The following is a 108321-nucleotide window of genomic DNA, read 5'->3' as shown; positions in this document are numbered from 1 at the left end:
AGCAATAATATTAGAAGGAAGTTACTGGAGTCAACGCTGAGATTAAGCATTGTGGCACGGGCCTACTGTTCATTTTAGCCTGTCATTACGTGTTTTATTATATTAGATGCGCGTGCGTGTCATGGTAAAATTGACGTCATTTATAAGATGGCCCATGGGAATATATATATATATATATATATATATATATATATATATATATATATATATATATATATATATATATATATATATATATATATATATATATATATATATATACTGTCGAGAATACTTCTGTAGAGGTTAATGAGGAAAAAAATATTTAAATTTCAGAGTGGCGTAGCCCAGGCAGCGTGCGATTTATCGCCTGGGACTCCCATGTGAGCGCTAAAGCATCTATGTTCGTTTAAAGAGTGCGATACATTATCGACCCGGGCCACCCAGTGAGCACTACGGCACTTTTTTTTCGTTTTCACAAGTGCGATACACTAAGGATACAATGCTCTTCTATAATCGTTAACTTAACGATTCATCCTCCGGCGTTCCCAGTGGGCGATTCTATTTTGCGGCCCCTATCCCATTACTGCACTAAGGCACTTATGGGCGATATATTATGGATACCTTGGGTTACTATAAGCGTGGAATAAATCAAGCTATGCACCTGCTCTGGCGCCCCGGCGGTGGGGTGACCTGCACCACCTTGGGGTCTCGCCGAGAGCCTATGGCGCCTACATTCGTTTTAAAGCGCAACCTACTCTACGGACGAGGACGGAGTGGTCTAGCGGGTAGAGAGCTGGACTGCTAACCCGTAAGTTTCGAGTTCAAATCCGGGTTCAAGTCAGTAGACCATCCCTGAGTCCACCCAACTCTGATGGGTACCTAACTCACGTTAGGGTAAGTAAAGGTGGCTGGGCATAGTGCTGACCACACTATCTCTTAATATGCCGAGGTCACAGAAACAAGTGAACTCTACTTCACTTGCCCTATAGACCGTCAGGTTTGAAAAGGGAACTTTACTTTTTTACACTACGGACACGGTGGCACACGACATTTGATGAAAACAAAACCAGGGGTCGTACTCTGAAAAGTTTAATGAAATTTTGTCAACATAACTAAAACGGTGATCAAGTTATCGTATTTACACACACGCACACACATTCACACAAACGCTGACACACACATACACTCGCTGACAAACACACATACGCGCCCACGCACACACACAAACACACACATACACATCTTACCACGCTTATATCCACAGGCAAAAATCCAGCGGTTATTTAAACTTTGGTCATGGTTGAGTGACACTCTAAAAGTCGTAATGCATCATCGCTGGTTAGAACACCGTTAAGGCCCTAACACAACAGTTGAAGGACGAACATAAGGTTAGAAATGTAGCTGTACAGGAATACTGCTGCACACACAGTTTGGATGTACAACAACGCTAGCAGTGATAAATAATATATAATACGAGCCGACCCGCGGCGTATCGTACGCCGCTATTTAGTTGTTTTATTCTCTACTTTTCAGTAATTCATAATTTGTGAATTTCGACAGTACCACTGCTGTCACTGAAAATATTTGCTTTAAAAAACTATCAGTAGCTCGTTAAGGATGATAAACCCCCCCCCCCCCCACCCTCCTTTCCCCCCAACCCCCCCCCCCCCCCCCCCCCCCCCCGCCGCCCCTGTGAAAGCAGCATCCTCTTAGTTACCTCTTTAAGTTTAAAATCGTTTCAAACTAAATTATCTGCCCCTAATAGCTTTCACTAAACCCGGCTCTACGATTGTAAACATTTAGCGGGAACCACAGCTCACCAGACCATGTGGTGGTGGGTGTGGTAGGGATATGCCTTGAGAGGAAGAGAGGGGACTGCAAGGTGCGCTTACAGCTTGGTGTTTTCTATTTATATACATAGATGTGGAATTATTTTAGAATTTTAATTTTTAGAATTCATGTCAATTTTTTTGTAAAGTTATAATTGATATGATGGTAAAGATAATTGTAAAATACTAATCGTTAATTTATTATAATCAAATAAAAAACAATGAGGCTTGAAATATTATCACTTCTTTTTCAACTTATTAATACAGCTAGTAATTGCTAGAAACAATACTATTAAGTTTTCCTTTGAACGCATTCAATTCACTAGATGGGCTTCTCACAAATCTCGTGAACTAAACGTCTTTTCTTTTTACACAGGAAGAAGCATGCAATATTTCTAAATGCTCTGTATAACAAACTACACACCTGTGTCAACATGACATAATTCTGACACTGATGTCCAATATAATCTCTATCGACAAAATTATTCCTTCCTTTTGCTTGTGTATTATTGATTCCCGAAATCAAAGCCATTTTATTATTGTACTTTTTTTTAAAACATTTTTTTTCTCTTTTTTTTTCTCATTTTTTCCACATTGTCAATTTACAAGCACTAATTGTGCTGACATAAACTACTGCGGCTTGACTCATGCTCAATGGTACTTCCAGACTTTTTTCTCCGAGGGGGCTCTTAAAATTGTCTAGGGGGGGGGGGCAGACTAAAATATCCGGGTGGGCGGACACTGTTAAAAGTATATATTTTCTATATGAATTCTATTACTTTTCTGGGTGGGGGGGTGGGGGTGGCGGTAGAATTTCTTCTGCAGAGCCCCCCCCCCCCCCCCCCCCCCCCCCCAAAGAGATGCCTGGAAGAAACTCTGCTCATGCTTGTAAAAAAAACAAAACAACAAGCACGTCTTGTTTAGACATTTCTGTGCTTAAGGTACCGGAAACTCATCGACGTTTTGTGACAGACTGAAGCATCGAGATAAATGATTATGTCTGAATACAGGTCGGTACACATTTGTTTTGTTTTTGTTGCCTAGAGCTAAGGTTTTTTTTATTGCCTGGTTGTTTGCGTACGATCCGTGTCGTTAATGCTAGAAAATATAGTGAGCCAATAATCGATTCTTGTAAATTCGTTTTGTTTTAAAAGAGCAACCGCACCTATTCTATTCTGTGATTGGTAGCAGTAACTAGTGTATATTAATTAACACAATAAGTTGGATATCAGTAGGATAACAATAAAATAGAAACTAAATACTTAAGAGATTCATAACGGAGGAAGTAGAGTTCACGTGTTTCTGTGACCTGAAGATATAGTGTGGTCAGCACTATGCCCAACTGTCTTTACTTTCCCTAACGTAAGACGTGGTACGGCTCTAGCTTTCCGGATACAAGTCGACCACCGGAACCACATAATCCACAGTCTTTTAGTTTAAATTAGTTGATGCTGATTAATAAACAATCATAAAATACATAAACAAGACAATTCTACGCTGAGAAACATTTCAAAATAATAAACTTACTCTTTCCATGTTTGAACGCACATGAATTTCAGTGTATTTGAATTAATAAGTTAAAGACTAAAACTAAAAATTACATTTCATCGATCCCCTTTTTAGCGCAATTTCCATTCTGGAGAATTGCGATTATTAACTCGTCATTTCTGGGAATGTATGGATGCATTGTGTCCGCAGCTTTAAGTCGTCTTTAAGTCGTATCTCCTCCTCAACGAAGCAATATAGATGACTAGTTCTAAAGCAAATATGTTAAGCAAGTTCCGAGGATGATTGTGGGCCAAAAAAAATTCCCGGAATTCCTTCCTGGATTTCCCGGAAAAGCCAAAAAACCTCGAAAAAATGCAGTTTTTGGCCCATATGTCGGCAACCAGACCACTTAGCGACTTGAAACATTTACCAATCGATTTCTGCCATAATTTAGAACAATATTGCCGAAAAAAGTTTTCAAAAATATCCTTTCGTTCGGCCACAAAAAAATAATTAAGAATTTTTAAACTGAGCGTCCTGTAGGCCTAGGATGATTTAGCGCAAAGCGCTGAGGTTCGAAAGGATTTTACCATAGCGAATAAGCGGAAGTTCGAAAGGATTTTTTCTATTTTGTTTTGAATTATTGAAACTACTTGTGTTGCATTATTTATTTGCTGAATATATGATTTATCTCGATTTAAAATTGTTATGGATAACATAAGGAAATTGTCACTAGACTTTTTATTAACTTGTTTTAGTATTTTCGCCTTTTTCTGCCAAATTATTTCAGCTTATATATTTTTGAAAATATGTAAGCATAAATCTATTCAGGAACCAAATTGTCGAATGATTTACTGTTCTAATATGCTCCTTTCCATCAGCTTTTAAAGATTTAAAAAAATGTAATGCACATTGAACTTAAGAGTTGTTATTTGTGCAATCTAAACGTGAATCAATATAAAGGAAAACTAAAAACCTGCATAAACTTCACTTAAGTAAATAACTCTAGATATCAAACATAATATCTTGAAAATAATATAAAAGTCTCTAATGATAACACTAAAAGTTTATTTTTACTTTAATATTCATCTTGCATTAGCATTTACTTTCTAGAATTAAATATCATATAATATTTGCATGTTAATGTGATACAGAGATAATTAATATTATTTTATTTGAAAACGTACTTTGTTTTTTTAAAAGGAACATTCTTTGTGAGTTTCTTTCATTAGTACTTATTATTTTAGCAAGGTTGTACTATTTGCATAGGCCTATTTAGAGAAAGATGACCTAAGATGACGCAGACTAATCTAACTATACCATCCTGATCAAATTTGCGTGAGGCTTTTTTTGTCTTCAGGGTGATAACGATTTGATGCTACATAGGAAACGCTCGTTTGTTCTTCTTCAAGGGCTTTTAAAACATCTTTTACCGATGAACAATTATACCATTCAAAATATCTTTTTAATTTGTTACAACTTTAATCAAATCTAAACACAGAACTCATATTAATTTAGTATTATTATAATTTTTTTTTTTACCTTTCAGTAATGATTTTTATTATTCTGTTTTTTTTTTGGTAACTATTTTAGCTAGTTTTGCGAAAATGTATATTTTTATAGAACCTATGTACAAGTTGCTTTGATGAAAGCCAGTGAGCAGTGCTAAACGTTAAATAAAACCTTCTTTTGCTATTATGACCCAAAGTTGATAGAGAAAAATCAAAGGATTAACATCAACAGTAATATAACTTTTAAATTAATTATTTTATTCAAATTGCCGGATTGGATTGTAAATTGTCTTGTATGTATTTAAATATTTCTTGACGATAACCAAGAAGAAAGCATGACATTTAATGCATTTTTAAAGTACGAATAGTTTATATTATACATCCAATACATTTGATTGGGAAAAAAACTTACCTTTAAAAAATATCACTATTCTGTGGGATTTATATGCGGCGAGGGGGGGGGGGGGGAGGGAGGGGGTTATGTCCAAGGGGTTTTGTTTGCTCGGAAACCCTTTACGTTTTTTTTTGTATTTGAATTAGGATATCGTAAAATACAATTGTTTTATCGTTCTTCCAATGACATAAAAGAGACTAAAATGTTTTTGCGGAAACAAATGGCTAAGTCCTATAAAACTAGGTCTTTACAATAATTGATCCAAGAGTTCGCAATGTATTGTCACATGAATGGACACGGCGCTTTTAACAAAAAGCGGTTCACGCCAAGAGCACAATACTAATGTTTTTTTGTCAAACAACCTGCGGCCTGAGGATATTGATGGAATTATATCTTGCACGTTGTAGAAGTTTACTGACTCGTCTTCTTTTGTTATCGTGAACTTTATTTTTCTCCTCGTTAAGAGTAGACTCAAGTTAAACAGAAATAGAGAATACATTGATTCGTTGTTTCAGTTTTTTTAGTTAAGGAATTTTTTAATAGTAAATTTTCCTAATAATTGGTAATATATTGTCATATATTTTTATATCAAAACCGTCGATTTCTGCTTAAATATTAAGCTTTAATATTGTATAAATCCATATCACAAATTTTCAGAGTGATAAATAACTCATTTAATTTGGAAAAAAAAATATTTTTAAAGTTAATATTGTTTCAATGTATTGTAAATAAATGGTGAATTAGCAGCAGACTAAACAATCGCAAGATGTATTGTTATGTGTAAAATTAGGATTAGAGCTGATCAGGAAATTAGCATAAACATGATAGTATTTTTGTGAATATTTCTTTACGATCGACCACGCATGAGCGTTGTTTTCATAGACAGACTTTGCACTGTGTAAATAACTGCTTTTCTTCAGGCGATAAAGATAAACATTGAGTTTTTTTTAACATTTACTGAAATGAGATATGATATGCTCAAGCAGTATATCATTAAAATTAAGTAACTCAGAAATGAATAAAGCATTACATGCAAAGTAAATTCAATACGATATTATTTTTATAACAACGAACAAATAATGGATTTCGCTTGTTCTTGTAATATCAAATACAGCTTCTATCTGCTGCCTGTCGACCATTCACTTTTTTAGCCATTTGATTACGCTTGAATATTCGGCTACCGACACAAAAAGTATAATTTACTGGCAGAATTCTTGTAATAATACGTGATATGTGATCTGACTCAGATGCGACAAATCCAATATGAGAAAGTTAAATCATTTACTTAGTTTGTTACAATGCGTGTATTGGACATAAATAAATTCGGGACATGGACCTTAACAAAAAGAGTTATATTTCTTCTCAGGCTAAAATATTCTAGAATACTACAATGAGGGTTAATTTGTAAGAAAGCATGAACATGTAATAAACCTGATTCATTTCAATTATATACTTTCTTAGATTTTTTGCTCCTAAATCGCCTCCCTCCCCCTTACCATTCTCTCAAACAAAGTGTTTGAGCAAATAATTTCTGCTTTGAGTTACGAATAAAGTTTGAGATAAAATGAACCTTATACGCGGCTTTCACAGTTTATTTGGGAAGAAAAAACAAACTAAAATACTAGCGGCAGATCTTATATCGCAACTCTTTAATTACACTTGTCTCACTCATTTCCGTAATATTCTGAAAGAGAGAAAGAGAGAGAGAGAGAGAAACAAACCTGCTTTAAGGGGTTTTGTTTTAAACGGTTTGTGCGCGAAAGTGAGTAAAGCGTTGTGAAAAAGGGAAAGATCAGTAAAGAAAAAAAATCAATCACGAAATTAAGCCAGAAAATAAATAAATTATCCGCCAGCATCTTCAGTTAGCTTAAGTCGGCTGATTTCCAGATAAATACACTTTATAAAACAACTTTATTTCTTTACACTCTCCTTTAATATTTTTTTAAACAATTTTCTTTTTATCTATAAACAAATTTGTCTTATTGAAAATAAATAACAACAACAAAAAAAAAACAATAAAAAAAATAAAAACTGGTGCGGTTTAATGGTATTACATATCGTTTCGATGAAAAAAAATATTCCTCTGTTTATGTGTAGGCATGTAGGGTAAAAAAATAAAGTTTTCTGTTTCATTGTTAAAAGTGTTATGAGAAACAGTTGAGACATGCTGAATGCTCTGACTGTGCCGTCCTATCCAGTTTTAGCGTAGTACAACAATCCCAGAGGTAGTCTGTTAGCCAGGGTTGTGTTGTACAGGATACAAAGCTGGCTGAGGGAGTAGGTGAGGAAGGCTGTACAAGTTGTGTACTGTGTACAGTAGAGGGCACATAGAGAGTTGGAGTCTACGTTGTAGAGCAGGGCCAGGGCAAAGAACTTGTAGTCATTTTTGAAACCTGTTTTACTAGTGAGTGTGTAGATGTTGGATTGGATAGGTACATCTTCATACACAATACCACCAGGACCTGAACTGGAACATGCGGGATCTAGAATAACAATTCATTAAACAATGATAGTCAATGAGATTCATAGTTTTAAAAAAAATTGAAACTTGAAAATTATTGACATATTCAGCGAAGTAAATTTATCAAACACGTTGTTAGAATTGTGCATACAAATATGATACTTTCATATTAAAAACAATTTTTCAGCTAACATAAAGTATTTATGAATTAATTTATGAGACTTTTACAACTCTTTGATATGTCTGAATGTACTTCGTTTGTCTGAAATTTAATATAGCACAAATCTCCAAATAATGTTTGACTGATAGATCTAAAGTTCATTGAAATTTAAAAATGAAATGCCGAAAATGCTTGCCAATAAAAAAAAAGAATATGCCGAGGCTTTTAATCAAGGTAGGAGAATATGTTGTAGTTACCGTTACAATTGGAGGTTTGTCCGTTAGTCCAGCATCCACTGGTCAGCATTAGAAACAGCACCATCAATATAACCATGTTAGGTGTTTAATAAAATGACACAACTGGTGACAAATCTTATGAAACTGCTGTGGTGTTTTCCAGAGAACAGAATGAGACTTGTAAACCGGCGAATGTTAAAAGCAGGAATTCACAGAGAAAAAAGGTCGTATTTAAATACAATCATAGCTCAACACTTCCGTCACACTTAGAATCCTTAAGCCAAGCGTATGGCTGTTCCTTTCGTCAATATTGACGTACTGTGACTAAGTCTTTATGTCAAGCGTCATTAAAGGTCTTTTATTCCAGTCTACTATTAGCTGCTATTGTTCACCGTTATTGTTTCCTTGTTATAGCTCGTTCCTCACTTCTATTCACCACTGATGGTGTAATGAGTACGTGCAAACATTAACACTGATTGTGTTAACATTAGTTCTTGTAGCAAGTTACTCCGGTACTACAGAGGAAACACGAGGAGCCAAACACAGAACCACTGAAGGAATACATATATAAGTAAACGGTGTCACAAAAGTGCTTTCTTGTTTCCGGAAGTAGAAGGTGTTTTTTTTATCTTCGAACACTGTAAACTTTTAAAAAATGTAGATGGGGGCAATACTTTTCAAAAGCTTTTAAAGTACATTCTTTGTCTGGGAGCCTATACGAAAATCCGACAATGTCATTAGGTTTACTTCCCTACACTACAATGAGACTACAATAAGAGAATGGCTGACTACAGCAATATTTAGCTAGGTTTGTACTCTCACTTAGCTATCCCTGTAAGCTCATGATAGACGTTAGAGTCTGGCTCTAGCATCCACACGATCTCTGCCTTCACTGCTGAACAACGTGCCTCAACAATCAATATCTGGAGGTTCACTCTGTTTGAACAGAACCGTTTCTGTTATGCTATGAATTTTAATATGAAATGAATGAGCATTGTGAGCAACATTGTAGAAAGAATGACAATGTTTTTTATCTAAAACATTTTATACAGATGGGTAAATATTGTTCTTTAAATATGGTGTTATTTTAAAGTATTTCTTCTTGATTATACTAAAGTTAGTGTGTGGCGCTGCATTTTTACATCTGTGCATTTTTTCCTTGATTGATTTTCACACAAAAAATAATACGTTCTTTAATGAAAGTTGAAACAAAGGCAGGTCTGTTTCATTAAAAGTCCAGGGTACTTTTAATGACCGTATCTAGCACAGGTTAGAGTAAAAAAAAAAGTCGAACGCCAATAGGGTTATGACTTTAAAAGATCCCATCAACCCACGTGGTAGGCTACTTTGTTCTGTCATCGATGTTACCTGTCCAGTTATTGGGTGTAGTGTTATCGTCTGCGTCACTAAAAGATATTTAGTCCGATACTTTAGTCAGTGCTTAATTGTTTAGATACCGAAATACAACATTTCATTTTAGCTTTATTACACATTTTAAATTTACTAGGCTAAAAAAAGAAATTTACTTTTAAAGTATCATTTGAAGCTTTGATTTTAAACGTTTTAAATGTAATGTTAATAAGTTTATCCGTTTAATAAAAATTCAAACACGTAAATCAGTATAGCATCAAATTTGTTTTCAGCCTTGTCGTATTCGAATTTCTCAGCACTTTAACACTATAGACTGACTAAAAAAATGTTAATATGTTACTGACGTAACTTTGTATTAAAAGCCAACTAAATAAAACAGAACTGACAACATTTCTCCCATTACATAAAATAAACAACAAAAACTGTATTAAGCTTTAAAAAATTATATTTTATTTTTCTAAACATAAATGGGCTTAGAGAAATCAGGGGGATATATATTTTGGTTCAATAGTAAAATTAAAAGAAAAAGAATCTGATTGAATGTATAATATTTTAATAAATAGTAAACATATGAGCAATTTCGAAATAATTATTAGCTATAACATTAGATCCTTATCCAGTTTTTAAGAAGTAATTAAGTCCAACCGGTAGTCTGGTAGTCAGGGTTGTGTTGTACAGGATACAGAGCTGGTTGGCTGAGTAGGTGAGGAAGGCTGTACAAGTTGTGTACTGTGTACAGTAGAGGGCACATAAAGAGGTGGAGTCTACGTTGTTCAGCAGGGCTAGGGCAAATAGCCTATAGTCATTTTTGAATCCTAGTGTAATGGTGGTTGTGTATATGTTGGATTGGACAGTTAGCTCTGCATACTGAATACCACCGACGCCTTCGTTAAAAAAAAACAAAAAACAAATTAATTAATAATTGATTAATAACCCTAACGCCTACATCTAAAATAGGATAGTTTAACAACAAATGATAGATCCTACGCATAAGCTATAACAGTGGCAACAGTATAAGCCACTTGCTTAAAACTCTTTATTAAAGATTTTGCGCCACAATACTAGCAAAGTATTGATCATTGTACAGAAAATCCACAATTTTTCTCGTGTAAATGGCAAATGCTTATAACTGTATAATAACATATATGAATATGTATTAATGGTCGATTATGTAAAAAATGCATAATAATAACGAACATTTAGATGTTTTTCCTTATATTTGTATATTGTATAAATACCTTGTTGTCCATTAACTATCTTTAAAGATGCAGCCAACACCACTATTAAGCGCAGGTACTGCATACATCTATAGCCCAACATTGCTGTTTCTGAAGAGTAAGAAAATAGAAAATGTGATGACAACATGCAATTCTCCCGTTGAATACACTTCAACAGAATATAAATAGGTTATAGCCTAGTTTAGTTTGTGACTTTAGTATATTCAAATACAATTAATTTATACCATAAAATAAATAAAAAATAATTAATATAACAATATTCTACCAATTGCAGCTATTTCAACAACCGCTCCAGTGAAGTCCAGAAAATTGAGCAACAAAAAAGATTAAAATAAGTCCATACAGATTAGAACTTCAATGTGGAATGGCGAATTGTTCATCTGTTCTATACCCACCCAGCAATCTCACTGCAATGTATCATTTTCTAAAGTTGTGTGTGTGAATAACACTAGACACTATTTGATAAAACACTTAACAGCTTTTGTTTGAAGAAAACCGAATCAATATGTGGGAAAACTAAAAGAACACATTTTCAATTACAGACGAGTAAACACACTAGATCTTAAACACCAAATAAAATCTTTAAATAGATTTATCTGTGTATCGAATCGCTAGGTCTAAATTATTCTTGGTACGCTAGGGTCAGTAAGATATAACCATTTACTATGCATCTTTATTTTCAACATTTAAAGAAAGTATATTTTTGTACAGCCGATAATTTATTTTATCGGCAGTTATAGTTTTAAAAATCGGGTTGGGTTTTACTGTGATGCACAATCATTTTATGAAAAAGAAATGTTTATTTTATTATTTTTATGTTGTCTACAGTTAAGATAATAAACTTGTAACAAACGTATTTCTAAACATCCTAGCAAGCCAATTTCAAAATCTGAAGGAGTTTTAGTAGCATGGGCAGGGGATGTTGGGGTGGCGGTTTAAACTATTCACTAAATAAAGTCGTGTGGTATTTTTTTCCCCTTTTTATTGTAAATATCACCGTTTTTCTTCACTAAAATATGGATTTTATGATTTTAGCAAAGAAATCAAATTTCACAAAAACACCCTAACAATCATTCGTAAGTCCAGGTTTAGAAGAACGTAGTTCGTTGAAAAGTTATTGTTTACTCATGTTTTTATGTTTATCAGAATAAAACGAAACTATTTTACATACTCAGTCCATACACACGTTCTAATGACGTCCTCAAAAGTGTATGGTTTCTAGGTAAACACTAAACATTAATGGCGCCCATGTAAACAAATTTGTTGAGTAGTTTGCACTGAAGGTAAAACATTCAAGCGTTTTCGATTTGGGTATTACCTTTAAGGAACTGTAGTCAATGGTTTACTTAACAATAGTTTTCAGCAGCCTACAGTTAGAATTATAGATAGCATTGGACTTAGCGAGGTATTTTAGTTTATGCGATTATCAGGACAGGTCTAGTGTAAAAAAAAATTAAATATCTAGATCTAGATCTAGATTCTTATCTAGATTATAGACTCCAGATCTGTTAGATTCTTGCGCTAAAACGTGGTAAGCGCAGTTGTGACCAGCGCTTAGGTAGACCTACTGGTATACGTTACCGTCTTTTATACAACCAGAGTTTCTTCCAGACATCTCTTGGCGGGGGGGGGGGGGGCGGTAGGTTTCTTTGCCCACCACCCCCGAACAAAATTCAATTTATACAGAAAATATATACTTTTAACAGTGTCCGCCTCGCCGGAAATTTTACTCCGCCTCCCTAAAAACTATAAAGTGCTCCCTCCCAGGAGAAAAAAGTCTTGAAGAAACACGGTATAACATACAACCATTAACTGATCTGATCGTCAAGCTAACGTGCTGATCTTGTGAGTTCATAAAAGAACCTAAGATGTCTCTATTATAGTGGTTCTTAACCTTTCTTGAGGTACAGAACCTTACCAGTCTCATATGCGCATCGTGAAAGTCGGGTGTGTGCCTTGACCTCCCCGAACCCCCTGAGACTCACTCAATGAACCTCGGTGGTTCGAATGAACCCAGGTTAGGAACCACTGCTCTAGTTTCAAGAGAGTGTAAGATGGGATATATATATATATATATATATATATATATATATATATATATATATATATATATATATATATATATATATATATATAAACTTCACCCTCACACCCTACTGAATAGTAAGTTACAGCTGCAAAAGATTTAACACAGATCCAAGCCAAAGTAAGATTGAACAAACTATCTATATGCGCGTACATTTGATTTGGTGAGGGTAGTGTTTAACTCATAAATTAGTGTAAAGTTTTGTTTGTTCCTCATGTATAGGCGTGTCGCCATGCAGTGCTTCACACGGGGCGAGAAACGCCCTCGAACTACCTACGGCGCCCACTACCAGGAGCCGCTGTCCCACTACTACTTTCAGCGCCCGCGTTGGACCCCCGAACCTGCTAGAAACGCCAGGCCATGGGTTCCAGAGGGGATCCCGTACCCGAGTCACATCTACCCGATAGTAAGTTACAAAGTCATGTACTCAAGTCACATTTTTCCTATAGTAAGTTACAAAGTCATGTCCTCAAGTCACATCTGTCTTATAGTAAGTTACAAAGTAATTTACAAGTCACATCTACCCGATAGTAAGTTACAAAGTCATGTACTCAAGTCACATTTTTCCTATAGTAAGTTACAAAGTTTTGTCCTCAAAAACACATCTTTCCTACAGTAAGTTACAAACGCATTTACAAGTCATATATACCAGATAGTAAGTTACAAAGTCATGTGCTCAAGTCACATCTTTCCTATAATAAGTTACCAAGACATTTATATGTTTATCTATTCGATGGTAAGTTACGCAGCCATGCCCTAACCCGAGTCATATCTACCCTATAGTAAGTTGCAGTCATTTTCAAGTCATATTTACTCGATGGTAGATTACAGCAAAGTCCAAGTCACATCTACTCGATAGTAAGTTACAAAGTCATTTATCAGCTCTATCTACTCGATAGTAGGTTATAATAAAGCCATTACCCAAGTCATGTTACAAAGTTACGTGCGTACGCAAGTCATATCTAGTTGAAAGTAATATAATCATTTGTCCAACACTTTCAAAAACCATCACAGAAAGAAAAAAAACTATCCCAAAATTAAAAAGTTTAAACGAAAAATGTTTCCAGACAAAACAGTTTTCAGTCTGTAGTTAAGTTATAAAAGTATACGACTTCTACATCAGCAACAAGAATCAGTGGCGTAGGCGGGGGGGGGGGGGGGGTTAGGGGGGTCATAACCCCCTCCCCCCCATAGACCCCTCGGTATATATATAAAAAGTATGAGGGGGGTGGGGTGCAAATCGAAAGTTTGAGGGGGGGGGGGGTGCAAATCGAAAGCTTGTCCCCGGGTAAAAATTGGAACCCCCCCCCCTGAGACGATCCTGGCTACGACACTGACAAGAATATAAACGCTAACCACAATTTATTTAAAAGATATCTGGAGATGAATGAAAAAGTTTCAGGCAAGTTTTCTGATTTGTTCCAGAAACGTCTGCTGGTGGTGCCAGAGGAGCCGCCCGTCCACAGGGAGAGGAGGATGGGGGAGATGCTGGAGGCAATCAGTAGGTTTATGGTCACGTGATGGTCACGTGGTGGTCACGTGATGGTCACGTGATGGTCACGTGATGGTCACGTGATAGTCAGAATGTGTGCAGGTCACAGTAGGTTTGTGGCCACGTAATTTACAGTTATAATAGGGTTTACACTGGGAGGTCTTAGTAGGTTTATAGTGGCAGGTCTTAGTAGGTTTATAGTTGCAGGTCTCAGTAGGTTTATAGTTGCAGGTCTCAGTAGGTTTATAGTGGCAGGTCTTAGTAGGTTTATAGTGGCAGGTCTCATTAGGTTTGTAGTGGCAGGTCTCAGTAGGTTTATAGTTGCAGGTCTCGGTAGGTTTATAGTGGCAGGTATTAGTAGGTTTATAGTGGCAGGTCTCAGTAGGTTTATAGTGGCAGGTCTCAGTAGGTTTATAGTTGCAGGTCTCAGTAGGTTTACAGTGGAGGGTGCATGTCACAGTAGGTTTATAGCCACATGGTTTACAGATCTCACATGGTTTACCGTGAAATGTCAATGTGGGTTTATAGTCATGTGATTGTAAGGGTTACAGTATGTTTATGATTAGGTGGTTTGCGGTCTCTGGTAGATTTTTTTAGTGATATGGTTGACTGCGTGGTTTATGATACGGTGATGCCCTGTATTATTCCGTGGGGTGGGTAGTGAATATTTTAAGTTCCCGATGCTGACATAAAGCGATAACTAGAATAGAATTCCTCCGCTCACAGATGAAACGAACTGGACCACCAGCCAAAAGGAGAAGCACTACGGTTCCAGGAAGTCCAAGATTGTGGACTCGTTAAAATATTCCAAAGAGTCGACTCAGCGAGATCATTTCCCTGGCTACTGGATGGGTAAAGAGCTCAGGCGTCATCCAAATAGGTTCGCGTCTGCAGGTGCAGGTGAGTGTCTTAGACAGGTGTTATGATAGGGTGAGGACAGGTGTTTTAGACAGATGTCATGATAGGGTGAGTAGAGGACAGGTGTCTTATACAGGTGTTATGATAGGGTGAGTAGAGGACAGGTGAGTGTCTTAGACAGGTGTTATGATAGGGTAGGTAGAGGACAGGTGTATAAACAAGTGTTATGATAGGGTAGGTAGAGGACAGGTGTATAAACAGTCTACCATCTCGTACATTAAACCCCACATCTTACCTTAACATTCATTAAACCCCACATCTTACCTTACATTCACAGCCCCTGAAGTCTACCATCTCGTACATTAAACCCCACATCTTACATTCACAGTTCCTGAAGTCTAACATCTAGTGCATTAAACCCCACATCTTACCTTACATTCACAGCCCCTGAAGTCTACCATCTCGTACATTAAACCCCACATCTTACATTCACAGTTCCTGAAGTCTAACATCTAGTGCATTAAACCCCACATCTTACCTTACATTCACAGCCCCTGAAGTCTACCATCTCGTACATTAAACCCCACATCTTACATTCACAGTTCCTGAAGTCTAACATCTAGTGCATTAAACCCCACATCTTACCTTACATTCACAGCCCCTGAAGTCTACCATCTCGTACATTAAACCCCACATCTTACATTCACAGTTCCTGAAGTCTAACATCTAGTGCATTAAACCCCACATCTTACCTTACATTCACAGCCCCTGAAGTCTACCATCTCGTACATTAAACCCCACATCTTACATTCACAGTTCCTGAAGTCTAACATCTAGTGCATTAAACCCCACATCTTACCTTACATTCACAGCACCTGAAGTCTACCATCTCGTACATTAATCCCCACATCTTACCTTACATTCATTAAACCCCACATCTTACCTTACATTCACAGCACCTGAAGTCTACCACCTCGTGCCCTACCTGAAGCCCAAGGACCACCCCCTGACCCTGCAAAACTACGATGATAACTGCGACCCCTACGACCCCAACAAGCGCTGCTGTATGACCACCGTGCCTCACTACCTGTGCGACCCCTACCCGGGCACGCCCCTGCCTGACCACTTCGTCAAGCCACCAGAAAAGCCGTCCATCTCTAAGCCTGGATGGGTTGTTTAAATCAATGTTAATCACAAGTTGGGTTGATTAAATCAATGTTGAACCCCATAATGAATTGATTAAAACAATGTTGAACCACAGAATGAATTGATTCAATCAATGTTTAACTAATCACAGGATGGGTTGATTAAATCGATGTTTAACCACAGAATGAATTGATTAAATCAATGTTTAACTAATCATATGATGGGTTGATTAAATCAATGTTTAACCACATGATAATTTGATTAAATTATTGTTTAACAAACCACACAACGGGTTAATTAAATCAATGTTTAACCACGGGATGGGTGGGTTAACTCAATGTTTAACCACGGGATGGGTTGATTAAATCAATGTTTAACCACGGGATGGGTGGGTTAACTCAATGTTTAACCACGGGATGGGTTGATTAAATCAATGTTTACCAAAACACGACTTATGTCATGCGTTTTGTTTTAATGAAAACATTTTGTTTGGAACAGGGCATCACTCCGTGTCAATTAACTATCAACCCCGCCTCCCCTGCCGTTGATCGGGGAAGGGGGAGGGGAGAGCAGTGTTTCTTCCAGACTTATTTCTCGGGGGGGGGGGGGGGGGAATTGAAATTTTCCGGGGTGGGGGAGGGGGGCATGGGTGGACACTGGTAAAAGTATGTATATATAAATTCAATTTCGTTCAGAAGGGGGGTGGGGTGGAGGGGGTAGATGGTAAATGTTATTCGGGGAAGAAATTCGGGGGGGGGGGGGGGGGGTTAATCGTTGGAGGTCCTGTGTCTAGTGTCGAATTCAAAAAGCTAAGAATGGAAAAATTATGCTTTCGCATAGGCCACTGAATGAAAAAAAAACAAGGAAAACATAAATTTATTATTTTTACAATTTCTATGATTAAAAAAAATAAAATAAAAACGAGTAGAATCTAGCTAACAAAAATAAAAATAAATAAAAAATCCAATTAATTAATAAACATTATAGGTCTATTTAGTTTTGTTTTGTGCACTTCCAAATTTTAGTTTTTGCTTGTCTAATGTTTTCCAACTGCTGCGCACTTACTTACACCTAATTTAGAATCAAGTCGCTAGGACCCGTGGCTAAAAATAATAAATTCAACATGAAGTAAACAACGCCAAAGTCACTCTGTGCATAAATAATTTTTAAGTCTCACATTAAAAATGATTCGACAAGCAAGAATAGCACTGCTTAGTTTCGCAACAGGAGCGAGTCTCGTTTTCTTCCCTGTCTTATTTACTTTTATTCCGTTTTTAAGTTTTTTGTGGCAAGATTTTTGGCATGGAATCCTGATGATACATTTCCTAGTGTGCAATGGAGCATTCTCTGCAGTATACGTCCATCAAAGGGATTCTTATAGGGTAATATTTGCTTTCTGTAGCAGATAAAATTACTCAAAACTTTATTGTGAAACTATTCAGTAACAATTGTTTTAGTGAGTTTGTTCCAAAATGATGAGAATTTTTGGGAGAATTTTTATTCCGGTGTCCGATAAATCCGATAAGGGGGTGTAAGGTTACTGGTAGTTAACTAAATACACACATGGCTGGCTAATGTCAAGGATGATATTTTGAGTCATCCCTTTGAATCCCTGGTCCTACCATACGCCTAACCCTAATTTCTAACCAAACTACTAGTCGAGATTACAATACTACTAACTTTTAGTACTAACAAATCAACACACCTATTTTATGGAAGAGTCTATTATCGGACACCGGTATCTATAATCATCCGAATTTTCATTTGTTGCCAGAGTTTATGTAAACTAATGTACAGTTATGCCTATGCATCTCTTCCAACAAAATAGAGTTTATATACGACGAGATATTAGGCTATACTTTTACACCCCTCCCCTCAATATCATTATTAGGCCTAAGCTTAATTTGTTTAAATATTTGCTAATAAAAACATTAAAGTGGTAAATGTGCAATTCAATTGCAGAGAAACTGACCAATTCTTATTTGTAAACTTATTTGGAATTCATGACCCCTCCCCCATCTAGGATGACCCCTCCCCCATCTATGTTGTCTCTTTAATAGATGACCTCAACAAATAAAGAATGATGTTCACTGCCCTGGTAAAATGCAATTCAAAATAGATATACCAAACACAAACTGGTAAACTCTTCCGTTTTACTAGGTGTAAACAACTAACCATCTAATAAAATGCCAGAAAAAATATGTGAATTTCCTACACACCCAACATTATTGCCTACATTTAGCTATTTTGCAATCAATCCCCTAATTTTTAAAATTTAGTTTTATCAAAAAGCAACAACTGAATTTTAATTCCATTCCTGAAGCAATTTTTTTTCTATTCCAAAAAAATATATATAATTCCAGTATTCATTGTTTCTTTTCTAATATTTTGACTATCATCAAGTTTAAATTTTGTATTATTTTTTCAATAATTGTTTTTTTTACTCAACAGATATCAGTGAGGGCTGGGAACCTTGGTTTTGTATTTGGCCTCAGCTTTCTTATCAGTTTATATAGCTGGCACTGGTGCCACTTTGGCTGGTACCTAATGGCCTTAACCTTCTTCCACTGGTCTGAATATGAAACCACAGCCTTGACCAACCCATCATCCTTAACACTGGATTCATTTTTACTTGACCACAGTCTGGAATACAAACTGGCAGCAGTGGCCTCATGCTGTGAATACATTTTGGAATCCTACCTGTTTCCAGGTTAGTTTAGAATATTTTTTAATACTAATATATTATATCAAAGTATATAATGAGTAAACTAGAAAGAACTCGGGTGGTTGATAGTACTCAGCTGTAAATGTTGATAGGTTGGCAAGAAATTCACATTTTGACTTTATAATTTTATACTTAACAGTATTTTGGTGAATTTTTAGTTTAATTGTTTTGTAAACTAAATATTAGGTTGGGTAAAGATTATCACTAATGAGAGGCTTTAAATTAACTGGTCCATGAGTTATAATTCTAATTTCCTTTTTATCTCTACCCACATATTCATATATGACTTATAAAGTTATATTACTACTCTATGGATATGTTCTAGTACATGTAATATCATTATATATCATAAATCCTAGATATACAAGTCTGGTTGATCAATGAGTAACTTGTTACTTATATTGTAGCTCTTGGGCATGCTGTGAAACTGTGATGTAAAGATAATACGATTTAGATTTTATTTCCACCATTTGCTTTTCTTTGTTACAGAACTGAAAGAGCTTTGGTGGGTGAGTGTGCTCGGTGCTACCCTGACTATAGGGGGTGAGATGTTGCGCAAGTCAAGCATGTTCACTGCCCGCACCAACTTCAACCATCACATACAGCACACAAAGCAGGACGGTCACACCCTGGTGACTAGAGGGGTCTACCGTTTGTTCCGTCACCCGAGTTATGTTGGTTGGTTTGCCTGGAGCATTGGGACTCAGGTATGATGAGACACTGTGTTTAATCCAAAATTCATTTATTTAAAATATTCTGTTGATGTCGTCTAAGCTTACATAGTACAAAATCCTCTTTCTAAAGAAATTTCCCTTGATTTTATTACTTTTTCTGTTGAGTTATTTAAAGAAAGCAGATAAAGTTTTCCAAAGTGTTTTTACATCTTAACTTTGTTGGAGAATAAAAAATCAAGGCTGTAAATGTTTCCAGTGCTGATTAACTAATTCATCATTTCAGCATAACCAAAGTTATAAACAAGACTCATTGTTAGATATGCATTCCTTAAACTCAGAGGTCTCTCTTTGTCTCTAGCAAGTTATATTTCAGCCTTTTTTTTCATCTATGTAAAATACCCACAGCCACATTTTTCATTTTTATTCAATTTTATTAACATTTTCAGGATGTTGTAATTATAATCATTTAAAAAAAAAACTAAGAGAAATTATTTTTAAAATTTTCTTTGTTCGTAATCTCGACATAATAAAGTATTATAATCTAGCTTGTTTTGCGCCATAGATTGACTTGACTTAGTCCTCTTTGCTCCTTATGGAACATAGGGCCTCCACCATTTCCTTCCATTTCTTCCGATCCCTGGCTTTTAATTTTGCCATCTCCCAAGACATCCCAGTTGGTTTCAGTTCTTCAAGAAGACTCCGCCTCCAGTGCCATAGGTCGACATCAAACTAATAAATTGTATACATTTTTTCCACCAACTACCAGATTATGCTGTGCAATCCAATCTGTCTTATCGGCTACACCATTGTGTCTTGGAAGTTTTTCAATGAAAGAATTCACGAAGAGGAGATTTACCTGCTCAACTTTTTTGGAGAAGATTACCTGGACTACCAGAAGCGTGTGCCCACAGGAATACCTTTCATCTATGGCTACAACCCCTCATGATGAGTACTGCTTTAGTCCCTGTAGTATTTTTTTAATAATTGTGACAACAGGAGAGACCTTGTCCTGTGTTTGAATATATTTAAACTTTTTATTTTCGCTGATGTTTTCATGTGTTGGAAGGAAGTGATTTTATTCAGAGACGTGCCTTGCTTGATCTGTAATGTGTGTTGGTCCTTGATAGGAATAAATATAAGGCGTACTAGCTTGCAGAGGTTTTGTTTTAACTGTTGGCCTAAGAATGAAAGATATAGCACAACTTTTTAAAGATTTTTATGAATTGTATTCATACAATTTTAAAATTCTTAGTGTTGAAGTACTTTCAATCCTTTAATGTTGATAGAGGGGGGGGGGGGTCATTCTTGTGTTGAAATATTTTTAAATACATATTTTAAAACATTGTGTATCTTATGTGTGGTGAAAATTTCTTTGATAAATTCTATACAAACATACCCGTGTTGAGCAACTACTTGGCTATGAAGATTATTGAAATATGTTTGAAATTTTAGATTATGTTAACCATCTCTTGTAAAGAATGACATAGTATAACCATTTTAACTGTTTATTTAAGTTATATTTAGTCATATGTTTACTAAAGATAATGAACTTTCATTTTTCATTCTATCAAAATTTTGATGAATTTTTTTTTGTTTACTTACTTGTAAGTCATTGAAGAATAATTTATTTTATTTAATACTCGTATTAAAATACCCCATTTATTTACTACATTGTTTTAGATCTTCATTTTAATCTTATAGTTATTATTCCAACTCATGTTTGTTATAATTTTTTTTAAATTAGGTTTTCGAGTTTCTTTCTATGATAACTTCTTACAATTGTTTCCGTTTGATATTCCCTAATCCTGTCTATAAATAGTTTGGTACAATATATTTAAATTAAATCATTTACTTTTGTAGAAATTTGATAAATGGGACCAATTTGAGAGTGTTGTACAAAACTTGTCAAGCATTAAATATCTATACTTACTTTCATCAGGAGAAGCAAATACTTTCTATTAGATGATTCTATATTTCTTATGTTTAGAGCTTGTTTTAGCAGAAAGTTGAAATTAATGACATTAGGAGAATGTGACACATTTTAAAAGGGCTAAAACTTTGTTTTTGAAAAGTTATAAATTTAATGCAAAAACTGTACTATACTTTGAAAGTAAGTGAAGATGAGGTGTATTTGCAAATAAAATTTATCCAGAAGTTGAAATTTGTTTTAAAAAAAAAACCCATAATATTTCAGAATTAGAAAAGTCAGTATTTAGATAATGTCTCTTAAGTTACATTTTTTTAGAGATTATTTAATCAAATATAGCTAACAATGTCCAAAACAAAATTTAAATGCAATTTTATACCACTGTGTTCTGTTTTAATCCTAGTGTATTTCCTCAACTAGTGCAAACCTATTTGCTTTATGTTTACTACAATAACACATGTTATATCTTGAACAGACACCAGAATATCATGTTATTATGTAATAATATATTGTATGTGGTTCTTTAGTGTATGAGTCTGCCTACTTCTCTGGTCATAGACTTTTAATTACTGGTCAGTTGTACATTAGATTACTAGTATTGTTTGTGGTAGAAATTGAACTACTGGAGTGGATCTTACTTGGGTTTCAATTGAAGCACAAGGGCTCAGTAAATCATTCTCAAGCGTTCAGCAGAGGTCAAGACACACCCGACTCATATGATTCATGATAGAAGTTTGTCTGTGCTGGCGATAGAACTATTAACATGGGTTTGATGAATGTGCAGATAAAACTGGGGAGGTTCAGTACCTCCAAAAAAAAGTTAAGAACCACTGTACTACTGTGTTAAGTGTAACTTATCCTTAGCATTCTTGAATATCTGGCTAGCAGTCTGCAGCTGTTAAATTAATAAATGCAACTCTTTTCATGTGTGTAAGATTTTGTCAATAAGAAAAGCTACAGGTATGCAAGTATCATACTTTTTGGTGTATGGTTGTAATTACCTAATATCTTATGGTGCTGAACTTCATAGCTTTAGAAGAAAGAAATTACACCTTGGTTGTTTACTGAATTTTGGTTGCATCCCTTGTTTGAAGTAAACTTTCACCTGTATTGTAGGCAGTATAAGTCCAGGTCACTGACAGTATTTACCCTAACCTATGTACCATTGTTTGTTGTAACATTGCATTCCATCATAATCTTGTGTAAACCATTGTTTTTTTTTTTTTTTTAAATTAAGTTTGACTAGTGTATCTGGATTGTTTTTGCCAAACAAGCTTGGCATAGTGACACACTCCAGAATTGAAATTGAAAACATCTGCAGATGTTTATGCCAAGCTTTGTGAAAATAAAATTATACCAAACTCTTGAAATAGCTCTTTGTCTTAACTTACGTCCTACATTATGTGAGAAAGGGTCCGCAGAGCTTTAAATGTTTACCATCCAGGGGACGGAACTATGGTAATAAAGTTTAAATGTGATAATAATTTGGTTATCTCCCTTGAATTTTACATTGCTATTGATTTCTTTATTATAATCAATTAAATTGTGGCATAGACACTTCGGTCTGATTGAGTTGGTTGTAATTAAGAAAAAAAGACCGTTTTATTGATTAGTGGATTTTTATTGAATGAGAGAAATCTATTTAACTAAGAAACGCGTGGATCATCCCACTGCTACAAACAAAGGGTTTCATAAATCTAAACAATGTCGTAAAGTAGTTTCCCTTTCAAACCTGACGGTGTATGGGGCAAATGAAGTAGAGTTCACTTGTTTCTGTGACCTCGGCATATGAAGAGATAGTGTGGTCAGCACTATGCCCAGCCGCCTTTACTTTCCCTAACGTGAGTTAGGTACCCATCAGAGTTGGGTGGACTCAATGTCGTTATTTGTGTGTAAATTCCTGGTATATTTTTTTTTCTTAGTTTGCTTTTAAAAATTGGAATTTATTAAGTTATGCTCACAAGTATTTTAATTATACGGTCTTGTGCAATCTTTATAAACTATATGCACCTGAAAACGAGTCGCACCTATAATATGTTCTCAATTTTAATTTTAGACGTGATTCCAAAAGAATTAAATACTACTGCCTGTGTTCGCCCTACAACAAACTACAAGACAGCTGTTTATATTGTGAGTTTTCTCTCCTATATATATATATATATATATATATATATATATATATATATATATATATATATATATATATATATATATATATATATATATATATATATATATATATATACATATATATAAACATATATATAAATATATACATATATATAAATATATGTTATATATACATATACATATATGTAAATATATACATATATATATATATATATATATATATATATATATACATATATATAAACATATATATACATATATATAAATATATGTTATATATACATATACATATATGTAAATATATACATATATGTAAATATATACATATATATATATATATATATATATATATATATATATATATATATATATATATATATATATATATATGTAAATATATGTTATATATACATATATATATATATATATATATATATATATATGTGTGTATAATATATATATATATATATATATATGTATAATATATATATATATATATATAATACACGTCATTAAAACTCGCCTTTTCGAAACTCTCTAAAAGCCCGACCATTATCCATTCACTGAATCATCTATTCAAGTCTGTTGTCTTATGTTTATCAAGATGTAAAGACAACGGACGACAAACGAGCTGGAATTAAAGATCTGAATAATTGACGACATCACAAAACATTACATCAACATGACCACTTTGATCCCTTTGTGCACAAAACTTTTCAGTGCTTAGAAAAAAAAATTGTGCGAGACGGATCTACATTAAGTCTGTTTAATTAAATTACGCAGAGAGTCTAATTAACGGATCAATCTGAAAGATATTGAATGAAAAGAAAAAACATTTTCGTATGTTTTGTTTCGTAATGTACGCAAACATTTACAAGCTGAATTTTTAAATGCAACCCTTTTTGCTTTAATTTCATTAAGGAAAACGTATCCGATTTTTTTTTTACACGTATATAAATCTTTTGTTTTTTTCATGTTAAATAAAAGAAAAAATTGCCCTTGATGTGAATCTGTTTTGTTTTATACTGAACAGGTAAATAGATCATAATTTTGTTCTTTTTATCAGATGTAAGGGACATAACTCACTGAGTACATGGTTGCGCAGTTGGCTGTTAGCTATTTTCATCTTTACGATATTAACTGGAGTGTAGGCCTATGCATGGGTTTAAGGAGGAACCAGCGGAAACCCAATTACGTCACAAAGATTGATTTCGTTGCGTAGGTTTCTTTTATTAATTAATTACCGAGTTAGTTGTCCTTTGTTAATTTTACTAACCATGCAAATCTTCAATTAATTTTCGTTTTGGTGGTGGTGGGGGGGGGGGGGGGGGAGTAAGAAAAGACCCCTCCCCCTGTTACACTCGCATCTCCTTACCCTATCACGTCACTATCAGTGCTAAAAATATACCAACATGCCATCAATAAGACATGAAACATTGGAATATTTTCTTTTAATTTGTATTTTGCAACATGTATTTAAAAAAAACGAGCTGGCCAGCGGCATAACATACGCCGCTATTTAGTTGTTGTTTTTTCTACTTTTCAGTAATTCATGATTTGTGAATTCGACAGTACCAATGCTGACACTGAAAATATTTCTTTAAAACACTATAAGTAGCTCGTTAAGGACTATACCCCCCCCCCCCCTTCCTCCCCCCCCCCCCCCCCCCCCCCAACGTTTAAAATAGTTTCAAACTAAATTATCTGCCCCTAATAGCCGTCACTAAACCCGACTCCACGAAGGTAAATATAGCGTGAACCACAGCTCACTAAGACCATGTAGGGGTGGGGATGGGAGGGAGCGCGTTTACAGCTTGTTTTCTAGCGTCTCCCAGAAGAGAATTATATATATAGAAGATTAAATTTGAATTAAACCCAAAACGGTCTGAAATTTTCGGGAACCTCATATATTTTGGAGACGATATTGATCTAACTATTATAATTCTATTTTTTCCCTACTCTCTCTATTTCTCTCGGCAGAGTGAGTGTGTGTGTGTGTGTGTGTGTGAGAGAGAGAGAGAGAGAGAGAGAGAGAGAGAAAGATCCTTTCATTTTCCTAAAAACGAATTATGAACACACTTTACATTTTGTTACTATTGCATTCTTAGCTCAATGGATAATTCCAAATTTCCTAACAATATATTCCTGAATCATCATTGCTAAATGATAAATGAACTACTTATTTTGTAGATAAAGCCTACGTAATTGCTGATGTACTTAAGATTTAGTTTTCATTGAAATGATTTTGAACTTTAACTGTTCATATTTTTAAAAACATATTTCTAATAGCGTAAAACCATGAAACATTAATTCAAAAAGTAAATACATTACTGAAAGCTATGATTGTATATAGACTTAAGTTTCTCCCTAAATAAGAATTATTACTTTCTTTATCGATTCTCGGTGTTTACTTTTGCTTGCCTATAAAGTGTTTACAAGCTGTAGAATATAGAGTACAACGTTAAAGTACTTAACTGTTATTCACATTTTTGAGAGAGTAGGTTTTTATGTACACGTTTTAAGTAAATCTGTTATATGAAATATCAACTTAAGAAAAGATATTTGGCCTACATCCCTTTATGAAGGTTAAATACAAATTTTAGAAAACTCAATTAATTGAGCTCAGATGCTAACCAGTGTTTTTCCAGACTTTTATTTTTCGGGGGAGGGGGGGGGGGGGGCACTTGATATTTTCAGGGTGGGGGGCGGACACTGGTAAAAATGGTAAAAGTATATTTTCTCTATAAATTCCATTTCGAAGAAACTCTGATGCTATCAAGCATTACCAGGGATGAGTCACGCCTGACAGACGACAATTAATTTGGTTGACCACACAATCACCCACACAAAGTTAGCCGCGAGCGAAATCAGAAAAACTCTCCTTCACCTATATTCAAGTAGCCACAATCATCCACAAAGTCTAAACAAAGCAAAGAAAGACACGTAAAAACCAGATCAACTCTACTTCACCTGTCAGATGCGACGATGAGGTATCGAAGTATTACATCAGAGAAATGTTTTATAACATCCAATTAACTTCTACTCAACACATATGAGACAGTGGCGTAGGCAGGGGGGGGTTAGGGGGGTCATAACCCCCCCCCCCCCCATAGACCCCTCGGTATATATATAAAGTATGAGAGGGGGGGTGCAAATCGAAAGTTAGGGGGGGGGGGTGCAAATCGAAAGTTTGAGGGGGGTGCAAATCGAAAGTTTGAGGGGGGGGGGGGGGTGCAAATCGGAAGTTTGTTCCCGGGTAAAAATTGGAAATTTGTCCGACCTAGAACAAACTACAATTGTTTGATTTTGGAAGAGCCTAGAAGAGCCTCATCTGCCCGAGGGTTCAAACTCGAGACTTTTCGGTTCAGCAACCATGAGCTTTACCAACTCGACCACGCCGACCCCTTAACGGTGTTTGAGATATAACATTACAAAAATGTTTCGTATAGTTAAGCATGATCGGTAGTCCTAATTCCTGTAAAAGTTTTTTCATATTTGATGTATGAAAACGTATTTTTATTATTCTTTTTGTGGAAAACGAATTTCAAACATTTATTAGAAATTTTCTATTCTTCATTAAAACAATTTTCGCTATTGCTTGCTGAAATAAAAATGTTTTGACTTATATTCCGTTTCACGTTGCTAAATGTCATCTAGTATCTACTTTTACAAATGTCAAATAATATCTAGTTCACCTATGTCATATAATATCTACTTATCAAATGCAATGTAATATGTAGCCTACTTATTAAATGTTGTTTAACATATACTTATCTAATGTCAAGTAACATCTACTTATCAAATGTCAAGTAGCATCTACTTATCAAATGTCACGTATCACCTACTTATCAAATGTCATGTAACATCTACTTATCAAATGTCATGCAACATCTACTGATCAAATGTCATCTAATACCTGACATTTGGCAAAAACCCTGAACTCAGTTAGAAAGAGAAACGCTGTATAACGGACGGCACATAACGGATGTTGAATGACAGCCACCTCGCTGACAGACCAACCATTCTCTAAAACAACAAATCGTCCGCATCGGTAGTTTCCGGGGAGGACGCATGTCTGTGGTCCTCCGAATGTTCTCGAAGGTCGGACGCCGGGGTCAGGTCGCTGAAAGTCTGGTTATGACGTAATGGGCTGGTTCTAACATGGACGCCGCTGAACAGGCCGGTGCCAGACGCGAGCGGCTGTGTGACAGGCGGGCTGGTCGCTTTGTACACGTCAGCTTTAAATTGTTGCCCTCCTGAGTCAGCTATTGAGTGCAACGAGGGCGTTGAGTTGATGTCGTTAATTAATGAAACGTGCTGGACGTTATTTAATGAGTCGTTAGCGTTGGGATGTTGAACGACGAATTCATTAACCCCTGCGCGTGAGCTGCTTGTCGTGGCGGTGTTCTCACGAGCAAAAGTGACGTCATGGTAAACACTGACGTCATGGGAGGTTATGACGTCATGACCAGAATTCCGCAAGCCATTGACGTTTTCCGTAGAACTGAGCCGCACGCTGTGAGAAGTTGGACCATTTTCATTGTCTGTGATGGTATACAGCGCGTCCTCGTTGCCATGGTGATTCGCCTCGAAGCTGATGCCTCGTTTTTTCACCCCTCGTGCGGTCTTGAAGTCTGGAACCGAGGGGGTTGAGAGTTTTGTGCGCTCGTTTTCTGCGTCGATGAACATTTCCTGGTCACCCACCTGAAATAATAACTTGAGTTTAAATAAAGGAAATGATAAAGATGTCTCTTTTTATTTTAAACTGGCACCATTTAATTTAGCACTTTACAAATCAGCCCAACATTGACACTATATTTAACACTGTCACTATTTATTTGACAAAGTGGACATTGATTTAAAACTGTAAAAAAAGGTATCTTTAACCTTTTATTTAACTGTCATCATTAGTTTAGAACTACTGCCATTTACTCAAAACTGTCACCATTTAACATTTTCACCATTTATCAGTCGTGGTTTAACAGTGACCCCATTGATTTAACACTGGCCCCATTAATTTAACACTGCCCCATTAATTTAACAGTATCACCGACCTTATTTCGCTGGGTCAAGGCTGACCAGACGTCCCACACCTCGTTGACCAGGGGCAGGACAATCATGACGACCATAGCAAGACACGCCCACACCTCAGACAGTCGCACCTGGCACCGGATATAGACACATGGACATATAGAGACACATGAACACGTATAGACACAAATACAGATATAATCCACTGACATCTAACAATTTAACCCCATACGTCTGCCATCTACCTGCCATCTCAGAGACCAACAACCACCACCACCACCACCCTACCACCACCACCACTACCACCACCACTACCACCACCACCCTACCACCACCACAACCACCACCACCACCACTCACCCACGAGGTGAACTGTTCTAAGGTCATCACCCCCACGATGACCATCAGTGCCGGCCACAAGATGAGGATGACGACAGAGAAGACGGTGGACAAGGAGTAGGCCATGACGTAAGACTGACGATGGACCTGCTGGACTTCCTCTAAAGATGGTCGGTTGTCTAACTGTCGGTTCTGGGATAGGTTCAATTCTCTGAGAAAACAATACACCTTTCTCATGCTTATGACTTTTTAATGACTGCTTATTTTACTGATATAGGTCCAATTACTAGTTCTTTAGCTATTAGTTTTAAGTATTAGAGCTGGTAAGTAGGTCACCAACCAGTTCTACGGCTCAATAAAACCTGTATGAGCCATAGAACTGGCTGGTGACCTACTTACCAGCCCTATTATCTTTAAGATAATACAATGTTTTTTTGGTATTTTCTTTCAGCTAGCTTCATGAAACTGGACCTACTAACAATACATCTGATAGATATACAAATACCAACAACATGTTGACCTACTAAAGACACGTTCGACCTACTTTTGGTGCTTCTCCATCCACGGGGTCAAGGGGTTGTCGATGTCTCGCGTGTTTTCCCAAATCTCGTAGCCCATGCTGACGTCATAGTACCTGTTGGTGAAGTAGCTGACCACGACGGTGATGACGCCACCGGATACGATGGCCGCCACGTTTCCACTCAGCATCGCCACCTCACTGCCTGCAAGACGAGGCAAGACTTTCAACAGGGCTACAGGTGCACAGTGGCGTCACAATGTCGTGGGGCGGGGTGTGTGGACCGGTTACACATAGTTTAATACCTTATTCAGGTTATTATAGTGACATACATAATAAGGCACAAGTGACTCTCCTGGATAGGGGTGACAACAAAATCCCTATAGTTTAAGTGCCTTATATACATATATATATATATATATATATATATATATATATATATATATATATATATATATATATATATATATATATATATATATATATCCATTATCGGAAGGGGTATGGGTGACATCTGGACTACAACACCGGTCAATAGGACAGATGGCAGTTATAAGATTTGGTGGACTTTGAGTCGCACTACGCTCTCGCGCACGGGATCCGAACTGAAGACATTAGGTTAGTAGTCTAGTACCAGACCACGCCATTTCAGCATACTCATATAATGATCACAAAAAGCTTTATAACGTTGTGATATACGTACTGTCAGTCATTTTGTCTTTACCCTGGACACATCTAACACAGCTAAACACCTGGTGCCGGATACCAACACAAGTCAGTGAGTTTAAACCGATTAGCCGTACCCAAATATTTAAAAAGCTTGTTGTATCCTTCAAAATTGAACTTTTTCTTCTAAGATGAACATTTGTGCTAACGGATGAGTTATTAGGTTTATGCAGGTGCATTGTTAGCCTCTCTCTCTCTCTCTGGGGTCATCCATAAATGACGTCACGCTTTTTTGGACGATTTTTACCTCCTCCCCTCCGTCACAAGTCGTCACAAAAAGCCCCCCCCCCCCCCCTAAAATGACGTCACACATCAGCCTACAACACCCCTCAAAATTGCAGTTGAATTTTTTTTAGACATCGATATTTTTCCAAACTCTTGTCTGAACTCTGTCAAAATAGATTATTTTAAACAATTCCTATTACAATTTATTAAAACAGTTTTCTAAAACGTAAAACACGTCCAATATCTGTTTTCTAACATTTCTTTTTTATAATGAAAAAAGTGTGACGTGGCACCATCTGAAACCTTCACAACATAACTCACCTGTACTCTTCCACCAGTTCTTGAGACCACCCTCGTACTTGGATGCCACGCCCAGCCAGACCGAGATGGCGATGACGGCGCCACCTACACACCCTGACGTCATCCCGATAGAGGTCAGCCTCTGCCAGAACATGGACAGCGTGATGGGGATGACAGCTGAGCCCACCAGGATCCCCATCACCAGGTACACCCAGCCCAGGCTGGCCTGGATGGGAAACACAAGGGGGGGGGGGGGGGTAATACTGGTTGAGTTTGGTTGGGGTTAGCTGAAGTTTTGATTTATGTTAGGGTTAGCTGAAGTTTGAGTTTTTGTTAGGTTTAGTTCAAGTTTGTGTTTATGTTAGGGTTAACTGAAGTTTTGATTTATGTTAGGGTTAGCTGAAGTTTTGATTTATGTTATGTTTAGCTGTAGTTTGCGTTTTTGTTAGGTTTAGTTCAAGTTTGTGTTTATGTTAGGGTTAACTGAAGTCTTGATTTATGTTAGGGTTAGCTGAAGTTTGTGTTTATGTTAGAGTTAGCTGAAGTTTTGATTTATGTTAGGTTTGGCTGAAGTTTTGGCGCCCCCCTAAAGTCGGCGCCCGGGGACATGTCCCCCCCCCCTTGCTACGCCTCTGGTTGTATAGTATGGGTAGTGTCTTGTTAGATGAAGTTTTATGTTTTCTTAGAATGATCATAAGAACTGTAGTGATGTTTGTGTCTGATTAGTGTTAGCTAAATTGTTGGGTATGTTATAGTGTTAGTTTAGATATACTGCAATGTTTGCAATATTGAGTATTAAAATTAGAGTCAATTCGCATCTATATATAAAAGGCAGCCAACGGTTCAACGGTTGAAAAACAAAACAAACATGTATGATAAATATTTTATTATAATATAATTTATTTTTATAATAGCCTGTTTACGTTATATGTCTTAAGTACTAAAATTACCATTTGACTATAATTTAAAAATAAAAACCTTTACAATTAAAAATATTTGTTTTTATAATAATTGAAAGTTCTTTTAAAAATCAATATCAGCTCATTTAACCTTCATGTTAGGTTTTTTTTGTATTAAATACGACTGACAAACAAGAAATGGGGTATTAATTTCGCTACGGCTGGGGTCGGCAACCTTTTGAATTGGAAGAGCTAAAAGTTACAATTTACAAAAGTTCCCAGTTTCTAAAGAGCCGCTATCATTTTTATTTCAATATTTTGGCATTTGATTGGGATTAGATATACACATTTGATTTTTGATTTGAAAAAATAGCTTTAAATATGAAAAAAAAATATACTTAAAAACATACTGATATTTCGCACAAAACATATTAAAGTATTTTAGCCAGCTCTGCTCTGATTAAATTAGTAATCAAATAATTTAACTATACGACTATCCCAATCCACTTTAGAAGCCAATCACTTTTTATTTTACGGACACCACCAGCTCAGGGCAGACCTCAGAACGACCAACTCACACTTACTGGCTTGGGTATCGGTCGCTTCTGTCTTCGGTTCTCACCAGGCGTAATCTCCACCCCACTGAACGCAAGGTAAACTCGTAGCCCACCGTCCAGTACCCGGCTCAACTGTAGGAAGCTAATAACTAAAAAACCACGTCCCTCAAATTTAATGCATACTGACCGATAGAGAAATTCATTCTGTATAAAATAACATTGCCTATTTAATGATATTCGAAAAAGTCTGCACTTGTGTAGTGGCAAGCATGGAACCGTTGCCACGGGGCTGTCCATAGCACGGCTGTGGGGCTGGGTCGGGTGCCCAAGCTGCTGTCAGCTGTCCATTTATTTTCTACCTCACCTACTCTCATTGTTGTCTAATGAGTGTTTTTATCATGTTTAAAGTTGTTTTTCTTTGTAATTTTTTTATGAGTTTTAAACATGAAATAAAACAAATTATTAATATTTGTGCATGGAACTGGAGACCCGCATTTTGACATCAAAAGAGCCGCAGGTCGCAGACCCCTGCGCTACGGCGAAGCAGCATTAATACTAACGAGCCGGCCCGCGGAATATAATACGCCGCTATTTAGTTGTTGTTTTTTCTACTTTTCAGTAATTCATAATTTGTGAATTCGACAGTAGCAACGCTGCCACTGAAAATATTTATTTAAAACACTATAAGTAGCTCGTTAAGGACGATAACCCCCTCCTTCCACCCCCCTCCGTTAAAGTAAACTCCACTTAGTTACCCCCCCCCCCCCCCATCCCTACGTTTAAAATCTTTTCAAACTAAATTATCTGCCCCTAATAGTTGTCACTAAACCCGGCTCTGCTTGTAAACATTTAGCGTGAACCATAGCTCACCAGACCGTGTAGGGTTGGGGGTGGTAAGGAGCGCGCTTACAGCTTGTTTTCTAGCGTCTCCCAGAAAAGAATTATATATATATATAGATAGATAGTACGGCCTCTTCTCCAACTACTTACAACTTAAGAACTGTATCATGAAATCAACACAGCTTTCTGTTCGAATTCATAAAATATTATTGTACTTCCCAAATTCATTAAATCAGTCCTGTTGCTATCTAAACTGTACATGTTCTCGCTTGGTTTGAATTAAATTGTTACTCGCCCTAGTACAGGTAAAGTTTTACATTCATATCAAACTTTCAAAGAACTGGATCTACCCTTAAACATACGTTTTCTCAAAGTTTTCCCCCAGAAAGCATTACCATCCATAGTACTGTAACAATGTTTACCAAATTTAGTTATTAATAAAACATCATTCATTAAAAATATGTAACAGTTTCTAATTGTTTTATGTCTCCTTCGGGAGACGATAGAAGCGTCATGCATTTTTGTTCATGCATTTTGGCCTTAGATCGCTATAGTCTGCGGTAACTCTATCCAAGTCATTGCAGGTCAGTATTGTCGATGTGTATGTATATGTTTCTGTGTATATGATTCTTCGTGCATGTCTGTATATGTCTATGTGTATGTATGTGTTTCTGTGTATATGTTTCTTCGTGCATGTCTGTATATGTCTATGTGTATGTATGCATATGTGTGTATGTATGTTTATGTGTCTGTGTGTCTGTTAGTCTGTATCTCAGTGCCTGTGAATATGTCATGGGCATGATGACTCAAATGAGTAGAGTAGGTGTATAGCTATACACATGCTTACACAACAGCGTATGAGTTGGTATTTCTTCTGTTTCTGAGTCTATTATTCTCTGTGTTCGCGTCATAAAAATATTATCTTAGCTAAAAGTTTATCAAAATGAAATTTATTGGAACAGTTGTGTTATGGAAGGTAATAGTAATGTACTTAAATTTTATGTATAGAAATTGCAATAGGTAACAGAATATACATCTACCTGGATCATGTAATGTTACAGGTGACACAAAACACATACCTAGATCATGTAATGTTACAGGTGAGAGTAAACAAATACCTGGATCATGTAATGTTACAGGTTAGAGTAAACAAACACTTGTATCATGTAATGTTACAGGTAACAGAAATCACATACCTGGATCATGTAATGTTACAGTAGAGAGTAAACAAACACCTGTATCATGTAATGTTACAGTAGAGAGTAAACAAATACCTGTGTCATGTAATGTTACAAGTGACAGTTAACACATACCTGTGTCATGTAATGTTACAGGTGAAACAAAACACATACCTGGATCATGTAATGTTACAGGTTAGAGTAAACAAACACTTGTATCATGTAATGTTACAGGTGACAGAAATCACATACCTGTATCATGTAGAGCACCACTGTGACTGGTATGATAGCAATGGTCGTCCAGACAAGCGTCCAGTTACTGAGCCGTGACAGGTAGTCGTTGTAGGTTCGAAACGCACCGTGGACGTTACATTTGTAGTCCGGTTTGATGGCTCGGCGGGACTCGGATCTGTTCCTGCAAGTTTTAAAATTTTTGGTTAGATTTCGCCATTATGTTGAGAGCGAATTGGTTCCTTTACGTGTTTACACTTCATTGTAAGATTTTATTTTGCAAATAATAATGAGATCAACTGACTCGATTCTGTCCCAATACGTTTTGAAACTCCATTGTTAGATTTTGCCACAGTACTAAGATCCAATGTGACCATCCACTACCGAATGAGTCCGCTAGCTAATCGAGCTGGTTTGAGTTCAAGACCATGGTATGAATATGTGGTTTATAAGGTGTATCTATTTACGTTAAAGACTTGCGAACTCAACAGGTTAAACAGCAGCAAGACCTGTCTCGAGATGTGCAAAATACAATTGTGCTAAACAAACTGATGAAGTGGAATTACGTGAACAAATCCTCTTAACACGTGACGAAAACTGATCAAATGAACTGCATTATGAACAAATCCATCAACTGAACAGCATTGTGAACAAATCCATTTACTGAATTTACAAAGTGAACAAATCCATCAACTGAACAGGAATGTGAACAAATCCATCAACTGAACAGCAATGTGAACAAATCCATCAAATGAACAACTATGTGAACAAATCCATCAACTGAACAGCTTTATAAACAAAAACTACTATTTATACCGAAGTACGAATGTTCTGTCTTCATGTCGTAAACATGTTTTTTCAGATACATTTTGTCCTTGGATGAGGGGGGGGGGCAATTGAAAAAAAACTTTCGGTTTTGTTCGTTTTGTCTGTAGTACATTTTAAGGCAATGTGTAGGCCCTATAAGTTTTTTTTTTAAAAGCAGCAAAAACAAAAAGAACGGTATTTCTTTTGATTATATACAGTTCTACGCCGTTTTTCTGTGAGCGGACTTAAAGTAAAGTTTCCCTTTCAAACCTGACGGTCTATAGGGCAAGTGAAGTAGAGTTCACTTGTTTCTGTGACCTCGGCATATGAAGAGATAGTGTGGTCAGCACTATGCCCAGCCGACTTTACTTTCCCTAACGTGAGTTAGGTACCCATCAGAGTTGGGTGGACTCAGGGACGGTCTACTGACTTGAACCCGGATTCGAGCTCGAGACTTACGGGTTAGCAGTCCAGCTCTCTACCGCTAGACCACTCCGCCCCGTAGTGAGCGGACTTGAACATTTTTAATTTGTGGTTAGCATATGCCTAGACGCAGTGGATTTCTTAATTGGTAATATTCCACATTCAGATTTGACGTGTTGAAAATCATCCGCTTGGCAACTCCGTTTATATTTTTTTTTCTTCTTCTTAAAATTGCCCTAGCTATAACACAACAAAACATTGTTTATGTTTCTTCATCTTATCCAAACAAAACCCATAGATAGACTTATAAAAAGCCAAATCCTACCTGCTTATACAACTACTATCCTTGCATGAAAACACATGTTCTAATTTTGTTAATCTTACATTTTACTATAGAAGTTTAGACACTGTATTCAGTTAGTTATTTTATTTTAAAAATTAAAATTCGTGTATTTAAAAAAATGACTTACCATTTCACCCCTAAATTATGGTAAGGGAGACAACTTAAAAATAGTTAAATAGACAAAAACAATTTAAAAAGAAAAGGTAAACAATAGTTTTAAATTACTATTTCAGTTTTTAAAAAAGTGAAATTATTTTAGATCGCTAGAAATAGTTTGAATAGCATATTTTAAATTTTGTTAAAGATTAAAGATTGATTTTAAAAATTATGTAAACAGTAAAGTTATATCAGAATATTTTAAAGATATACGAAAAAAGAACATTTTCATTGATTCAAGTTGCTTTGCAAATTATGTCGTAAATAATTAATTTAAAATGATAAAAATTAATCTCAATCGAATTTATAGGCTACAATATATTATAAATAATATTATCAATAATTAAAGACAATACAGTTTCAGCTACCTTTTCCACACGTTCTTATTTGATTTTAGCCATGGATAGTCACAATCTCAACCTTTGGCTTCACAGCTAAAATATGAGTAGACTAAAATAAGCTGTGCACATTTGTTTCTTTAGATTGATTAGTTTTCTGTCGCCCCCTCTTTAGGCTAAAGTAAACAGAAAACTAAGCAGTCAAAAGAAACAAAGTAGCATTTTAGTCTACTCTTATGCCGCTTTACTTTCTTCATTTAATTATTAAGTAGGCCTATTCAATTTATGATTATGTCTTTGGAATCGTATAATATAAAAAAATAATCGAATGTAATGAAAACTGCCGACAAAGTGATCTGTACTTAAGAGAAAAACCTCATTAGCCGAGGACAGAATCCATCAGTACTTCTCTGGCACATGAAGCGTAACAAGTTAAAACACCAACTCCTGAGGAGTCAGATGACAGACGCGACGTACAGTGTTAGGAGTGTAAAAGGTTAAATCAAAGAAGCAAGCAATTTGACTAAATCGTTTTGGGGCGGGAAATTAACAATTATTTTATTGCAGACGTCGTTGACACAGACAATTAACGTTTCGTCTTGCTATATGGAACATGAACATGTGTGCAGTGAGCGACGTAAATAGATTCATGACATTCTTTACTTAACACACACAAATGTTATCATAGCGACACCAGAATTGACAAAGTTTGAATGAGCACAGCGTAGTGCAAAAACTTAAATTTAATCGCACACAATCTATTTTTTTAAAATTGGCATTAAATTAACACTTGAACAAGGTCATTCATACGTTATCCTGGTGACATATGTCAACGTAGGGACACAGACACTGGACTAAGACCTGGTCTATGTTGTCTTGGTGACATAAAATGTCAAAATAGGTCACACAGTAGGTCACACAGGCACTGGACTAACATCTGAACTAGGTCACGTAATTGTTGTCCTGGTGACACTTGGCGCAGTAGGTCACACACTGACACTGGACTAAGACCTAGTCTGTTGTCCTGATGACATTTTTCATATTAGGTCACACACAGACACTGGACTAACATCCGAACTGGGTCACTCACTTGTTGTCCTGGTGACACTTGGCGCAGTAGGTCATGCTGACACAGATACACTTGTCCCTGGGGTTCGCCATCCGTCCCCTCCCCTTCCCACACAGGATGCAGCTGTTGGTGTCGGTGGTGTGGCGGTAAGGCTGAGGACACAAAATATTGGGTTCCCAGAAAAATGCGCAAACGGGAAAATGCGCAATGTAAAACTGCGCAAAAAAAAAAATGCGAAATTACAAACATTCGAGCGTATTTTTTTTTGCTTATGTCTATAAATGCTCGATTTAAGAAAATAAAAGTGCCATTGCGCATTTTGTACGAAATTTTTCGTTGCACAGTTTTCCGTTGCGTAGTTTTTAGTTGCTCATTTTCCCGGTCACCAAAAAAATCAGACATTTTGTGATTTCTCTCCCCCCCCCCCCCCCCCCCCCCCCAAAAAGATGCCTGGAAGAAATTCTGATCCACATAGATGTTGAATGCATTTGTGTTCCATACAGACGTAAAAATATATAATCTACCTTCAAATAAAATTTCGTAAAATTAAGAACTGTTAAAGAAATTTTAAAAATATGAAATGTTGGGACAGTAGTTCCAAAAAATAATATTAAAAGAATTTTTATACACTCATCGAAAACTTCAAAACTTAGAATATGAAGTCCTAGCAAAATAAATAAATGTAAAAACCTTATGCGCATGAGCTTAAAAATGCTCTGAAAAAGTTAAAATAAAATAAACTTCCCGTTCTTTATTTTAATCATTAAGATAGATTTCCTGAGCAACCCATCATTTTACTACAAAAACCCATTTGGGTATTATCGTATTTTCTGTGTATTTAAAAGCTTATTTTTCTAAATGTTTTCTGTTTGTTTTTATTTTATTTTTCTGTGAAGTAATTCTGAACATTTTTTAAAATAGTAAATTGGTATTATTTTTTAAAAATCTATTGGCCCTTTACGACGAAAAGTATTTGCTTGAAATTAAATCAGGAGCTGACAATCATAGCTTCCATGATATGCACCGATTAACGCCATTGGCCGACTGTCGTGCGTGAAAACCACTGGGATGTCAGCTCACCAGGCTGGTCAAACGATCTCTACTACTTAATCCTTTATCTCCACTTTTTAAAAATTGAAGATAGAAATCATCACATCAATTTTTTAACTACTTTAACATCTAATTAGATTAAAAGGTAGATATACTTTCGTTGTCTTTGTAGACAAATGTATCAGTAAAGTTTAAACATAATCTCTTTATTAGTAAAAAAAATTGTTACAAGATTTGCCACAAACTCATAGATAGGCAGACAAACTAACAAGCCGTATGAACTAAATAAAAGCTTATACAAAATAACACTTATAGAGAACGACCAAATACCCAAACGTATAAAGCTATTGAATACTGGCACACTAATGGAGCCAAACTAAACTAGGCAACATTGACTTTTGCTCGATGGAATCCAAAACTAGGTTAGTAGATCAGACTAATTATGTAATTAATTTCTGAGCTATAAGGGGTTTAAACCATTTAACATTTTCAAGCGTTCGCTCGCTTTCAGTGCTCGCTTCAGATATTTTTTTTTTCGTTTTTTCTAACGTTTATTGAACATTTATATAATTTAAAAAAACGAAAAAATATATCTGAAGCGAGCACTAGATCAACTATCAGTTAAGGAGCTTACACTAACCCAGGTAGATGAAATTCACACGACAACAAGGTGATTCAATAGGACAACATCACGCAAACAATCCCTGGCTTAGTGTGGAAACCCGCGAAATAAAAAATAAACGTGCATCAGGTAATCGCCTTACCTGTTCATGGCCTGCTCACATTCTACAAATGTTTAACACGCCAATTAATAAACTAATACCATGTTGCAGATCTGCAACATAAGTACTTCAAGTAATTAATGTGTCCGTTTGCTTAAAGAACCAGCCCTTTTGGAAGTGCTTTTAGAAAAGTCCATCTTTAACAGCAGCGATTGGGAACTTAAACTTGGTATGAGTGTTTATTTGGATTAGGAAGTAATTTAAAAAAAAAAAGAAAAAAAAAATGACTCGCACATTACACCAAATACAAATGACATTGAAACATATTTCACAAAAACTATCTATATATATAATTTTCTTCTTCGAGCCGTTAGAAAACAAGCTGCAAGCGCGCTCCCTAACATCCCCACCCCTACATGATCTTAGTGAGCTGTGGTTCACGCTATGTTTACCTTCGTGGAGTTGGGTTTAGTGACGGCTATTAGGGGCAGATAATTTTGTTTGAAACGATTTTAAACGTGGGGGGGGGGGGGGGGGGGGGGGGGGGGAGGAAGGGGGGGGGGTTATGGTCCTCGAGCTACTTATAGTGTTTTAAAGAAATATTTTCAGTGTCAGCGTTGGTACTGTCGAATTCACAAATTATGAATTACTGAAAAGTAGCAAAAAACAACAACCAAATAGCGGCGTATGTTATGCCGCGGGCCGGCTCGTATCAATTATTTCTTAAAAAAAAAACAACCTTGGCTTATATTTGTTATAAATGGTTGCTATTCATGTAAAAAATGTATACCCAAGTTTTCATGCCATGAATTACATCCACTAAGACTACTAAATTTCTTGAATACGGTCAATTCTACTTGTAGATTAAATGTAGCAGAAAAACGCTTCTAAATATCTCAATGCCACTGCTAAGACCTCCATGAATAGTTTATGCCTGCGCTAACTATCATAACTCTCTAGCTTCCAATCAACTGAAATATTAATTACATCTAATGTACCAGCGACCAGACGATATTTACCTTCAGATAGACTGCGTAGATGTCGTAGACAACGATTGACGTCACGGCCATGATTTCAGAAGCACCGGTCGAGGTCACAGCCATTAGGACGATCACAACGATGAAAATAGCTCCGGGTTTTCCCAGAAGACGATATGCCACTGCTGGCGGTACCAGGCCTAGAGACAAAAGGATATGCGTACATTTTTGATGAGAAGTTAAATAAAAGTCTGGTATTGTTTCTGAAGATGTAGTTTTATGCCATATTTGTTACCAAATTTCGTATCATAAGTGAAAGGAAATGTAGCTTGGTTATTTTATCCGTCGTGAGATATTTCGTCCTTGGATATTTCGTACTGGCAGGGGCGTAGCGAGAGGGGGGTGCGGACCGCACCGGGTGACACCATTTAGGGGGGTGACACCAAGGAAAAAAATAGCAAAATATATAGAGAAAAACTTGAGGTGGGAGGGTGCAAATCGAAAGTTTGAGGGGGGTGCAAATCGAAAACTTGAGGGGGGGGGGGTGCAAATCGAAAAGTTTGTCCCCGGGTAGGGTCGCTACGCCTCTGGGGGGGTGACACCATTAAGTGCCGCACCGGGTGACACCCAACCTCGCTACGCCACTGCGTACTGGTATAACTTGTCCAGATATATATTGTCCTGAGATATTTTACCTGATATATTTTGCCTGAGATATTTTGTCCTGAGATATTTTGTCCTGATATATAATATATTTTGTCCAGAGATATTTTGTCCTGATATATAATATATTTTGTCCTGAGATATTTTGTCCTGATATATAATATATTTTGTCCTGAGATATTTTGTCCTGAGATATTTTGTCCTGATATATTTTGTCCTGAGATATTTTCTCCTGAGTTATTTTGTCTATATTTATACCGTAAGTGGTGATGGCGCTTAAATCAACGTGAAAACATTTTAAATGGAGAAACTGCTTGGCAAATAACAAACTATGTTCTTATTTTTTTAAATAATCTATAATTAGGTTGAAACGGCTAAGTGTTTGGTCTAGTCTAATACATTAATAAGTTTTATGGAGCGAGTTTTTTTTTGGATGAGAATGTTTTTTAAGTTTTTTTCTATTTTTGAAAAAAAAAACAAAAAAAAAACAACATATAATTGGGTAGACATATTTCGATCAAGTTGGCCTATATACCATACTCGGTTAAAAGGTCTAGTATATGGGTCGAGGCTAGCTAGGGTAAATTTTTTTAAAGTTTCATTTTTGTTTGATTAAGAACCTGCTATAAAAGCTATAAAGTCATTACGCTTTTATAAGCGCTATTCAAAGGAAAAATAAATTGTATACGTAGGGCTACATTTTCAGATATTTTTTTTGCTTATACAATTTTTTTTATATAATACAACGAGTTGCATGTATTCATTAAATCTGCGTTTATTAATTAAATACGGAATTATTCATTAGATTACCACAAGAAGAACGACCTCTCATCTAATCTAACCGTGCATTTTGAGATACGTATGTATGTGTGTCTGTTTGTGTGTGTGTGTGTGTCTGTGTGTCTGTGTGAATAAACATTTAACCACAACACCCTTATCAATATGCCGCCTACGCAACCGACCAGATATACAGCCTTATTTTGTTTACACGTGCACCGGAACTCACAAAACTCACATAACTTCTGTGTAACCAAGACCTACCAGCATTCACTTCAGCATCCGTCAGTAGCGCGCCGCCCTGCTCAGCAGACAAGGCGATGTAGGCCAGTCCCATTGCGGTGGAGAGGGAGAACGGGATGGCGAACCAGGCCATACCACCTAGTATAAAAACCTACCACCCCTTGCTTCGGCTTGGCGGCAACTGCACACTGCCAATACGATTGGTCAACAATAACCGTCCCGAAATTCCCTGCATGAAAAAGAAAACAAGTTTAACTATAAGCTAGAGAAAAAAAAAATATGAACCCTCCCTGGCATAAATGTCTGCCGATTTTCTAAAAAAAAAGGGGAATTTTATATTTTCTGTAGTAATATTGATTTAATATCAATCATGCTCATGATTATGATTTGGGTACAAGCTTGTGATAGGTTAGTGTTTACATTGGAAATCAATACTTTTTCATTGTATGCAGCCGAAAACATTGTTAACAATACTTGTTTTTAAAGAAAATTAACTTAATGATAATAATATTTGTAATCACGAAGTTTAATCTTAGGCTATCTAAAATCTAACAGGAATTTTCTGAGTTTACAGAATTTGTTGACACTGAACTTCAAGACTTTATCTGCAAGATTAGTATAATGTGAAGATGTCATATGTCAACAACTTTGACACAAAGTTCCACAGCTATTACACACATTTCAACAACTACAATACACATTTCAACAACTATAACACATATTTCAACAACTATAACATATATTTCAAAAACTAAAACAAACATTTCAACAACAACACATACTTCAATAACTATAACACATTTTTGACCATTATTGCTAATTAAAAACAACAATAAAAACTATTCATTTAATTACTAATGACAAAGCCCTGCTCTAATTAATTACACGATGTGTGTACGTGACCATTTATCCGCATGTCTGTAGCTATAGTTACAGGTTGTGTCATTGTGATTTAGACAGGCTCTCTCAAGGAACGATAAGCCTCGGGTTAGATGATTCTCAGCTGCATCAATAATACACTCACTGTTTACTTCCCCTTCCCCCACCCCACCTATTCATCTGAAGTCAAGCATATATAGATTTTTTTTTATTAACGAACAAAAGAATAAATTAATACAACATGATATTTTCATTCATTAGCCCTAGGAGAAGTAGTTTTTTTTAAAAAAACTTGTTTTTATTAAAATTCTTTCAAAAATTTCTTTTTAAATGACATAAACTTCAAACCCGTCAGGTTTCTTAATATCTTTTTGTATTATTAGCCATAACAAATAGCTCCAATGTTTACTTAATATGTCTATCTAGAACGAAGAGCAATTTAACAAAGTGGAAACATTCGTAGTTTCTATTTTGGCGATGTTTGAGGTTTTTAAAGTATTCTTTTCTTCAAACAAATTAGCAAAACAGATATACGAAATATCAAAAGCAGCCCAGATAGACGGCTGAGTTCATATCGACCGTCTACGTTTAGTTCATATTGTCCTTGTCCCCCTACATGCCCCTCCTCATTTCATGCATACCTCTCGATCATTTTCATACCCATCTTCATGTCGAACCGACCCTTGTATTTCGCCTCCCCTCTACCAGTTTACACTGCCCCCACCCCCACGTTAATTTTAAACATTAGTTCATACCCCCCCCCCCACGTTCCAAAACACACACATACTCAGTGCCGGCGCCAGGTTATTTAGCGCCCTAGGCAAAACTTCTTAAAAGCGACCCCCACACCAAACTTTCGATTTGCACCCTTCCCCTCAAACTTTCGATTTGCACCCCCCCCCTCAAACTTTCAATTTGTTTTTCCAACCCATTTTGGCGCCCACCCCCTACGGACAGCGCCCTAGGCGACCGCCTAGCTCGCCTTATAGGTAGCGCCGGCCCTGCACCCTACTATAAACATAAAATCCCATCTCTTAGAACGCGCGTACTCCCAAGAAACTCACCCGCATCCATCACGATCTATTTACAAACTTTTACTGGGGTCGAAGTGGCTGCGATGCTTTAGAAAAAAAACATGAATTTTTAAAGAGCAATAATTGTATAATCATTGGTCACTGAAATAAGTTTGAAACGAATCTTTGGGTTACCAACAGTTTTTTTACGCAGGATTTATTTGCTCAAGAAAATTGATGTTTATTTTTTCCAATTTTTCAGTGCATTCAAGTGTGTTATTGTGATGGTTACTAGATATTTCCTTTTCTAAAAATACTCTGTTATTTTTTTTTTTACTGCTGCGCCTATTGTTATGATAACAATTTAATAGCGCTGACACAGTAAATTCCGTATGATTTGAGAAATATTTTATTCGTTTAAAAAAGTAAAATAAAAAAAAAAATCTAAAATATGAAATTAATAAAAAACTGCAATCGATTGTGGAAAATAACAAGCTTTTAATTAATTTTTTGAAATGACATTTTATGTAATATACAGAAAACACACATAAAAAAAAGAATTTATGAATAGAAAATAATGAGTAGTTAGTAATCGATAACTACTCACGTTTCACTGTGGACAAAATTGATGCCAATAAAATAGATGCAATTTAATGATAAAATACTCTCAATCAGGTCACAGCAAAATAATCGCCTTAAAGAGGTTGTGAGGTGTGGGGGATGTATTTGCAAGTAGGATTAGAAATACTATGGTTATATTTCTATTAGTACTGCTATAGTCAGATTCCTTTAAAATGGTGCTTGGAAGAGAACCGTTTTAATTGGGTATTAACACAAGGCTACATGAAAGATAAAGTTAAATAAAGACGACATTAACATCATATCTTTTGTATATTTCTAGTTCAAGGTTTCAACAGATACTTTAATATAGGTAAACTGTAAAGTGTGATACAGAGGGAATAAGATCCCCACAATTTCTAGTAATATCTAATATAATAAGAACGAAATGGTTTGGCACTATAGAAATATAATAGGCATTCTAGTTTGTCAAAAGCCTTTTTTTTTGCTGAGAAAACACTTAGAGACGAAAATTTCTTAGAATATGCTGCTTTGTGCTGATGAAGACCTTGGGTCGAAACGTCCATTGTACCTACAGTTACCATTTTTATTTAACTATTTTTGGGAATATAATATAAAAATTATAAAATTCCGACGGCTTTTGAGAAATCAGATATAAAGTAATGCACCACTTCGGGATCCCGAAATTGTCCACATAATGATAGAAATCTACGTACATGACTAATACCTAAATATAAAATTTCATCCACCTAACTGAACCTGTACTCAAATTATCGTCTTTTGAGAAACTGCAAGTGGTGTAAGCAGACCTAACACCCCAGGTTATCGGAAATCGCCCAAACGTTGGTAGAAAACTACTAATCGGATAAACAACTATATGACATGTAGTTATTTCAAATGAAACGGTATTCAAGTTATCGTGTTTTAAAACATCACAGACACGGTTGCAAAAAATCGTCAACATAGGAATTTCGATTTTTTTGCATGATGACAATACCTTTTTCTAGACTATGAAGGCTTTTCCAGAAATAAAAAAAAAATTGAAAAGATCAATAATTATAGAAATTGTGGTTTCTGTAATTAACGTACTTTGCTACGACGAAAATATAATTAGTTCAAAAAGGTTTTAGGTCTTATAGGTTAAGGGCAGAGTTTTTCAATATTTTTTAAAGAAAAATATAATTTTCACATCGATCATCATTTAGATTTTTAAGAAGTATAAAAAATCAAGATAATAATTCATAAAACCTGTCCGATTCGCCATCTTCTTTTGCAAATCAAAATAGTTTAAACGTGATATTAAAAACCCATTATCGTATTTTTCCATTAGTTAATTTTTGTAATAAGCTGTGATATTTTTACTTGCTTTTGTAGACAGACGTCAAGCATAATTCTGATGTCATTTTAATTAATGTATTTGCGTATTATGCAACTGGCATATTTCTAAAACAATACTCTATATATGGGGACCGGCGTGGTCGAGATGGTAAAGATTATGGATTTTTTAACCCAAAAGTTCGAACACCAGGGCAGATGAGGTCCGTTAGGAACAACAACCCATTTTTGAGAGAAAACTCCAGAAATGTGTCGTTTACTCTTCCATGGACTAAGGCGACGGAAACGAATAAATTAAGAAAGCAAGGTTAAAATTGGAGTCAACGGCATAACAGGTTGAAACGGGATATTAAATTGAGTTGGAGGAAACCCAGTACAATATTTGAATTAAAGATGACGAAGAAAAAGCAGTGATGCGGTTTATGTATTTCATTAAAATTGCTAATTTTGTTCACAACGTTTCTGTGTGGTTTTGTGGGAGTTCTTGTGACTTCCAAATACCTTCTTCTTCAATGACAACGCATTTATATGTAATGTTTAATATAACTAGAAAAACAATACGCCATTTAAATGTAATAAAATGATTTCGCAATCAAGGGGAGATAACAAAATCGCAAGATCGACTTTCTGTGGGCGGTGAACTCTTGGTCACGGACGGTTGCTTTCACGCCCGTAAACGATCATGGGCGTTAAGAAGGGGCAGATAATAGTCTATTAGAAATCGCGAACCATTGATTGTGTTGTGAGGCAAATATTTTTTAGAGTGGCCTAGCGGTAGAGAGCTAGCCTGCTAACCTGTGAATTGTCAAGTTTGAATCCGAGTTCAAGTCAGTAGGGGAACTTTACTAATACGCAGCAGATAAAACAAATTAAAAAAAAACCTTAATAGGAGCTAGGTTTAAGTGCGCCGGAAAAAGGAAAATAAAATTAATTTACTTTCTCCAATAAAGGATTTAGTCGTTAAAATACGTAAAAGATCTTATGAGCGACCAAAAGTTTTATTGAAGGAAAAACTAGTTTTGTTTTCTTATTTTTCTATTAGTTTCATTATCCGGACCATTACGTATAAGATTCTGACAATCTTGATACATTTAGCTGCCTCTTTATATTGTTACGCGACACAATCTGTATTTGTTATATTTAGATATGTCATCGTATATATAATTTATCAACAGACACACATACATACATAATATACATATCATTAAAATAATAGGCTAACACAACTCACCGACAACATTGATGAGTCCAAACATCAGGCCTTCGTTTGACAAAATAGTGAGATAGTTGAAGTTTTTGTTCCCCTCTGGACCCTTGACACAGCTCAAGTATTGGAAGGTGATTGTGATGTTACCTGCGGACAACGGTCTTTGTTTATACGTGTCAAATAGGGAGATCACGCTGATTGGTTCATCCTGGTCACGTTGTTTTAAGCAGGGAATTTGTTGTTGTTATTTCGATGGTATAGATTGTTGTGAGTTGTATTTATCGTGGGAAGTTTTATAGTGTAATAACTGAGTTTTAGAATACAGGGATTTATACATTTCGTAACTAATGTGCTGTGTTTCTTTCCGAAATTCATTTTCGATTTTGGGGGGGGGGGGGGATGGTTGCACTTGAAACTTTGAGGGTTGGCTTTAATGTCCGGGGGGGGGGGGGGGGGAGTGGGGGGGAACGAATAGACGACTAAATGAACGAAAACACGCCTCGTCAAAACGGGCGAATGTCTAGAAAAGAGCAGGTTTCAGAAACGACGTTTCTTTCTAGAAAAATAACATTTAGTGAACGGCAATGAAAATTATCTTTCCTTTAAATATTTTGACCTAAATTAAATTCTAACTTAAATTTAAAATCCCTAAAATACATTTATAATACCCTGCGGTGTAACTACATTTTCATGGAAACTAAACATTCAAAGTGACATTGGTTCAAAAGGCTCCATACTGATCTCAGACAGGTATTCCAACAGCGTGACCTTACCTAGGGGGTTGTCAAGGTCACTGCCGTCCTCGTACACCTTGAAGATGAGGATGATCATGATGACGTAGATGATGGCCAGGTTGAAGTAGCTGACGTAGAAGGTGGCCCCGAGGCCCCCCAGGAAGGTGTAGCTGCCCACTACAGCGGCGATAAGGGTCGTGGCGAACTCGACGTCAATCGACTTGACCAGTGACGTAATCACGGCCGACCCTCCTACGTCATTGACAATTAATTCGTTAATCAATGTTAATTAATCGATAAAATATCAAAATGAAGAGTCAATCGGCTGTGAGTATATAAATAATTAATGAAAAATAATCATTCACTATTATAATGAGCTGTTCACAGATTAATGATTAATTCAATAATTATTGACTAAATTAGTTTTAACAAAATTCATTTCTATATCTCTCAATTAATGTTTATCATGCAATATTTAAAAAAATCGACAATGTAACGTGAACGATCGAACTATTTATAAGCATCTCTCTTCCGGTAACTATCGGGGCCAAAGACACGCACCCCATCTATAGTGATGACCTGTAAACTAAGCTAAGATCAATCTAATGCTTGTTTTTAATTATAAAATAAAATAGATAAGCATTAAGGGAAATTTATATATTTTTTTACTTGAAGGTGAGTTATTTATATAGTATTATTAGGGTAAGTATTAGATACTAGAGTTCGTTTACACTAAAGATTTGATAGGTGAGCTATCGAATACCTGAACACATGTATTTGATTACAATATTTTTATATTGAGGTTTTGCATGCAATAATATAAAAAAACTTCAGACTCAATCGGAAAACCAAGAACATATACTATGTCTTATATTGTGTGCGTATCGTTAAAAGTACTTTTAAAAAAAGGTTATTTTTAAATCGTAAACATAGAAACTATGTTCTATGCAAAATACTAATATAGTATTATGTTTTGCAGACGAAATGCAAATCTAGGATTATGTTTTTTAATGGGACTCTACAAACCCAGCATTAGGGATTTAGAGCTAAAATGCAAACTTAGCGCCATGTATGGGTAGGAATGATACAAAACTTGTTTTGGAAGTTTTGATACAAATATAGCATCATGCTTTAATACAAACCCATCTTTATGCATTGAAAAGTATAGCACAAACCCAGCCTCATGTGTTGAAAGCTAGAATACAAAATAACCATCATGTAATGGTGGTCGGTGTGGTCGAATGATACAGCGTTTAACTCCTAGCCCGAAGGTGGTCGAGTTTGAATCTCAGTTCGGACTGGTGTCTTCATGACGTCTCTGGGTGCACCCAGCTCTAATGTATACCTGACTCACGTTAGGGAAACAAAGGCGATTGGGCAAAGTGCTGACCACACTATCTCATTATTACATACCGAAGTCATTGGAAACGAACGGGAAAGGATGATGACCATAGTACAAACCCAGCATCAACATTGAGGTCACGATGACATTTGTGGCCAGAGCAAAACAGCAGACGACGATGTGGGTGTGTCTGCCGAACCTGGCCCTGATGACCTGCAGGAATGTCTTGGCGCCGGGTGCCCTCGTCTTGAACTGGACGGCCAACATCGAAAACAACAAAATCTGGAAATAAACAGTTCGTCGTGACCTTGACCTTTATAGAATGGTAATAATACCCTCGGGAAGTATATTTTTAACATGGTGATTTTTTTCGAGTTGGGTTAATTATGATGGCATTTAATTATTATCTATTAGTTGGCGGAGATGACATTTTATGAAGATGGACGTTTGTCTCCTGCGTGTCTTCAGATACGCTTAGTTTTTCTACAGTTTCTTTGTGTCTTCAGACAATTTCGGTTTGTTTTCAGACTTTTTTTCTTCGTTAAACATTGTCGGTGTCTTCAGTTTAGGCGTGTCTATAGGCATTCTCGGTGTGGCTGTAGACACTTTGGGTGTGTCTTCAGACTGTTTTTCTTTGTTAAACACTGTCGTTGTCTTCAGACAGTGTTTGTGTGTCTATAGACATGCTCGGTGTGGCTGTAGACACTTTGGGTGTGTCTTTAGACATTCTCGAAGTGTCTTCATACATTTCCTCTCTTTCTTCAGATCTTATGGGTGTGTCCGCAGACAGTTTGTGTGTGTGTGTCTTCAGACATTCTCAAAGTGTCTTCATATATTTTTTCTGTGTCTTCAGACACATTCGCTCTGTCTTTAGACACTTTTTTGTATGTCTATAGCAACTCTTTCAGAATTTGAAAGTTCTTGGCGCCTCTCCCATCCCCACCCCTCCCAATAGATACACATTCTGTTTACCCAAACGTATAAATATTTTGACACCACCAAATCGGCTCTGGCTCTAAACGCCAGACTACGAGCAGGCCTTGGTTATACAAGTCTGATACTAAGAAAGGAAATATTTTTTTCGATGCGACACCTTTAACGTCAAAATTTAGATTTAAAATTTTCTCACGGTTACAATATACTTTATATTCGGAATACGATATATTTTGGAAGTGTAAAAAGGTGAACGTTAACAATGTATATGTTAATTATTTAGCACTCTTTCAATACTTTCTCTATGCTCTTTATCATGGGTCAACTGGCCGTCGGTCTCCGGGGAAAAATCCCTGCGGGCGCCCAGGAAAAAATCCAAGTAGGCTCACAGGAAAAACAAGTTAATAAAAAGTCTAGTGACAATTTAAGCGCAATTTCCTTATGTCATCTAAAAATAGATAGTGATCACAAAGACGTATAATGCTGGGTGCATTCAAGCTAGGAGAACGATCGGTTTGTAGTTGTTTATGTAATTTTTAAAAAAAATTTGTGACCGAACGAAAGGATATTTTTGAAAACTTTCTTCGGCAATAATATTGTTCTAAATTATGACAGGAATCGATTGGTAAATGCTAAGTGGTCTGGTTGCCGAGATATGGGCCAAAAACTGCATTTTTTCGAGGTTTTTTTGGCTTTTCCGGGAAATCCAGGAAGGAATTCCGTTTTTTTTTTGGCCCACTATCATCGTCGGAACTTGCTTAACATATTTGTTTTTGTAACTAGTCCTCGATATTGCTTCGTTGAGGAGGAGATACGACTTAAAGCTGCTAAAGCTGCGGACACACATCGGACACACATCGGACACACATCCACACATCCATCCAGAAATGACGAGTTAATAATCGCAATCCCAGTATGGAAATTGCGCTAAAAACTCGGAGCCTCAATGAAAAAATTATGTAGGCCCATAGGAACGGTGCTGTAATAATTCCTTATTACATCTCCATTTTACCATTCCCATTCCTTCATACCCAGGCGTAAATTAAATTTGACGAGGAAAAACACAATTTCAGTCTAGAGCAGGGGTCGGCAACCTTTTGAAGCGGAAGAGCCAAAAGTTGCAATTTTCAAAATTTCCCTGGTTTTAAAGAGCCACTAACATTTTTTTATTTTAAAATATTTTATTTTTTTATTAAGATTATTAGTATTTGTCAAGGAGCTGGAGAGCCGCATCTTGATATCAAAAGAGCCGCATGCGGCTCGCGAGCCGCAGGTTGCCGACCCCTGGTCTAGAGTTGTCTAAAAATGTAATTAATTAATTTAAAAACATGTATACAGCCCTTAAGTGCCATTCCCTTTATGTTGTATAATATACTTAAAAGTTAAGTCAAGATCACCCCAGTTTTTTAGTGCTTATATAAACGCTTGTTTATATTAATTTTTTTAAATTAATTTTTACGCCACCAGAAAAAAAGACGATGTAAGGAATGCTCATTTTATGCCCGCTACGAACAAACGATGCTATTTTAATCAATTGAAGATGGCGTCTTGCTATTCTTCCCGTCTTTAGTGCCCATGGTTATAAAACATGTTTTTTCTGCACAAGGAAAAAAGTAATCAATGCTATTTTTAGCTGTGCATTTTTTTTATTGACAATGGACCAGAAAATACAATAGACCAGAAAATACAATGCTGTTTGTATTAATGTTAGGTTAACGTTTTGTGGCCTGTGTACGTTGTGATATTTTATTTGTGATATTTTATTTTGATTTAGCGAGTTTAAGCGACGAGGTAGAACTAAAATGAAAAATTAATTTTATTTTTATTTATATTGTACTACTATTTTTTTTAAAGACAGTCTTATAAAACATTTCATATAATAACTCATTTTTGTTGATGTAGAAATGGCAAAAAAAAAAAACTAAGAAAGATGAAAATCTGCTGTTAATGTTTCAAGGCCTGTGAGATAAATTCTGTTAAAGAAAGAATGCTGCATTATTAATGTACCCCTCACAGTTATAGATACAAGCTTCCTGTTTCTGATTGTAAACATCACGTGATCGCATGAGTACTTCTCACAATCTCTCATTGTAAACATCACGTGATTGCCTGTATATATTTCTCACAATCTCTGATTGTAAACATCACGTGATTGTCTGTATACTTCTCATAATCTCTTATTGTAAACATCACGTGATCACCTGCTGTGTACTTCTCCGCAAGCTCACCTAAAGTGTGATTTCCATGTGAAACTGATGTTGGTTCTCAGCGTGACGTATTCATTTGTTTTATTTGATTTAAATTAATGTGATTGGAAAACATTGAGCTGGGCTGGGTGTAAACGTGGGTATCGATTTACGTCAGTGTTGATCGGGAGATAGTATTCTCTATTGAACAATTGATGGAACAAAGGTATCGGATAGTTTGATGGGTGTGTGTAAGTGATTGTGTGTGGTAAATTGATTTGGACGCGATTATGGATGGTAAGGTGAATTATATTTATGATTGTGATTGTAAAGTAGGGTAGTCGATTGATACATGTAGTTGGAGTTGGGATTAGCATATTGAGTTGTCAGTCGGTACTTTAACTGGAACAGTGTGTAACTGAAGGATCGGAGTTCAAATCGTGCAGGATGTATTAATCTTTGTGAGGCTTACCTCCAACTCCGTCCCCACCTCACTCCCCTTCCCCCCCCCCCCCCCCCCCCCCTCCTTCGTCTGTCACAAACGGTACCTCCTGAATGAGATGGAGAGTAATTTCTACACGAGATACAACACAGCAATTCTTTAGTTGTCATGGTAATAGAAAGTTATCTTTTATCATTTAGCTCTAATGGCAGTCATGGTTCACCGCGTCTTTGACCTACTTACGGTGACCTTGGATAACTGGTCACTTACGAATTAGTCATATACAGGGTCTTTTATATTACAGAAATAAAAAAAAATAGTTGAATAAAGTGGTTTTAATTCCGTATGCGTATTTTCTCGTAACTATGTGCACATATACGTTTTTTCTCTCTCCATACATACCCTCATACTTTATTATATTTCCATTTAGTGTTTTGTCACCGAAATCAATTTGCAATTAATTTTTTAAAGAAAACAAACATTTATAGCCAAGTGTATGATTGCATCTATTTTAAGAATAAAAACTCATCTTTATTCTCATCTTTTTTTGCATACAGTGTGTAGAGAACCGAAGGCTAAAAACATGTCTTTTCTAATCAATATTTCATTACTCCGATAAGTGGTGTTTTCTTTTTGTATTTTTTTAAGGACTTACACGTAAACGCTGAGATGTGTTTATCGTTATGATCAGAAAGCTTTGTTGAAGTGGGTGTTACACAGTGTGTTGTGTGTTGCGTCCGGGTTTGGTTCAACTTAGAAAACGATTCGTGGTTATCTTTAATACTTTTATTTGGACTCAATCTTTCACATAACAGAGTAGACCTCGCCCTAACCGCTACCAACTAACCCATTACTACTATGCACTCCAACTTTTATGCTGCAGATATTTTAACTATTTTTGGTAGAATAGTTAAGTAATTTGTTGGTATTACAATGGTCAGAAAGGTTGATAATTTGATGTAATGATGGTTAGATATTTCTTTTTTTGTGTGGGAGTGTGAGATGTTTTATTATGCAGCGTGGTGATGGTCAGATATTGTCATTGATTTGTGTAGAGAGTAAATGGTATTTTGATTATTTTGTGTTGGAAAATTTAAGTATTTTGACTGACCATCTTGTAGATATTTAGGTTGCTCAAGACTTTAAAAAAATCTTGTAACTGATTTTTCTTGATGACATTTGGGAGTCAAAAGAGCTGTATTTATTATTGGTATTTTATTTGTAATTTTAGCGTATTAAAAGCTATGTTATAGTAATATTTCTGTGTATTTGAATAGTTTGTAATCAACATCACAAAAAAAAATGTGAAAGTTGTGGTTGCTATTAAAAAAAGACGTTTTAAAACTCTTTGATATACAGGCTATGGGACATCATTCAGTCTTCTCACATCAGATGGGTACCTGTCTGTATATTGGGAGAATCAAAAACTATCCCATCTTAACGTAAGACTTCGTTTTTTTACCATACGATCTAACAGGAACAGTCATGTTACATTGCTTGTTGAAGACAAATTGTCTATTACATTTTCATGTAATCCAAACACTTGTACAAATCTATCAAATAAACGTGTACACATGTATACTTATATGTATACTTAAAATATACTTATAATAATATATACAATACACATGTACAAATGTTTACAATACATTTATAAAATGTATACAATACACTTGTACGAATGTACACAATATACTTGTACAAATGTGTAAAATACGTACTCACCTGAACTGTTGCACCTGCGGCGTACCAAAATGATCCACTAATGCCATACTGGAAATATAATTAGACACAACTTATAAGCCAATAATCATATTAAAATTTCATTAGGTAGGTAGAAGTGTGATGTTAAGATCCAGTAATAACCTTCTTACAACTTCCATAAGGGTCCGGTGATAAGGAGATAAGTATTTAATTAATTGTTCAAGTGTCAATATCAACTAATATCATATTTTATATAGATTTAGAATCATAACTATCTCATAAAACTTTCATAAAAACCCTGATAACGAGGATACCCATTTGATTGATTGTCACGTGTTGAGATCTAATTATACCATACAAAATTTGATTTAAAAAACAAACAAATAAAATAAACCTTCGTAAGTAAAAATAAACATGCAATAATTGGTAAAGAAAATATTTAGCGTAAACTCTATCATTAAAAGATACCGGAGCTAGTATACAAATTTGTTTCATTTTATTTTCCCAGAAATTGTTCCGTTATGTCTTTTTTTATTCATTTTATTTAGCCAGAAATTGCGTCGATTATTTCAACTGTTTTTATCTTTTAAACATATTCTTTAACCAGAAAATGCTTCCAATATCACCTGTTTCTTTTTTAAGCATATTATTTAACTAGAAAATGCTTCGATTATGTCATCTGTTTTTATCATTGATACACATTATTTAGCCAGAAAACGCTTCGATTAACTAGCAGCATTGCTTTCAAATCTCATTTTAACTATACCATCGGTACAAACAGGTCATCAAAGTGCTTCAAGTATTTACATGAAAAAAATGTCAATGCACAATGTTATCAGCATAAGATGTTTAAAGTCGGTTAAAACTATTTTTTTCCAGAATTTCTTATGATTTTCTTCTAAAAATCTCAAACAGCCTGAAGGAGACTATGAAATTAAATCTCAGAACTAAGACATTTTCTTAGGTCGCCCGATGCCAATTCGTCAAGCATGTCATGTTGTGCTGGCACTGACATACATAAATAATACCCAGCGTAGCCGTACGTCGACGGACTTAGAATTGTTTTTATGTAAGCTCCCAATAACATAAATACCACACAATGCCACTATGAGCTTAGTAGCCCTAGGTCTTGTCAGTAGAGCTTTTCTCCAAATCAACTTTTGTACCCAACTATTTCTCTGTTTCTTCAGCATGTAACTGCACTTACTATGTATGTATCTATCGCTGTTTGTTTCCGATGAGGAAGAAGCTTTTTCAAACATGTTTTTCATTTTGCTTAAAGTTGAAGTTCTCCTGCTAATTCAAAGTTTAGGTTTCGTTCAGTGCTTTAAAGAGTAAGAACGTTGCTTTTGAATACCCCTATTTCTGAGCGATTTTATTTCTTTAACTAAACATTAGATTCGCGTTGCGCTTTATTCAATATTAATCGAAGGATCTCTGGATAGTAAAACCTTTTAAGGAACGGTTCAGTTGTTAAAAGCTACATTCATTGCTTCCGTTTCTGAAAACATAATTCTAGGAAGGAACGAAATTAATGGCCTGTTGTTTAGCTACAAAGTCACGTGAGACGGGAGTAGATTAAGTATATTAGTAGAAGTGACTTGACCAAAGAAGATCGATAATGTAATCAAGTGGGCTCTAGAGGTTTTTAGTGACAACTTTCATTGGTGAATGCCTTATTCAAACCTCTTCAGCTTTAGTTACATATTTAAACCAATAATTTTAGTCAGATGTCCCATAATTAAGTCAACCTCGCCACATTCTTAATTCAGATTCTTGACCCCTGCTTTTGTCAGATATTTGTCCTATATTTAACTCAGATATTTGCTTTTTTATGCAATCAAAAAAGTGCAACAAACTACTTTAGGTGTCGCTAAAACACGTATAACAAAAACTAAGTAACTAAAACTAGGTGCAGTAAAATCAGACGCACCAAACAGGTGCACCAAAATCAGACGCACCAAACCAGGTGTACCAAAATCAGATGCACCAACACCATGTGCACCAACATCAGATGCACCAACACCATGTGTATCAACATCAGATACACCAACACCATGTGCACCAACATCAGGAACACCAACACCTTGTGCACCAACATCAGGAACACCAACACCTTGTGCACCAACATCAGGAACACCAACACCTTGTGCACCAACATCAGGAACACCAACACCTTGTGCACCAACATCAGGAACACCAACACCTTGTCCACCAACATCAGATACACCAACACCATGTGCACCAACATCAGATACACCAACACCTTGTGCACCAACATCAGATACACCAACACCTTGTGCACCAACATCAGGAACACCAACACCTTGTGCACCAACATCAGATACACCAACATCAGGTGCAACAACATTAGATACACCAACACCATGTGCACCAACATCAGATACACCAACACCATGTGCACCAACATCAGATACACCAACACCATGTGCACCAACACCAGGTACAATAACCCACCTTAGCTGTGACTGTGGAAGACTGCAGTAGAGTTGCCGCCCATGTCCACTGTGAGACGATGGTAGTGGCCGTGAGACCGGCGTTGACGTTACCACCAGCATCGAAGGCAGTGTCCAGCTGGTCCTGTAATACATGGGGTAGATGGGGTAACTCATACATGGGGTAGGTGGTAACTGTCATACATGGGGTAGATGTGGTAACTACATGGGGTAGATGGGGTAACTGTCATACATGGGGTAGATGTGGTCACTGTCTTACATGAGGTAGATGTGGTAACTGTCATACATGGGGTAGATGGGGTAACTGTCATACATGGGGTAGATGTGGTAACTATCAAACATGGGGTAGATGTGGTAACTGTCATACATGGGGTAGATGTGGTAACTGTTATACATGGGGTGGGTGGGGTAACTGTCATACATGGGGTAGATGTGGTAACTACATGGGGTAGATGGGGTAACTGTCATACATGGGGTAGATGTGGTAACTGTCATACCTGAGGTGGGAGGGGTAGCTGTCATACACGAGACAACAAGCTGTCCTACACAGGCCATCTTACATGAGACAGCAGGCTTTCAGACATGCTTACTTACACAGACAACAGGCTGTCTTACACAGGTAGTCATACACGAGACAACCTACTGTCTTACATGAGACTAGTCTTGCACAGGTCGTCTAACACAGACAACAGACTGTCTTACACGAGACAACAGACTGTCAAACAGGTCGTCTAACACAGACAACAGGCTGTCTCACACAGGTCGTCTTTCAAGAGACAACAGGCTGTCATTCACAGTCAACAGACTGTCGTACATGAATCGACTGGCAGCCATTTGTTCAGGAGCATGGCCTACCTGACACATAACTGTCACCATAAAAATTTTCTCGTACAACATTTCGAAAAACTTATCTAAAACAGCTTTTATAAAAATGATGTTCAATACTTCAGGTAAAAAGACCAGCCTTGGTCCACTCGATATATATTTTTTAAAAATAACCCAATCGATATTTTTCTGTCACGGTTGAACGGTTTCCTAAAAGAAACGATTAATTCGATGCTGCCAGACTAAAGTGAATTGAAGTTAAATCCAAAGAGTAAGCTTCAATCTCCCACTTAATCTCCTTCCTCGTATTCACGCCCACCCCTTTTCAAATACAGTAACCAACCTTAGTTTTAAAATCTAATGATGTAATCGAAAAATTTCAGATCAAATACGTTGTTTTTTTTAAATTTAAATTTATTTTGTTTTTTGGCAAATTGAATTTTAAAAAGCGTTTTAAAAAAATAAGAAGTCAAAACTACATTTTCGTTGCCTTATTTATCCTAAAGTTCAATTAAACTGCTATCTTCCGTCTAAAATCTAGATTTTAAATAAACCGGGAGTGATCTCCCCTAAACTTTCTCGAATATTCTTATATAAAATAACGGGATGGAAACTCGGGCTATAGACATGATTTTTAATCCATTTTAAATACTTAAAGTTTTAAAAATAGAATAAAATCTCGTAGACAAATTAATTGCACACCAAGTGAACGCAAATAAAAAAAGCGCATAATAGTGCGCAATATTATTAGTACTTTTAAAATTTACATTAGTTTTTTGAGAAATCGGAAGTAGCGTAAATAAACTACTTCCAGTCAACGGAAATTACTCAAAATTTAACAGAAGGTAGAAAATTAGATCTTTTACTTACATGTGAAATTTCATTTATCTATCTGAAATAGTACTCAAGTTATAGGCTTTTAAAAAATTCAAAGTAGGAAAAGTACCACTTCCGGTTATCGGAAATCGCTCAAAAGTTGATACGGATCTACGATTTTGATAAAATACTTATATATGAAATTTCATCAACCTAGCTGTAACGGTACTCAAGTTATCGTGTTTACACACGGACACACACACGGACAGACACACACACACACACAGACATACGGACAAGATTGCAAAATTATGTTTTTCCGTATCAGTGAGGTGTAAAACGTCGAGATTTGTAAAAATCTCGATTTTTTTTTTTGCACGATTACAATACTTTCTCTATACTACGTATATACGAGAAAGTAAAAAAGCTGGAATGGACCAAATCCCAAAAGAATAGTTTCTGCATCAAACGGTGTCGAGTTGAAAGCCCGATGGTTAAAATGAGAAAATTTTAATCAAGTTTATATCAAGTTCGAACTAGAAGTGCGATACAGTTAATCGCTTTTGCAATATCGCTTGAAATGTCAGTTTTAAAAACTCGATCTTGAAAGATTTGTTTTTGCTAACGTTACGTTGTATGCTTGTTTGTGGTATGCTTGTTTGTAATATGCATGTTTTTGGAATGTATTTTTAAGTTTGTGTGTTTAACTGAGGGGAGCTTCATTTGGGTAATTTTTGTTTACTTTTAAGTGTAGTGGGTGTGTTTTTTTTTGTTTTTTTTTGGGGGGGGGGGAGGGATTATATTTTATTAAATAAAATATAGTTGCATTTTGGACATTCTTTGATATTTTTCTGTGGGTATCTATGCAGGTTTTTGTGGGGCTTTTTATCGTGAAACTTGTGCAGTAGTCCGTATAATCCAATATATTGAAATATCTGGCATGTTCTTAAAATATTTTTTTAAAAACATAATTTCGAAACAATTTTTAATAACACCCTTTGGAAGTTTAGGCTATGGCTAGTATTTTAGTATATGTAGGTGAAATTGATCGGTTAGTTTTTTTTATACTTATAGCGATTAAATGTTAGTGATTACTTCACCACTCATTTAAATCCACCAGGCTCGAAAATATTATTTAACTTGTTAAATGTTCGTTTCAACATGCGAAGAATTTTATTTTATACTGGCCGCACACAAAAAATAATTATCTCCATAGAAAATCAAGCAGAGACAACACAGAAATCAAATCAATTAAATAAATATATTTGAATTTTCCATGTGTTTAGAAAGAGTGATCACCTTACTAACAATGATAACATTTTTTGGGGCACCAGGTATTAAGTGAAAGAAAGAACGACCAAAGGTACCTGGCGATCAACAGTAGAGAACGAATGACGACAGCCAATCAAATTTGGGGATAACAGACAAAGCTGGCAAACAACAGAAGTAGGTAACTGCGTTGCCTCCCCGTACGGTAAAAAAAATAATCCAGAAAACAATAAACGAATATCGATCTCATTTCTATTGTAGAATTCTCTTGTGACAGGCTTAGTAATGCTATAAAAGTGCTGCTATCCTTTAGCAAGAGATAAACGGTGTATTAATTTTTAAGCCCTACTGCAGGCTATTTAAACAAACGTTTAATAAGTACAGTTATATCGATGAAAATTTGACAATCACGTTAAAATTCCTGCACTTTACATCGCTTTTCAGTAATTTTTTTTTTCACTTTTGGTTGGCGACGCAGAGAATAAAGTAGTAAAATAAACAACAGCTAAATCATCTTTCTAAAATAGTTTCAAAATATTTTGAAGAAGTACGAAACTAAATAAAGAAAACTTGAAGTGAACGTTTCAAAATGCTATGATAGTTAATATGTAATCGTTCATATTAGATTTTTTATAAATACATTTAAAATCAATACATTTTAATTTTAAAACTCTGCCATTTTCCAGATAGGCTTACCCTGAACAACATATTCATCGATTTTCGCTTAATCTAAACCTTCAAACAGTCGAATCAAATGCTATTGTAAACACACCACCAGTTCTACAGCTGAAATTGTTAATGAACATCATCACTGCCTTAAGCTAACTAGTATTGATTTGTTTTCTACTTAAATAACACGAAACAGAACAGGAAGTAAAGCGAGATCTATGTAAGCTACTTAAGGTTAAACGATTGATACATTTTTACTTTCTCGTATATACGAAGTATAGAGAAAGTCTTATAATCGTGCAAAAAAAAAAACGAGATTTTTACAAATCTCGACGTTTTACACCTCACTGATACGGAAAAAAATAATTACGCAATCTTGTCCGTATGTCAGTGTGTGTGTGTGTCTGTCTGTCTGTCTGTGTGTAAACACGATAACTTGAGTACCGTTACAGCTAGGTTGATGAAATTTCATATATAAGTATTTTATCAAAATAGTAGATCCGTTTCAGCTTTTGGGCGATTTCTGATTACCGGAAGTGGTACTTTTTCTACTTTGAATTTTTCAAAAGCCTATAACTTGAGTATTATTTCAGATAGATACATTTAATTTCCCATGTAAGTAAAAGATCTAATTGTCTACCTTCTGTGAAATTTTGAGTAATTTCCGTTGACCGAAAGTACTAATTTACGCTATTTCCGATTTCTCAAAAAAAACGCATGTAAATTTATAAAGTACTAATACTATTGCGCATTATTATGCACATTTCATTTGGCGTTCACTTGGTGTGCAATTCTTTTTTCTACGAGATTTTATTCTATTTTAAAAACTTTAAGTAGGCCTATTTAAAATGGAGTACTCATCCCCTGTTGTTTTATATAAGAATATTCGAGAAAGTTTAGGGGAGATCACTCCCGGTTTATTTAATAAGTAGGATTGTTCCACACTGAAAGATATTTTTATCAATAGATCACTAAACTATTTCTAATGAGATAATGCTAATTGTCTATTAAAGTTTTTTTTTTCAATATCGTGTGTGTGACTTTATAATGTTTGTTAGAAGCAGAATGTTAGTTTTTCCCCATTCATATCTCAGCTTTTAAAGGTTAATACATTTTACAAGAAATTATATAAAATTTTCACCAAAAAAATAAAAAACTAAAGAAACGACCATTTAAAACGTTTTAGTAATTTTTATAATAGTATGAATTCATAAAGTGGTCTTAAAAAATAAACTTTCATCAAAAAAATCACTCAACTGTTTCTAATGATATATTGCTAACTGTTTTAAAACTACTAATTTGTTTTTAATATTTGTGTGAGTTCGAATTCCTTATGTGATGTCGATTATTTTGTTTTATCAAAGCTCTCTTTTCTAAAACTTCATAAATTTTCCACAAAACGTTTGAAACGTTTCATAAAATCTTCCCGCTTTAAAATTACTCTAATAGTTTTTCTATGAGTTTATTATGTCGTTTTGCCACTACTTTTTGCTCAGGTAATTTTCCTCAATGGTTGGCCGTCAGAGTGACTTTTTGCTGATTTAGGGTTTTTAGAATCCAATCAACATTAATCAACATTAGCCGACATTAATTAAAATTAGTTTAAATGGCTTCCACTTGCAGACCTCACGAACACAGTTAATTATCGTATCCCTCATCAACCATTCATCCCTACCTCTCTTTAAAAATATTCATATTAAGCGATTGGTTGAGTTATACTTTGTCTCTCGTATTTTTTGTTTTCATTTTCATTAGAGTTTTAATTTAAATATTTTTGTTACCTTGCACTGACGAGAGTATTTTTAACTTGACAAAAATGCTTAGATCGTGGTTAGCTTGATACAAAGTTGAGATCCATGTTAACGCGACGAAGAGCGTCATTAACTACATGTTAACTTGACTAAATGCTTAGATTTAGGTTGGCATGATAAAAAGCTGAGATCCTGGTTACTTGACAGAAAAGCTTCATTAACTACAGGTTAACTTGACAAAAGACTGAGAACCAGGTTAACTTGACAAAATACTCTACAACACAAGCATAATTTCGACACTCAAAACGATCAAAGCAATATAATTAGAACCGTACTGTGCTACCTCAGCCTGGCCGTTTTAAAGATTTGTCAACTGTGGCTGTTTTTGTTTTGTTTTTGGCTTTTAACTTAATGGTGGATATCTGGTGAATGGAAGCATGGCGGGTTGGTTAGCAACCTGGTCGGTTGATTGGCATCCTGGTGCTCACCAACCAGACCATCACAAACCTAACGCGAAACCCAGCTGGGTAATGTTTTAATAAGTGTTGCATTTGATTGAAGAATTCTATTCGGATAAATTACGAGATTAATGATAAAATTGTCGGGGTTCAAATAGAAATCGATGAAGGTATATTTCACATAATATATTAATATTAAGTTTTAAGTACATAACATAGTTGTGGGTTTTGCTATATGAAACAGAAACAACAAGTCTTCTTAAACAATCTAGATTTTGGCTTATAAGACAGGCTTTATAAATAGACTTTGCTATGTAAAAAAAAACCACTGATCTTAAAGTATCTCAAATGATCTAGATTTTAATTTAAAAGACGCGCTATAGTAATTTGCTGTGCTATATCAACTAACGATTGTTATTAAAGTATCAAAGAATCTCGATTCTTTAAAATGTAGGCTTAAGTAATCGGCGTTGCTATTTGAAACAATGATTGTTGCTCGTCCGGGGCTGTTTTTCTTACTCTTTTTTTTCCTTTCAAAACACACTGGGCAGATGAAGTAGAGTTCATCTGATACAGTGACCTTGGCATATGAAGGGATAGTGTGGTCAACACTATACCCAGCCGCCTTTACTTTCCTTAACGTGAGTGGAGTCAGGGACGTTCTATTGACTTTTACCAGGATTCCAACTCAAGACTTTTGGGTTAGCTTTCTAGAGCGGCTAGATGCAGAAGCCTATTCAAAGTAGTCACTTCGTATTTAAATCGTCAAGGGACACAACTTTTTTACTTTTTTCATAACAGCTGTTATAAGAACATTTGGCTTAATAATGAAAACAAAATTGCAGAACGAGGACAATATTGTTTTAAATTTTAAGATGACTATTTAAATATTAATCTCAATAAATCTTTATTTTAAATTTTAAAGATATAAGTATTGTCCAATAACACACATTATTAGACAACGCTTTAGTGGAACTAACAACTTAATTTGTAATTATGATCATTATTTTTTTTAAAAAATCATTACTGCTTCGGTAACAATGTTTAGTATTTCGCGACTGATTAAAATGTTTAAAACTACTACTTTAAAAAAAAAAAAATTTAAATGTTTAAAACAATTGAATAAAAAAAATAAAAAAAAAACTGTTTGAGGACTGTATAGATATAGATGTTTGAAAGGGAAGAATGTTTGCTTTGATGTGTCTCGTTGTAATAACATAACTTTTCCGATTGCTTAAAATTTGTATCATTTTAATTCTCTGTAATCACAAATTTATTTCTGCTCTACTTAAAAACCCAAATTCCACCCCGTCCCCCGTCCCCCTCACCCACCACGCTGAGGGAAAAAAAATCCCTTGAATCATCCTTTAATTACACATTTGCATTTTCAGGTTGTTTTTTTTTTTATTTATTTTATTTTTTATTTTTTTAATATTTAGACGTTTTGTATTAGATCTATGTATAAGTAAACCAACTTAAATGAATGAAAGTAGGCTACAAGTAAGAAAAAATATTACTATTGTAAATATGTATCAGTCCTCACAAGCCGATGATGAAAACTGTAATACACACTTAACTGACGCTATAAATTACATATCTGAGGCAAAAAAAAAATAAATAAATAAAAAAAAAATAAAAAAAAAGATCCCTACGAGTATTACAGAGACTTTTCTCCCACGGTCGTTCCTGTTTCTGTCCATGGGTGACTACAATGTGAACTTTTGACTTCGCAGCTGAAGATGGAGCACAGTAAACTAAGCAGTCAAAAGAAACCAAGTTTGCACACCTTATTTTAGTCTAGTTCTTATGCCATTTTATTTTCTCCATTTAGTTACTATATATACAATTGATTTTCATATTTTTGAAGCTGTGTAAAAACTACCATGTAAATTATTATTATTATTTTAAACGTTTAAAATAAATAAATTAATAAAACAAACTTTAAAAAAAAGAATTTTTTTAGATATCAAACTTAGCTCCATCACATATTCGCCATTATGAAAATTAGTATTAACTTATCACTTGTATGTACATTTCGTTACCGTAAAATATGTTGTAATGTGTTTTATTGAAAATAGAAGTATTTATTTTAAAAAATACGAAGTATAAATATATATAAAAACAAACAAAAAAAAACAAAAAAAAACAATATAAAGAGGAAGTACAGTTATCGTGCTGCATTATTATGGAGATTCGACAATTCTTTACACGAATAAACCGGTAGTGATCTCCCCTAAACTTTCTATAATATTCTTATATAAAACAACAGGGGATGGTAACTGGGGATATAGTTATGATTTTTAATCCATTTTAAATACTTAAACTTTTAAAAATAGAATAGAATCTCATAAAAAAAACATTGCGCACAAAGCAAACGCCGAATAAAAACGCGTATAATAGTGCGCAATATTATTAGTACTTTAAAAATTTACATTAGTTTTTTGAGAAATCGGAAGTAGCGTAAATTACTACTTCCAGTCAACGGAAATTACTCAAAATTTAACAGAAGGTAGAGAATTAGATCTTTTACTTACATGTGAAATTTCATTTATCTATCTGAAATAGTACTCAAGTTATAGGCTTTTAAAAAATTCAAAGTAGGAAAAGTACCACTTCCGGTTATCGGAAATCGCTCAAAAGTTGATACGGATCTACGATTTTGATAAAATACTTATATATGAAATTTCATCAACCTAGCTGTAACGGTACTCAAGTTATCGTGTTTACACACAGACACACACACGGACAGACACACACACACACAGACATACGGACAAGATTGCAAAATTATGTTTTTCTGTATCAGTGAGGTGTAAAACGTCGAGATTTGTAAAAGTCTCGATTTTTTTTTTTGCACGATTACAATACTTTCTCTATACTACGTATATACGAGAAAGTAAAAAGACGTCGAATTTATAATTATAGGTAAGATAGTATCGATACCTCAACTCAAAGAATAGACGCCAACGAATGTCGCAGAACAAAATGCTATAGTATAATGAGCACTTAGTACATTTTGGGAAATTAGATAGCAGGGAGACTTAAATAATACTCATTGGTGGACCACATACCACATTTTGGGAAATCGTATAAGAGGAAGACTGAAGCAGTGTCTCTCCGGGGGGGGGGGGGGGGGGGGGGCACTTGAAATTTTCGGTGGTGGGGGGGGGGGGCGGACTAAAATCTCCGGGGGGGGGGGGGGGGGGGGGGGCAGTCACTGTTAAAAGCATATATTTTCTATATAAATTCCATTTTGTTCGGGGAGGCGGTAGACTTTCTTCGGGGGGCTCCTGTCTGGAAGAAACTCTGGACTGAAGCAACACTCAAACAGGGACCACACACTCAGCAAAGACCTGAGACAATTCAACAAACGGAAATTAAAGCAACCCCGTTACAAAGATCAGGTCAAAGAAGAACCCCAGATCTAGCACGAGACATTCAGAGAATAGTTTCCAGGGAGATGGCAGCGCGTATTCATCAACAGAGTTTCTTACAGGCATCTCGGGGTAGGGGGGGGAGGGGGGGAGCTTATTGTGTTAGGTCCAAAATAAGGGTTAGGATTATAATGCAATTAAATAATTGGATCATTGATTTCAATACCAAGCATCTAATATCTCTGCCCCCCCCCTCTCTAGGAGAAAGTCTACCGCACCCCCCCCCCCCGAACAAATTCGAATTTATATAGAAAACATATACTTTTACCAGTTACCAGTGTCCCGCCCCCCGCCCTCGGGAAATGGTTCCCCCCTCCCCCCCCCCCCCCCCCCCCCCCCGGAAAATGTTGTCCGCCCCCCCCCCCCCCCCCCCCTCGAAAATATCAAGTGCCCCCCCCCTCCACCGAGAAAAAAGTCTGAAGAAACACTGCTCATCAATTGGTGCCCAGTTAGGCGCCAAGACTACCAGTGCTGGTCATTGGACATGTTACATGACAAATCAAAGATATATTTACGGTGAAGCTTCTACAAATCAAAACACACAGCAAGCAACTCATTTATAGTCAAAGTAACAGAAACACACAAACGAACGAAAAAGACGAGCTCTATCAAATACAGAATAAATAACGAAAAACTTTACATCTCTGAAACGACATGCCATCAGGGAGACCGAAACAGGAAAGAGAAAAGCTCAAAGCCAAAAAAATAAAGGAAAATATAGGGTTTATAACTACAGACAAAACAACAAAAGCACCGGAAATAATTAATTGAGGAAATGGAAAAAGAGAGAGAGAGAGAGAGAGACGGAGAGAGAGAGAAAGAGAAAGAGAAAGAGAAAGAGAAAGAGAAGAGAAGAGAAAGAGAAAGAAAAAGAAAAAAGAAAAAGAGAAAGAGAAAGAGAAAGAGAAAGAGAAAGAGAAAGAGAAAGAGAAAGAGAAAGAGAGAGAGAATACAGAAGAGAAGTATAAAGCTGGAGGCTAAGGCATAAAATAATTCAGACCTTAAAAAGAACTGGAGAATTTTTTTAAAGAAGAATAACCAAGTTTATTGGATGAATAGAATTGCGATTACTTGTTTAAGAGTGCTATTTTAATTACAATTTTAAAAATGTTAGACATTTTTGTATTAGTTCAAGAAATATGTGATTTAAAGTCTGCTTTATGAAGTACAAAAATAGTTCACAAATGTCAATTTATTTTTGAAAATTGAAAAATAATGTGTAAATGATAGACTATACACTAGAGCAGGGGTTCCCAACCCTGTGCACGTGGGCGCCATGGCGCCCGCCGAACGACTCGTGTGTGCCCGCCTCTCACTATTCGACAGAGACAAAAAAATTTTCATAAACATTATTGAAAGGTTGAAGGGAATGGAAATCAAAAGTTTAAGGGGGGGGGGGGTGCAAATCGAAAGTTTGAGGGGGGGGGGGGTGTAAATCGAAAGTTTTGTCCCCGGGTGACGGGAAGGGTCGTTCCGCCTCTGGAAGGAATTTATCGATTTAAAATAGGTGGTGCCCGCCACCCTACCGATATTTTAGAATGTGCTCTAAAGTAAAAAAAAAGGTTGGGAACCCCTACACTAGAGTATCGTAGGCTGGGTTTTATTATCTTTACATATGCACACCCGCAGAGGCGTAGCTACCTATTTCGGCGCCTGGGGCGAAATAAAAATTTTGCGCGTCCCTCGGCCATTTATGGCTACAGGACATTACCCCCCTGGATATTTCCCCCCCCGGACATTTCCCCCCCGTATTTCCCCCCCGGAGCAATTACCCCCCTGTTAATTACCCCCCTGTCAATTACCCCCCCCCCGGGGAATTCCCCCCCCCCTCAAGTTAAAATCCTAACTAGAATTTTATGCCTATATACTACTTTAATCCAAACCTTAAGAAAAAGACCAAAACCTAAACATCCACCTTAGCCTGAAACTTCACACAAAACCAAAACCAAAGCTAGACCTAACCCTAACCCTAGCCCTAATCCTAATCCTAATCCTAATCCTAATCCTAATCCTAATCCTAATCCTAACCCTAACCCTTACCCTAGCCCTAGCCCTAGCCCTAGCCCTAACCCTAGCCCTAAAACCTAACCCTAACCCTAACCCTAGCCCTAACCCTAGCCCTAACCCTAATCCTAATCCTAATCCTAATCCTAATCCTAACCCTAACCCTAACCCTAACCCTTGCCCTAACCCTAACCCTAGCCCTAATCCTAACCCTAACCCTAACCCTAACCCTAACCCTAAACCTAGCCCTAACCCTAACCCTGTCCGGGGGGGGGGGGTAATGTCCTACTGGGCGGGGGGTAATTGACAGGGGGGTAATTGACAGGGGGGGTAATTACTCTGGGGGGTAATGTCGGGGGGGAAATATCCGGGGGGTAATTGACAGGGGGGAAATGCCCTGTTCCCGCCATTTATATATACGCTATATTTATTGATGTTGGCAAAAAGCGACCCCCTTCCCCCCCCCCCCCCCACTAGTTTGAAAGGTAAGAGGTGACTTTTACAAGTCACTATCATCTAAAACTGTTTACTTTGGTGACACACAATTTATGTAGAAAAACGTTAAAACAGTGTGTAAAGCCTTGTAGACTCTAGTTAACTTTGACTGTGTATAAATCAACACTTCAGCTTAAAATGAGTTTTTAAATTATTTTTTTCTACCCCTTTTCTACACCGGGGGCGCTGTCCCTCCCTCCCTCCACTAGCTACGCCCCGGCACTCACAAGCGCAAACTTATATATATATATATATATATATATATATATATATATATATATATATATATATATATATATATATATATATATATATATATATATACAAACAAGCGAATGTCTATTCCATGTTTTTTAAAACAAAAAAAATGTGTTGTATAGTGTTTAAAAGCGACACGACCACGATGTCCCTAAATGGTTGCAACTTTATTTAAAACCACTGTTATTATGGCGCTCAGTGAGGGTGCAATCGCTCCTACCCAGACGTCCCCCCCCCCCTCAGCAACGTTCTGACAACACACACCACCAAATTGCTTGATGTAGGTTGTGAAAAATACAAAAGAACCACCTGGCGACAAACATATTCATCAGCGCGGTGGATAATTAAAAAGCGGTATCGTTTGTCTAGCTAATTAAGCTACTTAAGTAAATAAATTTTACTTCTTCTATTTTTTAAATTGTAATTGATTGTTTTCGATTAGATGTTTGGGAGATGAAATAGCCGCATCATGAAAAAAAAATAAACTTTCTCGAATATTCTTATATAACACTCCCGGGGATGGCAACTCGGGAAATGGACAATATTTTAAATCCATTTTTAATTACTTAAACTTTTTAAAATAGAATAGAATGTCGTAGAAAAAACAATTGGACAAGTGAACGCCAAGTAAAATGTACATAATAGTGCGGGATATTATTATTATTAGTACTTTATAAATTAGGTTGCGTTTTTTGAGAACTCGGAAATAGCGTAAATTACTACTTCCGGTCAACGGAAATTACTCAAAATTTGAAAGAATGCAGAGAATTAGACATTTTACGTATGTGTGAAATTTCATTTATCTATCTGCTATAGTACTAAAGTTATAGGCTTTTGAAAAATTGAAAGTAGAAAAAGTTCCACTACCGTTTATCGGAAATCGCTGAAAAGTTTACACGGATCTACTAATTTGGTATAATACTTATATATAAAATTTCATCAACCTAGCTCTAACAGTACTCAAGTTATCGTGTTTACAGACACACATACATACATGCATAAACACATATATACACACACACAGACATACGGACATGATTGTAAAATTATGTTTTTCTGACTCAGGGGGTGTATAACGTCGAGATTTGCAAAAACCTCTATTTTTTTTTTGCACGATTACAATACTTTCTCTATACTTCGTATATACGAGTAAGTAAAAAGGCTAACTATTAGAAGATTCGATTTTGTTTACAGTAAAATACTATTTCATTAAATTGAGATCTCATTATCATATATTTTTTACCAAGTTTAGAAACTTTTTTCAATATAAAATGCGCATGTAAATAATTTTATGTTTATTCAGCAAATCTTTGATTTCCTGCTTTGATGCAACACAAAAAAAATAAAATCTTGAAAAAAAACAACTTTCTTACATATATTTTTAAAGTAAAAAAAAATGTAATTGATATTGGAATAGAGTAACCCAGTGTCTTTGTGGTCGTGACATTAATATTTCTCTTTAAATATGTCTCAACCAGTTTCAACGAATACAAATTTTCGATTAATTGAAAATTTCATTGAAATGAATTATGTGTAAAATATTATAAACACTAACACTTCTGGCTGACAGAAGGCAATTATTCTATACTGTCACGTTTAAAACAGATCATTCCGTCTAGTCTTTAGTGAAGGTTATCGTTTTACCACACATGACGTTCTCGAGGGCGGAAGTCTAAAAACCGAAAGTTGTCAAATTCATCATTAACCGGAAGCTGATCAATAGAATCAACTCCTGAATGTACGAACAAATTTGAAGCCTAAAGCGTAAATGAGATTATTTTTTTTAATAAAAATTGTATAAAAAGAAATGTATAATTGATCTGTTATTTTCTTTACAAACATTCTTAGAATATTACATCGGGAATCCCCACGCCCTAGAGCTCTGTCGGGAGCGGTCGGCCCTGACCTCTAGCTTAAGATATATTTACCTCGTCCTTGGCATCTAGTTTAAGACATATTTACCTCGCCCTTGACCTCTGGTTTAAGGCATATTTACCTCGCCCTTGACCTCTGGTTTAAGGCATATTTACCACGCCCTTGACTTCTAACTAAAGATATATTTATCTCGCCTTTACCTCTAGTTTAAGACATATTTACCTCGCCCTTGACCTCTAGTTTAATAATATATTTACCTCGCCCTTGACCTCTAGCTTAAGACATATAATTACCTCGTCCTTGTAGATGTATTTCCTGGACAGTGAGAAGAGCCAGGCCAGCATGAAGGCTAGTACACCAGTCACGCCTATAATCAGAAGAGCCTCGTACATTTCTATCTGGGGTTTGATCCCGTACTCTTTGCGTGAGGAGGTGGAGATGTTGTACAAGGTCGAGCACAGTTGACTTCCGTTTATGTATTCCAGGCCCATGGTGCCGGCTCAAGTGTTAGATGTAAACAATGTTTAGAAAACACTTTGAGCTGTTTTAAGCACGAAATGTAACGATATTCATGAACACGCTTTCTTGTAAACGCCTGGAGTTAATTAAGTGAAACAATATTCATAAAACACGTTTTTCTATACTGCTTTAAAAATTATTTGTAATGGTATAATTTATAAAACACACTTTTTTAATACTGTTTTATGAGTTAACTGTAATAACATCCATACAACAGTAGTATATTAGGTCACTTTTGATTATTATTTGGGTGGCGCAAAGGTTATATAGCAAAATACTCGCAGGGTGAAGGAGCCGGTGGCGCAAAGACATATAGCAAAATACTCCCTAGGGTGGCGCAAAGACATATAGTAAAATACTCCCAGCCTGGGGCAGACGGAGGGGGAGGGAGGGAGAGGGGGAGGGGAGAGGGGGAGTGGTGATGGGGGTGGGGGGTGGAGAAGAGTGGGGTGGTGGGGGAGAGGGGGAGTGGTGGTGGTGGTGACCTGGGGGTGGGGTGGGGGTGGATGTACAAAGACATATAGTAAAATTCTCCACCACCTGGTAGAGGGTGGTGGAGCAGTGGGGGTGGGGGGTGGAGAAGAGTGGGGGAGAGGGGGAGTAGTGGTGACCTGGGGGTGGTGGTGGTGGCGCAGCAAGGGGTTTGTTTATTTGATTTCTTTGTATGTATGTTTAATAGTAAACGGAGAGGGGTGGTTGAGGGGAGGGGTGAGTAATGATGGGTTTGAGGGTAGGGGTGTGCTAGTTGTACTTTGTGAATAACATCCATTAACCAGACATGTAACACCTGTTACGTATCGACCGCCCGCGAAGTTTTCAGGGCTGTGCGTTTTTTTAATGGGAATGTATTGATCGCACCCACGGGGCCATCACACCTAATTAAATTTTTGTTATGCTTCACCGAGTTTCCCCCGCTCGGTTGACGGGTTATGGTAATTAACGACGTACATTAAGTGCCTCTCCGCGAAGCTAGCGTTAAGTGTGGGAACACCTGTTACCACGTTAATCGATTTTACCGATCGCTTTGTTAGCTCCGCGAAGTACGTAGGTCATTATGCAACACCTGTTGTGCGACAGCTGGTGGTGTAATTAGGTTGAGCAACCGTATAAATGACCGCGAAAATTGTGTTCTAAACACTTCGACTTCGGACTTCAAATCAAGCGTCACAGCGACTTATCCTGGATGAGACCTCTGTTGACTCCTGAGACTAAACCCACGCCAGCTTTATCAAGCATCACATCTACCTAACCCTACACGGACCACATCTTTTGTGCGTGTTTATTCTATTAAAGGTAAGGTTAATATTACTTTTGTTTTATGGGCGCTAACCCTATTAAAATCAAATCTTATTAAATAAGTACGCACATGTATTTAATTTTGTATCGTACACCGAGGTAAGGTTAATAGTACGTATTGTTTTAAGGGAACTAACCCCCATTCAAATACCTTTTAATTAATTACTTTACTTTTGAATCGTACACCGAGGTAAGGTGAATAGTACGTTTATTTTAAGGGAACTAACACCATTAAAATACCCTTTAAATAATTATGTATCTAAATAATTAGGCAACTGTATTCCTTTTTAGTGTACAACCGACCCTACAAGATAGAGTAACCATCCACTGACCCTATTGAGCTACCTACCCATCCCTAAGCATCCACTGAACCAAAGGATCCAACGACATCCAACTACACCACTTCGGATCTCCACATACAGTTAACTACACGTTAAGCTTAGACGTTCAAACCCATAGGTACGTTTCATTTTTTAATTTTGTTTTGTTTTGTTTTAAGTATGTATTTTATTTTATGATTTTTATTTTATGTATTTATTTTTATTCTACAACCAGCGACCTACCCAAGTATCCAACTGATCCACACAGTAGACACTTCGTCAATAATGGAAACCGCCCAGCCTACCACCCAACCAACCATGACCCGACACAAGTGTGAGATCTGTGACCGAGTATTCGGCCTTAAAAAAATTTGACACGACATCACGACTCTGTTCACGGCCGACAAAGACATTCCTGTACAACATGCGGGAAAGTATTTACACGACTTGACAATTTGACGAATCATTATAAGAAAGCACACAGCAACCAAACCTTACCGACCGACACCCCATCAGCAACCAACACACAAAAACACCAACCTACATTATCGATCGATACACAAAAACACCAACCCGCATTGGTGATCGACACACATACTGTCCAACTCCCATCAGCGAGCCAAACAGTTCGTACCGCGACCAACACTAGCCCCTTAAAACGACATACGACGTATGACGACATATCAAACAACAAACGCGTAAAGACTAACAATGACAGTAACCTTAATTCACACACCACTATTTTTCCTGTAAACGAACTTAGGGGAGATGCAGTAGACTTACACACGACCACAGACAAACCTTCACCCACACCCCTTCTCACAGACATCCCTGACTTTATTAAACATAATCACGCCATTAACATGTTACAAAAGGATTCAAATTCCAAACCCTACACAGACAATTTTTCCTTTTTTAGATGTTTAGCCAGACATTTAGGAGCACCCATAATAAATCTTAGAAAGCCAACATTAAATCTCGCGAAACAGTGGCAAGCGCACCAAGGTCTCGGGACCTTGGATAATTTTAGCGGGGTTAGTTTGGTCGAAATTCCCCTCTTAGAGTCCTGTTTTAGTGTAAATATTGAGATTTTTGAATTTGACGAAAACCAGATCCTTTGTCCGAAACTTAGAAGTAATGATAGGTTTAGGGAGACCATGTATCTTTTAGTTTTTCAAAATCAGTTTATGTACATTAATAATATTGGTGGGGCGGGTCACTCTTTCGCGTGTTCTGTGTGTAACAAATTATGGCCCACCATTCAACAATTGAACAGACACGTGAAAGGGTGTAATGGGGGGAAACCAGTAGATAGGTATAAGGGAGGGGTTTATCAGACACACCAAACAATCTGGGAGTTTTTAGCGTCCTATGGGGTAGTTGTAAATAGTAACTTTGTTTATCCCTTCCGAGCAACTTTCGATTTCGAATGCTATTTCGACCATACCGAGTTACCCACGTTAGGTAGAGTTACAAAAAGCGTTGCCAAACACGTGCCTTTGTCTTGCTCTGTCGCCTCAAACGTAGATGGGTTCGTCGAACCCATCTGTTTTATTTCGACTGGTGACCCTAAAGAATTAGTGACTAGAGTTATTGACAGACTCCACATAATCGCCGAGGCAGCTTATGGAATTTTGAAAAAACAGTTCGAGCCTGTTTTTAAGCAAATCAGGAAGTTATTTCCACCTAAAGCTAGGGGTAGTGATAATAAGTCGAACGACAAAGGGTTTGATAGGTTTCTTAGCGGTAGATTAGACGAATATTTGCGACAAATGCCGGTTATAGGGTTTAATTCAGGAAAATATGATATAAATCTCGTTAAACCGTATTTTATTCAGTACTTTTTAGCTTATTCAAACACAGAAGAGGGGTTAGAGGAGGGACCTAGATCTAGTTGTAACGATGATGAAGACGACGTAGAAGATAAACAAACACCGTTTAAATATGTAGTTAAAAGAAATAATAATTTTATGTGTATATCAACAAATAAATTAAAGTTCTTAGATATAGTTTATTATCTAGCACCGGGGTTTAGCTATAGTAAATATCTCGCCGCGTATAATGTTAAAGAGACCAAGGGATTTTTTCCGTATGAATATGTAAAAAATTTAGCCGTCTTAGATGAAAAGTCTTTACCTCCGCATTCGGCCTTTTTTTCATCATTAAAAAATTGTAACATTTCAGATGAGGAGTACGCGTCGTGTAGGCAAATTTGGGTAGAGAAGGGGATGCAAACTTTTAAAGATTATCTTATTTGGTATAACAATATCGATGTAAAACCGTTTATCGAAGCGCTCGAGCAGCAAACTAATTTTTACAAAAATTTAGGGGTTGATATTTTTAAAGACGCGATTTCTGTCCCGGGGGTAACTTTAAAATACTTATTCAAAACACTGCCCAAAAACGTTTCTTTTTCTTTGTGTTCCAAGCGCGAATCAGAGTTACATAAAACAATCCGAAATAATATCGTAGGGGGCCCCTCCATTATTTTTCATAGACATCACGAAAAGGGTGAAACGTTCATTAGGGGGAATAGTAAAAAGGTGGTACAGGCAATTAAGGGGTACGACGCGAAATCGCTTTATTTATGGTCTTTAACGCAAAAAATGCCGACGGGATTTCCGATTATTAGAAATAGTGAGGAGGGGTTTAGACCGCGTAAAACGAATCATTATGGGGAACAGGCCTTTCAGTGGTTATCGTGGGTTTCAAAAACACAGGGGGTAACTTTAAAAACCGCGTTTAACGGGGGTGAAGTTAGCTTAGGATCTCGCCATATAAGAGTAGACGGGTGGGACGCGAACAGTCGAACCGTTTATCAGTTCCATGGCTGCCTCTTTCATGGACACCCTGACTGCCCTTTAACTAAAGACAGAACAGTAAACCCCATTAGTAACAGACCCTTGACTGAGTTATTTAAAAAGACAAACGAAATTACGAAGTACCTTACCGAGACTGTTGACGTTAAAGTCGTAGAAATGTGGGAATGTGAGTGGGGGAACCAGAAAAAAATGAACCCAACTATTAAAGACTATTTAAACTCTATTGACAAATCGCAAAAGACACCGACACCGACCTATGGTAAGAAATGGCCCCTGACTGAAAAACAGATCATCGATTCTGTTTTAGACGACTCGTGTTTTGGACTGATAGAATGCGACATTAAAGTACCGGATAGTTTAAGAGAACATTTTAGTGAGATGACACCAATTTTTAAAAATACGGACGTTACGCGCGACGACATCGGACCTTTTATGAGACAATACGCGATCGATAACAACTTATTAACTAGCGGTAGACGGACTTTAATCGGTAGCTTTACAGGGGAGAAAATTTTATTAGCGACCCCCCTTTTAAAGTGGTATTTAAATCATGGGTTGGTAGTCACTAAAATTTATCAAGTCGTTGAATATAATCCGGTTGCATGTTTTAAGACATTTGGGGATACAGTTTCAGACGCGCGAAGAAAGGGGGACATAGACGACAAATACACAATAACTAGTGAAACAATGAAATTGTTAGGAAACGCGGCATACGGTAAAACTTTGACGGATAAAACACGACATGCGGACATGACCTACTGTAGGGCTAGGGATATAGGGGATTGTATTAATAATCCACGATTTAAAAAAATGACAAAACTTACCGACGATGTTTACGAAGTAGAAACGTTAAAAAAGAAGATAGTTTGGGATCTCCCTCTTCAGATAGGCTTTTTCGTTTATCAGTACGCCAAACTTAGAATGTTAGAATTTTATTATGATTTTATAGACAAATATATAGATAGAACCGACTTTCAGCTATGTGAGATGGACACGGACAGTTTATACTTAGCCTTAAGTACCGATGACTTGTTAAAAAACGTTAGACCGGGACTAGAACACGAGTTTTTTGACATTTACGATAAATGGTTCCCCTCAGAAGTATGTGACTCACATAGACCACAATTTATAAGCGGCAAAGGCACGGTAGATAGTCATTGTCTGGGGTGTAGGGCTAGGAAAATTTATGAAAAAAGAACACCGGGGTTGTTTAAATTAGAATATGAAGGGGATGGGATGGTATCTTTATGTAGTAAGACGTACCACTGTTTTGGCGACTATAATAAAACTTCAACCAAAGGATTATCTAAAAATCACAACACATTAGGCAAAGAATCTTTCATGCAGGTCCTCACAACAAAGGAACCAAGTGGTGGGACAAACACAGGGTTCAGGGCATACAACACTGGGATATATACTTACACCCAACACAGAAACTCACTTTCTTACTTTTACATTAAAAGACAAGTAGATGCAGACAATGTGACAACATCTCCCCTAGACATATAAGACCTTTTAGTTTACCAACCATGACTTTAACGAGACTTTAATGTAAATATGTAAATAAGACAGAACCATGACTGTATGCTGATGGGGTTGTTTTTATTCAATAAAAACTTATGATATAAACGGTCTTTTTTTTAAATTTTTCGATGTGAGTTATTGTTTTGTTACTTGTCCCTGAAAGTTATGTAACTCGGTATCCTGTATAAGAGGCATGACTGAAATCAAAATCAACCATTTAAAATACTGGATCCGACTTGGAAACAGCTCTTTACGGCATTGATCGATAGCCCATCCAGGCGTGGTATTCAGGGAATACTATAAACACCGCCGTATAAGAACCCTATACCATGTCCGGTGAATGTTTTTGTCTTCAGTGCTGTGGATGGGATTCCAGTGAGAGCACGGGAATGTCGGATCAAACGGAAACGGGTCTTGATATTGGACCCGAGGAAGTGAGATGGTATCCTGTACAGATGATCAGTAGCTTTCATGAGACTAATCAAGGGGAGATGAATCTAGGTTATGAGAGAGTGTTTGTACAGCGACCTATAGGTGGAACCTTTATTGAGCCCCTTGATGAGACACCACCACCACCCAACCCAGCTTCTGACAGGGACAGTGACATCAGGTTCCATGATGAGGAGGAAAGGTTGCAAACATTTTCAGGGTGTTGGTCCGACGTTTACCCTGTGGACCCTACCAGTTTGGCTAAAAATGGTTTTATCTTCATTGGACCTGACGACCTTGTCAAGTGTATTTTCTGTTTGAATACGTTGAGGGGATGGGGAATGGGTGATGTGTTAGAAGAAGAACATCGACGCCATTATCCAGACTGTCCTTTTGTACGGGATGCACATTCACACACACACACACACACACATACACACACTCACAGGAGTTGTTTTAAGTAAATAAAATTTTTATCTACATTTAAATGATCTTTTGTGCTTTATTGTAATAGCTGATTAAAAGGTGTGACAAATTTCCCATCCAACTTTTGAAATCCTACGCAGTCAAAACAGCGGTGTCTGTTATACACCGCAAACCAAACTTTTTTCAATCAAACCAAAAAGCTCTCACATACACACACACACACACACACACACACACACACACACACACACATACACACACTCACAAAACGAACTTGTAAAGACAAAAAACAATATTGCATCGGGAAAACTTCACCGACCCTAGTATAAATTCTATCCGCAACAACTCCAAGACATGGATGGACAGAGTTTGAAACAGGCCTCGGTGAAAACTTCACCGACCTTAGTATGAACACGGCCCTCATCCAACTCCAAAACATAGGCCCTACATGTAACAACTTTGAAACCTACCTAGGTGAAAACTTCACCGACCCTAGTATACATTCTACCCACAACAATTCCAAGAACATGTATGTACCAACATGCCTCGGTGTTAACAAAACTCCCTCGACTCTAGTGTAAACTCTACCCCTAACAATTCCTAAACATACATGGTCTAGCTTCGAACCCTGCCTCGGTGAAAACTTCACCGACCATAGTATAGACTCTACACCAACCCCTTCCAAAACATCCGTGTACCAACATCACTCGGTGAAAACAAAATCCTTCCCACTCTAGTATGGATTCGGCCCCTAACACTTCCAAAACCTGCCTGTATCAACTTTGTAACCTGCCTCGGTGAAAACTTCACCGAGGCAGGTTTGAAACCTACCAACTCCAAAGCATACATGTAACAACTTTGAACCAAGCAATGGTAAAACCAAAACCATACCACCCTAGTATAAACTCTACACCTAGCAATTCCTAAACATGCATGGTCCGAGTTCAAAACCAACCTCGGTGAAAACTTCACCGACCCTCGTATAAACTCTACACCAACCAACAACAAAACATGGATATACCAACTACATACAACACACGGGCTCGACCCGGGTCGCTCAATACTATTTCTTTACTCGATCAAAAATCCTATGACACTGTCCGTATACCTGTTAGTGGAAAGCGCGGGACCAGCTGTCGCACAACAGCTGTTGCATAATGACCTACGTACTTCGCGGAGCTAACAAAGCGATCGGTAAAATCGATTAACGTGGTAACAGGTGTTCCCACACTTAACGCTAGCTTCGCGGAGAGGCACTTAATGTACGTCGTTAATTACCATAACCCGTCAACCGAGCGGGGGAAACTCGGTGAAGCATAACAAAAATTTAATTAGGTGTGATGGCCCCGTGGGTGCGATCAATACATTCCCATTAAAAAAAACGCACAGCCCTGAAAACTTCGCGGGCGGTCGATACGTAACAGGTGTTACATGTCTGGTTAATGGATGTTATTCACAAAGTACAACTAGCACACCCCTACCCTCAAACCCATCATTACTCACCCCTACCCTCAACCACCCCTCTCCGTTTACTATTAAACATACATACAAAGAAATCAAATAAACAAACCCCTTGCTGCGCCACCACCACCACCCCCAGGTCACCACTACTCCCCCTCTCCCCCACTCTTCTCCACCCCCCACCCCCACTGCTCCACCACCCTCTACCAGGTGGTGGAGAATTTTACTATATGTCTTTGTACATCCACCCCCACCCCACCCCCAGGTCACCACCACCACCACTCCCCCTCTCCCCCACCACCCCACTCTTCTCCACCCCCCACCCCCATCACCACTCCCCCTCTCCCCTCCCCCTCTCCCTCCCTCCCCCTCTGTCTGCCCCAGGCTGGGAGTATGTTACTATATGTCTTTGCGCCACCCTAGGGAGTATTTTGCTATATGTCTTTGCGCCACCCTAGGGAGTATTTTGCTATATGTCTTTGCGCCACCCTAGGGAGTATTTTGCTATATGTCTTTGCGCCACCGGCTCCTTCACCCTGCGAGTATTTTGCTATATAACCTTTGCGCCACCCAAATAATAATCAAAAGTGACCTAATATACTACTTACAACACTTTATTTTCTATTCTGCTTTAAGAATTAATTGTAACAATATAATTTATAAAACACACTTTTTTCTATTCTGCTTTAAATTAACAATATTAATAAAATACACTTTTTAGCGCAATTTCCATACGGACAATTGCGATTATTAACTCGTCATTTCTGGATGTATGAATGAATGGATGGATGTGTGTCCGCAGCTTTAAGTGGTATCTCCTCCTCAACGAAGCAATATCAAGGACTAGTTCCAAAAGCAAACATGTTAAGCAAGTTCCGAGGATGATTGTGGGCCAAAAAAATTCCCGGAATTCCTTCCTGGATTTCCCGGAAAAGCCAAAAAACCTCGAAAAGAAAATGCAGTTTTTAGCCCATATCTCGGCAACCAGACCACTTAGCGCCTTCAAACATTTACTAATCGATTCCTGCCATAATTTTGAACAATATTGCAGAAGAAAGTTTAAAAAAATATCCTTTCGTTCGGTCACAACAAATTAATTACTACTTTTTTAAACTGAGCATCGTGTAGGCCTACTCGTTAAAATAAATTTCCGTTGATATAGGTTAATATAGTTGTCTTTTTTTTTAGCACAAAAAAATATCCTTTCGTTCGGTCACAAAAAATTAAAAATTGTTATGGATAACATAAGGAAATTGCGCTTAAATTGTCACTAGACTTTGTATTAACTTGTTTACTATACCGCTTTAAGAATGAACTGTAATAATATTCATAAAATACAGTTTTTAATGCTGTCTTAAGAATTTAATGTAGCAATTTTTATAAAACACTCATTTTAATGCTGATTTACGAATTAAATGAAATTTTTATTCACAAATCACACCGCCAGATTCGATTCAATATTTATCTATTTCATTACGTCTCTCTCATAAAAATTGTAAGACTCCGAACAATATTTCTTTAAGAGACGAAGCTCCAGAAAACTAGAACCACGCACGCCTTAGGGTCCACTGACCCTCCATGTTGTCATGTCCACGTACACAGTGTGTACACAAAACACGTGTAATAATCTGCTCTATTTCTGGTTACGGTAAATACCAGCTCAATCAACGCTCGTTAGAAAGGCGATCAGAAACAGGATAAAGATTCGATCAAGCTTTGCTCTCACTTTTATTACAAGTCGCTAGACCCGTAAATTTTCACCTGTGTTTTGATTCCCCCCCCCCGAAATACATCGCACTGGACGTGAAATCCATCTCCATCTGGAGACGACCTACCTTATCGTGCCCGGGTTTCGTGTTCTGGTCTTTCACGTTAACAATAGCGAGTTCAACCGCTTGACCACTCGGACACCGCTTTACCACTCGGACACTGCTTGACCACTCGGACACTGCTTTACCACTCGGACACTGCTTGACCACTCGGACACTGCTTGACCACTCGGACACTGATTGACCACTCGGACACTGCTTGACCACTCGGACACTGCTTGACCACTCGGACACTGCTTGACCACTCGGACACTGCTTGACCACTCGGACACTGATTGACCACTCGGACACTGCTTGACCACTCAGACAATGATTGACCACTCAGATACCGCTATCTAAAACTACGATCATATCCAGATCCACCAATTAACAACACGGCGTGTTTCGTTCAATTCTTATTTTATATCCTGAAAGATGCTAACTACGCACAAAGTCCAACGTTGTCACGGTCACATGAAGAAATGAAACCTCCCTACTACACCTTCATCTATCTGCCTTTTTCTGGTTGAAAACGTATACAAACTATTCGCCAGAAAAACTTCATACAAAGATGATTATTCCTACAAAAGGCGACATTTTAATGATTCGAAAAAAAAATTATAGGTTGATTTTTTAACTTCATATATAAATCAAACTAAATACAGGTCTCCGCTATATCACCTAAAAGCTGGAATTTGTAGCTGTTAGCAGCTTTTTAGTTTAATAGCTTCTAGAGTAGAATTGCCGGTGTTTGAAAAAACGCGGACGAACGATCCTCTCTACGCTAGAGATGGACAAAAAGCTGGCCATCGATCGCTGCCTGCCGGTTAGACACACTGTATCAGTGGAGGCTCGCTCAGGAAACAAATCGATGTTTATTGGAGCTGGTGTTCAATAGGATTTAGCTCATTAAACTGACTTGAGGGGTGGGTGAATTGAAAGCGTTCATGAGAAACGGGCTGTCATCGTAGCGAGAAGAAAAGAGAGTGAGTTCAATTACTCGTAGCATACTCGCAGCATTTTAATATACAGTTACAGGATGTTTTATTTTATTTTATTTTTTATAGATATTATGTTTTATAATTATTTGATAAAAATTGATATAATTAGTTAATATCAGTACTAAATACATTTGATTTCAGAGATCAGTGTTTATAAAATATTATTTTTTATGGGTCTCCTTTAGCTTCAGTTTAGCAGATCTTGTCCTTAATCTAAAGCTTGTATTACATAAAACGTTTTAAGGCTCGGCTTATCGTTATGGCATGGTTAGGGTAAAGGCTTTTCGGGGTCGGCGTGGTCGAATCGGTAAAGCTCTTGGTTGATAAATTTGAAAAAAAAAAGTCTCGAGTTCAAACCCTCTGGCAGATAAGGCTCGATCCCTCCCAACACTAAAAATTAAGAACGAAGAAGAAGTAGCATTTTATGTAAAACTGTGAAATTATGTATTAATTTCATAATACGGATAATCAAGTTCACTTTAAACTCAACCATCTATAACAAAAATCAATGCGCGTTATCTGAACAACAACCCCCTAGCTTCCACATACACGTTACCTCATATAGCACTATGTAGCAGATTGACAGCAACATACGTGTGTATTCAACCCACTAGCTACCACAGACACTACACACTATATAGCACTATGTAGCGGAATGATAAAACACATCAATAGACAGGTTGACTTGCGTAAGAGTCTCAGAATCACGAAGGATTTAATTACACTAATCAATCATCAACAATGATTTAATTACATTGACGACTTATCATCAAAAAAGTTGGTTCAAGAACACAGTTCAATCAATTATTCAAAATGGGCGAATGATTACTCAGTTTTTAATTATTTTTAGTTTGCATTATTCCGCAGTTCATTTTAAATTGATGAACTGTGATAAATGGTTAACAAATCAAAATTTGTGGCGGTTAAAAAAAAAACAGTTATGAGAAAAAATGAAATGTGTTTTCCGTGCATTTTTTTCCTGAGCTTTTGTTACCTCTTGCATTGATGATGACGTCAGTAACATGACATAAAAGACGAAAGATATTTTTTTATTGAAGCAAAAAAAAAAATTTGAATGGGAGGTATGTGCGTGCGTGTGTGCGTGTGTGTGTGCGTTTGTGTGTGTGTGTGCGTGTGTGTGTGTTCGTGTGAGGGATAAAAGAATAATCAATGACAAGCATTGCGTTGAACTCATCGTCCTTGTATTTAAAAAAAATCAATAAAACGAGAAGCAACTAATTAAACATGATTTTTAAAATATTAATACAATTAATATACGTTTTTTTTATGTGATAGTTAAAATGTGAAATTCACAAAGTACCTTATTTTTAAACACCTAAAGCAAATTTTGAACTGTTGCTAATGCAATTTCTATAAGCATCAAGATAATTTCTGAAATATACAAGTCAGTGGCGTAGCCAGGATCGTCTCAAAGAGGGGGGGGGGGGGTTCCAATTTTTACCCGGGGACAAACTTTCGATTTGCACCACTCCCCCCCCCCCCCCCCCGTCAAACTTTCGATTTGCACCCTAACACCCCCCCCCCCCCCCCCACTGTACTAAGTAATTCAGAAGTATGCCTATTGGATTCTAATATTTAGTCTGTACGGATTATTCAGATTTTAGCATATTAGTATCGGACTAAATTTATTATTTCGCCAGCAGTTCATTAACATACGTTAATAGTAGTGTTGGATGTATCAAATTAATATTTTGTTTTCGATATTTTAACTTTCAGCCTTTCACCATTTTCATCAAAACAAGTTATAAAAACAAGTTTGCGTTTACATTCATGTTGCAAATAGTGATATAAATAAGGGAATTAAATTACTTTTAGTTGTATAATTCTTTAGTTACGTCCCCTATGTCAACCAAAAAAAAACTTCACTGAGTTTTGAATTAGCTGACACATTTTGATTTATTAAAAAAAATATCACAGCAAATATCCAAGTAATTTTACTACAAATTGTTTTCATAAAATGTTTATGATATAGGCACTTAATGTAGGCCTATATTGTTTTTCTTACACTAAGGCTGTTGTTAACATTTATCAAACGGAAATGAATGACAAGAGGATTATTAATATATATCATCTTTTTGACATTCAGTATTTTTATAGTCTGGTTTCTTTAGGCAGAAGAATGTGTAACAACTATCCGTTTATTTGTAGTTTCTTGTAGGTCTACGTGTGGGAGAAACACATTTACAGCAAGACATGCCAACAAGTGACGTGACAAAGGTTTGTAAGTAATGTGACACACAATATATTGTGTTCAACGTGAATGTGCTTTCCTCTGGTGTCTTAAACATCACCACAAGCTTTAGTGCTACACGCAGTAAAGAATCACATGATGGTTTAAGTTTTAATTTTGATGTATGAATTTGCTTATGTTCAACAACAACAAAGTATAAAACAGTAAATTTAAAATTTAAATAAATTTAGTTTTCTTAACTCACTTGTGTGTATACCTACTTATGGCCTTGCTGTATTTAACTCATACAACTCAGTCATCTATCACATTACACAGTCATTCCCACACCATTCGAAACCCGCTTGACACAAATCCCAACTCACATACAATTCACATATCTCACAAAACTCACACCATATATTGTTTTAGTCACACGGTTCAAAATACCTCAATACACCCCAATACACACCATATTCCAATCTTAACTAGATTCTAGATACTGTCTTGGACTTAATAAACCTACTCCTACCCCACCATAAACCACATTACCTAACATCACACCTCCCCACAGTACACACCTCCCACATCACCCACAGCTCACACCTCCGTCAACGACTGTTACCGACTGCCCCATGTACCCACTGAGCCCACCCCACACTAGCGTGTTATTTTAACCATCAAACCGACATCTAAAGAACACCCGAACAATCAAACTTTATTGCAACCCCCTCCCTATCCACCCCGCTCCCCCCAAAGCACACTTATTATCTGCTAAAGTAATTAAACTAATTACATAACCAAATCATTTTAAATAGCAGTGGGACGTTAGGTCGGGTTTCATATATATATATATATATATATAACTTTTTAATCACGTGTACATAACCCATAATAGTGCTTTTCTGTGTCGTTGTTTATTATAAACCCCGTTTTTAAGCACTTTTTAATTAAACGTGTAAAGTTTTCCAATATGATAGGTCGGTTCTACATGCTACTGTTTGGTTTAAATACATTTGATGCCAAAATATTTTACTTGATAAATATTATAGATTCGACAAGATTTTCCATTGCTTTTGAAACTGGAATCAGTTATACTCGTTGTTTTACCATATTTTACAAATAGTATACAATGAAATTATAATACCCTAATTTCATCATCATCATCATTCCTTTGTGGCCCCTGGGGAGCAAAGGACTGCAACCACACAATTTGGTGAATTTTAATTTGAATCTCTATTTATATTTATTTTAAAAATTGTTCCAGACTATTTATCCTGCTAGGCACCGTTGTCGTGACACTACTGGTTGCTGGTGTCCAAAGCCAGGCCTGTTACATGCCACGATTGGGGTTGTCGCTCAACTTCTGCCAGAGATGTGGACCCGGTGGTCTTGATGGTGAGTAGATGGTAGATATAACTTTATGGTTTACCGTGGTAATTAATGGACTGCGTTGTTGAATGGTACAGCATGCGACTAATAACCCGAGAGTCTCTAGTTCGAATCTTGGATCAAGTCGAACTACCCTAAGTTCACCCAGCTCGGTTGGGTACCTACCTAAGTCACGTTCGGGAAAATAAAGGCTGCTGATCAGACTATCCTTTCATAAGCCGAGATCACAGTTACATAAGGACTCTACTTCACTAGCCCCATAGACCGTCAGGTTCGAAAGGGAACTTTACTTGATGTTGTACACGTAGATTTAACAGTATGTTTAACGTGGTGAAGGTAATTTAAAGTAATTTATACCTGTGTACAGGTAAATATAAAAGTAAAAATACAACATCGTTCATATTTTATACCTCTTTAGTAGTTAATCTATGAAATCAAGTTTGAAAAATAAACAAAATATTTCAACGTGTGACTCATTCAATTAAATTCTTCCAGACTTCTGTGTCAAGCGTTACGACAAATGCCTGTCCAGGGTGGCCAGTACTGCATACAACACTGTGCCAGATGCTCCCCCACCCCACGGGTAAGTCCACTAGTACACCTCCGCCCCACGGGTAAGTCCACTAGTACGCCTCCACCCCAAGGGTAAGTCCTTTAGTACACCTCCACCCCACGGGTAAGTCCACTAGTACACCTCCACCCCGCGGGTATGTCCACTAGTACACCTCCACCCCACGGGTAAGTCCACTAGTACACCCCCACCCCACGGGTAAGTCCACTAGTACACTTCCACCCCACGGGTAAGTCCACTAGTACACCCCCACCCCACGGGTAAGTCCACTAGTACACCCCCACCCCACGGGTAAGTCCACTAGTACACCTCCACCCCACGGGTAAGTCCACTAGTACACCCCCACCCCACGGGTAAGTCCACTAGTACACCTCCACCCCACGGGTAAGTCCACTAGTACACCTCCACCCCACGGGTAAGTCCACTAGTACACCTCCACCCCACGGGTAAGTCCTTTAGTGCACCTCCATCCCACGGGTAAGTCCACTAGTACACCTCCACCCAACGGGTAAGTCCTTTAGTGCACCTCCACCCCACGGGTAAGTCCTTTAGTGCACCTCCACCCTACGGGTAAGTCCACTAGTACACCTCCACCCCACGGGTAAGTCCACTAGTACACCTCCACCCTACGGGTAAGTCCACGGGTAAGTCCACTAGTACACCTCCACCCCACGGGTAAGTCCATTGGTACATCTCCACCCCACGGGTATGTCCATTAGTACACCTCCACCCCACGGGTATGTCCACTAGTACACCTCCACCCCACGGGTATGTCCATTAGTACACCTCCACCCCCACGGGTAAGTCCACTAGTACACCTCCACCCCACGGGTAAGTCCACTAGTACACCTCCACCCCACGGGTATGTCCATTAGTACACCTCCACCCCCACGGGTAAGTGCACTAGTACACCTCCACCCCACGGGTAAGTCCACTAGTACACCTCCACCCCACGGTTAAGTCCACTAGTACACCTCCACCCCACGGGTAAGTCCACTAGTACACCTCCACCCCACGGGTAAGTCCTTTAGTACACCTCCACCCCACGGGTAAGTCCACTAGTACACCTCCACCCCACGGGTAAGTCCACTAGTACACCTCCACCCCATGGGTAAGTCCACTAGTACACCTCCATACCACGTGTAAGTCCTTTAGTGCACCTCCACCCCACGGGTAAGTCCACTAGTACACCTCCACCCCACGGGTAAGTCCACTAGTACACCTCCACCCCACGGGTAAGTCCACTAGTACACCTCCACCCCACGGATAAGTCCACTAGTACACCTCCACCCCACGGGTAAGTCCACTAGTACACCTCCACCCTACGGGAAAGTCCTTTAGTGCACCTCCATCCCACGGGTAAGTCAACTAGTACACCTCCACCCCACGGGTAAGTCCACTAGTACACCTCCACCCCACGGGTAAGTCCTTTAGTACACCTCCACCCCACGGGTAAGTCCACTAGTACACCTCCACCCCACGGGTAAGTCCACTAGTACACCTCCACCCTACGGGAAAGTCCTTTAGTGCACCTCCACCCCACGGGTAAGTCCACTAGTACACCTCCACCCTACGGGAAAGTCCACTAGTACACCTCCACCCCACGGGTAAGTCCACTGGTACATCTCCACCCCACGGGTAAGTCCTTTAGTGCACCTCCATCCCACGGGTAAGTCCACTAGTACACCTCCACCCCACGGGTAAGTCCTTTAGTACACCTCCACCCCACGGGTAAGTCCACTAGTACACCTCCACCCCACGGGTAAGTCCACTAGTACACCTCCACCCCATGGGTAAGTCCACTAGTACACCTCCACCCCACGTGTAAGTCCTTTAGTGCACCTCCACCCCACGGGTAAGTCCACTAGTACAGCTCCACCCCACGGGTAAGTCCACTAGTACACCTCCACCCCACGGGTAAGTCCACTAGTACACCTCCACCCCACGGGTAAGTCCTTTAGTACACCTCCACCCCACGGGTAAGTCCACTAGTACAGCTCCACCCCACGGGTAAGTCCACTAGTACACCTCCACCCCACGGGTATGTCCTTTAGTACACCTCCACCCCACGGGTAAGTCCACTAGTACACCTCCACCCCACGGGAAAGTCCACTAGTACACCTCCACCCTACGGGAAAGTCCTTTAGTGCACCTCCATCCCACGGGTAAGTCCACTAGTACACCTCCACCCCACGGGTAAGTCCACTAGTACACCTCCACCCCACGGGTAAGTCCACTAGTACACCTCCACCCCACGGGTAAGTCCACTAGTACACCCCCACCCTACGGGAAAGTCCTTTAGTGTACCTCCACCCCACGGGTAAGTCCTTTAGTGCACCTCCACCCCACGGGTAAGTCCACTAGTACACCTCCACCCCACGGGTAAGTCCACTAGTACACCTCCACCCCACGGGTCAGTCCTTTAGTGCACCTCCATCCCACGGGTAAGTCCACTAGTACACCTCCACCCCACGGGTAAGTCCTTTAGTGCACCTCCACCCCACGGGTAAGTCCACTAGTACACCTCCATCCCACGGGTAAGTCCACTAGTACACCTCCACCCCACGGGTAAGTCCACTAGTACACCTCCACCCCACGGGTAAGTCCACTAGTACACCTCCACCCCACGGGTAAGTCCACTAGTACACCTCCACCCCACGGGTAAGTCCACTAGTACACCTCCACCCCACGGGTATGTCCACTAGTACACCTCCACCCAACGGGTAAGTCCACTAGTACACCTCCACCCCACGGGTAAGTCCACTAGTACACCTCCACCCCACGGGAAAGTCCACTAGTACACCTCCACCCCACGGGTAAGTCCTTTAGTGCACCTCCACCCCACGGGTAAGTCCACTAGTACACCTCCGCCCCACAAGTTTCCACAGTTATTAAATACAACGATGCGCTTGCCGCCCCACCCACCCCCACCCAACCCGGTTTCTTTACACCCTCCTCCCCAACTATACGCTCACTCCCTGCTGCTTTAGGTATTCTCTATATCACCCCTTGTACCTCCAGGTACCGCTCGTCTGGACCGTTTCCAGCCTCCTGCATCAAGCTAGTCAACGTCACCAACTCGATACCCAACCGTGCGGGCATCACTGGCACCACCCCCATCTACCTGCAGACCAGGGACTGGGGGAATTCTCTGCCCAGGGTAGGTGAAAAGTTTTTATTTTAATCGTGATGATCGTTGTATAAAGGACGGGGCTTTCTGTACCCAGAGGGTATCTTTGTATAAAAGACGAGGCCTTCACTACCTAGGTTAAGTGGAGAGATTTAGGTTATAAAAGGAAGTATTATTGTATACAGAGTTTCTTTCAAGCATCTCTTTGAGGGCAGAGCCCCCCCCACCCCGATGAAAGTCTACCGCCCCCGAACGAGATGGAATTTATATAGTAAACATATACTTTTAATAGTGTCCGCCCCCCCCCCCCTGAAAATGTTGACCCCCCCCCTGAAAATATCAAGTACCCCTCGGAGAAAAAAGTCTGGAAGAAACACTGGTTGTATAAAGGACGGGGCCTTCTCTATCTCTTTTTACAATAAGCTGAAAAGTTGTGGCTATAGTTAAATCTCTAAAAATAAGGTTTTGTAGAATAGTTTCGCTCTACAATTATACAATTACTGTACGTTATCGGTTAATCTCTCAAGGTATACTAATTCTAAGCATGCTACCTGTTCATGTCTCCAGGTGTATTTTAACCCTGCTGTCGTGCCTTTCCTGAACATCGTCCTCCCCCTACATCAGTGCCTGGCCAACAACGCCCCTTTCCCCAACGGCAGATGGAACTGGAACAACCCCTACAACATCAGATATGTGAGTCTTGTCTAGTTTTACTTCCATTTCTAGACCAACTATCAAGATGTAGCAGTTCTCTATCGAACTGTTTGAAAGACTTTTCCGATAATAGACTATCAAGATTTATTTTCGGTGGATTTATGCTACGTATTCTTATTTTATAAGATTTTTTACTGAATGTTCACTTGACAGTTAATGTCAGGGCCGGCGCTGACTATAAGGCGAACTAGGCGGTCGCCTAGGGCGCTGTCCGTAGGGAGGGGGGGGGGCGTAAAAATGGGTTGGAAAAACAAATCGATAGTTTGAGGGGGGGGGGTGCAAATCGAAAGTTTGATGGGGTGCAAATCGAAAGTTTGTCCCGGGGCGCCGGGAAGGTTCGTTACGCCTCTCATAATACGGGGCGCGAAAAAAATTGCGAGGGGAGGGGGCGCTTTTAATACATTTTTTGCCTAGGTCGCTAAATAACCTGGCGCCGGCACTGGTTAAACTAAACATATTATTACAATTATATTTGGGGGAAGCATAGAGTTAAGTGTAGATCGGCTGCTAGCGGTAGAGAGCTGGACTGCTAACCCGTAAGTCTCGAGTTCGAATCCAGGTTCAAGTCAGTAGACCGTCCCTGAGTCCACCCAACTCTGATGGGTACCTAACTCACATTAGGGAAAGTAAAGGCGGCTGGGCATAGTGCTGACCACACTATCTCTTCATATGTCGAGGTCACAGAAACAAGTGAACTCTACTTCACTTGCCTCATAGACCGTCAGGTTTGAAAGGGAAAACTTAACAACTGGTGTTGAAACATTAAAGTACATTACAAATAGGATTATAAGATTTCTGTTAATGGACGTGGGGGGAGGGAATTTTTTTTTACTTCTGAAATACCATTTGTCTGGGCTGGATACGATAGAAATTGACATACCATCAACTTGAGAACGTAGAATAGTGCTATTACTTTTCAATATTTACTCAACTATCCATCTCTCCTTACCCCTACCCCCTCTACCCCCCTCTACCCCCTCTACCCCCTCTACCCCCTCTACCCCCTCTACCCCCTCTACCCCCTCTACCCCTCTACCCCCTCTACCCCCTCTACCCCCCTCTACCCCCTCTACCCCCTCTACCCCCTCTACCCCCTCTACCCTCTCTACCCCCTCTACCCCTTCTACCCCCTCCACCCCCAGGGCTACCGAACCGACAGCTTCTACTACATCGACGACTCCGGCAACTACGTCTGGAGCTATCAGTGCTACTGTGACTACTGCAACTCCTGCCAGTCCTGCACCAACGGCTAAACACGGAGCTGGTCACGTGACACCCGCCAACAGGATCCACCAGGATCTTGAGATTTACCTGAACCAAATAGAAACAATAAATCTATTTTTAAACCTCTGTCCAATACAAATTTGATTTTACGTGTATGATTTTGTATTATAACTTAACCACCAGCTACAATAGAAAAGTTACATTTAGGATTTGTGAAAAAATAAATGTTTTCTAGCGTCGCTTATCTAATTAAATTACATTACTTTTAGGTATTGTGAAAAAAAAACAAATATTCACTAGCGTAGCTTATCTAATTAAGTTACATTTAGGTATCGTTAAAAAAGAATGTTTACCAGCGTCTCTTATCTAATTAAATTACGTTTACATATTGTGAAAAGTTCGAACGAGCAGGGGTGCACTGGCTTTTTCCAAGAGGCCAAGAAATTTTATTTTTGTAAAGGAATCGTTTAAAATTTGACAGAAACTTTGTCATATATTCTAATACATGTACTAAAATTTGAAATTTCGTCCACCTAACTTACAAGTCATTGGCTTTAGAGAGACCAGAAGTGGAGTAAGTACAACTTACTGTTACCGGAAATAGAAAACCACAGATTTGACATAATACAGTGCTGGCTTGATACAGGAGTGTCCCGACATACGCAATTGTTGAGATACGAGCGGACTAAAATTGGCTTCGACATACGAACAAAATTTGAGATACGAGCTGTCGAGCGGACTAAAATTGGCTTCGACATACGAACAAAATTTGAGATACGAGCTGTCGAGCGGACTAAAATTGGCTTCGACATACGAACAAAACTTGAGATACGAGCTGTCGAGTGGGCTAAAATATGCTTCGACATACGAACAAAACTTGAGATACGAGCTGTCGAGCGGGCTAAAATTTGCTTCGGCATACGAACAAAACTTGAGATACGAGTAACCGGATAAGCGGGTGTAACAGTTCGTGGAAAAGAAACAGCCCAAACAAGCTATTTATTGACACATACCTAATTTATGCGTGGAAAAGTGGGGAAAGTGAGAAGAAAAAAAAGACCAACGAAGAGAAAAGCATTGAGCAAAACTGAGTGAAACTCACAAACAGTGAGTAAATGAACGAAGTGAAGCTCCCGCGCAGAGTTTCTTCCATGCATCTCTTCCCCCCACCACCCCACCCCCCGAATAAAATATACCGCCCCCCCCCCCTCCCGTCAACACAACAGAGTCTACACCTACACCTTTTTCTTTAGTAAGCGCAAGTGGCTGATTTTTAAGGTAAATACACTTTATAAAACTAGTTGTTTTCTTTGCATTAGCCCTCATATTAAACCATTTTTGTCATGTATAAATGGACTTTTCATAGTTAAAAACAACTGGGGTGGCATTTTGAAGGCTAAAACTGATTAAAGGCATTTCAATTAATTTTAATGGAGAAAACTGCTTCGAGATACGAACATTTTGACATACGAGCAATGTAACGGAACGAATTAAACTCGAATCTAGTGGTATCAATGTACTTATATATGAATTTTGGTCAACTTAACTGAAGCGGTACTCAAGTAAACGTGTTTACATACACAAATACATACACAAATACAGACAGGATTGAAAAACAAAGTTTGTCTGGCTCAGAAAAATTATAAAGCGACAAAATTGTCCAACTTCTCGATATCGATTTTTATCACAATTACCATGCATCCTTTATGTTCCGTATACAACAGTGGCGTAGCCAGGGTCGTCTCAAGAGGGGGTTCCAATTTTTACCCGGGGACAAACTTTCGATTTGCACCCCTCCCCTCAAGCTTTCGATTTGCACCCCCCCACCCTCAAACTTTCGATTTGCACCCCCCCCCCCCCTCATACTTTTTATATATACCGAGGGGTCTATGGGGGGTATGACCCCCCTAAACCCCCCCCCCCCTGCCTACGCCACTGGTATACAATAAATTTGTTGTATTTTTTTTTTTGGACTAGGAGCTAAAGAAGGGCACGACTGAAAATTACAGGCGAGACTATTATGAAGATCTTTAAACATTTTTAATTACTCTGTTATATCCCTTGATTCGTTTTTTTTTTCAAACCATGGTTAACCGTCATAATAGACAGAAAAATTACATTCTTATTAAATCGACGCTGTTCGATATTGAGTTAAAACACAATGCTGTCTAGCATCCGACATCATTGTGAGATAACTAATTAACTAATGAGACAGACAATTGACGCGTATGTATTTGCGCTTATTATGTGTAGGGAAGGTATAGCAACAAATGAATATACGAGAGAAAGAGATTAAAATATCTTCCGTTTATTTACGTTGTGTACTAATGGTTCTTGTTCTGTACACAGCGGTTAGATTTATTTCTTTGAGATTATAAAAAAGTACTACTATCTTGAAATTAACATTAATGAGATAGCTATTAAAAACTTTGAATAGATAATAAATAGGGTGTCTTTTATAATATAACAGAAGGCATGTTCGTATGGTAGAGCGTTCGACTGCTAGCATGAAAGAGCTTGAGTTTGGATCCTGTAGGTCATCCCTGAGTCAACTCAGCTATAATGAATACCTGCCTTATGTTAAAGCGGCTGGACATAGGGTTGACACACTATATGACGTGGTCACAAAATACGGGATTTTCCATTTTGTTTTTTCCATCCTCACTCCATGATTAGCATGTCAGTCTCTAAATCAGAACCTGATCCAAAAACAAGGTAGACTAAAAAATTTGAATCATAATTTGAAGAAATTTGTGTTTTAAGGAAATAGATTTATAGATGGAGCTGAAATGCATTTGGATTTGAAAAGAAAGTGATATTGTAAGTAGAATGGATGACTTGTATAGTAAAATGAGAGAGTTCCAATCAGACTATCTTCCCTTTTGAGCAGCCGTTTCACATACTTACACGTTTAATATTTTTTTTTATATATTTGTTTCATGACAGAGATAAACATTCTTTGTAACAAAATATAAATATGTGTTACAGATCGTAGAACACAATGAACTGCCATGAAGTTGTATGTTATGGGTTACCTCCCTGATATTGTATGTTATGGCTTACGTCCCCTGATGTTGTATGTTATGGCTTACGACCCCTGATGTTGCTTTTATGGCTTACCTCTCTTATGTTTTATGTTATAGCTTACCTAATATTGTATGATATATATTTAGACCCTGATGTTATGGCTTCAACTGGAACCTGGAACCTTAAATAATCGTTGATTAATCGCACACTCCAGCGTGTACTTTGTAGAAGAAATAAGCTTGCTATGTTGATCTCCATGAAATGTGATCAAAATATCACAACAAAGACCTCCAAATTCAATGATTTCCTATTGTCTATTGTCCACACTTCACTTTGAACAAGAGATCGACAAACAACAAATTTAACGCTGGAATCAATGCGACAGTTCATCCTCTAGTTCCATTACAGGAAATTAAGAATTACTCGAGCGTGGAAAACAGGAGTACAGGAAACATCTCTCGTACGGGTAACTTTTGTTTACAGAATGTTAAGGATTTCAAGGTTGTAACTTACATGTTACAGCACGTTAAGGATTTCATGGCTGAAACTTACATGCAAGTAAACATCAACTGAATGGTTCTTCTGCATCATCGCAAATCTTCCTAAGTTCAAAGGGCAGGTTTTTTAATTTTTTAATTTTTTTTAATAATGTGTTAAGCAGGGGTAAAGTTAAGACACTAAGGCATCATTAATTAAGTATTTATTTTAGCTTTACGATAAATTTAAATTATATTACGAATAAATATAATCAACAAATAATTATTATAAAGCAGAAGTGTTGAATAATTTGACCTATCGCGTGAACCGTATTTGCACGCGCTAACCGCGTTATGTTGAACCAGCGGTTCTCAAAGAAACGTAGCTAGATGTGGTGTTTAGTTTCAGCCCTCTAAATTCTCTAATCCAGGGATGCAACTCCTGCTGATATTCGTGTACAGTTACGTCCTTTCGTCAAAGTCGTTCAGGCGACAATCGATCAAAAACAATTAGCGAGCGATTATTGTTGGATGTTGCCTGGTTATACTGTAATATTAAATGTAAATAAGATTTATATTTACAAAATTATTATGTTGATTGTGAAACTGGGATCGTCTAGTTAAATTAAACAGGCGATGTTACACTTCGAGCTAATGGTTGCTTGAATGCAGAGGCGTAGCTAGAAGGGGGGGGGGGGGGGGGGGACATATTTCCCTGGGCGCCGACCTTAGGGGGCGTCAAAATGGGTTGGAAAAACACATTGAAAGTTTGAAGGGGGGGGTGCAAATCGAAAGTTTGAGGGGGGGGGGGGGTGGAAATCGAAAGTTTGAGAGGGGGGTGCAAATCGAAAGTTTGAGGTGGGGGGGGGGGGGGGCAAATCAAAAGTTTGAGGTAGGGGCGGTTGCAAATCGAAAGTTTGAGGGGGGGGGGGTGGAAATCAGAAGTTTGTCCTCAGGCGCCGGGAAGGGTCGCGACGCCTCTGTTTGAATGAACATGTCATTTTCCGCTTGGGTTGTCAACTGGGTAATTGAAAAATATCGCCGGCCAACCATGCAAGAAATGCAATAGGTTACATACACTGACAGACACTTCATTTAAGGAATTACACATTCGTTGTGGCAATCATTTCAGTTAAGGAACAGTTATTAATACGGTGGTTAGGGAGATAACGAGTATAATTTAGATATTTTCGCAACAGATTCCAGAAAAGTGTTACTATCACAAAACAGATTGGAAAATAAGACTTAATAGACTTCAGAAATAAAGGTGGGTAAACTAAAAATAGATTTTGTTGACATTACAAATAAATAACATTATTTTTTTTTATTTCGTTTCGCCGGTTTGTGTCTTAAAGTTGTTTTCTAGCGGTACACCCACAAGGCGAAAGATGTATTCGATATAAAGAGAAGCCGACACTTTGTTTAACAATAAGGAATCTCTCATTGTCGTATTTTTGTGTTAGTTAAAATGAGATTATAATGATATTTTAATGGGATTATAATCCTTACATCTCTTATGTGGTTATGTGGTAAATGGAAATCGATAAGAATTTCTTTTAATTTATAAAACAAAAACAAAAGAAACAAAATTGTAATCAGGTTAACAGACTTGACGTGGTCGAATAGTAGAGCTAACCCGAGTTGGGTTCCAGGACTTGAGTGGTTAGGATGTCTCAATCCACACCTGATAGGTACCTGCAACTACCCTGAATCCACACCTGATAGGTACCTCACACTACCCTGAATCCACACCTGATAGGTACCTTACACTACCCTGAATCCACACCTGATATGTACCTTACACTACCCTGAATCTACAACTGATAGGTACCTTACACTACCCTGAACCCACACCTGATAGGTACCTTACACTACCATAAATCAACACCTGATAGACACCTTACACTACCCTGAACCCACACCTGATAGGCACTTTACACTACCCCGAACCCACACCTGATAGGTACCTTACACTAACCGGAAATGTTTCTGATCACAGAATCCTTTGACATGCCGAACTCTCCCCATCAGTGCTATTGATCTCCGTTCGATTGTGTACTTTCCGGGCATAAATCGCAGTGAACAAAAGGCGCATATTGTCAGGAGTTTATTGCTATTGTTACTTGGAACCACGTTTGGAGGCTTTCCCCCCAAGTACCTACCATAAAAGTCTAGTCCATTAAAAACGATCGTTTCTCAACTCGAGCCCTTGTGAGCTAGTTTACATTTGTCCGTGTGTGTTAGACTATTTAAGTGAGTTAGTCTACATAATTGTATGCGATTTAGCCTGCATTATTCCATGTGCATTAACCTACATTATTCCATGTGCATTAACCAATTTTATTCCATGTGCATTAACCTACATTATTCCGTGTGCATTAACCTACATTATTCCATGTAAGTTAGGTTACTTTAAGCAGGTGAGTTACCGTTCATGATTTTTTTGGTCAAGTATTTACATTATTTCGCCTGGTTATTATTATCCATACCGTGTGATTTGATCTACTTTCCTTCACTAAATTGACTTACCTTAAACCACTAAGAATTTTACCTTAGTTTGATCTGAATTCCACAAGGACGTCACACATGGACGTCCCAGTGACATGTCTCCATTTGTTACTGATAACTAAAATTGTTACCCTCATTAGACTCCTTCCTGACACCCCCCCCCCCCCCCACTAATTATTGGTACCTCCCTAGAGTCATTCCTTACACCCCCTCATTATTGGTACCTCCCTAGAGTCATTCCTTACACCTCCTCATTATTGGTACCTCCCTAGAGTCATTCCTTACACCTCCTCATTATTGGTACCTCCCTAGAGTCATTCCTTACACCTCCTCATTATTGGTACCTCCCTAGAGTCATTCCTTACACCCCCTCATTATTGGTACCTCCCTAGAGTCATTCCTTACACCTCCTCATTATTGGTACCTCCCTAGAGTCATTCCTTACACCTCCTCATTATTGGTACCACCCTAGAGTCATTCCTTACACCTCCTCATTATTGGTACCTCCCTAGAGTCATTCCTTACACCTCCTCATTATTGGTACCTCCCTAGAGTCATTCCTTACACCTCCTCATTATTGGTACCTCCCTAGAGTCATTCCTTACACCTCCTCATTATTGGTACCTCCCTAGAGTCATTCCTTACACCTCCTCATTATTGGTACCTCCCTAGAGTCATTCCTTACACCTCCTCATTATTGGTACCTCCCTAGAGTCATTCCTTACACCTCCTCATTATTGGTACCTCCCTAGAGTCATTCCTTACACCTCCTCATTATTGGTACCTCCCTAGAGTCATTCCTTACACCTCCTCATTATTGGTACCTCCCTAGAGTCATTCCTTACACCTCCTCATTATTGGTACCTCCCTAGAGTCATTCCTTACACCTCCTCATTATTGGTACCTCCCTAGAGTCATTCCTTACACCTCCTCATTATTGGTACCACCCTAGAGTCATTCCTTACACCTCCTCATTATTGGTACCTCCCTAGAGTCATTCCTTACACCTCCTCATTATTGGTACCTCCCTAGAGTCATTCCTTACACCTCCTCATTATTGGTACCTCCCTAGAGTCATTCCTTACACCTCCTCATTATTGGTACCTCCCTAGAGTCATTCCTTACACCTCCTCATTATTGGTACCTCCCTAGAGTCATTCCTTACACCTCCTCATTATTGGTACCTCCCTAGAGTCATTCCTTACACCTCCTCATTATTGGTACCTCCCTAGAGTCATTCCTTACACCTCCTCATTATTGGTACCTCCCTAGAGTCATTCCTTACACCTCCTCATTATTGGTACCTCCCTAGAGTCATTCCTTACACCTCCTCATTATTGGTACCTCCCTAGAGTCATTCCTTACACCTCCTCATTATTGGTACCTCCCTAGAGTCATTCCTTACACCTCCTCATTATTGGTACCTCCCTAGAGTCATTCCTTACACCTCCTCATTATTGGTACCTCCCTAGAGTCATTCCTTACACCTCCTCATTATTGGTACCTCCCTAGAGTCATTCCTTACACCTCCTCATTATTGGTACCTCCCTAGAGTCATTCCTTACACCTCCTCATTATTGGTACCACCCTAGAGTCATTCCTTACACCTCCTCATTATTGGTACCTCCCTAGAGTCATTCCTTACACCTCCTCATTATTGGTACCTCCCTAGAGTCATTCCTTACACCTCCTCATTATTGGTACCTCCCTAGAGTCATTCCTTACACCTCCTCATTATTGGTACCTCCCTAGAGTCATTCCTTACACCTCCTCATTATTGGTACCTCCCTAGAGTCATTCCTTACACCTCCTCATTATTGGTACCTCCCTAGAGTCATTCCTTACACCTCCTCATTATTGGTACCTCCCTAGAGTCATTCCTTACACCTCCTCATTATTGGTACCTACCTAGACCCCTCCTTACTAACAGACCCCCCCCTCCCATTATGGTTACCTCCCTAGACTCGTCCTTCCTGACACCCCCCACCTCATTATTGGTACCTACCTAGAGTCATTCCTTCCTAACAGACCCCCCCCCTCCCATTATGGTTACCTCCCTAGACTCGTCCTTCCTGACACCCCCCCACCTCATTATTGGTACCTACCTAGAGTCATTCCTTCCTAACAGACCCCCCCCCCTCCCATTATGGTTACCTCCCTAGACTCGTCCTTCCTGATACCCCCCTAATTATTTGCACCTCCCTTGAGTCCACCTCCCCGACACCCCTCCTTCATTATTGGTACCTCCCTAGAGTCTCCTCCTATCTGCCCCCCCCCCCCCCCTCACACCCACACTCGTATGATTAACATTTCCTTCTCACTGTAAAATAACAAGCCTCACAATATTATCGTTGTGTGACATTATTCTAACAAACGCTTTCGTATGATAAGTACAGCTTAAAAGCGAACATATCTCAGTGGTTCTCAAACTGACCTCTCTTGTCTTCCTAGCACTTTAGTAATTCCCTTCTATAGAAACATGATTTTCGTGCTAGCAAAGTTTGGAGCCTTTTTTATTTTAGTGCTCTAAACGTTTTGTTTATCGTAGGATCGATAATATCCTATACAGTCTAATAGTGAAATAACATACATTATTCGTTCCTTTCAAAGGGTCTTCCATAAAAAAAAAAAAAACTCAATTTTACAGCTTTTACTTCACAACAACAACAACCTTACAATCATAAAAAGCCAAACCTAACACTCAAAATAACGTCAACATTAAAAACCCTTCTCCATTTTTTAAAACAACAATTTTAAAAAAAAATTAAACTTCCAAAATACATGCTAAATTTCCTAAAGCCTAACCCCACCCAGATTCACGGGGTCAAAAAAATCTTACCCTCTCTTCCCCCCCCCCCCCCCCCCCCCCCGCCGGGAAAAGACGCACTTACTCCACCCCACCAACCACAGCACAGAACCTCTCATTACATCAATACTGCACTTATTTAGATGGCCGTCGACCTGTATGTACAAAGAACGGCAGGTGGAATACAGTTGCTTTACAGAATCTCACATGCTATACTGTTCCTTTTTAAAGTCGGTCAAGCGAGTCCACATAACTATAATGTTCATTTATAAGCCGCTTTACAGAATCCACACGGATAAATTAAAGGTCGTTTTATATAAGAAAAATAATTACACTGTTAATTAAAAGTCGCTTTGCATAAGAAAAATAACTACACGGTTAATTTAAAAGTCGCTTTATATAATAAAAATAGCTACACTGTTAATTTAAAAGTCGCTTTGTATTAGGAAAATAACTACACTGCTAGTGTTAAATGTTGCTTTACAGAATCCTCACAGCTGTTAATTTAACCTAGACAGAGTGTAAAGAAGGCATGCCGTGTACGGATTTAAAAAATTAATTCGGGATTGCCATACAAAAACAGAGACACATTCCTCGTGGGTATACGATATGCCAGCAACGCGTCATTCAATCATTCACAGGCAGTGTGTGGCTCCGCTCTATACATAAGAGGGACAGATGTAAGGTGTCTATTTAAAAAAAAAGATTAATTAAATTAAAAAAAAAATATAGCCATGCGGGAGGTAGAGTGTCAGTTATTATATATGTTTATAGCCTTATACGATTAGGTTTCGTATAATGGATAGAAAAAAAAACGGTTCATTGATATCACTACATGCAACTACATAATATATATATATATATACAGACCTACATAAAGACATACATATATACAGACACATATACACAGTGGCGTAGCGAGGTCGGGTGTCACCCGGTGCGGCACTTAATGATGTCACCCCCCCCCCCCCCCCAGGAGCTTTGCGACCTTTCCCGGGGACAAACTTTCAAACTTTCGATTTGCATCCCCCTCCCCCCCTCAAAATATTTTTCTATACATTTTGCTATTTTTTGCCTTGGTGTCACCCCCCTAAATGGTGTCACCCGGTGCGGTCCGCACCCCCGCCCCCCCCCCCCCCCCCTCGCTACGCCTCTGCATATACATACATACATTAAGACCTACATTCATACATACCTACATACAGAACTGTATACAGATTTACATAAAAACATACATGCATGTACAGAAATACATACTCACCTACATACACTCATACATACAGACTCAATACAGAGCTATATAATATCTTCGTACAGACCTAAAAACTCACTTATATATAGACCAACATACAGACAAATATAACTATAACAGATATATACAGAGATACATACATACTCATTCTTACAGACTCAATAAAGAACTATGTAGTACTTACCGACAGACCTACAAACGTACTTACATACACACCTTCAAACACAATAAAGTCAGTGTTTCTTCCAGACTTTTTTCTCCAGGGGGCACTTGATATTTTCGGGGGAGGGGGTTGGGGGAGGGAGGCGGACAACATTTACCGGGGGGGGGGGGGTACTGGTAAAATTATGTTTTCTATATAAATTCCATTTTGTTCGGGGGGTAGACTTTCTTCGGGGGCTGGGGGGGGGGGGGGGTGTCTCCCCTTGAAGAGATGCCTGGAAGAAACTCTGCATAAAGTCTCAAATTCAGATATACAAATAGAACTATATATAGACCTACATACAGACTTTTAATTGAAGTAGAGAAATACATACAGAAGTAGCCTACATAAAGTTCATAAAAAAAAACCCCTACATACAGACCTAAAAATAGACCAATGCACAGTGGTACATACAGATCTACAAACAAACAGCATACTCTTATAGTCTTAAATGTCAGCGTACATTCTCTCCCATTTATAAAAAAAAACAAAGAGTTTACAGTAAACATGTTACACCTGGTTCGTTGGGCAAGGTGGAACAAAGATTAAAAAGAACACGATTAACGAACTTTGTCATTCGACCCAACGAATGTATTCGATCTCCTAAACACTCGAATGTTTAAATAATTCACCACGCAAATGAGACCGTTTACCATAACACAACTCCGTCAACGATCCTTCACATTCATTCCAGTTCACACACTACTCCTGCCTAACACACCGTGCTGTACACACTTGCCAGGGGACGCCACTCTCATTGCTACCAATTGTTTACATTTTTAAACAACCATCGTCACAGACTGTAATATTACGGCATAAATCAAAACATGTATCACTATTTCAACTACATACAAATAAACCTACACACTAAACTATACACCTGACTATATACAACCAGAAACTGGTCAATTTATTGTATTTTTCCATTTAAAAAAAACTATCATTAAATTGATAGGGACTTATTTTTAACTACATTTTGCAACTACATATTAGTAGTTTTAGTAGCAGTATATCAAAAGTTACTTTATTTAAAGATTTCTTAACTACCAACTATACTAACATGTGATTTTATAACTGTGTACATTGTCTTCGGGTTGTTTTTTTTTAATACTTTCTGTTAGATGTAGTACTCCGCTCACTTGTAACCACTACGGCTTATCCGGTTTGTCAAAGCTCCAGTGGTGTTTTTTCCCCACACCAAAAAATTTACTAGGGAAAATATATCCGCTGTACGACAATGCCATGATAAACGCAGGACTGATAGATGATCCAAGGACTGGAGTGTCTAGGTTACAACTCCTGCTGGAGAAGGCACTTGCCAAGATTAAATAGATTTGTCTTCCACTTCATTGTATTGTTTTAGTCCTTCCTGTTTACACATTTTCTTGTAACGTGTACCAAAATTTGTGATTTGATATTTTATAATGCGTCCATAGATTTCATAAGTAGTTAATAAAACATGTCATCAAATGAAAAAAAAAATTAAAGATTTTTTTTTATTATTACATAATTAAATCAAATGAATTATATAGGTCTATTGGCTTTTGAAGTAACAATGATAAATTTTTGTAGTGTAAAAAATAAACTAATTGCTGTAAGAATCGTATTTCAAACACGGTTGTAATGCTTCATCTCTTTCAATATCCATCAAGAACTAAGAAGTAAAATGTTTATTTGCGGCTTTAATATACACAATAATTGAGGAAAGCTGCTGCAGTTGTCTAAACTATTGACACATATATTGATTATATAATAGTTGCTTTTTAACGCTTTTTATGTGAATTTTAACACTTCAATGCTTTTCCATACAGCAGCAGTTAAATGGGGGAGGAGGGGGGGGGGGGGGGTTTAGTGAGGATGGGGATGTTAACACAACTACATTCTTCCGGTATTGAAGTAGCGATGACTATGTAGTTACGATGGCAAACTTCCGGTATTACATTAGCCAATGACAAGCTCATACGATGACCTACTTCCTGTGATGAAAGTACAAAGATATATAAAAACGGTGAAATAGTTCCTTTATTGAAGTATCGATTATTAAACCCTCATTAAATCGTCTAGTATTACGTCAGTGGTCTTGTAAGTACCAGTTTGTCTATTCATGTTGTGTTTTAAGTAGCTTATAAATAAAGCGAGAGTTAGCTCCCTTAAATTGTCTCGTATTGTTATACAACATTAAATAGTGGGTTGGCACTTAAAATGGAATCAGGCAATAGAAATGTTAGGTAATTGTGTAACAAAACAGCAAGTTTTCAAGAAAACAGAGCAAGACTTTCTCAGAAGCTGCTGTTTTACGCTAAAATGATATAAAATTATCAAATACTAAATGGTTTTAGAAGTATGGTTACCGTAAATCGCTCTAATTCGACAGTGACCTATGTGTAGAATCTTACTTATACTTAAAAAATTATTTCGTCCATATAATTGAAACGGCATTCAAATTATCATGTTTACACATGCGCACATACCCACACATACATGCATACATACACACACAAACCGACTCAGGGAGGTGCAAAACGAAGAGACTTCTAAAATCTCGATTTCGATTTTTGTGTGCACGATTAAAATACTTCCTATTTACTCTCTATACAAGATAGTAAAAAGTGAAAAACATTCAACAAAAATCCCCCATAATATTGGAGTGTTTCTGTGTGTGTATGTGTGTTTGTGCGTGTGCGTGCATGCATGCGTGTGCAAGCACGTTTGAGACCGCGTGCATATGTGAATGGGTGAATGTGCGTGTGTGTGATTGTGGATGAAGAATGAATGAAGGTATAGTAAGGGGTCATCCATAAATGACGTCACGCTTTTTCGACGATATTTACCTTCCCCCCACCCTCCCCTCCGTCACACATCGTCACAAAAAGCCAGACCCCCTCCCTAAAATGACGTCACACCTCAGCCTACAACCCCCTCAAATTTGCAGTTGAATTTTTTTAAACATCTTTTTTTTTCTAAAATCTTGTCTGAACTCTGTCAAAATAGAGTATTTTAATAAATTCCTATTACAGTTTACTAAAACACTTTTCTAAAACACAAAATAACGTCTAAAATTCGTTTTCTAACATTGCTTTTTAATAAAGCAATGGTGAGGTCGTCGAAATCTGAACCTCCCCCCCTCCCCTCATCACATACCGTCACAAAATTACGAACCCCCCCCCCTTCCCCTACGAGTGTGACGTCATTTTTGGACGACCCCCTTAACCTACCTTTGGTCTTTATATCGGAGATGATATTTGAAAGAAGAACACGAAATGTTTATTGGATGTTTTGTACCTCGTAAGTTGTTATATATTTTTTTTACCCTAGGCTATATGATTGATCACTATACACAAACCGACATTTATTTTTCAGAGGTTGAGAGTGTAGTTGCCTGACTACTGATACTGAGGCTTAGAATACACCGACGAACCAGTAAAAATCTGTTTTAATCCGTTCTGAAAAGGGTTTTATTATTTCAGATTCATCAATAAATACATAAAAAAACAACAACACGAAAACAAAGTAAAGAATAGGAACTTCGTGTTTACGAATATTACACACAAAAAAATGCTCAGGAGGTTTCTACATAATTTTGGAGCCGTCTCACAATTGGAAGAAAATTGCATTGAAAATTGACGTGAAATCGATGGGAGTATTTTAGTCAGCTGGTCTGATCCAACTCATCATTTGATTTTGCTGGCGGTCGGCGGTGTTGTCTCCCATGTTATAATTAACGGCTAGCCACGGTTGAACTGTTGTTTAACAGCTCGTGACGGAAGGATGTTGATGGTTGTTGGCAAACCAGCGCTGATGTAAGCGATTTCAAGCAGATATGTAAGTGTAAGGACTCGGATATTTAAAGTGTCTTACATTTGGTTTTTTTGCTCCAGAAAATTAGTAAAAGAGATCAGGACTGTGGATTTCAAGTATTTAACTTGTTAAAATTAATTTGAAAGTATAAGATAATAGGCCTAGTAAATGTCAAGTATTTAACTTGTTAAAATTAATTTGAAAGTATAAGATAATAGGCCTAGTAAATGTCAAGTATTTAACTTGTTAAAATTAATTTGAAAGTATAAGATAATAGGCCTAGTAAATGTCAAGTATTTAACTTGTTAGAATTAATTTGAAAGTATAACATAATATGCCTAGTAAATGTCAAGTATTTAACTTGTTAAAATTAATTTGAAAGTATAAAATAATAGGCCTAGTAAATGTCAAGTATTTAACTTGTTAGAATTAATTTGAAAGTATAAGATAATAGGCCTAGTAAATGTCAAGTATTTAACTTGTTAAAATTAATTTGAAAGTATAAGATAATAGGCCTAGTAAATGTCAAGTATTTAACTTGTTAGAATTAATTTGAAAGTATAAGATAATAGGCCTAGTAAATGTCAAGTATTTAACTTGTTAGAATTAGTTTGAAAGTATAAGATAATAGGCCTAGTAAATGTCAAGTATTTAACTTGTTAGAATTAATTTAAAAGTATAAGATAATAGGCCTAGTAAATGTCAAGTATTTAACTTGTTAGAATTAGTTTGAAAGTATAAGATAATAGGCCTAGTAAATGTCAAGTATTTAACTTGTTAAAATTAATTTGAAAGTATAAGATAATTGGCCTAGTAAATTTCAAATATTTTACTTTAATTTTTTTGAAACTAAATGTGTAAGTGTAAGATAATAGGCTTCGCATATTTCAAGTATTTTACTTTAGTTTTTGTGAAACTAAATGTGTAAGTGTAAGATAAGAGGACTCGTATATTTCAAATATGTTGCTTTTGTTTTTGTGAAAGTAAATGTGTAAATGTAAAAGAATAGATCACGTATATTTCATATTTTACATTTACTTTTACAAGGGTAAATAGAGTAGTGTAAGAAAGTTGGACTACCATTCAATCAATAGTGGTCAGCATTATACAGTAATCGGCAAAAGCTACTGATAGGTAAGCATGGTATTAGTTTTAGTAAAGAACTAACTTAAGCGTATAATTTTCTATAAACTAATCTATTTTAGCTGCTTTGACTAGCTTTCTATTATATTTTAGTCTGTATTAGTTTTGTTATTTTTTTCTTTTAAGAAGTATAGTTTGTAAGATAAATTTCTTTAACAGGTGCAACGTATTCCACAATAAATTCCAGCACTTAAAAAATATAATCCGTCACTACGTATAAGACATGAACAGGTTTTTTAATGTGTTCGTGAATCTATTTACCTAGATTTACAGACTTTGAAAAATACCTTAACAAATGATGACCTTAGCTGACTTGACAAAATCAGATTTGATAATTATTATTATTTATATATACAACGCTCTTTTAATTGTTATTGATATTTATATCATTTCTATTAATACAATTATTATTAAATTTACTACCATGTTTAGCCAATTAGTAATATTTTATAACGATCATTATTAATTCAAGACTGTTAACATTATTATTATTATTATTACTTGTATCAGTATTTTATAACAATATCAATTAATAATAGTTTTTTGTGTTTGCTTTATCTGTTTTAAAGAGAACAAATTATTGATCTCTTCCTAGCACTCTTGATTCACATTTTTTTATTATTGTGATAAGTAATTACCTGACCTAATTACGATGCATAATTACTTCAGCAAACACTACTCACCACAGTTATAACTGAGATACCTGCACTTTCATCCATTCAGATCCCAATACTTCCTGCTAGATTAATTAATTAATGGCGCCTCTTGATTGGTGATCATCTATCGATATTTGTGGGCGCGTGGGAAATATTTAGATTATCTACAAGATAAACATTTAATTGTCTTCTAATACAGTATTGATTTCATATGCTTGTGATAGAATAGCTAATTTTATAGAACATCGTAATAGACGCATTTTTACAGTGACATTATTTTTTACTAAAACATATTATTAAAAGGGACAATGAGGCAATCATGATAACCACATATCGAAGCAGAGGAGGGGGAGGCTCGACATTTGTAAAGATATGCTTCGTGTGAGAGTGAAAAGCGAAGTTGGAGGGCAAGATATGACAATGTGAAATCCATTGTGTATTTCATAATGAACAATGTGAAAAACAAACCCTTTAGAGTTATTGTTGTTATTGGCTTGGGTATGGAAATGTGATGTCTTTTAAGTCTTGATTTTGGTCGTTACGTGACCATTTGTGACGGTATTGAAGTGGACACGAGAAAATATTGTAAATCTTTCTTCTTCTTCTTCTTCGTTCTTAATTATTAGTCTTGGAGGGGATCGAGATTTATCTGCCAGTGGGTTTGAACTCGAGACTTTGTTCGAATTTATCAACCATGAGCTTTTTGCCGACTCGACTACGCCTCCAACACAATTAAGCGTTACGTGTCAACTGGTTATGCGCCATTGAGGCCATTGACTCCGATTTCAGCCTGCTTTTCTTTTTGGATTTGCTTCCATAGCCTT

At 37.4% G+C, this 108321-nt stretch overlaps 5 protein-coding genes across 5 annotated transcripts; 4 read left to right on the top strand and 1 right to left on the bottom strand.

Moving 5' to 3' along the window:
- The first annotated feature begins 11884 nt into the window (after positions 1-11884).
- Positions 11885-16359, top strand: LOC131950312 (uncharacterized). The gene is made up of 5 exons (XM_059312416.1): positions 11885-11953; positions 12979-13162; positions 14182-14257; positions 14975-15148; positions 16063-16359. The coding sequence occupies exons 2-5, from the start codon at positions 12989-12991 to the stop codon at positions 16284-16286; spliced, it is 648 nt and encodes a 215-aa protein (XP_059168399.1). The 5' UTR covers positions 11885-11953; positions 12979-12988; the 3' UTR covers positions 16287-16359.
- Positions 16360-17329: 970 nt separating this feature from the next.
- Positions 17330-20778, top strand: LOC131950300 (protein-S-isoprenylcysteine O-methyltransferase-like). Its single transcript, XM_059312405.1, has 4 exons — positions 17330-17634; positions 18704-18962; positions 19467-19684; positions 20418-20778. The coding sequence occupies exons 1-4, from the start codon at positions 17437-17439 to the stop codon at positions 20595-20597; spliced, it is 855 nt and encodes a 284-aa protein (XP_059168388.1). The 5' UTR covers positions 17330-17436; the 3' UTR covers positions 20598-20778.
- Positions 20779-27734: 6956 nt separating this feature from the next.
- LOC131950305 (uncharacterized) lies at positions 27735-71295 on the bottom strand. Its single transcript, XM_059312410.1, is given in 16 exon segments — positions 27735-28412; positions 28763-28870; positions 29100-29289; positions 29623-29796; positions 30864-31072; positions 34573-34735; positions 37709-37839; positions 40479-40636; positions 42141-42267; positions 42269-42348; positions 47157-47279; positions 47906-48118; positions 49328-49490; positions 54495-54542; positions 56952-57074; positions 71062-71295. Coding segments are annotated over 16 exon segments (2922 nt in total).
- A 6379-nt stretch (positions 71296-77674) lies between these two features.
- On the top strand, positions 77675-78236 carry LOC131950304 (uncharacterized). Its single transcript, XM_059312408.1, has 2 exons — positions 77675-78020; positions 78229-78236. The coding sequence occupies exons 1-2, from the start codon at positions 77675-77677 to the stop codon at positions 78234-78236; spliced, it is 354 nt and encodes a 117-aa protein (XP_059168391.1).
- Positions 78237-85901: 7665 nt separating this feature from the next.
- On the top strand, positions 85902-91754 carry LOC131950313 (uncharacterized). Its single transcript, XM_059312417.1, has 5 exons — positions 85902-85996; positions 86486-86573; positions 89583-89721; positions 90259-90384; positions 91548-91754. Exons 1-5 carry the CDS (start codon positions 85936-85938, stop codon positions 91656-91658), a joined length of 525 nt encoding a protein of 174 aa, XP_059168400.1. The 5' UTR covers positions 85902-85935; the 3' UTR covers positions 91659-91754.
- The last annotated feature ends 16567 nt before the right edge of the window (positions 91755-108321 follow it).

Source organism: Physella acuta, unplaced genomic scaffold, assembly GCF_028476545.2.
Source record: "Physella acuta isolate Inbredline_101_S28 unplaced genomic scaffold, ASM2847654v3 ptg000751l, whole genome shotgun sequence".
Taxonomy (NCBI): Eukaryota; Metazoa; Mollusca; class Gastropoda; family Physidae; genus Physella; species Physella acuta.
The sequence above is the reverse complement of the archived record's forward strand: the minus strand, read 5'-3'. Positions and strand labels throughout refer to the sequence as shown.

Bases quoted from the DNA above. Each gene is read 5' to 3' on its own strand.
- LOC131950304 (XM_059312408.1), top strand. From the start codon at position 77,675: ATGTCGGATCAAACGGAAACGGGTCTTGATATTGGACCCGAGGAAGTG.
- LOC131950312 (XM_059312416.1), top strand. From the start codon at position 12,989: ATGCAGTGCTTCACACGGGGCGAGAAACGCCCTCGAACTACCTACGGC. The intron at 13,163-14,181 runs GTAAGTTACAAA...GATTTGTTCCAG, and splicing joins CGAGTCACATCTACCCGATA to AAACGTCTGCTGGTGGTGCC. The intron at 15,149-16,062 runs GTGAGTGTCTTA...TTACATTCACAG, and splicing joins GTTCGCGTCTGCAGGTGCAG to CACCTGAAGTCTACCACCTC.
- LOC131950300 (XM_059312405.1), top strand. From the start codon at position 17,437: ATGATTCGACAAGCAAGAATAGCACTGCTTAGTTTCGCAACAGGAGCG. The intron at 18,963-19,466 runs GTTAGTTTAGAA...TCTTTGTTACAG, and splicing joins GGAATCCTACCTGTTTCCAG to AACTGAAAGAGCTTTGGTGG. The intron at 19,685-20,417 runs GTATGATGAGAC...ACCAACTACCAG, and splicing joins CCTGGAGCATTGGGACTCAG to ATTATGCTGTGCAATCCAAT.
- LOC131950313 (XM_059312417.1), top strand. From the start codon at position 85,936: ATGCCACGATTGGGGTTGTCGCTCAACTTCTGCCAGAGATGTGGACCC. The intron at 85,997-86,485 runs GTGAGTAGATGG...AAATTCTTCCAG, and splicing joins TGGACCCGGTGGTCTTGATG to ACTTCTGTGTCAAGCGTTAC. The intron at 90,385-91,547 runs GTGAGTCTTGTC...CTCCACCCCCAG, and splicing joins ACCCCTACAACATCAGATAT to GGCTACCGAACCGACAGCTT.